At 45.9% G+C, this 141,758-nt stretch overlaps 4 protein-coding genes and 2 non-coding genes across 16 annotated transcripts in view; 4 read left to right on the plus strand and 2 right to left on the minus strand.

Moving 5' to 3' along the window:
• The window catches only part of DAPK3 (death associated protein kinase 3), a 9,782-nt gene extending 3,631 nt beyond the window's left edge, over positions 1-6,151 (plus strand). Inside the window, exons 2-8 of the mRNA XM_029053184.1 lie at positions 66-426; positions 599-728; positions 1,802-1,850; positions 2,855-2,881; positions 3,205-3,357; positions 4,615-4,660; positions 4,990-6,151. Coding sequence (XP_028909017.1) covers positions 66-426; positions 599-728; positions 1,802-1,850; positions 2,855-2,881; positions 3,205-3,357; positions 4,615-4,660; positions 4,990-5,526 — 1,303 coding nt within the window. The 3' untranslated portion in view covers positions 5,527-6,151. The remainder of the gene's footprint in view (positions 1-65; positions 427-598; positions 729-1,801; positions 1,851-2,854; positions 2,882-3,204; positions 3,358-4,614; positions 4,661-4,989) is intronic.
• A 17,542-nt stretch (positions 6,152-23,693) lies between these two features.
• On the minus strand, positions 23,694-37,787 carry NMRK2 (nicotinamide riboside kinase 2). 3 transcript variants are annotated; one of them, XM_029052473.1, is made up of 8 exons: positions 36,941-37,787; positions 36,388-36,416; positions 34,422-34,512; positions 32,887-32,935; positions 32,542-32,713; positions 31,619-31,690; positions 25,091-25,197; positions 23,694-24,259 (listed from the first exon to the last, which is right to left on the minus strand). In XM_029052473.1, the coding sequence occupies exons 2-8, from the start codon at positions 36,411-36,413 to the stop codon at positions 24,174-24,176; spliced, it is 603 nt and encodes a 200-aa protein (XP_028908306.1). In that variant the 5' UTR covers positions 36,414-36,416; positions 36,941-37,787; the 3' UTR covers positions 23,694-24,173. The 3 variants fall into 3 exon arrangements, with proteins under 3 accessions (XP_028908306.1, XP_028908307.1, XP_039766517.1); XM_029052474.1 differs by lacking the exon at positions 36,941-37,787 and adding an exon at positions 35,084-35,156 and having other exon boundaries at positions 36,388-36,929; XM_039910583.1 differs by lacking the exon at positions 36,941-37,787 and having other exon boundaries at positions 36,388-36,929.
• A 641-nt stretch (positions 37,788-38,428) lies between these two features.
• Positions 38,429-94,696, minus strand: ATCAY (ATCAY kinesin light chain interacting caytaxin). 7 transcript variants are annotated; one of them, XM_007669105.4, is made up of 13 exons: positions 94,308-94,695; positions 89,721-89,838; positions 73,657-73,715; positions 63,589-63,810; positions 59,567-59,752; positions 57,815-57,917; positions 56,877-57,008; positions 55,074-55,160; positions 52,931-53,029; positions 52,227-52,262; positions 51,290-51,325; positions 49,657-49,689; positions 38,429-39,337 (listed from the first exon to the last, which is right to left on the minus strand). In XM_007669105.4, the coding sequence occupies exons 2-13, from the start codon at positions 89,795-89,797 to the stop codon at positions 39,301-39,303; spliced, it is 1,107 nt and encodes a 368-aa protein (XP_007667295.1). In that variant the 5' UTR covers positions 89,798-89,838; positions 94,308-94,695; the 3' UTR covers positions 38,429-39,300. The 7 variants fall into 7 exon arrangements, with proteins under 7 accessions (XP_007667295.1, XP_007667297.1, XP_028908906.1 ...); XM_029053073.1 differs by lacking the exon at positions 38,429-39,337 and adding an exon at positions 45,245-48,120; XM_007669106.4 differs by lacking the exon at positions 38,429-39,337 and adding an exon at positions 48,027-49,077 and having other exon boundaries at positions 94,308-94,694.
• LOC114807513 lies at positions 55,882-56,019 on the plus strand. Its single transcript, XR_003755573.1, has one exon. It is a non-coding gene; the product is annotated as a small nucleolar RNA SNORA7 (small nucleolar RNA).
• Positions 94,697-99,055: 4,359 nt separating the features above from the next.
• Positions 99,056-141,758, plus strand: part of ZFR2 (zinc finger RNA binding protein 2) — a 45,947-nt gene continuing 3,244 nt past the window's right edge. The window contains exons 1-17 of one of the 3 annotated variants that reach the window (XM_029052380.2): positions 99,056-99,174; positions 107,150-107,348; positions 109,980-110,091; positions 114,030-114,089; positions 114,525-114,826; positions 115,674-115,844; positions 117,126-117,231; positions 119,233-119,366; positions 120,180-120,299; positions 124,028-124,149; positions 124,901-125,045; positions 126,595-126,776; positions 127,469-127,640; positions 128,633-128,780; positions 131,865-131,962; positions 140,111-140,206; positions 141,567-141,678. In XM_029052380.2, coding sequence (XP_028908213.1) covers positions 99,125-99,174; positions 107,150-107,348; positions 109,980-110,091; positions 114,030-114,089; positions 114,525-114,826; positions 115,674-115,844; positions 117,126-117,231; positions 119,233-119,366; positions 120,180-120,299; positions 124,028-124,149; positions 124,901-125,045; positions 126,595-126,776; positions 127,469-127,640; positions 128,633-128,780; positions 131,865-131,962; positions 140,111-140,206; positions 141,567-141,678 — 2,329 coding nt within the window. In that variant the 5' untranslated portion in view covers positions 99,056-99,124. The remainder of the gene's footprint in view (positions 99,175-107,149; positions 107,349-109,979; positions 110,092-114,029; positions 114,090-114,524; positions 114,827-115,673; positions 115,845-117,125; positions 117,232-119,232; positions 119,367-120,179; positions 120,300-124,027; positions 124,150-124,900; positions 125,046-126,594; positions 126,777-127,468; positions 127,641-128,632; positions 128,781-131,864; positions 131,963-140,110; positions 140,207-141,566; positions 141,679-141,758) is intronic. The other 2 variants (XM_029052381.2, XR_003755350.2) reach the window with 2 other exon arrangements.
• Positions 110,594-110,731, plus strand: LOC114807547. Its single transcript, XR_003755605.1, has one exon. It is a non-coding gene; the product is annotated as a small nucleolar RNA SNORA7 (small nucleolar RNA).

Here is a 141,758-nt window from a genome sequence, read left to right on the forward strand (position 1 = left end):
ACGTCTTCTGCTTACCCGGGAGCTTTTGGGAAAGGTACTACTTCGGCTTTTCCGATCTTTCCTAGCGGTCAGTTTGCGATTGTGCGGAAGTGTCGGCAGAAGAGTAATGGGCTGGAGTACGCGGCCAAGTTCATCAAAAAGCGTCGCCTGTCGTCCAGCCGGCGGGGGGTGAGCCGGGAAGAGATCGAGCGGGAAGTGGACATCCTGAGGGAGATTCAACACCCCAACATCATCACCCTGCACGACATCTTTGAGAACAAGACGGACGTGGTGCTGATCCTGGAGCTGGTCTCTGGCGGGGAGCTCTTTGACTTTCTGGCTGAGAAAGAGTCCCTGACTGAGGAGGAGGCCACTCAGTTTCTGAAGCAGATCCTGGATGGGGTCCACTACCTGCACTCCAAGCACATTGCCCACTTTGACCTAAAGGTGAGTCTTGCTCCCTCGCCCCCAGACTCGGCCTTACAGGCTCAGAGAAAACGAGGCTCTGCTGCCGCTGTCGAATGGGCGCTGTCCTCTTACCCCCCCCCCCCCATCCCCAGTCCGGGACCTGAGAGGGTGAGTCCAAACCCCTGGAGTCTGATGACTTGTTCTTCCGCAGCCTGAGAACATCATGCTTCTGGACAAGAATGTGCCCAATCCTCGCATCAAGCTGATCGACTTTGGCATTGCCCACAAAATTGAGGCCGGGAATGAGTTCAAGAACATCTTTGGGACCCCAGAGTTCGTGGGTGAGAGACTTTCATTCAGTTATATTTATGAAGCGCTTACCGTGTGCAGAGCACTGTATCAAACGCTTGGGGAAGTAGGTCTCCTCCATATGGGGTGGGAAGGGTGGGAAAGGGAAGCCAGGCTCCGGAGTGACTTCTTTTTTCCTGGCTGGGGGAGAGGGAGCACTAATGCCATTCTCCCTTGGGTATCTTTTTTTTTAATGGTATTTGTTAAGCAGTTACTATATGTCAAACACTTTTCTAAGCACTGTACAAGTTGATCAGGCCAAATCCAGGCCCGTCCTACATGGGACTCACAGTCAAGTAGGAGAATGGGCATTGAATTCCCATTTTACAGTTGAGGAAACCGAAGCAGGCCTAGAGAAGTGAAGTGACTTGCCCAGGGTCACCCAGCAGACACGTGGCAGAGCCAGAATTGGAACCCAGGTCCTCAGGCTCCCAGGCCTATGCTGTATCCTGTAAATCATGCTGCTTCTGGGTACTCTTTTCCAGGGCTTCGTACGGTGCTCTGCCCACAGTAAGTGCTTCTGTTCTGTGGCTTTTTGTTGTTTTTTTTTTTAAATGGTATTTGTTAAGCACTTACTATATGCTGGGCACCGTACTAAGCCCTGGGGTGGACACAAGGTCATCAGGTTGGTCACAGTCCCTGGTTTACTTGGGGCTCACAGTCCCCATTTTGCAGATGAAGGAACTGAGTCACAGAGAAGTGAGGTGGCTTGTCCAGGGTCACCCAGCAGACAAGTGGCAGAGTTGGGTTTAGAATGCAGGTCCTCTGATGCCCAGGCTCTTTCCACTAAGCTACACTGCTTCCCCTCTATTATTTTGATTACCACTGGCCCAACTCTCTGACCCTCCGTAGGGCTTCCAATTAGATGCAGAGGAGCCCAGGTTCTGCAGGTCCAGATACCCTTTCAGATCGCCCATCCACCCGCTTCAACGTTCACCTTACCCTGGTTCTCCCCGGCTCTGCGGCCTCTTGGGGTTTTGGAAGCCAAAGGGGTTGAGTCTTTTCTGAGCGGGAGCGCTAGGGGTGTCCTACTTGAGACTGATCCATCGCCTTCTCTTTCACCAAGCTCCTGAGATCGTGAACTACGAGCCCCTGGGGCTAGAGGCTGACATGTGGTGAGTGCGACTTCCTTCGAAGCCCCCGGCGAGTTCAACCCACTGCCCTGTTCTAGTGATCGTAGCATTTGTTAAACACTTAATGTGCCTCAAGCGCCATTCTAAGCGCTGGGGTAGATTCAGGTTAATCGGGTCGGACACAGTCCCTGTCCCACAAGGGGCTCACAGTCTAAGTCGGAGGGAGAACAGGTATTGAATCCTCATGTTACAGTTGAGGAAACTGAGGCACAGAGAAGTGAAGTGACTTGCCCAGGTAGCGGTCGGACTTGAACCCGGGTCCTCTGACTCCAAGGCCCAGATCTCTTTCTACTAGACTGCGCCACTTCCTGTGATGGGTGACTCCCGTAACTTCTGAGCCCATCAAGCCTAGCCTCAGGAAGTGGGCTGAGAGAGAGAGAGAGAGAGGTCAGTAGGAGATAGAGTTTTTTGGTTAAGAAGCCCTCTCCTTCTGCCGCTTCCCCCACAGAACTTGTATTCTTTGCATTTCCCTAAAGTCCTGTTACCTGAGGGTATTCTTGCATCTTGGAAACTAATTGCGGCGGCTCAAGGGTCAATTTCAGGAAATCCAGGCCTCTTTTCTCCCCCGGCTTTCCTATTTTTTAAAAAAATGGTACTTGTTAAGTGCTTACTAGGTGTCCCTGTACTGTGGCATTGTGCCAAATGCTAGGATGGATGCAAGATAATCGGGTTGGCCATGGTCCATGTCCCACATGGGGCTCACGGTCTTAATCCCCATTTTGCAGAAGAGGTAACTGAAGCACAGAGAAGCTAACTGACTCACCCAAGGTCTCACAGCGGACAAGCGGTGGAGCCGGAATTAGAACCCAGGTCCTTCTGACCCTCAGGCCCGTGCTCCATCCACTAGGCCACGTTGCTGCTCTCCTGAGGGCGTGAAGTACCTTCGCCCTCTTCCTGAACTCTTGGGGTCCTGCCTCTTGCCAGTGGGATATCTGGGTTGCAGAGGTGGCCAGTTGTGACCAAGTTTGTCTTTTCTTCCCTCTTAGGAGCATTGGAGTGATCACCTACATCCTGTGAGTACCTGGAGGTTCAATTCTCTTGTTTCCCTTTGTTAAAGAGAAGGCGAGGGAGACCGTGACCCTACCTGGCCATGTGCCGGGCCTCTTAACCAACCCCCCGAGGGGCAAGTCCTAGCTAGTCAAGCTTGGACCCTTAGTATCCTCTGAAGCGGCGAGGAAAGAGATTCTTTGCCATGCCCGTATTCTTCCATCTGTTTCTCCCAGCTTCCACCCAAGTAGCGTACTCTCGCAGTGTGGGAAACCGAGCTTGGGGACCAGGGCCCTTGGCCTAGGTGAGCACCAACCTTTGACAGGGTGCGTGTGTGTTTATTGTCCAGTTTAAGCGGCGCATCTCCATTCTTGGGTGAAACCAAACAAGAGACCCTGACCAACATCTCGGCGGTGAACTATGACTTTGATGAGGAATATTTCAGTAACACCAGCGAGCTGGCCAAGGACTTCATCCGCCGACTACTCGTCAAGGACCCCAAGTACGAGGTTCTGGGGATGGGGGTGGGGGTAACACCTGGACCGTCCCTTGTGGCGAGGGAAAGGCCAGGGAAGCTCCGGGCCTAATGATGAATAATAGTAATAATTGTATTTCTTAAGCGCCTACTAAGTGCCGGACGCCGTAGTGGGTGCCGGGGTAGATACAGTGTAAGCAGATTGGACCCAGCCCTGTCCCACGCGGGGCGCACAGTGTAAACCGGAGGGAAAATGGGTATCGGAATCCTCATTTTACAGATGAGGACAAAGTGGCACAGAGAAGTAAAGCGACTTGCCCCAGTTCACACAGCAGGCAGTTGGCAGAGTCGGGATGAAAACCCCAAGTTCCCCCAGGGTCCCCCCCAGCCCAGGCCCGTGTCCTTTCCACTGGGTCACGCTGCTTCACCAGATTAAGTTGGTTGATTTTTATTGCCTGGGTCAGAAAAGAATGGGGAGATGAAGTGGTGAGTGTGAATTGGCCAGGGCTGGCTCCGGTAGGCGTCGAGAGTTCTTGGAGTTCCAGTTCCAGCTCGTACTGACTTGGATCAGGCACTTCCCACCTGCCACCTCAGTTTCCCCAGTCAATAAATAGCGCCTTAATCTCCATCTCCTCCTTGGAAGAAGTGTCTTATTCTTGCAAGGAAATACAAACATTTCCCATCTCACCTTTTCCACAGGCTCCAATCAGTCCATCGGTGGTATTTCTTATACGCTTTCTTGGTGCAGAGCCCTGTACTGAGCGCTCGGGAGAAGACGACACAGTAGAGTTGGTAGACCCGATCCTTGCCCTTAAGGAACTTGGGGCCTAACTGTGTGCCGGGCCCTGGGCTAAGCACCCTGTAGAAGACCACGTAGTTGTGTTGTTGGTAGACCTGAACCTTGCCCTCAGGGAGCTTACAGTCTGCTGGGTGCCGAGCCCCGTATTCAGCGCTCAGGAGGGACCAACGTAGCAGATCCTTGCCGACCCTTGCCCTCAAGGAGCTTCTGGTCTGCCATGCGTAGAGCCCTGTACTCAGCTCTCGGGAGAGGATGACCCAGAAGAGTCGGTTGACGCGATCCCGGCCCTCAGTGAGCTGTGGAGGAGCTCTTCCCTCGTTCCCCGCCCACAGACAGAGAAGTGAAATACCCAATTTTGCCTCTGAGCTACAGGCCTGGGGCCTCGTGGCTCTCTCTTCCAGCCCAAGGGCTCTGGAGATCCTGGGCGGGAGGGGAGGTGCTGAGTCAGGCCAGGGAGCAGGAATGTAATGCTGCTCTTGTTCCAGGAAGAGGATGACCATTGCCCAGAGCCTGGAGCACTCCTGGATTAAGGTGAGGAGATGGGGAGTCTCCGGAGCACAGGCTCCAGGGCCGGCAGTTTGAGGAAGTCACCCTGTGTCCATCGACACAGTCCATCCAGGGGTGGCCCAAGAGCGGGCCCGGGGTGAGGACCCAAGGGAGTGACCGAGCCAAGCCTCGGGGGCCCCTGCCACCTGATGCTCTGTGGCTCCAGAAAAACGGCACTGCAGCGTGTATAAGGCGCCCTCGGGGCAGCGCCCCGGAACGTCTTTCCCCTCGTGGCCCGGTCCTCGCCGAATCCCCACTGATGTACTCGCGCATTGAGTCTTGCCTCCGTCCTCCCCTCCCCTCCCCCCCGCCAGGTGATCAAGAGGAGGAACGTGCGGAACGAGGACAGCGGCAAGAAGCCCGAGCGGCGGCGGCTGAAGACCACCCGGCTCAAGGAGTACACCATCAAGTCCCACTCCAGCATGCCCCCCAACAACACCTACATCAACTTCGAGCGCTTCTCCAAGGTGCTGGAGGAAGTGGCAGCGGCCGAGGAGGGCCTGAGGGAGCTGGAGCACAGTAAGAAGCTCTTCCGGGAGGACATCGAGGCCCTGACCTCCATCTACGAAGAGAAGGAGGCCTGGTACAAGGAGGAGAACGAGAGCATCGGCCAAGACCTGCGGCAGCTCCGCCAGGAGCTCCACAAGACGGAGGCCCTGAAGCGGCAGACCCAGGAAGAGGCCAAGGGGGCCCTGCTCGCCGCCAACGGGCTCAAGCGGGGCTTCGGGCGGCTGGAGAACCGCTTCGAGGCCCTGGCCAAGCAGGTGGCGTCTGAGATGAGGTTCGTGCAGGACCTGGTGCGGGCCATGGAGCAGGAGAAGCTGCAGGAGAGCGACTGCAGCATCCGTTAGCAGCTCCGACCACCTCCGGCGGGGGGCCGAGCGGGGATGGCGGGGAAGGGAGACGGTGTTCTCCTCGGGGGCCGTCTCCTGCGGGCAGCAGCCCGGACTGGTTCCGTACGGATGGCTAGAGAGACCAGCGAAGCTTCTCGTTTGTTTTCTTCCTCTTCCCAGTGTATATGGGAAATTTCAACTTGTTCCTGCACCAGAAGGGGGGAGCAGGCTTAGGCGGTCAGGTTGAGTTCAAATCACAACTCGATTATAGGGCTAAGGGAATTTTCTTTAAACTTCCTTTTCGGATCTGTTTGTCGAAGTATAAACGCCTTTAGGACAAGTGGCTTTTTTTTTTTTTTTTTCCTCCCCGCTCCTTTGGTCAGGAATGGGCCTGGCCCTGGATCCTCCACCCCCGACCCCTTTCCCTACACTCTTCACAGAGTGGACTTCTCTCCTTTTCTTGCTCCCTCCCTTCTCCGGCCAGTTGAATACTCATGTGGCGGAAGGATATACTCACAGTGACGGGACCCGGTCTGTACCTGTTATCTATGGCTATAATCGGACTCGGGTCCTGGAACAATGTAATGCACACAACATATGAAAGAGTGCATCATGAGTAAAATAAAGTTTTATATCTATAGGATGCCTGGGTCGTGCCGTTTGGTTACTTGCGTCGCCCTTGGCTGGGAGGAGAGGTCGGGTTTAGGGGCATTGTATTTTTTATGGCCAAAGCAGTTGTCATTCGGTCATACTTATTGAGCGCTTACTACTATTCATTCATTCATTCAATAGTATTTATTGAGCGCTTACTATGTGCAGAGCACTGTACTAAGCGCTTGGGATGAAAAAGTTGGCAACAGAGACAGTCCCTGCCGTTTGACGGGCTTACAGTCTAATCGGGGGAGATGGACAGACAAGAACAATGGCAATAAATAGAGTCAAGGGGAAGAACATCTCGTAAAAACAATGGCAACTAAATAGAATCAAGGCGATGTACAATTCATTAACAAAATAAATAGGGCAATGGAAATATATACAGTTGAGCGGACGAGTACAGTGCTGTGGGGAAGGGAAGGGAGAGGTGGAGGAGCAGAGGGAAAAGGGGAAAATGAGGGTTTAGCTGCGGAGAGGTAAAGGGGGGATGGCAGAGGGAGTAGAGGGAGAAGAGGAGCTCAGTCTGGGAACACCTCTTGGAGGAGGTGAGTTTTAAGTAGGGTTTTGAAGAGGGGAAGAGAATCAGTTTGGCGGAGGTGAGGAGGGAGGGCGTTCCAGGACCGCGGGAGGACGTGGCCCAGGGGTCGACGGCGGGATAGGCGAGACCGAGGGACGGTGAGGTGGGCGGCGGAGGAGCGGAGCGTGCGGGGTGGGTGGTAGAGAGAAGGGAGGAGAGGTAGGAAGGGGCAAGGTGATGTAGAGCCTGGAAGCCTAGAGTGAGGAGTTTTTGTTTGGAGCGGAGGTCGATAGGCAACCACTGGAGTTGTTTAAGAAGGGGAGTGACATGCCCAGATCGTTTCTGCAGGAAGATGAGCCGGGCAGCGGAGTGAAGAATAGACTGGAGCGGGGCGAGAGAGGAGGAAGGGAGGTCAGAGAGAAGGCTGACACAGTAGTCTAGCCGGGATATAACGAGAGCCCGTAGCAGTAAGGTAGCCGTTCGGGTGGAGAGGAAAGGGCGGATCTTGGCGATATTGTATAGGTGAAACCGGCAGGTCTCGGTAACGGATAGGATGTGTGGGATGAATGAGAGAGACGAGTCAAGGATGACACCGAGATTGGGGGCCTGAGAGATGGGAAGGATGGTCGTGCCATCCACGGTGATAGAGAAGTCTGGGAGAGGACCGGGTTTGGGAGGGAAGATGAGGAGCTCAGTCTCGCTCACGTTGAGTTTTAGGTGGCGGGCAGACATCCAGGTGGAGACGTCCTGGAGGCAGGAGGAGATGCGAGCCTGAAGGGAGGGGGAGAGGACAGGGGCGGAGATGTAGATCTGCGTGTCATCTGCGTAGAGATGGTAGTCAAAGCCGTGAGAGCGAATGAGTTCACCGAGGGAGTGAGTGTAAATGGAGAACAGAAGAGGGCCAAGAACTGACCCTTGAGGAACTCCAACAGTCAAAGGATGGGAGGGGGAGGAGGCGCCAGCGAAGGAGACCGAGAATGACTGGCCAGAGAGGTAAGAGGAGAACCGGGAGAGGACAGAGTCCGTGAAGCCAAGGTGAGATAAGGTATGGAGGAGGAGGGGATGGTCGACAGTGTCAAAGGCAGCGGAGAGGTCAAGGAGGATTAGAATGGAGTAGGAGCCATTGGATTTGGCAAGAAGGAGGTCATGGGTGACCTTAGAGAGAGCAGTCTCGGTAGAGTGGAGGGGACGGAAGCCAGATAATGATGGTATTTATTAAGCGCTTACTGTGTGCCAAGCACCGTCTAAGCACTGGGGTAGATACAAGGTAATCAGGTTGTCCCACTTGGGGCTCCCAGTCGTAATCTGCATTTTACAGGTGAGGTAACTGAGGGCCAGAGAAGTTAAGTGACTTGCCCAAGGTCCCACAGCGGACAAGTGGCAGAGCTTACTGTGTGCAGAGCACCGAACTAAGCGCTTGGGAGCCTGCCCACAATGAGCTTACAGTCATAAATTAATAAAAATAAATAAATTACAGTTGCTTCTGGTAGCCTCAGACATAGATCTGCCAGGTGGAAATTCTTCCAGGCAGCACCTGAGAAGATTTCTGCAGCTAAAGGGGTGTGTGAGCCCTAAGCAGGAACACGGGGGGAAGCCTTAGGATCATCCAGCAGCAGGTCAGAAGGTCAGGCTTTCTAGCGGCAGATGGGGTGGATCGTTCCTGATCTCCCGGTTCTCCCCTGGGCAGGATTGTGGTGTGTGTGTGTGTGAGGGGTCTGACTCCCTGTAAAAGGGGCGCACTGATGAATCCCACCTAGATCCAGCAGGGCTCCCTGCAACCTGACTTTCTCTTAGAGCAGGGGCAGAAGAGCCGACCAAAATGAAACCTCTGTGCAGTTGGTGCACAGGCCCTCGTGGGACTTATGGCTCCCCATGTGATACGTGATATCATCTCATCGCGCCGGGTGCTGAGTAATACGATGTCGTGTGGTGCGGCTAAGTCATAGCAACGGCTGTTGCTGGCAGCGGGGGTGGGGGGCGGGCCAGACATCCGGGGATCAGCCCCCCCACCGAGGTATAGGAGTCCAGATCTGGGGCCTGAGGGTTGGCCAACTTCCTCTATCCCCCACATCTTCCTCTATCCCCCCAACCCCAGGCAGCAGTGGCCGGATGGGGCCCAAAGGTTGGACATCTGGTTTTCGAGGGTTCTGTCAACCACAAGAGGGCTGCCTTGTTCTTCAGCACTAAATTCTAAGCTGCAGAAAGCCTTGAAGTCTTCTGGCCACAGCCCAGAATCGACTCCTTCCAAAAGGATAAAGTGTTTCTGACGGTTCTTTTATCACCTGCTGAGAATCCTGTCCCCTTTCCCTTTTAAGGCGCAGGGGAAGTACAAGCCAAAATCATGAAAAAAAGCAGAGTCTATGATTTCTTAGGATGAAAGGGGTGGAAAACTCAAGGTCTTACTATTTAGCCACCTCTATCCCGAAACTTCAAGGCAGCCCGTCCCTGAACCAGACAGGAGAGGAGAGGAATCATTCATTCATTCAAATGTATTTATTGAGCACTTACTGCAGAGCACTGTACTAAGCGCTTGGGAGAGTACGATACAACAATAAACAGTGACATTCCCTGCCCACAACGAGCTTACGGTCTATAGAGTGAGGGAGACAGTACAAATAAATAAAATTACAGAGGTATACATAAGTGCTGTGGGGCTGGGTGGTGGGGTGGAGAGCAAAGGGAGCAAGTCATGGTGACCCGGAAGGGAGTGGGAGAAGAGGAAAAATGGGGCTTAGTCTGGGAAGGCCTCTTGGAAGAGATGGGCCTTCAATAAGGCTTTGATGGTGCGGGGGAGAGTAATTGCCGGATTTGAGGAGCTCGGGGGGGGGGGTGGTGGTGGTGTAACTAATACGCATCCAGTTGGGGACCAATTTGAAAAAAGTGGCTAATCTTTCCAGGGTCCCAGTCAAACCCTCCTGGCTGCTCCTTCACAAAATTTCCCGGATCGGTCCCCCACCTCACCCCCTTCCTCTCGACCCCCCCAAAAGATACTTTGCACTGGGTAACGACTAAGTACCTGCTGCCTGTCCCCAACCCACAAGGGGTCAATGGGGCGGGTTTCAGAGTGTGGCCACCAGGCGGCACTGTTGGGACGCACAGCTCGGGAAAATGTCGCTGGAAGGTCCTTGTTTTCTTCCTCCAGATGGTATTTTTTTCCATTGGAAAATTTGGAGTCTCTGCGTGGCAGATGAGAAGGAAAATCAGATCATTATCAGCGATGGGAGCCAAGTCAATGGAGAGGACAATTAGCAGCGGTGATCAAAAGAAGCAGTGGGGTCTAGTGGAAAGAACAAAGGCCTGGGTGTCTGGGGCCCCGAGTTCTACGCTCGGCTCTGCCACTTGCCTTCTGTGTGAGCTTGGGCAAGTTATTTCGCTTCTTTGTGCCTCAGTTCTCTCATCTGCAAAATGGGGGTATAATACGTGTGCTCTCCCATACTTAGACTGTGAGCCCCACGTGGACCTGATTATCTTGTGTGTACCCCCACTGTTTAGCACGGTGCTTGGCACACAGTAAGCGCTTAAGAAATACCACAATAATTATTACTTAGACCACGAGTCCCATGTGGGTTAGGAACAGTGTTCAGCCTGATTATACTCCACTGCTTAGTACAGTGTTTGACACATAGTAAGTGCTTAACAAATACCATTATTATTATAATTATACTACTATTGTTATCAGGGCATGTCATCTCCCTCCTCAAAAATCTCCAGAGGCTGCCTATCTACCTCCATATCAAACTAAAACTCCTTACCGTTGGCTTTAAAGCTGTCCATCACCTCGCCCCCTCCTACCTCACCTCCCTTCTCTCTTTCTACCACCCAGCCTGCACGCTTTGCTCCTCTGGTGCTAACCGTCTCACTGTGCCTCGATCTCCCCTGTCTCCCCAATGACCTCTGGCCCACATCCTACCTCTGGCCTGGAACGCCCTCCCTCCTCAAATCCGCCAGACAATTATTGTCCCCCGCTTCAAAGCCTTATTGAAGGCACATCTCCTCCAAGAGGCTTTCCCAGAATAAGTCCCACTTTTCCTCATCTCCCATTCCCTTCCATGTCACCCTGACTTGCCCCTCTAGCTCTTCCCCCTCTCCCTGCCTCACAACATTTATGCATATATCTGTAATTTTATTTATTTATATCGATGTCTGTTTACTTGTATTGATTTCTGTCTCTCTCCCTCCCCCAAATTCTTTGAGCTCATTGTGGGAAGGGATTGTCTCTCTTAATTGCCGTATTGTACTTTCCCAAGTGCTTAGTACAGTGCTCTGCACACAGTAAGCGGTCAATAAATACGATTGAATCTACCCCAGTGCTTAGTACAGTTCTTGGCACATAGTAAGTGCTTAATAAATACCATTGTTAAGAAATCCATCAATCAAAACTATTTATTGAGCACCTACTGTATGCAGAGCACTGTACTGAGCGCTTGGGAGAGTACAACAGAGTTGGTAGACGTTTCCTGCACAACGAGCTTACAGTGTAAGCAGCCCCACATTCACTCCCCTTACATTCCTGTCAATCAGTCAGTCAGTCCAAGCCGCCCCTCAACTCAGCTTTCATGCTGCCAGTTCCAACCCAGCAACTGCCAGAGAAAAACAGGCCTAGAAAAGTCCAGGAATGGGAGTTAAAACCTTTGAGTGAGAACATCCCCTCCTCTTCACTTCTCACAAACATTTCTATTTTCTCTCACATTCTCAAACTGAGCCTCCGCCTTCACCCTGGCTGATTGCTCCTAAAAAGCAAATTGGATTTTTAAAATAGGGATTTAAGATGTCCGATGAAGAGAGGGGTGCCACAGAGATAGGGTGAACGAGGGACAGAAATAAGAGGGGTGGGGGAAGGTGAATGGAGAAATGAAATATTTTTCTCTTTTGTAGTATACTTTAGGTGGGCAACTTAAATACAGGCAAAAGAGAAGCAGCGTGGCCTAATAGATAGAGCAGGGGCCTGGGAGTAGGAAGGACCTGGGTTCGATTCCGGGCTCTGCCACCTGTCTGCTGTGTGACCTTGGGTAAGTCACTTGACTTATCTACCTCATCTGTATAATGGGGATTAAGACTGTGAGCCCCATGTGGGACATGGACTCTGTCCAATCTGATTAGCTGTATCTACCCCACCACTTAGTACAGTGCCTGGCATATAATGACACCTTTTTAATGGTATTTGTTAAATGTTAAATACTATATCTCCCCCTGCCCAAAAAAACCCTGCCACTAAGCCCTCTCAAGGGGAGTGAATTCTCCCCTCCAGACTGTAAGCTCATTGTGGGCAGGAAATTTGCCTACCAACTCTTGTTGTACTCTCCCAAGTGCTTAGTACAGTGCTCTGCAACAGTAAGTGCTCAATAAACACCACTGATGATAATGATGATGATGACAACTACTATTCTCCATTGCCAACGAGTCCTTCTGGAATCTCAGATCATAGTATGGCCCAGCAGACCTGATTTTTGCAGCACACCAGATCTGGGAGAAATGTAAGAAGCAAGACTAAAATCGCTGTAGAGTTTTCTAAGGGCAGTCTTTGGGAGTACACAGGGTGGTTGAGAAGCTGGAAAAGCTAGTGGGGGAATCCACACAGACACATATCCTTAGATCAACTCTCCCAAACGTGGCATACAACGGACACTTTTACTGAACCCTCCCCCTACCCCGCCTTCTTCCCCTTCCTGCTCCGGAGGGGGACAAGGCAAAATATGCAGGTACAGATGGGCATATACTTCAAAGGAATTCAGGAGGTGTGGCAATGGTGTGGCTGGAGCCCCAGTAAGTAATAGGGTTGGTTAAACATTTACTATGTGCCAAGCACTGTAGTAGACAGGAGATAAGCAGATCAAACACAGTCGCTGTCCCACATGTTTGCAGTCTAAGAAGAAGGGAGAATTTGCATCTTGTTTCTCCTTTTACAGCTGGGATTAGTCAGTCCCGGAGAAGTCAAGTGACTAGCCCACGGTCACACAGCAGACAAGTGGGGGAGCTGGGTTTAGAAGCCAGGTCCTCTGACTCCCAGGCCTGGGCTCTTGCCACTAGGCCTCGCTGCTTCTCTGATGTGGCATGACTCCAGAACACTGCAGTTACTCTTACCTGCTCCAGCTGCCCCCATTAAATTGGAAGCCCCTGAAAGGCAAGGATCATGTCTTTTAACTCTGTTGTTCCCTAGTAGCAGAAGCAGCATGGCTCAGTGGAAAGAGCACAGGCTTTAGAGTCAGAGGTCATGAGTTCAAATCCCGGCTCTGCCACTTATCAGCTGTGTGACTGTGAGCAAGTCACTTAACTTCTCTGTGCCTCAGTTACCTCATCTGTAAAATGGGGATTAAGACTGTGAGCCCCACGTGGGACATCCTGATTCCCCTGTGTCTACCCCAGCGCTTAGAACAGTGCTCGGCACATAGTAAGCGCTTAACAAATACCAACATTAGTAACTAGTACAGCCCTCTGCCCGGAGCTCATGCTCAGTCTAGAGCCCGGGCTTGGGAGTCAGAGGTCACGGGTTCTAATCCCGGATCCGCCGCTTGTCAGCTGTGTGACTTTGGGCAAGTCACTTAACTGCTCTGTGCCTCAGTTGCCTCATCTGTAAAATGAGGATTAAGACAGTGAGCCCCATGTGGGACAGCCTAATTACCTTGTATATACCCCAGCGCTTAGAACACTGCTTTGCACACAGTAAGTGCTTAACAAATACCATCATCGTCATTATTATTATTATAAAAGTAGTACACATCAGATAGGGAAGAAAATTGGAACTTGAATGGTTCAAGGCTAGAGATCCAGCAGGCCAGTTAATCAAGCTCCTTTGACTTCTCCTGCCCCAGGCATTTGGGGTGACTGACCTACTAACTAGCTTTTCCCTTGAAGCCAGAGAGGAAGAAACCCTATGAAAACAATCCAGAAGGAGAAGCAAAAGACAGTCCATTTCTTTGAGGCCTACTGCCTGATTTTCATTTAGCTTAAAGGCTGATTTTCTGAGCAGGTTAGTGGTGCCCCTGGTCCTGTGGGACAAAGGGCGCCGGGGGAGCTGCTTTCTCTGGCCCAGAGCCTGGGGAAGCTGACAGCTTGTGATCCCATCCTTCTGATGACCAGCCAGCTGTCACAGTTTTGACCAAAGTTAGGAAGGCAGGAGACAGCGATCCGGGTGGCTATTAATAATCTTCTGCTGCATGTGATCTACCATAAAGCCAGAGCCTAAGGACCCAGAGAGTCCTGAAGTCTCCACCAGCCCGAGACCCTTAAAACACAATGTTGTGAGAAAAAAAAAAGTAAGTACCAGACCATCCACAGGCGATGATAATAAACTTGAAATGCACCATCAAACGTGGCTAAAAAGAAAGTTTAAAAAAAGGAGTGAAACAACAGAAAAACACCATTAAAGGAAATTCTGACACACAGATCCTTAATGGAGTTAAAATGTTGGGGCACTGCTTAGAATGAAAACCCTCGACATTTTAAGGCAAAGACAAGCCTCGGGAAGAGGGGGCAGAGGGAGAGAAAGGAGGTTTGGAAGTGTGTGGTGTCTGTTGGTTTTAAACTTTCAATCTTTGACGATGATTTATAATAATAACTGTGGTATTTGTTAAGGACTTACTAGGTGCCAAGCACTGTTCGAAGCGCCGGGGGGAGATCCAGGATAATCAGGTCGGACACAGTCCCTGTCACAGACGGGGCTCTCAATCTCAGCAGTGATGAATAAATGTCAAAATGCTGAGCGGTGGGGTGGTTTGCCCCACCGTGCATGCCTGTTTGCAATCATACCTCGCCTGGAACAGAACCTTCGGGGTCTTCGGAGGACTTTATTATGCTGCAGGTCCTCAGACTCTATTTCTTTATGTGCCCCAGGGGAAAGTTGAGTTGGGTGTGGTGTGGTTTTTCTGAACAGAGAAAGGAGGAGTTCTCGGTGACATCTGCTATCTGGTTTTCGGTAAACTCAGTTTCCCTCTTCCTCACCCTTTGGAAGAGACAGACTCTTCCTGGATTTTTTGGTTCGCGGCTTTTGCTTTTGTGCCCTCTGGTTTCTCTTCGTGACTGAGCAGGGCTTCAGGGCAGTGGGGACGTGCAGGCAGAAACGTTAGCGCGTTGCGGGTGGGTTGGGGGGAGAAGCGGAGGCGTCTCTGTTCTGCAAATTTTATGCCATTTCCATTGGGCCGGATAGTTAGCGGCCCGTTCTACGGCATCTGGTGTCCAAGACCCCATGGGAGTTTGCCGTAGCAGGCACTCCGGGCGAAAGCCATTTGCAGTTTGTCCCGGGGTCTGCATTTTGTCCTTATTTGCTTTGTTTTCTACCACCCTGACTCTGTTTGAGAGTTGCCAACAGAGCGCTCTTGGAGCTTGGGATCCTCCCCGCAATCTAGGCACTAAGCAGTAATGAGCAATTGGCAAGTTCAGCCTGTCCCCACCCCCCCCCCCATGTCCCCTCCCGACCCCTTTGCCTACTGCATGCGTGCTTGACCCTGATTCGGTGAGGTTCTGGGGGGAGGAGGGTAGAGAGAGGCATGTACATCAGACACCAGATGTGGGGGTCCTGCTACCCAGAGAGCAGCCCAAGTAGTGAATGGATTTCACGGATTCTTCTGCGTGTCCCGTGGGGAGAGGGGGAGGTCTTCGAGAGAAGAACCAGGCTGGTCTCCTCCCTAAAAATCCCTTCCCCCTTTCGCTGCTTCTCTGTGCTTTGGTTCACTTTTCGGTAAACTTGGGATATGTAGGATGCAGTGGGAGGCGAGAACGGGGCCAAACTTCAGGGAGTGAGGTGCTTATTGGCATTCCCTGAATCAATCAATCAATCAGTGTGCTCTGCACAGAGTGAGCACTCAATAAATACTATTGAATGAATGGTATTTAGTGAGTGCTGACTGTAAGCGCTTGGGAAAGTCCAATAAGACAGAGTTGATACACGCGATCCCTGCTCACAAGGAGGTTACAGTCTACAGGGTGGGGAGACACCTTAAAATAGATTAGGGAGAGGGGAGGTAAAATAAGCAGGGCTCAATCTCTGTCTCTCTCTGCCTTTCACATTTGGCTCAGCCGTACCTGTCACCCTCATCCACTAGCCTCTCCACTTTTCCTCTTGCCCAAGACAAGCAAAACTTAATGCTGGTGGAATGTTGCAGAGGCAGATTTCAGGTCTCTTCCTCGGAGCTGGTGGTTGAGGTAGAGGGGCTGAAAATGAGTGGGGGCAAAGAGAGTGTATGGTTAGGAAAATGGGAAAAGAAATTCCTTCCTTTCCTTCAGAGGGGCCTAAAGGAGGCCGGGGGGGAGACGGTGGGAAGGAGTTGAAGTTGCGTTCTTGAAATCGGTTCAAAGGTCGATGAAAGGGGTCGTCGGTGCTAAAGTGAACAGAACCCGCTTTGCTCCCCAAACTGGGATCCTGGGAGGTGTGCAGGAGCAGCGGTGGTGTTTACCACAACATCAGATTCCCGCTGGAAGCCCTAAGGCTGGGAGGCAGGTGGGGACCCAGGCTGGACCCTGAGCTAGGTCCCCTCCCCTCCCCCACAGGACAGGAGAAAGTCAGCTTTCAGCCTTCTGGCCTCACATGCCTCCTCGACTCAATCACCAGATCCAGCCCTCGGGTCTTCTGACAACTTCCCTCTCCCCCACTGTTCTTCACACTGTGTCCCCCTCACATGTCCCCATGTGAGTGATGGGGAGATGACAAGCCACCTGGCTGTTGACAAATTCCTGGAGGGTTTTGCCTGCCGGAGTTTTTCCTGGAAAAGGGGGCGGGCGGGGGAGGAGGCAGGGGATGGTGCTGTGAATTTTGGGTTTGGTTGGGTCTGGCCGGAATTGATCCAGGGCCTGAGGCTCAGGGATCGGGTCTAGCCCTGATTTCTGCACCTTTGCCAGGAGACCCTAGAACGGCCTCCATCCCTCCTGCTGAAGCCTAAACAGGGGCAGAGAGAAGAGTGGCCAAGTGGGCTTCTCCATCATCCGACTGCTGTGCCCCGGGTCTGGAGAGGAACCCCGGGGGGACCTGGGAGCTGGTGGGTGGGCGGCGTTTCTCGAGCCTCTTCAGGTATGCCTCTAGCCTTGACTCCCCCTTCCCAGGGGAGCAGATGGTGTGGAGCAGGTGGCGTCCCTGGAGAAGTTGAGCCCCCACCCCAGTGAGGGATGCATTGGCCCTGATTTCCAAGCTTGATGGGCAGGAGAGCACCTGTGTGTGTGTGCGTATGTATGCACGCACGCCCACACGTGTGTGAGTGTTGATGGAGCAAAGCAGACAGCCTTATCCCCTCCCCCGTCCTTGCTGTCCGCAGGATGCGGAGCCAGCCCAGTGCCCATTTCCAGGAGTTGACTGAGGGAGTGTTGGTTTCATCATGACCCTACAGGCATGCAAGGGCCGGCCCTAATTATAGTCCTCAACCCCTCTACCCTTCTGCAGGTGGAGAAGGTATCAGGCCTTTGAACAGGTCAGAGAGAGCCAAGCAGCTGACGGCCACAGGAGAAGTTATCTCGGGACCTGGGAAGCTGGGTTGGGGTTCAACCAGGAGTGACCTTGCCCTAAATCAGTCGCTCTCAACCACCCTCTGGAGTCAGCCAGGAATCCTGGCTCAAAATGCTCATTTGCAGGTCATCGTGGATGAAGTTACCTAGTGAGCTGAGAGGCCCCAGTTCCCAACTTTTAAGATAAAGAAACCAGTCTCTTTATCTGACCCTGTTTCATACCAGAAACACATGAAAGGCCATCAGGTCCCACCTTTTAGACACATTTTTTTAAATGGTGTCTGTTAAGCACTTACTATGTGCCAGGCACTGTACTAAGTGCTGGGGTAGACACAAGGTCACTGGGCTGGACACAGTCCCTGTCCTACACGGGGCTCACAGTCTTAACACCCATTTTACAGATGAGATAATTGAGTCACAGAGAAGGGAAATGGCTTGCCTAAGGTCACACAGCAGATTAGAATGCACTTCCTCTGACTCCCAGGCCTGTGCTCTATCCACTCGGCCACGCTGCTTCCCATGTGCTCTCTTTCTCTCTGTTCCTCCCTCTTTCTCTCATTCTCATAGATGCTAGATACAATAATGTGCTCTTCTGGGGATTCTAACAAATCCATCGGAAGATCTCCCTCGAAGCAAACCAGGTTGTCTGAACTGCCCTCTCCCTTTACTATCAAAATAATCCATGGCCAGGTTTGGCTTTCTTGATTACGACCAAGAAGTACAAAACCCTCTTCTTTGAAAGTACGCTCACACCTAATTTTGCATTTTCTCTCCTTACAGGATCCTTGAGACAAGGATTATTCTCTTCATTTTAAACTATGGGGAATCTCACCCTCAAGACTGTAAGTTTCTTACGGGGCAGGGTACATGTCTACCAATTCTATTAATCTGTACTCTCCCAAGATCTTGGTACAGTGCTTGGCACAGAGTAAGTGCTTAATAAAAACCACTGATTGATGGAATCATGTCCCAAAGAGGTTCATTTGCTCACGCTCAGGTCTGCCCACTCCCATGACATCGGGGTTCTGTAGCCTAGGAAACCAAGCATGGGTCTCGAATATGGGGAGGGAGTAGGGAGCAAGGCATTTTAACACTGACCAGAGCCTCGGGGCAAGGGATGGGGACACCTGCTGAACATCTCACAATGCAGGGTGTCTCTGCCCTTCACTTCACTGCCTATTGCAACCTTCCTTAAAGCTGCAGCAGACCGCCTGCCCTGGAGGCGACCCCCAAATGGCCAGGGCCCCGGCCCCCTGGGGGCTTCAGGGCCTGCCAGACAACCCCGGGTGGGACCGGACACACTGCTCACAGACCGCCCACCCTGCGCCGTTTGGACTGGAGAACCCTTGCTCCATTTTGCCCAGGGTGGAGAGATTCTGCTCTCTTGCCCAGGGAAATCCCCAGCCAGCCTAGCGACTCTTGCAGATGCGGCAGCTCTTTAAAGTGGGGTGGCGGTGGGAGGAAAGAGAGAGTCAGGGGTCTGCGGGCAGGAGGAAGTTTCAATTACCCACCTCTCAGCCCCAGGAAGCCCTCCCCCCCGACCCTGCACCCAAGCAGCACAGCTGAAACTTGTGGGCATGAGGCGGGGAAGGTGCCCTGCTCTGAGCTGGGCAGAGTGGGCCCTGCCTATTCTCCGACTTAGACTGTGAGCTCCATGTGAGACAGGGCCTGTGTCAGACCTTATTTTCTTGTCTCTACCCCGGGGCGTAGCACAGCGCTTAGCACATGATGAGCGCTTAACGAAGACTGCAATAATTATCATTCCTATTACTGTTGCTGCTAGAGAATAGGAGCAAATAGCTGCAGTTCCCCCTATGGCCATATGGGGTCAGCACAACTTTACACGTTGCTCTTGCTCGGTGTTGACTTTCATTGATTCATTCGATAGTATTTATTGAGCTTTTACTATGTGCAGAGCACTGTACTAAGCGCTTGGAATGTACAAATCGGTAACAGATAGAGACAGTCCCTGCCCTTTGACCGGCTTAGTCTAATCGGGGGAGACAGACAAGAACAATCGCAATAAGACTAGAGGTTATTCTCAGGTTTGCTCATTGTTAGGTAAGAAAGACTCTTGATCATCTATCAATCTTATTTACTGAACATTTACTGTGTGCAGAGCACAGTACTAAGCGCTTGGGGAGTACAGTATAACAGAGTTGGTAGACACATTCCCTGAACACAAGGAGCTCCCAGTCTAAGGCCTTATCTTCATCTTTATCTTCAGATATACATTTAGAAGCTCATCTAATAATAATAATAATGTTGGTATGTATTAAGCGCTTACTATGTGCTGAGCATTATTCTAAACGCTGGGGTAGATACAGGTTGATGAGGTTATCCCACGTGAGGCTCACAGTCATAATCCTTAACTCCCATTCTCTCCTAGACCCCCTCCAATCTGGCTTCCGTCCCCTCCACTCTACCGAGACTGCTCTCTCTAAGGTCACCCATGACCTCCAATGGCTCCTACTCCATTCTAATCCTCCTTGACCTCTCTGCTGCCTTTGACACTGTCGACCATCCCCTCCTCCTCCATACCTTATCTCACCTTGGCTTCACGGACTCTGTCCTCTCCTGGTTCTCCTCTTACCTCTCTGGCCGGTCATTCTCGGTCTCCTTCGCTGGCGCCTCCTCCCCCTCCCATCCTTTGACTGTTGGAGTTCCTCAAGGGTCAGTTCTTGGCCCTCTTCTGTTCTCCATTTACACTCACTCCCTCGGTGAACTCATTCGCTCTCACGGCTTTGACTACCATCTCTACGCAGATGACACGCAGATCTACATCTCCGCCCCTGTCCTCTCCCCCTCCCTTCAGGCTCGCATCTCCTCCTGCCTCCAGGACGTCTCCACCTGGATGTCTGCCCGCCACCTAAAACTCAACGTGAGCGAGACTGAGCTCCTCATCTTCCCTCCCAAACCCGGTCCTCTCCCAGACTTCTCTATCACCGTGGATGGCACGACCATCCTTCCCGTCTCTCAGGCCCCCAATCTCGGTGTCATCCTTGACTCGTCTCTCTCATTCATCCCACACATCCTATCCGTTACCGAGACCTGCCGGTTTCACCTATACAATATCGCCAAGATCCGCCCTTTCCTCTCCACCCGAACGGCTACCTTACTGCTACGGGCTCTCGTTATATCCCGGCTAGACTACTGTGTCAGCCTTCTCTCTGACCTCCCTTCCTCCTCTCTCGCCCCGCTCCAGTCTATTCTTCACTCCGCTGCCCGGCTCATCTTCCTGCAGAAACGATCTGGGCATGTCACTCCCCTTCTTAAACAACTCCAGTGGTTGCCTATCAACCTCTGCTCCAAACAAAAACTCCTCACTCTAGGCTTCAAGGCTCTCCATCACCTTGCCCCTTCCTACCTCTCCTCCCTTCTCTCTTTCTACCGCCCACCCCGCACGCTCCGCTCCTCTGCCGCCCACCTCCTCACCGTCCCTCGGTCTCGCCTATCCCGCCGTCGACCCCCGGGTCACGTCCTCCCGCGGTCTCGGAACGCCCTCCCTCCTCACCTCCGCCAAACTGATTCTCTTTCCTTCTTCAAAACCCTACTTAAAACTCACCTCCTCCAAGAGGTGTTCCCAGACTGAGCTCCTCTTCTCCCTCTACTCCCTCTGCCATCCCCCCTTTACCTCTCTGCAGCTAAACCCTCATTTTCCCCTTTTCCCTCTGCTCCTCCACCTCTCCCTTCCCATCCCCACAGCACTGTACTCGTCCACTCAACTGTATATATTTTCGTTACCCTATTTATTTTGTTAATGAATTGTACATCGCCTTGATTCTATTTAGTTGCCATTGTTTTTACGAGATGTTCTTCCCCTCGACTCTGTTTATTGCCATTGTTCTCGTCTGTCCGTCTCCCCCGATTAGACTGTAAGCCCGTCAAACGGCAGGGACTGTCTCTATCTGTTGCCGACTTGTTCATCCCAAGCGCTTAGTACAGTGCTCTGCACATAGTAAGCGCTCAATAAATACTATTGAATGAATGAATGAATGAATAATCCCCATTTTACAGATGAGGTTACTGAGGCACCGAGAGGTTAAGTGACCTGCCCAAAGTCACACAGCTGACAGGTGGCAGAGCCGGGATCAGAACCCACGACTTCTGACTCCTAAGCCCCTGCTCTTGCCACTGAGCCACGCTGCTTCATGCTGCTATGCTGAGCCATGCTGCTTCTTATCTGTATATTCGGTGTGGAGGGTGAAAGCCAAAAGCAGACTGAGGCCAAGGGGGAGATAAAGAATCCTCGTCTCATTCGTTTTGAACTTCCTGGGAGAGGACATGCTACTAAAATAGGTGTGTGGGCTGATAAATCCAACTGAAAATGAAATGGGCTTGAAAATGAGGTTTTATCATGAATGACTGGGTTGCAGGGAATGTTTTCCCATAAACTGGCATGTTATAAATTTGGATCCATTTCAGAACTCCTAGAAGAGGAATGTGTGCCAGGCACTGTACTAAGTGCCGGAGTAGATACAAGATAATCAGGTTGGACACAGTCCGTGTCCCACGTAGGGCTCACAGTCTTAATCCTCATTTTACAAATAATGTAGCTGAGGCCCAGAGAAGTTAAGTGGCTTGCCCAAGATCACACAGCAGACAACTGGAGGAGACGCCCAGGCTTGGGCTCTTTCCACTAGACAACATTGCTTCTTAGTAATGAAGAACATCACTAAACATCGGATCACTAATTCATCGGAGCATAAAATAAAAGAAAATGAAATCAGAGCAGTAATCAAAGTTTTAAATCACAATATTAAATAAAAATGAGCTTTAATATGATTTTGAGTCTTTTCAGGAGGCTGCAGAAGTAGAAGCTTGTTCTGCTGACTTGCAGTGGTTTTTCAACTTTAATATATCAATCAATGGTATTTATTGAACACCTACTGTGTGCAGAGCACTGTCCTAAGCATTTGTTGAACTACAATGCATTAGAGTTGGTAGATACAATAAAATAGGGAAAGCTGCAGAATATAAGAATATGAACATAAGTGCTGAGGGGTGGGGTGAGTGTCAAAGTGCTTAGGGGGTTCAGACTCAAGTGCACAGGGGACAGGAGAGGGAGGGCAAATAGGGTGGGGAGATAAAGGCTTCCTAGGAAAGGTATAGCTTTAGTAGGGCTTTGACGATAGAGAGAGTGACGGATATGAAAAGGAAAGAGTTCGCCAGGGGTTGGCGGTGAGAGAGATGAGATGGAGGTACGGTAAGTAGGTTGGTGTTAGAGGAAGAGCAAAGCGGGTGGGCTGTGTTGTAGTGGGAGATGATTGAGGTTAGGTAGGAGAAAGAGAGCTGATTGACTGCTTTAAAGATGATGGGGAGGAGTTTCTGACTGATGAGAATTGGATGGGCAACCACTGGAGGTTTTTGAGGAGTGGGGAGACATGAACTAAATTTTTTTTAGAAATATGACCCAGGCGTACAGGAACAGGGAGAGATTGGAGGCAGGGAGGTCAGGGAGGAGGCTGATGTGGTGATCGAGGTGGGATTTGGATAGGCCACGTTGCTTCTTTGTTATGGATGGTTTAATCCCAGCCCAGTTTGGGAGGGAAGTAGAAAGGGATTGATTTGCCAGCTTCTAGCCGGGGCAAGGAAGCAGACAATCCAGATGGCATTTTTGAAGTAGTTTGGATTGTGGGTTGGTTGTACCCTGCGGTATGCCTGTACTTAGAACTTAGTCCTTGTCCATGGCAGTTGACAGAAGCTCCACTTCACATTCTAATTAGCACTGAATTGAGATATGGACAATTAGAGGGGTCAAAACAGAATCCTCAAGGGAAATGATGGGCCTCATGAAGAGATGGGCCTCATGAAGAGAGGCTAATGGGAAGGCTGAGGGGAAAGAAAGGACTGAATAACCATCTAGTTTGTAAGCCCGGCGTGGGAAGAAATTGTCTCTTTTTGTTGCTGAATTGTACTTTCCAAGCGCTTAGTACAGTGCCCTGCACACAGGAAGCACTCAATAAATACGACTGAATGGATTTCCAAGCAAATAAAGGGATTGTTTAGGAGTAATGGGGAGCAGTGGCTTCCAAAGACAGGGAAAGAGGGCACTGACTAAGTGGGAGGTTGTGGAATGTCCATGGAAGACTGGGGGGGACTCACCCTGAGGGATTGTTTTGGTGCTGTCCTGCTTGGAGCCAAGGGGATTAGACTAGTTGACCTTTGGAGGATCCTTCCTAAGAGTGAATGTGAGAAAAGGGCTGACGGGTTTTTTGTGAGGTTGGTTTCACCTCAACTCAAAAAGTCCATGGTCTATGGTATGCTAATTCCTCTGTGGTACACTAAGGGCCATAGAAATACTCTATTGCTTCCCTACCTTTAAACCAGAAAAGTTCAAGGGTGTTTTATTTCTTCATGCACTGGTTTATTCAGAAGCCAAGATGAAGTTTTCTCATCTCTTAATACTAAAACACAAAGATGTGTCTTGAAAGTGCAGGGTAGGAAATTACATTCAAGAATTCTAGCAACAGCATTCTTGCCTCCTCCAACTTCCCTCTTCCTCCCTTCTCACAAACAAGTGCTAAGAGAAAGGGAACAGCCTAGGACAGAAAGTACTAGAGAATGAGCAAAAACAGTACCAACGTTGATTTATTTTGTTTTATTTAAGGTGAGGCAGTACAGGAAGAGCCAGTAAATAAATCAAAAGCCAGCTTCTGAAATACTCAAGGAGCACTGTGCTCTGGAAAAAGCCAACTGGTTGAACATAGGCTGTAAAAAAAACCTCCACTAACATCAAACACACCGATAGAGAAAAACAGAGAACAGATTTGTATTTTTGAATGGATGCTAATGGTTACATAATGAAAAGCATTTTAAATAGAATACATTGGAAAGACCCTAGCAACATCTGATGGAGGATGATGATGTAAATAAATCACTGTTACTTATGGATTATATACATCCTTCTCAAATGAGATAATGTGAGTTAGGTGTGAGTGTATTGTACAGACCAACCCCACTGGCTAAAGTTGACCTCAATATCTTATCAGTACTAAGGTTGGGGTGAGGCAAATTCTGGAGAATGGGTGGAAACAGTCCCTAACCCTTCTTCAGTGAACATTACCTAGGAACAATTTAAGACTTCATTTTGAATGTCTTCTAATACTTGATTGAAGAGTTCATCTCTTGACTTCATTCCATCTAGGTAGACTGAAAAAAAAAAAGAAAGGGGGCTGAGAATGGCTGTACCATCATTTGGAGATTCAGGTGGGCTACAGTCAAGGATACTTCTGAAATTAATGTATTGTCCCAAACAAATCAGCTCTGTTCAAAGGAAAGGCCTCTTGGGCCAAAAGGTAATCACAGTTGAACCATAAGAAAATCTTGGGGGATTTTAGGATAAGACAAACAGTTGCCTGTTTGGGTGGGTTAAGGGCCGTTAATCCTATCCGAAGGTTGGGGAAGGGCTCGGATGATATCTAGAAGTCTTTTCTCAGGCTCACCAGTGCTCATGGCATGGAACTCTCCTAGGCAATGCAAATTGGCTTAACCAAAGATCTCTGGCTTTGTTTGGAGCCAAAACAAAGATTGTACTTCTAGTAGCTAATCAATCAATTAACCAGTGGTATTTATTGAGCACTTAGTGTGTGCAGAGTACTGTACTAAGCGCTTGGGAGAATACAGCAGCTGGTAGAGCAGCGTGGCTTAGTGGAAAGAGCACGGGCTTGGGAGTCAGCGGATGCGGGTTCTAATCCTGGCTCTGCCACCTGTCTGCTGTGTGACCTTGGACAATTCACTTAACTTCTCTGTGCTTCAGTTACCTCATCTGTAAAATGGGGATTGAGACTGTGAGCCCCACTTGGGACAACCTGATTACCTTTTATTTACCCCAGCACTTAGAACAGTGCTTGGCACACAGTAAGCGCTTAACAAATACCGTTATTATTATTATTATTATTACCCCTGTAATAATACAAACTGATCTCAGAAATAGCCACTGAGTTTGGAGCTGGGTCTTCTATAACATGTGAAGTGACTTACCCACATCAATACCACTTGCTTCCATTTCCTTCTTGTATTTCTGATACATAGGCCAGACATGTCCATCAAAAAGACCTGGGGGGTCTGGGACCTGGTAGTGACGGGTGCTGCCAAGGAAACAGGGAGAGACAGGTGTGTTAGCCAAAGTGAACTTCCCAGGTTACATGATCCATGCAGCCAAAGGGAATAATTCATTAGCATTTGAGAGAAACATCCAAACAAACCACCCAAAGAGGGTAACCAATCCAGATTGTGGGGATGATTTTCATTTACTTGGTTTAAATGCTAGAATTATTTCCCCAGTATAAACGAGGTCTTGTACTTAGCCAGTCAAGAGAAAGCGATTTCAACTCTCAGAAGCCAAGTACTCAAGTTTAAAGTAAAACTGATTCCCAGAAAGCTGGCTTCTGGCTCTGTACAAGTCAGAATCAATCAATCAATCAATCAATCAGTAGCATTTATTGGGTGCCTACTGTATGCAGAGCACTGTAGTAAGTTCTTGGGAGAGTTCTATAGAAGTCAAGACATGATGCCTGATCACAGAGAGTTTATAATTTACTGGGGTGGCGGGGTGGATACAGACATAAAATAACTTATAATAAGAGACATACTTAAATTACTATGTAACTATGTACTAGTATGGAAATCGGTATGTTCAAAAATGTGACGAGATTGCGAGTGCAGAAGTACTGAAGTGATACAAAAAAAGTTGAGATTATATTAATAATAATAAGAAGAATTGTGGTATTTGTTAAGTGCTTACTTTGTGCCAGGCACTGTACTAAGCACTGGGGTGGATACGAGCAAATCGGATTGGACCCAATCCCTGTCCCAAGTGGGGCTCACAATCTCAATTCCCATTTTCCAGATGAGGTAACTGAGGCACAGAGAAGTGAAGTGACTTGCCCAAGGTCACCCAGCAGACTAGTGGCAGAGCAGGGATTAGAACTCATGACCTCCTGACTCCCAGACCCGAGCTCTATCCACTGCACCATGCTGCTTATCTAGACTGTAAGCTCATTATGAGCAGGGAACACGTCTGTTAATTCATTTGTATTGTACTCTCCCAAGGGCTTAGTATAGTGCTCTGCACAAAGTAAGCTCTCAATAAATACCACTGATTGATTGATAATTCAGCTATGTTTTCTTTACTCTGGATGCAACACAGTGTGTACTCTTGATTATCTGGCTAAACTACCACCTCAGGTGAAGCCCCAAGACATGGGTAATCAATATTGTCCTTCACCGGGCATCACGCCTTAGGTGGCTGACTGTTGAGGTAGAACGTGGTTCTTTGGCTCAGACCTGTCACTGTGTTCACCGCTCAGGCAGGACAGCCGTGCCAAAAAACTTCCAACTTTATGGCAGGAACTACGGTGTTGGACCGACTCTCTGCTCAGTGCCATGACTCTCCCTGCCCAAGGAGAGGGAAGGGCACGGCACCTCATCATCCACAGCCTGGGTGAGTTCAGTTGGTTAACAATAATAATAATAATAATGTTGGTATGTGTAAGCGCTGGGGTAGATACAGGGTAATCAGGTTGTCCCACATGAGGCCCATAGTCTTAGTCCCCATTTTACAGATGAGGTAACTGGGGCACAGTGAAGTGACTTGCCCACAGTCACACAGCTGACAAGCGGCGGAGCCGGGATTCAAACCCATGACCTCTGACTTCCAAGCCCGTGCTCTTTCCACTGAGCCATGCTGCTTCTCTAAAAAATAATATGCCAAGCACTGTTCTAAGTGCTGGAGGGGGATACAAGGTAAGAAGGTTGCCCCATATGGGGCCTCACAGTCTTTCACCCCCTTTTACCAGTGAGATAACTGAGGCCCAGGGAAGCAAAGTGACTTGCCCAAAGTCATCCAGCTGACAAGGGGCGGAGGTGGGATTAGAACCCACGACCTCTGCCTCCCCAGTCCAGGCTCTTTCCACCGAGCCACGCTGCTTCTCTCAAACTAAGTGCACACTACAGATTTCTCACTTGTGGTCTTATTTATTCATTCAATCATATTTATTGAGCGCTTACTGTGTGCAGGACACTGTACTAAGCGCTTGGGAGAGTACAATACAACAACAACACATTCCCTGCCCACAACAAGCTTACAGTCTAGAGGAGCCTTATGTCTTTGGGGTCGTTATAAAACAGTTGATTTACACAACTTCCAAATTGGGTCTGCTTTTTGGAAGGAGGGCCACTCACAGTATTGTTCTGGGAGCATCAGAGAAGCCTCCCCACCTGCCTACTCATCTCATTCAATCGTATTTATTGAGCTCTTATTGGGTGCAGAACACTGTACTAAGCGCTTGGGAGAGTACAATACAGCAATAAACAGACACATTCCCTGCCCATAAGGAACTTAGAGTCTAGAGGGGGTGAGAGAGACATCAATACAAATAAATAAATTACAGATATGTACATAAGTGCGGCAGGGCTGGGAGGGGGGAAGAACAAAGGGAGCAACTCAGGGGGATGGAGAAGGGAGTAGGAGAAGTGGTAAGGAGGGGTTTAGTCTGGGAAGGCCTCTTGGAGGAGATGCGCCCTAGATTAGGCTTTGAAGGGGAGGTGAGTAATTGTCTGTGGGATTTGCAGTGGGAAGGTATTCCGGGCCAGAGGCAGGATGTGGGCTAGGGGGCAGAGATGAGATAGGTGAGATCAAGGCACAGTGACAAGGTTGGAAGTGAGAGGTGCAAAGTGTGCAGGCTGGGTTGTAGGGGAGTAGCAAGGTAAGGTAGGAGGGGGTATGGTGGTAGAGAGCTTCAAAGCCAATGGTGAGGAGTTTTTGATGTGGCGGTGGTTAGACAACCACTGGTGTTTTTTGAAGAGCGGGGTGGCATGTCCTGAGCATTTTTGTAGATAAATGATCCGGGCAGCAGAGTGAAGTATGGACTGGAGTGGGGAGAGACAGGAGGCTGGGAGGTCAGCAAGGAGGCTGATGCGGTAATCTAGGCAGGATAGGATGATTGATTGTATTAACATAGTAACAGTTTGGATGGAGAGGAAAGGGTTGGTTTTAGCGATGTTGTGAAGGTGGGACTGACAGGATTTAGTGATGGATTGGATATGTGGGTTGAATGAGAGAGAGGAGTAACTCTGCCCTCTTGCAGCCTCTCTGGGCATCCTCTTCCCACCTTCATACTTTGTCAAGTCATTTCAGATCCCAAAAGACTTCCCTGTCTGCCAATTGCATTCCTCTTGACTTAAAATCACAGGTCAAGGTCCACTTCCCCTAGGAATCATTTCTTGAGTAACAAGCATCAGGTTCCAATCCACCCCTCCCCCTCAACCTCTTGTCATATTACTTCAGTGCTTCAGCAGCAGTGATTTAAGGTATATTATGTGCAGAGCACTGGACCTGGTGTTTGGGGAAAATACAAAGTGAGTAAAATATGTACTCCTTTGCCTTTGAAGATCTTGTGTCATAGTGGAGATAGGGTCAGTAGATATATACTAAAGGATGAGAAGCAGCGTGGCTTAGTGGAAAGAGCACGGGCTCGAAGTCAGAGGTCGTGGGTTCTACTCCAGGCTCTGCCACTTGTCAGCTCTGTGACTTTGGGGAAGTCACAACTTCTCTGTGCCTCAGTTACCTCATCTGTAAAATGGGTATTGACTGTGAGCCCCACATGGAACAACCTGATTACCTTGTATCTACCCCACCTCCTCAAAAATCTCCAGTGGTTGCCTATCAACCTTCGCATGAAGCAAAAACTCCATCAGCTCGGCCCCTCCCACCTCACCTCCCTTCTCTCCTCCTACAACCCAGCCCGCACACTCCGCTTCTCTGCCGTTAACCTCCTCACTGTGCCTCATTCTCGCCTGTCCCGCCATCGACCCCTGGCCAACGTATCTCTGGCCTGGAGTGCCCTTCCTCCTCACATCCGCCAAACTAGCTCTCTTCCCCCCTTCAAAGTCCTACTGAGAGCTCACCTCCTCCAGGAGGCCTTCCCAGACTGAGCCCCCCTTTTCCTCTGCTCCTCCTCCCCTCCCCATCGCCCCTACTTCCTCCCTCTGCTCTATCCCCTTCCCTGCCCCACAGCACTTGTGTATATTTGTACATATTTATTATTCTATTAATTTTATTAATGATGTGTATATATCTATAATTCTATTTCTCTATTTTGATGCTATCGATGCCTGTCTACTTGTTTTGTTTGTCTCCCCCTACTAGACTGTGAGTCCAATGTTGGGTAAGGATTGTCTCTCTCTGGTGCCGAATTATACTTTCCAAGCGCTTAGTACAGTTCTCTGGACACAGTAAGCGCTCAATAAATGTGACAATGAATGAATGAATGAACAGTGCCTGGCACATAGTAAGCACTTAAATACCATTGTTATAGAGAAGCAGCATGGCCTAGTGGATAGAGCATGGATCTGGAAGTCGGTTCTAATTCCCGGCTCTGACATGTGTCTGCTGTGTGACCTTGGGCAAGTCACTTCACTTCTCTGGGCCTCAGTTACCTCATCTGTAAAATGGGGATTAAGTCTGTGAGCCCCATGTGGGACAACCTTATTACCTTGCATCTACCAGCACTTAGAACAGTGTTTGGTACTTAGTAAGCACTTAACAAATACCGTAATTATTATTATATACTGACACATGTACAGAAGTGAGTAGTGAGAGAGGAGATAGATAAGAGCAAACAGCATGAGTGTGGAGGGGGATGGAATGACCACGAATGTTGGAGGGTGGGATTAAGTAGGGAATGATTTCTGGAGTTGCAGGAGGTGACTGTTTAGGAGGTGAGGGATGTGACGGTGCTAAGAGAAGCACCGTGGCCTAGTGGATAGAGCATGGGCCTGGGAGTCAGAGGATCTGGGTTCTACTCTTGGCTCCACCACTTGTCTGCTGTCATTGTCAGCTTCTCTGTGCCTCAGTCACCTCATCTGTAAAATGGGGTTAAGACTGTGAGCCCCATGTGGGACGTGGCTGAATCTACCCTGGTTAGCTTGTCTCCTCTCCAGTAAAATGGGGTTAAGACTGTGAGCCCCATGTGGGACCTGGGCTGTGTCCACCCTGGTTAGCTTGTCTCCTCTCCAGGGCTCATACAGCATCTGGTACATAGTAAGTGTTTAACAAATACCATTATTAAAAAAAATGAAAAAATGAAAACTAGCAGGACTTAGGGACCTGGCCATTTCTCAGGCACTCTTCAGAGTATAAACTCTCTGAGAACAGGGATTGGGTTGGCAGAAATCATATTTTTGACTCTGTCCAGAGACCTTTATGGACTTCAGAGGTTTGTTGTTTTTTTTTAAAAGCTGGGAAGGCTTTTCTCTCCTAGAGACTAGTTCGATTAAGGTGACGTAGGATAAAATAGAGCCCTCTAGACAAGAAGGCAGAGGTCGCCTGAAGGAATTTTATTAATCCAACTCACTGTGGGGCCAGACACTGGTCATGTGTTGGGAATCCCTTTAGTACAGTGCTCTGCAAAGAGGAAGTGCTCAGTAAATACCACTGATTGATTAAGATTGGGTTCCCTTCTTTAGAACTAGCCTTGCACTGGAGAGGGGTCTGTTTTTGATGCTCAAATCCTACAGGCTACCTGAACACTGGGACTCTGAGTCCTTTAAAATGTGTCAAAATAAGGTCCCTAGCCACAGATCCGTGGTGAGGATACAAACAACTTGCAGTAAAGCAGAGATCAGAATACAGAAAGAAGCCTGAGGTGGTGGGTTTACTATTTAAAAAGCTTCCTTCTGTTTGACTGGCTCCCATTTCCAGATGCTGCTGGGAAATATAGTTCCCTAGATGAGGTTTTTCCCACTTCCCTTTAGTCTTTTATCTCTGACTCCAAGGGAAGCTTGAATGTTAGCAGCCAATCCTGAAGGATTTGCTTTGGGGAAGTACTAGTCAACCTCAGGCAGATCCAGTCCCAGCTCTGAGCCCTGGTCACTGTGTACATATCTGTAAATTATTTATTTATTCATATTAATGTCTGTCTCCTTCTCTAGACTGAGCTTGTGGGCAGGGAACATGTCTACCAACTCTATTTTTAAAAATTATTATTATTAATAATAGTACATACCACAATATAATAATTGGGGTATTTGGTAAGTGCTTACTAGCTTACTACGTGCTGGACACCATACTAAGCGCTGGGGTGGATACAAGCAAATTGAGTTGGACACAGTCCCTGTTCCACAGGGGGCTCACAAGTCTCAATCCCCATTTTACAGGTGAAGTAACTGAGGCCCAGAGAAGTAAAGTGACTTGCCCAAGGTCACCCAGCAGACAAGTAGCAGAGCCAGGATTAAAACCCATGACCTTCTGACTCCCAGACCCGTGCTCTATCCACTCTGCCATGCTGCTTCCCATTTTGTTCTCTCCCAAGCACTTAGTTCAGTGCTCTGCACACAGTAAGCGCTCAATAAATGCCTTAGGTCGGTTGATTGATTTGTTGGGCAGTGATCACCCAACCCCTTGGGAGCATTGTCTCCTAATTTGATGAATGGACTCGGTCTAATCCTTCCCTGTCAGGGCTCAACCAATCCTTATTAACCAAATGATGACAAAAACCAAGCAGTTACCTCCTTCTCCTTTTGCATTCCTTGTAGGGGACCTCCAGGAAGTACCGTCGGTTGTACAGATCCACCAGAGGCCTAAGGGAAAGGAGAGTTCAACAGTCAAATTCTGGAAAGGAGACCATTCACTGCCATCTCCTCTCTGCCCGACCTCCATTTTGCTGCCCAAAATTCACCCAACAGTTTATGTTCTCCTTCAGGCACCATGGGCTGCTGCTTTGGGATTCGTCAAGAAAGTCAGTTAATCTCTCAGTGGGTTTACTGAATAATGAGAGGGACAAAGGTATGTTCATGTTTTGGGCAGAGGGTCAGATTTGAAAATGCCCACCCCCTCACCTGGGTGAAGTTGGTTTTTTTAAATGGTATTTGTTGAGCGTTTACTGTGTGCCAGGCACTGTACTAAGCACTGAGGTAAAGACAAGCTAATCATTAAACATCACAAGATGCAAATTATTAGTATCTGCCAATATGATCATTCTGAACATCTCTCTTTCCCTCTTTTTTAATGGTATTTGTTAGGCATTTGCAATGTTCCAGGCAATGTACTGTACAGGTACTAGGATAGGGGTAAGATAATCAGGATGGACACAGTCCGCGTCCCACACGGGGCTACCAGTCTTAATCCCCATTTTGCAGATGAGGTGACTGAGACCCAGAGAAGTGAAGTGACTTGCACAAGGTTCCACAGCAGAAAAGTGGTGGAGCCATGATTAGAACCCACGTGCTCTGACTCCCTGGCCCGTGCTCTTTCCACTAGATCCCGCTGCCCTTTGTGGCTCATTGATGCCATTTAGGTTCCTCCCCGGGGGCTCAGATTCCATACTTCCATGTGGTTTGTTCAGGGGACAAGGGTTTTCCAGGTAATCCACAGCTTGCCTCACCGTCAGGCCAACACAGGACCCAAGTTATTCAATAAAAAAGAAATTTACTCATAGTTGTACAGCAGGAAGCCTTCCAGGATCAAGATGTGAGTGTCTGCAGAGATGGGCTCTTTAGAGCTGGGCAGGACAGGAACTCCATGGGAACGGGCAAACTTCACTGGGTTACTGAGCCAGGCCTGGACGGTGTTCACCATCGCATCCATGTCTAAGGAGTCTATTGCTACCGATGGAAAAATGAAAAGAAAGTCCAATAAATGACCCCTGGAGGCGGGAACATGTATGAATATGAGATTATAACGCACCGTTACGTACATTTACCATTATGCTTACAATTGTAAGTTCATTATAAAGGAACACGGAAAAATATACATTACTGCTTCCTACAGCTCTTACCATCCCACTGTTTAAAGCCGTCTTCCCCGACTTCTATTTGATCTTGTGGCTGAAATATAGTGAGCAATAAAACATTGCTGCAAACTCAGCGTTAACAGTTACCTAAAGAACCTGGGTATGACTGTAATAGATGACTAAGCAAACGTTCAGGGGCTCAAGCTCCATAAGGAGATCGGTGAGGTTTGTAGTGGGGAGGGGAGGATATTGAGTTACACACTTGATAGACTCTAATTAGTTTTGCTCTCTTGCTTGCATAAGGAAGGTATAGGGCTACTGAGACTTAAAAATGCTCTTTGGTGTGTTGTTGTGGATATTTCAGGACCCTGAGCCCTATTGTTCACTTGCCCATAGCAAGTAATGGTGGCTTCCAGGTGAATGGTAAAGAAAAGCCGGAAGGTAAGAAAATGGCATCCTACAACTTCACCTCCAGACGGTAAGCTCGCTGTGGGCAGGGAACATGTTTACCAAGTCTTTTGTATTGTCCTCTCGCAAGCGCTTAGTACAGTGCTCTGCACATAGTAAGCTCTCAATAAATACCATTCATTGATTGATTCACCTGGTTGATGAGACCAGGCTGTGATCTCCACATTGCATCACTCTACCCATTGAGAGGGAACTCTCAGAACCAAGAGTAAAATGATTTTTTTGGCAAAAGCTAAAACAAGTCACTCATCTCCCATCTTTTTTGAGTTGCAGTCGAACAAGAAGGGGTCTGGAGTTAGCAACAGTTGTCTTTTTGGCAGCCTGGAACTTTCTAATGGCCGGGATCCCAGGGAAAGGAAAGACTCAGAAAAATGGTCCCAATTTGGTAATTAAAAAAAAAAGTCCAGGTTGTCCCCTCTCCAAATGCACTGAAATTCCCAGGCCCTGCTAAGGTGAGGAGAAGGAGTGAATAGGATGTTGGAAGTTCTCATTTGTTAACATCAATTCATCAGTCTTTCTGGATGACATATATTAAGCTGCCAATAACCCGTGCTCTGAGGCTACGGAGTGTCCACTGGGCCAAGGCAAATCATTTATAACCAGGCACTGAGACACCAGAAATGGCATAGACAGCCCTGGGGTCCCATCCAGTCCCACTCCCTTCCTGTCCGGCTTTCCCCAAGCCGCCTCCCCCATCCACTGGCCTCCACTGGGTCTTTTCTTCCAGACACCAGGCTCCTTGTCCATAAGCCCTGGCAGTGTTCCCAAAGCCTGAGGGGAAGGAAGAACTACCCATCAGAGCCTATCATGACTCCTCCAGAGCTCAAATTAGCCTGTATACTAGGGCGGTGTCCCGTTGGGGTCTCAAGGAAAAGGCTCAGGAGCAGGATTGAACTGGGCCTCTGGGCAGAGGAGTTGTCCACTGGCCCAAGGGCTGGCCCTTTGGCTTTTGGGGCGGGGGGCAAAACTTCAAATTGTGGTGAAGCCTTGCGCGCATCAGGAGTACCTCTGAACCTCACCGGGTGGCAATCAAGATTGTGTCTAAACTCACATCCAGCGAAGATCTGGCCCTGTGATGTCTCTTCGGACACACCACCACCAAAACCCCTTACCTTGAAAAAGTCATCTTGATGGATGACACAGCAGTTGGGTAAGATTTTGGCAAGTCTGTTGGTCAAAGTGGTTTTCCCCCCATTGGTCATACTAGAAAGAAAAGGCAATCGAATTAGACTGCTAAGAAGACGGCAGGACTACAGAAGCTTTGTCATTCCTTTCCCTTTGAAGGTCCCGTACATTTGAATAAAAAAATCAACTGGTGTGAGTCCTTGTCAACAGCCTCAGATGTGTTGGTCAACAAGTACAACGACTAGAGAGTTATATACTTAGCTCTGTACTCTTCATTCAGTCATATTTATTGAGCGCTTACTGCATACAGAGCACTCTTTAGGCACTTGCTATTCACCCCTCCCCCCCCAACCTCTATATACATATCTGTCATCAATAAATCAAGGCATTTATTGAGCACTCACTACGTGCAGAACTTTGTACTAAGTGCTTGGGAATGTACAAAGAACAGAATTAGCAGGCATGTATCCTGCCCATAAAGAGTTTACAGCGTAGAGATGCGCTTATTTACTTTAATGTCGGTCTCCTCTCTAGACTGTAAGCTCCTTGTGGGCAGGGAACCGTGTCTACCAGCTCTGTTATATTGTGCTCACCCAACCGCTCAGTACAGTGCTCTGCACACAGCTCTCATTAGGGGAGTTCCCATTACCTCAGTGGAAGTCTGGCAACCTGAGTTCTAGTCCCAGCTCTGTCTCTCGATGTCTTGGCTCCAGATTTCCACTCTGTAAAATGGGGAGAAGGACTCCTGCCTCCAGACCCAGGACAGATGAGCTCTCAGCTCATCTTAACAAATAAGCCTGATAGAAACGCCTCCCCCCCACCCATTATTTCATAACTATAAGCTTGTTGTGGACAGGAAAGGTGTCTACCAACTCTTAAATTGTACTTTCCTAAGTGTTTAGTACAGTGCTCTGCACACAGTAAGCACTCAATAAATATGATTGATTGATTAACCATTTGCGGCTGCATTGTTAGAACTTTTCTGTTACTCTCCTAGGCTTCTCAAATGTAGATCAAACACCGATATCAAGTTAATGCTTCCTGCTCTATCAGATTTTTGGAGGGCTCATTTGATGGCGTCTCCTGTTGGGAATGAAGGATGAGCCTCGAAAGGAATTGATCCTAGCACCAGTGGTCTGCGCAGGGCCACTCATACTCTCAGCCCTGCTGGTCCTGTTCCCACCGGGGCACAGAATGCAGTGCATTGGGAGATGCACTGAATTGTTGTTTTTTTTTAAAACATGCAGGACCCATTTACAGTCCAAGGGACCAAAGCGTAGTGCTGATGCCGTATTGTAGCACCGAGCTCACGCTGACCAGTTATTTTTCAAGATTTCCATTGGGCCTGCCCACCTCAAGGAATGCCTTAGGTGGCTCTTTGGTCAGAAACCTGGACCACTGCTGGTATGAACCCTACACGAACAACCAGGATTAGAACCCAGGTCTCCTGATTCCCAGAGCAGGGCTCTTTCCATTGGACCAACAGTAGGGCACATAACCTACTGGTCATTGGAAGGGATGAAATAGCAGTAAACAAATCTTCTGCTCTGGGTTATAAATGGATTTCTCTCTACCCCCATGACACGGTTCATAGCTCTCCCCCATTTGAAGGCTGAACCATGTGCAAATTGAAACAAAATCCACCTTTCTAGAGTGCATTGCTCAACAATATGGCTTCTAAAGAGGGTGGGAAGGGGGTGAGGAGGAGGAGGAAGTGGTGGGAGGGAAACTCCCCAAATCCTGGGGACACCTTGCCCCTCACCATATCTCCTGACAACCAAGACACAGTTCCCACCAAAGACTCTTCTCCCTTTCTCCTGGTCCTAAGATTTCAACAGTTGGCCTTGGAAAAGTCAACCCTTTAAACTCTAAGGAGCTTTGATAATGCAGCCAAATAGCAACAGCAACAACAAAAGAAAGCAGGAAACTGCTTTCCCAATGAAAAAAACTCACCCTCCTATGCCTATAATGTACTTCATCTTCTGATCCCTCCGCAGCAGGCAAAGAAGAGATTTTGACAAAGCAAAATAAAAATTGAGTAAAAGCAATGGAACAAAAAGTGGGGGAGGAGTAGTTGTAACCAGGCGTTGGTGCCCTAGCTGGTCCCTGAAATGATTCCTAGCACTCTTAGAATACTCCCTCGATCGGCTACTTCATTGAGAAAATGAAAGGCTTGAATTTATATGCTCAGGCCCACCTCCCCTTTCTTCCCTGGCCCACGTGGGAGTGGAGAAACACCATTTTTCAGCCAATCAGCAATTAATGCCCATTTGCAGCTGTTCCTCTCCCCTTCCATCTCCTCGCTTGGCTTTTGGTTTATTAATAACTGCCCGTCAGCTCTGCCCCTTTGCCTAAATTAGTAATGGGGCAGGGGAATGTCACCCAGGTTGGCTTCTTCCCTGGAAGATCTAGGGAGGGGATCGGGAAGGAAAAGGAGTTATTTAGTCATCAAAGAAACTGGAGCTGACTTTTTTTTCCCTTTACTTCCTAAATGTCATCTACTCACCTTTGTTTCCGGAGTTCTTGTTTATGACCCGAGCGCTTCTTCTTATATTTTATACTCAGAAGCATAATGGGAAGGGGGAATCTACCTTCCTAAGCTCTGATATGAAATTGCCTTCATTTCCAATATTATTGGGATTTTGGATAGGGGAGAGATGATGGAAAGACACAATTCCTTTTATGGAGGGGGCGGGGATTGTTTTCAGAAAGGATGTTTTCTTAAAAATGCTTAACTCTTACTCAGAGTTAAGAAATAATCAGCCCCAGACTATGAAATATCCCCCTTTCACATTCAGGGTTGGACGAACCCAGAGGAGATATGGGCATTTGCCTAAAAGATTAGGACCAGTTGCCCAGCCTAGTAATCTAGATGTTCCAGGGGTCAGGTTACCCCTTGGTAACCGCATGGCCTTACCCCCGGTGGCCGTGGCCAAGCCCCGGCAGGATTTGTTCTTGTACTTGTTCCGCCACGGCCACGACCGGTTGGCCTGTCTCTGCCTCCTAACCCAACTGGCAGCAGACTGGGGCCATACCCCGGCTGAATGGCCCAGTGCCCGCTGGGCCCTCCCCTCGGGCCCCACTCTATCTCCTGCCATGCTGATTTGCCATAACCAGGGTCTTAGGGAGCTCCTTTCTACTCCTTTCTACCGGACTCTGGCTCCCGCCGCCTTTGCCCCTAAATCTACCCTGATTAAGCCGTATGGCACTGAGCTGGGAGCTGGGGTTGCTGCTACCAACACCATGCCAAGTGTGGGGGAAAACCCAAATGAACTGGGTCCAGCTACTGCTGCTGCCGGAGGAGTCATTGCGAAGAGTTTGGTTAGGGGTGCCCTGCGTGTAGACGATCACCCGTCGCCCCCCCCCCCCCGCCCCCCGCGCCCCATCAGAACCTGAAAAAGCAGCTACCCTGGTAGTGGTGATGGCAGCAGGGGTCCTTTATGCTAAGAGCAAAGAGCCTGGGGTCAGCAGAGACAGGGGAGGGGCAGGCTTGACTGAGGGTCTCTCTCCCTGTTGCTGAGGGGAAAAAGAGCAATGAGTGTGCACTTGGGAGTGTGAAGGGTGAACCACTGTCTCCACCCAGGTTGAAGCTCCACCCACTCACACTCTAATAAGAATTATGGTACTTGTAAAGGGCTTACTCTGTGCTAAACACTGAAGTGGCTGCTGGGGTAGATGCAAGATAATCAGGTTGGACACAGTCCCTGTCCCACGGCCCAGGGGGCTCACAGTCTAAGGGGGAGGGGAAACAGGTATTGAATCCTCATTTTACAGATGAGGAAACTGAAGCCCAGAGAAGTGAAGTGACCCGCCCGAGGTCACACGGCAGGCAAGCGGCAGAGCCAGTTTTAGAGCCCAGGTCCTCTGACTCCCCGGCCCAGACTCTTTCCACTAGGCCCACGCTGCTTCTATCTGTAAGAAATTCAGAGAGATACTTCTATTCACCAATTTCATTTGCTTTTTTTCTATCTGATAATAATGCATTAGGTTCCTAATAATTTTACAAATAATTTATTAGCAGTTTGCTTCTCAATGAAAACACTCAACATTGTACTGGGAGCAGAGTGAATACAGTCCAGATTTGTCAATGAAGAAAAATCCCTAGTTAAACAGCGAACAGTTAAAAGCACATAGCAAGTTAAAGCACATAGCCAAATAAGTGTTTGACTTGTTGGTGAGAGCACATGCACTCAGTCTAAAAGGGGAACCTCAGAAAGTTGCAACATTACTTAAATGGAGCATTGTTAGACAATCTTAAACTAGCAGCCTGAAAAGAGTAACTACAAGATGACCATTTGCCGAAGGACAGTGAAATCACGAAGTTTCACATGAGATATTGGACAGGAGAGGAAATTTTGCAACCTCTTGAACAATGCTGAAGAATTCAGGTTAAAACTGCAATTTGGGAATGCAAACAGTCCTTCGTTCAAGATCATGTTGGACATGAAGGCATGCGGAAAAATGATTGGAATTATTGGATGAACTGGATTTTAGCAAAATCATGTCAAAAGGCTAAAGTTAATTCTGTACATATGCCATCGACAAGAATCAACAAGGTGCGGAGAACCGGAATTGGTGGAGGTAGATCAGGTGGGGAACCATGATGGTACAGTGAGAATGGAAAAGACATTAAATTCCAAAAATGTGATAGGAGTCCTCAACCACAAAGACATTTTGCACTGGCAAAACTCGCTGAAGTGGAATTCAGTAATTGGGAAAGAAACTGTATTTACACTTAATAAAAAATGACAGCATTTACATCAGGCAAGAAAGAAACTGCAAATGTGTCATGAGAGACACTAGTAGGACAAAGAAAAGTGAATGGAAACGGACCCAACTGGGGTGTTGAAAGAGAAGAAGGAAATTTCACACTTTCCTGCTGTTCCGGACTGTGGCCCCAAGGCTGTAGGAAGTTGAAACAGAAAAGGAATAAGGACCTATTTTACAGCTCCCATCAGCTGAGGATGAACAATAAGGATGATGAATGAGGGATACAATTTTTCTGCACTTAATTTGGCAGTTATTTCAGTTAGCTTCCTTATCTGCACATTTCCTTTCCCCATCAAAGGGATGGATACTCTACTACCCTTTAACCAAGATAAGGTTTGTGACCGTTTTTAGCATTGAAAACAGAAGCTTCTTTCAAAATAGTAATCTAAGCAATTTCACTTTGAAACACTTTGGTAGCTGAGGCAATTTCCCTCCCTTCTATTTCCCCCTTTCCTTAACACTTGTCCCTTGGCTTCAAAATCATGTTAGAAGAGGGAGTGGGGCCTAGATCGCAAACAAGATGGGAGTCCTCTTTTTGATTGTCCTCTGCTTTCCCCTTGAGTCTGCTCTGTCATGGAGTGTCGCCTCCTTGTATCTCCTTAAACGGAGCCTCTACCTGACTCCTGCTTTGACTACTATAAAAAGGGGTAGGGAGGAGAGAGGGAAGGAGAATGTCAACCAAAGAAAAAATGCGAAGAGGTAAAAGAGATGACCAAAGGAGCAATTTACAGAGACGGGGACAGGATATGGTCAATAGATAGAGAGGGATAGAAAAATGTGGGGGATTACGTTATACTTCCCATCTGAAGCCTGATATTTGAGGGAGTTGTTTTAAATCCGAGAGACTACTTGGATTTGGAACACTATGGTAATTGAGAGTTGTGGCTATGACTTTGCTTGATACACCAGGGTCGGTCTCATTGAATTCAACTGACAACTTTATTTCAGGCCTAACATACAGAAATATAATCGGTAGATCACCTGTGAAGTGGTTAAATAAAAATCCGAAGTTCATTTACCGTGGCAGTATACGCGGATACATTCAGACTTCAGACTTCAGTGTTTGATTTTTCTTTTCTGACATAGATGTACTTTACAACAGATTATAAAACTCCACTTAATGACCTGGCAACGGAAAGCTTTGGCATGTTGGGATGTGACATCACAGACATAACAAAATTACCTCCCAATTCAAAATGGTTCCATAGGAGAGAGGCACTAGATTTATATGTGATAGCCAGGGATCCCCCTAGGGGATCCCTGCACCTACTGACGAGCTGGAGTTAGCAGATCTGTTGTCGTGCAAGGTGACCGTAGGGCAGCAGGACCAGTTGTGCTCCATGCTATGGCATCTCTGTGGAGACCCACTTCCTGGAAGGGGTGAGCCCCCTTGGGGGGGCAGGGGGTGGGTCGGGGTTCAAGATTGCCAGTCCCACTGGGAGGGGTGGGACAGTAGGATTGTCAGTCGAGGGGCAAAGGTAGGGTTGTTAAGGGTGGAGTTTCCGCTCCTTAAATACCCACCTCCACCTCAGAACAACAGGGCTCCCACACTCCTTCTGGATGGCTCTGTTGATGGCTTAGAGTGATTGGTCTATATGGAGATTTTACATCAAAATGGTCCCACTTACACGAAACGAGTTAAATAGCAGTGAATTATTTGAAATGATTGGTTCTCTTGTTGCAATAATTGTGGTATTTTGTTAAGTGCTTACTGTGTGCCAAGCACTGTACTGAACACTGGGGTAGATACAAGATCATCAGGCCCCACATGGGGCTCACATCCCAAGCAGGAGGGAGCACAAGTATAGAATCCCCATTTTTCAGATGAGGCAACTCAGGCGGAAGTGAAGTGACTTGCCTAAGGTCACATGGCAGGCAAGTGGCGGAGCCAGGATTAGAATCCAGGTCCTCTGACTCCCAGGCCCCTGCTTTTTCCACTAGGCCACACTGCTTCCCTTCCCTTGTTGTTCTCTCTCTACACTCATCCCCTTGGGGAAGGAATTCATCAGCTTACATGGTTTCTGCTACCATCTCTATGCAGATGCCTCACAAATCTACCTCTCTTGCCCTGACTTCTCCCCCACTATCCAATCCTGCATCTTCTCTTGACATCTCCACATAGATGGACCTCTGGCACCTCTAACTCAATGTGCCCCAAACCGAACTTTTCATCTTCTCTCCAAAACCTCCTTCTCCACTCAAGGAATTGTCTCTATCTGTTGCCGAACTGTACATTCCAAGCGCTTAGTACAGTGCTCTGCACATAGTAAGCGCTCAATAAATACTATTGAATAAATGAACCTTCCTCTCTCCGTTGACAACACCACCACTGAATCTCACAACCATGGCTTCCTCCTCGATTCCTACTTGTCATTCTGCTCTCACATCCAATCTACTTCCAGAACCTGCTGATTTTTTTCTAATAATGATAATAATAATAATAATGGTATTTGGTTAGGGCTTGCTAATACGCAAGCACTGTAGTAGATACAATATGAGCAGGTGGACCACAGTCCCCTGTCTGAGTAGGAAGTATTTCTTGTGCTTTTATTGTAAGTAAGCATTGTACTAAGTAGGTGCTCAGTAAATACCATTACTACTAGAAATCAGTCCAAGAATGTCTGTTCGACTTCATTGGCTGCTGCTGGTGAGGAGGGTGGGAGCAGGGGGCACCCAAAAGAGAGCAATAATATCAGTTAAGTTCAAAGGTAGAATCAAATGCTAACAGATAAGAATATGGGAAGTTACAATATATTATCCTGCCTTGCTTGAATGCCAGAGAAGCTGCTGTTTCATTTTCTATAATCCCTCAATAAGTGTGGGTCTCCAGTATATCTGAACATCAAGGAGAGTCTTTTTTTTCTCTTTTCATAGACTCCTGGAAGAGATCTCAAGTGGTCGTCCAGTCAAGCCCCCTTCTCCAGGGAGGGAATCATCTATTCTTTGTCTAAACACCTACAGAGATGGAGCTTGTAGTTCCACCTTTTTCCAGTATTTAATTCCTTATCGTTACCTGAACTTTCCCTTGATGCCTCCCTTATAGGTTCACCCTTTCAGCTCAGAACCCTCGGGCTGGAAGAGTCCTCGAAAGATCACCCGGTCCATGTCCCGCCTCCAAACAGGTGACTGTCTAAGCCAGCCAGGTTGGATGGTTGTCTGTTTTCTGATGAAAGGTCCCCAGGGATTGAGAATTTACAACCTGCCTTGTTGCCTGTTCCAGTGTTTTGTCACCTTGACAGTCAAAAAGGTTTTCCTTAAGACCAACTGAATGAACCATCTCTCGTGTTGAAATTTAATCCCCTTCCTTCAGGTTTAGTTCTGAGCAGAAAGAGAGAAGGATTGGTTAACAGCCTCCTCATATAAATGTTTTATTTTCTTAGAGACAGTCATTAAGTCACGTCTTTGACTTCTCTTCTTTAGAGGAAACATTCCTTGAACCTTTCCTCACAAAATATTTTCCACCCCATTCTGTCTTTCTTTTCTGGATCCTCTCCAGATTCCCCACATCCTTTTAAAAATATGGTGACTCCCAACTGGGAACAGTGCCAGACTGTTTCCACCTCAATCTCAAACCTGCTGTGTTGCTTGGGGCAAGTTATTTATCCTCACTGTTCTTCCTTAGTCTTATCTGTAATACTTGCCTCTCCCTACCTCACAGGAATGTTTGAGGACACTTTGGCAAATAATTTGGGGGCAGAAAAAATGCAAGGTATCATGATCGTATGATATTCCAACTTGGGTCTGGCAATTTTCAAATCCAGAGCTTACTACAGTGTTCTGCATGCAGTATGTACTTAATATGACTACTGGCATTACTGTAGACTAGAGTAGAAGGATTACTTCCCAGCTCTAGCACGTCATTCTTCTATTAACATATCCCAGAAACATGTTGATTTTTAAATTATGGTCCTCATCAGCTGGTGGTCCACTATGACCCACAGGTCCTTTTCTGTTGAATTTGCACACAGAGCAGAACCGAGACAAAATAATCAGGTGGTCTCCATCTTAATCCTGAACTGCCTGTACCAAGGACTTGCACTAGGGCTTAGTACAGTGCCCAGCACTTACTACAGGGCCTGGCACATAGTAAGCGCTTAACCAATACCATAAAAAGTCAGTCTTTCCCAGTTCTATCTCTGCTGTCATTTTTGCCCCCCAAGGTACCACCTTAAAACCATCCCTGTTGAATTCTAGCCTATTTAAATAGACCATTTCTCTAATCGATCAAGGTCATTATAGGAAATTTTATTCCTGTCTTCCAAGCAACAGGATGGTCCAAATTAGTGTCATCCAGAAAGTCGATGAGCTCACTCGTGATTCCTTCATCCAAGTAATTGCTAAAGACACTGAAAAATACTAGCTCCTCCTCAACGGATCCCTAAGGGACCCAGGAGCTGATGGTGGGCCATAGCTAAACCACCCATATACGTCATAATTATGATCTGGAGCCTCTTGCTTATTCCCATACTTCTTGGATTTGTATATAAACGTTTTAGAGAGTCATGAGGCCTACCTTCTGTATTCTAGAAACCTTTTTTGAATACTGGTGAAAAATATCTAGTAAGAAGTCCTGATCGACACATTTTATCAGGAACCCGCACAGCGGTAACCTTTGTCAAATAAGGGTACCTCTCCCTCCATAACGCCAATTACATTGACCAGCCTTTTCTCCTATTGGGCTTTCGGGGGTTCACATGTGAAATAATTGAAAACATTAGCATATAGTAAGTTACAGGTACATGATTTGAAGAGAACGTGACAAGCTGCACGAGGTTAATTCAGTTCAAGTCTGAATGATGTAACATTGATTCGTATAACACCTATATCACTTCAGGAATGAGGAAAACAAACGCATTGGAGAAGATTCAGGAAATCTTGACTGTCTCTCTGGCTCGCATCAAGGGAAGCTTTGTAAGCCAGACGTTCAGCCCTGAAAGGAGGGATCGTCTCTATTTGGTGTACTCCCAACCACTTGAGGAAAGGTTCGCTAAGTTAAGAAGGGGCTGCTTTGATGTCTTACCCAGGCAGGGAGAACCATCAGAGTTTCTTGAGCCACCCCGGGGCAACCAATAGCGGGAGAGAAACGTTTTGGGGCTTCTTTGAGCTGACCAGAAGAACCCTCGGAAACAGGCCTGGATCCAAGTGGGGTCCAAAAGTGTAGTTGCACAGAGTTCTGATTTCTGAGGACCCCAAATTTTGTTTCTCATTTGAAAATTTGGAGTATTCCATTAAACTCATATTAATAACAATGCTTTTTTTCTTCAACTTTTTTGAACTGTATGATTTGAAACATTTATTGCTTGTGGAATTTTGTCAAAAGAGGATCCTGATTTTTTTTTTGTCTTAGCAGCAAAACTTCCAATCTGGGATTGCTCAGAAACTGCAAATCAATAAAGCTTCCCTTTTAGTCCCTGTTTTATTGGGGCTAAAGATTCTTCAAAGCTCATCACAGTTTCAATATTCGGAATCCACTTTTGGTTGTCAGATGAACGGACCATGGCTCTCTGAAAATTTGGACTCTTAGCTGACACAGGCAATTATGCCAGGAGGGAAATTTCCATCTTGAGATTCTGTGGTTCATGATATTTTACTAGAACTGTTCAACTAATACAGTTGTTGTTGAAAATAACCCATTGGTTTTTAGATGAGTTTGATACTGTCTGCCCGGGAATTGAAATGTGGTTTATCCATGGATCATGAACTCATGAGACTGTTTTTCTCATTCTTCCCTTCCAATGGGCTTCGCCTGTTCCATAGCAGCCATCTTTGCTGACTTCAAACCAAGGAGGGGGATTGTTGGAAACTGTCAACTTTAGCTCATCTGTTTATAATTCTTAGAGATCCAAATCATCAGATGACCGGGCTAGCATTCATTTTAAATGAGTGCTCTCACAGGTCCCTTTGGGTCAGGTCAAATTAATTTTAGGTTCATTGTTCCAAGAGGCTCCAGGTCTCGGGGCAGGCTCAGCTGTTGGCCAGGCGGTGGTCAGGGTTGCCAACTGCCAAAAAGACTTTGTACAAACAGTGTGAATAAAAATGATTGAACTTCAAATTTTTCTTTTATTGACAGATCAGAAGTTTGTACAACTCATTCTCAGCGGTTGGAACACTCTTCAGCTTTAAATGAGATGGCAGCAGTGGCCCCACCGGGGCCTCAAAGGGGCAGGGCCTAGGAGTTGCAGGAAGGATTGTTCTGCTCCCACTGCCCTTCCGCCTACCTTCCTCCACCCCACCTAATCCTTCTTATGCCTTAATAGGGTCTGGGACCTGAGGGCCCTTACTTCGCTGAATCTCTCGGTCCCTGGAGTCCACCGCCTCTCTGGCTGGCCTTGGCATTTGGTCTCGTGGGACAGACGCTTGCTGTTTGGGATGGCTCCCAAGTCAGGCAGCTGCATCTTCCGCTTCCCGGGGCTACACTGCTCCGCACTCTACTGATCCGCAACTCTTCCACGCAACACTATGTAGCCCTATTTTGGGGATCAGTGTTGCCTTTTTCCTCTCTCCCCCACTTTTCTCCTTAAGTTTTGGACAGGGAAACTGAGGTAGGGCCCAAGGTACCCATACAATGGTCCTGCTTTTCCCTCCCACCATGAGGAGTGGCAGAGACCAAGATAGTTGCCCCTGAGTCAGAATCAACCGCAATAACTGCAGGGAACCTGATTCTGTAGGGAACCAAATTCACACTCCCCTGTCCTTTTCGTGCCCCCATCAGAGCCTGGGTCCACCCTGGGACAATGGGGGTATGGTGATATCCCCCTCCACCACCCTCTCCTTGGTGGGCAGTGACCCTGTGGGTGCAAGAGCCTCGACCCAAAGCCATCCACAACACTCTGTGTCCCTCCCCATTCTGGGTCCGGACTGGCTTTGGACTCTGTGGGCCCAGTCCCAAAATCCCACCTTGAGGAAGAATGTGGAGTGGACTGAGAGGGTGCTGGGGTCAAAGTAAGGGGAAGGAGAAGGCTCTGGCTATGAGCCTAGCTACCATGGGCCCGGCCCTACTCTGGACGCTTCATGCCTCTCCGTGTCCTCTCTAGGATCCACGGCAGCAACGATGCCCCCAGGTTTCCTCCTGTCGCTAGCCGGGTATGGAGGCTGTCCATATTTACAGACATTCAAGTGTCTCTATGGACTTTATAGACACGGCCAACTTTAGATTGTCCATGAATCTACGGGTAGTTGGCAACCCTTGTGGTGAGACCATTTGGCTACTCGGAGGTGAAACAGGTCACTGTGTTTGTATCTTCAAAGGCCTTCAAAATAATCCTTGAAGCGGTCATCTCTTTGTCCAGTTTACAGTTTGCTCTCCTTCCACTCAAAATGCAGAAGGTTACTGGTGTAGAGGAACATCAAATTGAAAGAAAAATCAAAGTACATGAATTTCTGCCAGGAGAGACTACAGAATTCTGCTGTATTCCTATATGATCAGTGGCCTTTTGGACAGTGCCTCATTGGCTCCATTTTTCTGCAGAAGGCTTTCTTAGTCCCTCTATTTTCCCCAAATGCTCCAACTTGAAAATGAGCAATGAGTCCTGGTGTTTCACAGTTGTGATTTAAAGCACACTTTCTAATCACATGATCTAAGGTCCTCTCTCCCAAACTATTTTCACAGCCCGCCTCTTCACAACAGGTGGCCGGCCAACAGAGAAAACCCGACGTAAATTCACAAATGCCTAATAAATAAAGATGTGAATTAAAAAAATAAAATTAAAAGGGGCCTGGTTTGGGGGCAGTTCCATTGTGGGAAAGAAGAAAGGGGCTACGGTTAAACTGGCAGCCGCCCGGTAGATACGGCAGCTAAATGTGGTGACCTGGAGGGGGATCCTGAGCTGGCAGTCAAAAAGCCTCCTGCACAGTAGTTTCCCCAGGGGCTCAAAGCCCCTGGAATGGCTGTGGCTCGTGAGCGCTTCAGGAACTTAATGACACTCTGAACTTCCGTTACAGAGATGGCCCCAGGTATTCTGGTTCGAAGGTCACATTTGTTCAACTCGCTCTTGTTCAGATAGCGGCTGGGTGCCGGTGCTGCAGATGGCGTCGACTCTGAGGCACCCCAAATGACATGGTGCCTCGGGCTGTCGCCCGCGTCACCTGTAGCTTGGGCCGGCCCCGGTCTGCTCTCTTGGTGACCCGAAAGGATTTTTCCGGCTCTCTGGGCATGTGTACACTTAGTAAATCATGTCTACATCCCACTGAGCGTCAGTCCATTCGGTGACAGGAAGTTGGCCGGAAACGAGAATGTGAAAAAAACAACGCCTATGGCTACATTTCGAACTAGTTGACGCTGTGCCCATCCTTTGTGGGGGAAAATCTGGAGAGCAGGTCTCACCTGGAAACACTGGGATATGTGGAAAGTAACCGCTGTGGTGCAGAAATCCTTGCTTTGCCACACTGCCCTCGTGTGGTCTTAAACCACAGAATTCAATGGGAGGGATTCAGGGGTAAAATGACATGTGATTATTGGGGCTCTGGGCAGAAGGTCCAGCAGCTAGTCAGTGAAATGCACCTTTGAGCACTAAGAATTCCATATACTTAAACTGTAGGGCTTGATTAAAGGCTTGCTAGTACTGTTTGAATAGCTCCATATGACAGTTTGTACAGGCTGCAGAAAGAGGTCTACTGATAACATCTCCACCTCAGACTTGTTAAAATTCCTTTATTTATCCACTCAAAACATTCTTCTGACTCGAAAACCAAAACACTATGGTCACTGAGCCTCTGGAAGATTTTCAAGTGCCCAAGAGTGGGTGTTCTCCCTACCTTTGAGGCACAGTGTTTCTCTTGTCGCTGGGAAATTTACTCTTCAAGATTTTGAAGGAGGAGCTAGGGGAACCTGGGGACTTGTTCCAATTTCTTGTCTCTTCAGCGTCTTGTCTCTTCAGCAAGAGGTATAAATTGTAGGTGATTGTCCAGGGGAGAACACTTAAAGAAGAGGAGTGAAAGCATTCTGTCCATAATCGCCCTCTTTGAGAACAGGTCAGAAGTTTCTTTGTTATTGTATGAGGCGATGCTTAGAGGGAACTCTATCTAGATGGCAGCTAGGACGTCCTTTAAGAGGCAAGAGTTATCGGAGGAAGGACTATAGAGAAGGGGCCAGGGCAAGTGGAAAAATTATATATACATGTATATATATATATATAAACATACATATACATATATATATACACACATATATATATACACACACATATATATATACACACACACATATATACAGCAGATATCTTTTCTGGTAGGTAATGCTTCACCTCCAATTATCTGGTAGAGTAGACCAGAGTGATAATGTTAGATGGGACAATCGTATGGGGGAGAAGAGTGTCTAGACCAGAGGCCAGTAAAACAATGAACACATTCTGAAAGGGAAGGCACACACGCAAAATCTGAAGAGGTTCCTTTTGAGTTCTTGTGCCAGTTTGTACATGAAGTGATAGCCATCGACTGGTAAGGAAGAAAAGCAAAGTGTCACAGTGCTGGCCAGCAGCAAGCTGGGAAAAAGTTGGCAGTTACAAAAAAAAGATATATATATGTATATATGCATATATATACATATATATATATCCCTTTAACCGTGGGCCGTGATTATGTGTGCAAGGATGAAGGCTACTTGAGACGAGGAAATATTCTACAGATCTGCAACACTTTTTCTCTCCTGGATCATTTGGAGAGCAGGAATTGGAACTCGTCCTGGAAAAATAAAGTGTTTTCAAGAAGCTTTTTAAGGGGCGTTGCATTTCTGAGATTGGGAGGCAGGCTCCATTGATCTTACAGGATTCAGAATGAGAGAGTGAATAGCTCAGGTACCAGGAAGGGTATTTATGGTAGGTGAGTGGCAAAATTCTTTCTTCGGTTCCATTTCTAATTATTTCACTTCATGACATACTAGGGGGGAGAAAAACAGGCTGGGTTATTCTTAGGAGGAAAAACAGGATGACTCTTATGCATTGACTCCAAATAGCTATCCGTTACTGCTTTACCAAATTCTGTGAGCTTAAAATTAAAGGCTAAACTTCAGTCCTTGCCTATAAAACACCCATCACGTTCCCTTTGTTTTTCTCTGGCTTAGGTAAATGGCTTCCAGATGTTTTCTTACTTACCAGAGTGGTCCTGGGCTAGTCTGCTAGGGGGAACTCTCGGAACTTCCTCAGCCCATTCTCATGTTCTAAGTGGCCACCATGTTCTCTCACAGCTGCCGCTTCCCCCACAATCCCCCACAGTCCCCCTATCCCATCAGGACCCCTGGTGGGAACGGGAGAGTCCACTGCGGAAACCTTTGTTGGGCTGAGTTCTCTCCACTCAATCACTCAAAGCATAAAACGAGCAAGGGGAAGTTAAGCAAGAGGGGGCACGGGCAACTTCAAGGGCCTGATTGGCCCCAGGTTGTGGAGGATTTTGTGCAATATAGCCAGTTATAAAAATAATCCAATCTTATCTTCTAAATAAAAATAGTTTTACACAGACCTTGTTTCTTGATCTTCCGTAACCAGCACAGACCTGTTTCGGGAGGCAAATGGAACTGCAGTGAGTCGATTTGCACTCTTTGCTCTCATAGGTGGGATTAAACACAAAAACCAAATGAGATCAAAAGACTTTACTGATCGGCCAGACTAGAGACTCCGCAAATCTGCGCAGGGGAGATAAAGCTAGCTGGGCGAAACCAAGGTTAACTAAGGCTAACCATGGTTTTCCAAACTGAAACAGAAATAACCTTGCAGAACACCACATTAAGGAAGAAACCTCGCTCTGTAGCACTCACCCTGGCTCTGATGCCACCCGCAAGCTCACAATCGATTCTTCCAACACTACACTGTGCTACATCCTGGCGTCCTCGCATTATCGGAAGAAGGTTTCCTGATCCTACCGTCATGTTCTAGCCAAAGTGCATAGTGAAAACACGTGTTCTGGCAGAACTGAGTGTATAATGTTACATAGTGCTCAGTATAGTGCTCTGCACATACTAAGTGCTCAATGAATATGACTGACTGATGCAGGGTTTGGATAGTGGCTGTGGGGCAGGAATGTCTGAGGAAGACAGTGAGGGGTAGCTGTTGCTTTTAGATGTTTCTTACCAAATATTGCTGCATCAAATCAGCTATTGCTCTTTGGTCTGTTCCTCAGTGATGATAAAAGTCAATTAAGAATTGTATGTAAGACCAAGAGAAACAAAAGTCCAAAGATATAAATAAATCCATCTTAGCCAGGATGGAGTTGTGCTGGGTAAATGTTTTGTAAAGATCAGAAGAGGTTTAACGGCACCACATTTAAAATATTTGTTAAAAGCATGTCTTTTTCTCAATTTCTCTTTTGGAACCTACAGTATAATATTTTGATTCTTTTTAGTTTCCAATTTTGCTAGGTATCTCTATGCTACATAGACAATTATTGTGCGTAACCAGAAAATGGCGTTAAATTAAACTCCAGTTTGGCTCAGCAAATCGAATCGCCAGCGCCAACCTCACCCTGGCAAGTCTTTGGGGTGAGTAGATGCAGTTCTCCACTCAGGAGGCCAGTCCTGCCTTTGAACATTCCACAGCAACCCCGTTGCCGGCCAGTCCGCTCTCCTGAGTGACAGAGAGCATCTCCGGCTCCTCCCCAGTCCCCATGCCTGGAATCAATCTCACTGCCACCTTGGTTGACTTCAGATGGCTTCAGTCCCTAGAGATCGAGGGGGTAGGAGAGGGAAGAAAGTTGGATTCGGGGGCTGAGTGAAAGAAAGTCCACATCATGGATGGGCTGCTTAGTCTCCACAAGGCCAGCCTAGAATTTGCCAGGCAAACTAGGTTTGACTCTAGACCGTAAAAGCTCATTGTGGACAGGGAATGTGTCTGCCAACTCTATTGCACTGTACTCTCCTGAGGGCTTAGTACAGTGCTCTGCACACCGTAAGCACTCGATAAATACCAGTGATTGATGGATTGATTGACTGTGGCAAAATCTACTAGTCACCAATCTCTCTTTTGTTGAGTTTTAAACAAAGGGGTGATGTCAATGACAGTGGGGCAGATACTTTCATTTTATTTTCCAAATGTTATTCTGTTTGTTGGGTGAACACATGCTTTGAATGGGCTTCATCAGCACCTTTAAGCATATTTACCTTTCCTTCTCCTCAGCATGTTGTTTCTCTTCTGCCCTAGAATGGTAGAGTACATTTGTCTTTTAGACCTTTTCTGCAGCTCGCCCCGAGTATGTGAATTCAGTCACAGTCCATATATCGCTCTGCAGCTTTCCTTTTGGTTTTCTTTAAACTGATCTGGGGAGTTTCTCTGGGAAGGAAAACAGCTTCCCAGCAGCCACAATTCAAATCTCTGCTGATTGTAATGGGAGCAGTTAGCATTTTGCAAAGAAAGCAAAAATGTTTTCATTATTGCAATGCTAATGAACTATTAATAATTGGCAGAGGACATCCTGTGGTGCTTGATTTTTTTTATTACAGCTAAAGAAAGGAAAAACAAAACGGTTATATTTTTTTTTCCTTGATGCCTAAACCTAGGCCCGCCTTAACACTGAAGAACAGATTTGGTACGCCATTGAAGGATCAGGCAAACACTCAACAAGCAACTAAATGGTGGATTTTAATATTCCTGATCTAAAATGTTGGGCTCCCTCCATCCCCTGGGGCCAGACTACATTTGAATAGCAGTAAGTAAAACACATTAAAGCAAACAAATGTGGCAAGTAATACAGTAGTCCAGCTGGGTCTCTTCCTGAGTTGACGCTAGGTAACAAAGATGTCAATTTTTCCATTGGAGTGTGGGACCGAAAAGGGCCGTGGCTTCTGGAGGGAAGCCACTGGAATGGGATTTGGGAGTGGCAGGGAGGTTCTGGGGAGCTAACTGGTGAGAAAGCCTTTACAGGGGCAATAGCCCCTAGGTGCCCCCATGAAGTTAGCAGCTCTGCTGGGCAGCAGGTTCAACAGGAGCAGAGTTCACTAGTACAGGACACAAAGTTGGAAGTTGGAGGTCAACGCTCAGTTCCTTTACAGAAGCACGTGACTCTTCCCCAACCCTTATCCCTCCAAAAATGTTTGGTACCTTTCTTTTCTGGCCTTGATTCGTTCTTCTTCATATCTGAAACAAGGAAAAGAGTATCAAGAGGAGGCTTTTCATTAGGCACATTCCTGCTGAGCCTTCATTTAACTATTAGCATCAACCTGGGCTCACAGCCTTAATCCCCATTTTACAGATGGGGCAACTGAGGCACAGAGAATAATAATAATAGCGTTTGTGAAGTGTTTATTGTGTGCTAAGTTAAGTGCTGGGGTAGGTGCAAGGTAATCAAGTTGGACACAGTTCCTATCCCATATGGGGCTCACAGTTTTGATCCCCATTTTACAGATGAGGTAACTGAGGCTCAGAGAAATGAAGTGACTTGCCCACGGTCAATCAGTAGGCAAGTGGTAGAGCCGGGATTAGAACCCAGGCCCTCTAACTCCCAGGCCCGGGGTCTTTCCACTAGGCCACACTGCTTCCTGGGTTCTGAGCACTGCACTCTGTACTTAGCATGGTCAAAATGACATCAATGCCTACAGCTCCCTTACAGGAAGGATGGGGCTTTCATTCCACTCTTTTCAAAGCCTTTCCCAATATTTTCAGGGATGTGTGCTCAAAGGAGAGGTCAGTGTCCTCCAGAAAAGCAACTCACCGCGAGGCGAGGAGCTAACGGACCAGATGGCGTGAGTGAGCGCTTTGGTGACAGTGAGTTCCCCCACATTGTTTTCAAGCAAATTGGCACTTACAGTTGGACACAGTCGGGGATTTGGACATGTTCCATGGGGATGATCTGTTCCAGTTCTTCCAGGCTGTGTACATATTGGATCTTATTGATAAACTTCACACTGGCAAAGAAAGAAAAGGCACACTGGAAATTTGATCATGACTCCTGGATAATAGTATCGATGAAGAAGAGGGATCTAGACAAACAGGGCCAGCACTAGACATTTGGTGGCCCTTGGGCTTGCAGGTTGGCTTCCAAGTTTGGGCTGGGGTCCTTCCCAGTGTGGGAGAGTGAGGACGTTTAAGGCTTAATGGGACTTGCTGGTGCAGTGTGTGAAAGCACAACGGTCAAGGCCTTGCATTTGTCCCCCTTCTCTCACTGACCCTTCCTTTCTGAGCTGTCCAGTTCTACGCCTGCTTGACTGCCTCTGGTTGGGCTTGATTACTTGACTGACTCAAGTGAAACACACCACAACATATCTTAGCCTATCACCTGAAGACAAAACCACTCTCTTGACATATCAGGATCCCTGGCCCTGCTTATCAGCAGTAACAGGTCACCTAGACAACAGAGCAGGTCCAAGGCTGAACAGGAAAATGCCTGTGGAACTTTCTGCTTTCTATCCTGAAGTATTTTTGTACTGCACTTGTCTGATCACTACTAGAAGCACTAATAGTAAGGAACTTGTCTCTGACATACCCTTTTTCAAACACGTCGCAGAGTCCGTGAAGTTCTTCTTCCACAAGTGTTCTGCTCTCTAAGCAAGACCCCTTGGACCGAGTTTGGGAATCTTTCTTTTTTTTTTAATGGTATTTGTTGAAGGTTACTGTGTCAAGCACTGTTCTAAGCACTGGGGTAGATACAATTTAATCAGTCAGGCACAGTCCCTGTCTCACCTGGGGCGCACAGTCTAAGTAGAAGAGAGAATGGGTATTGAATCTCTATTTTAGAGTTGAGGAAACTGAGGCATGGAGAAGTTGGGACTTGCCCATGGTCATACAAGAGGTAAGTGGTGGAATCAGTCAGTCAGTCAATTGTATTTATTCTGTGTACAGAGCACTGTATTATGCACTTGAGAGGGTACAATATAACAATATAATGGATGCATTCCCTGCCCACAACAAGTTTACAGTCTAGAGGGGGAGACAGACATTAATATAAATAAATGACAGATATGTACATAAGTGCTGTGGGGCTGGGAGGGGGGATGAATGAAGGGAGCAAGTCAGGGCGATGCAGAACAGTGAGGGAGAAAAGAAAAGGAATGCCTCTTGGAGGAGATGTGCCTTCAATAAGGCTTTGAACGGGGGGAGAATAGTTGTCTGGCAGATTTGAGCAGGGAGGGCATTTCAAGCCAGAGGCAGGACATGGGTGAGAGGTTGGCGGCGAGATAGACGAGATGGAGGTACAGTTAGAAGGTTAGCACTAGAGGAGCCAAGTGTGTGGGCTGGGTTGTAGTAAGAGAATAGCGAGGTGAGGCAGGACAGGGCAAGTTGATTGAGTGCTTTAAAGCCAATGGAATTGGGATTAGAACCCAGGTCCTCTGATTCCCAGTCCCGGGCCCTGTCCACTAGGCCACACTGTTTCCAATCTCTTACGTCCAGAGATCCTGAGGTGGATGATTTTTCCTATTACAGTGTGCAAGTCAAGATTCCCAGAATACATCATTTCCACTTAGATCAACGTTGATAGTTCACATATACTCTGGTTTCTCAATAAAAGCCTTCATAAGGACATAAAACAATAGATCAAGTCATTCCTGGGTCACACCACTGGTCCATTCAGGTCCAGGATTCTGTCTCTGATAGTGGCAATAGGATGTCTGGAGGAACTATGAGCCCACCTAAAGATCTAGAGATAGGAGGTCTATGTGAGAGGAGGGAACAGTTTTGTGAGAAGGGGGAGTGTGGGAGATAAGGCAGGTTAGGAGAGTGGGGTTTCAGGTTATGTTTACCACTAGCAGGGTGAAGAATTATTTCTTTTTGTTTGTGAAACCTACTTAACTCAAGCTTCAGTGGGTGCCCAAATTTTCTTTTAGAACAGTAAAAAAAAAAAAAGGACCAGAATTGAGAATCATCTACTTCATATGAGTTGGGGTTGTCCACTGATTAATATAATTAATTGAAATCAGTCCTACCAAGTTAATCAAAAGACTCTTAGATTACCTGATGAAGGGTCTGGAGATAGCCAACACTGTCCGTATGAACCAAGAGGGATGTACAATTATTAATGATTTCAGGTTTTTCCGTAGTCTGTGGAAAAAGTTAAAAGGGCAAGAGAGTACGCTCAGCACCTTCAAACCCATCATTCTGGAAAAATACGAAGCCTCTACTAACTGTAGTTGAGGCTAACCAAAAAGTGTTATTGCCATTATAGAGGGAGTTTAGAATGGGAGCTTAGAACTGTTTCCAGATTCATTCATTCATTCAATCGTATTTATTGAGCGCTTACTGTGTGCAGAACACTGTACTAAGCACTTGGGAAAGTACAAAACAACAGTGAATGGTCACATTCCCTTCCCACAACGAGTTTACAGTCTACAGTGGGGGAGCCAGACATCAATACAAATAAATAAAATTACAGATACGTACATAGATATGTCTAGCATGTCTACTTTCCCAGTGCTTTGTAGAAGCTCTGTGCTTTTCAAGAGAAAAAACAGCCTGCTGATTTTCTCCCAGTTTGTTGCTGTCATTTTGGCTTATTTAGGACACTTTTCGAAAAGTGGATATTTCAAGTGGCATCATGGAGCTCTGCTTTAGTTTTCTGTAGCTTCCTTAAATTTAGCATGGAAACTCCCTAACACATTAGAATGGAGGGATTACAACTTCAAGAAAAGGGCAAGTAGCAGCAGATACATATCCCACGTCCTTGTAATAGGAAAAAAAATGGCAAATAGCTAAGGGGAATCTTTAAGTACCCCCTACTTACCTTTTTTTAAGGTATTTGTTAAGGGCTTTCTACTTGTCAAACCCCCTCTCAGGGTCGCACCTGGAGAGTTTCCAGTACTCTACCAGTCTCGGCTACGGGAGGGAGAGTCAAGCAGAGGCCTATCCATTCCATTCTTAGCTTGGCCAGTGACTAGCGAGTGGAAGGCAATCTGCTACAAGTCAAAACTCACCCATGCTGGGCAACAGCGGCATGGGAGAGAGTCGAGGACAAAGACTCGTGCTTACTACGTGGAAGGAGGCAGTGGTAAACCACTTCTGTATTTTTACCAAGAAAATTCTATGGATACACTTCTAGAACAGTTGCAGATGGAGAGTGGGGCGTTCTGGGGCAGATGTGTCCGTGATGTCGCTGTGGGTTGGAAACGACTTGACAGCATAACACAAGACAAGACTTGTCAAACAGTTTTAAGTGCTGGGGTAGATACAAGTTAATCAGGTTGGACAAAGTCCCTGTCCCACAAGGGGCTCACAGTCTAAGTAGGAAGGAGAACTTAGGCACAGAAAAGTTAACTGACTTGTTCAAGGTCACACAGCAAGCAATTGGCAGAGCAGGGATTAGAATCCAGGTCTTTTGACACCCAGGTCTGTGCTCTTTCCACTAGTCCATACTGCTGTGAGCCACAATTTAGGTTGGCAAAAGTTTGGGGGACCAGAGCATTTTGGTTTTTATCTGCAAGACCGCAGCCAAATATTTTTTTCCCATTTTTTATAAGAGACTGTTGGCTTTGACAGGCATTACATCAATACAATGAGATCGTGGGTTTCAGGGTGTGAGTAAAAAATTGGGTCCACACTAAAATTTTGCCAGAATTTCACTAGATTGAAATACATAAAGTTTCAAAGACAAAAAAAAAGTGCAGCGCTCCCCTGAACAAAGAATTTTTCCTGCATGGGCCCATTTTGAGAGGCATGATTGAATCCTTTCTGTGAATCTATTCTGTTTCCACCTTTCTACACTATTTTGTGTCTTAGAACCTGGATCACCGGAGGAAAATGCCAGGAAACTATGTTACTCACCTCCTGTCAATCATCTGGTAACATTTCTTCAGCCAGCCAATCCCTGGCATCCTCCGACGGGGCGTAGCGCCATTCAGATACACAATCATGTAGTCTTCAGCGACCAGAAGCTCCAAACTGCTGATCACATACCTATTCATGAAAATCCCAAACTGAATATCAAACTTTATATATCTTAAAATAAATGAGTCACACAACCAGGATGACTTTTTTTCCCCTGCCCACCTAACAATCAAGGTTTTGGCTAGGCAGACAAAGGGAGTGAGAGAAGGAGGCCCAAAGAAAAGTGGTGATAGATAGAGCTCCAGGGTAAAGCGCATGGACATGGCTTGACATGGAGGATTTTAATGGAGGAAGATAGAGGTGGTCAAGGTGGGCAAGTCACTTAACTTCTCTGTGCCTCAGTTCCCTCATCTGTAAAATGGGGATTAAGACTGTGAGCCCCACGTGGGACAACCTGATTCCCCTGTGTTTACCCCAGCGCTTAGAACAGTGCTCTGCACATAGTAAGCGCTTAACAAATACCAACATTATTATTATTATTATTAAGGTTAAGGAAGCTTGGGGCTGGCAGGAAGGGGAGAGGAGGGGGTGTGTGATAATTGTGTTATCAAGCTTCAAATTCAACTGTAACTTTAAAAGACTCCCCAAGTCCACTGAAAAAGGATGCTTTTGAAAGGATGGAGGGTGAACACCTGCATTTTAAAATTCTTAGGCCATTCAAGTCAAATTCTTGTGGTGGGCTCACTGTGTTCTGATAATAATCCCCCCTAAAGAGGAGAGAAGAGTGAGACTGTCCAAAGCTGCTTTTGCCAGGGGGTGACTGAGGAGAATATGGTTCAGTAAGCTCTACAGTCCCATCTCCTCACTCCCAGCAAGTGCTAGCAGCAAACCATTCTGCTTCCAACCCCCCTGCTTTTTTCCTATGTGTAACTTACAGGAAGAGATTTTCCATTATATAATGGTAATCTGCTGAGTTACTGTCTGGAAGATAGCAGGCTGCAAAGACAATGATGGCGTTCAGGCCTTCACCATAGTACCCTGGAAGAGAAAAAGAAAGGGAATGCTGGATAATTCTAATCATCATTGTGGTATTTGTTAAACACTTGCTCTGTGCCAAACAGAAGTGCTGGGGTAGATACAAGGTAATCAGGTTGGACACAGTCCTTGTTCCAAATGGGACTCACCATCTAAGTAAGGGGGAGAACAGGTTTGAATGCCCATTTTACAGATGAGGAAAGTGAGGCACAGAGAAGTTCAGGGACTTGCCCAAGGTCACACAGCAGGTAAGTGGGTAAGTAAGGATTAGAACCCGGGTCCTCTGACTCCCAGGCTGCTAGGGACTCTTTCTTGTAGGCCACGCTGCAAAGCCAGGGAGGCTGAGGCAGCTATCAGGTGAGAAACATCAGTGGTAGTATTTCTGGGCATGCTTGGAGCCACCAAATGAAAACAGGCTCAGCTTTTGTAACGTCACATCTTCTCCCATGCCTCCAAAACTGTCAGTCGCTCAATGGGATTTATTGAGTGCTCACTAGGCATTTGGGAAAATACAATATAATCAATCAATCATATTTACTGAGCGCTTACCGTGGGCAGACAACTGCACTGAGCACTTGGGAGAATACAGTATAACAGAGTTGGTAGACATGTTCCCTGCCCACGAGGAGCTCACAGCCTACAGTCATCCCCACCACCTGGAAGACGCCCAGCTGGTAGCGTTCCCCTCAACAACAGGAATCGGACAGGACGGATGAAATTGCCTTCGGCAATTTTAGAAGGTCGTGGATGGAGTTCCTGTGTCAGTGACTTTTGTGTCTGTAGATTCTCAACAGCCCAGGCTGGGTGGCAAGGAGGCTGAAATTGTAACTCTATGGGATTTATTTTTGACATTGCTTTTTAATATTGTTTTCATGATTTTTTCTGGTTGCCTTTCCCTATTCTTAGACTGGAAGTCCCTTGAGGGCTGGGGAACTTGTCAAATTTTCAGCCACGTGACACAGGTGCCCGCTCTATGGGAGTGATTATCCCAAGAGCTCTTTTAACAGATACTTATCTGTTAAGCCCTTACTATGTTCCAGGCATTGTATTGAGCGTTGGGGTAGATACAAGCTAATCAGGTTGGATAGAGTACACGTTCCACATGAGGTTCACAGCTTTAATCCCGATTTTACAGATGAAGTAACCGAGGCACAGAAAAGTCAAGCGATTTGCTCAAGGTCACACGGCAGACGAGTGGCGCAGGTGACATTAGAAGCCAGGTCCTCTGACTCCTGGGCCCGTCCTCTTTCCACTAGGCCATGCTGCTTCCAGCTTTTTGAGCTGGACCGCCAGTCTCACTCTCCCCAGGACTCTCCCCAGACCTGAGAGTTTCCAATCAGGCTGAAAAGACCCAAAATGATGACTTTCTGGCCTGTTGGCTCTTTGAAGCCTGTCTCTTTCCAGTTCTCATTTTTCCTAAAATCCCTAACCCCTGTTCATCCCTGGACACAAAATAAAAAGTTGGCACCTCTACTGTGTTCTTTTTCCTAGCATATGGTGGAGTTCTGCACATAACAGGCACTTATTAAAAACTATTTCCTTGAGTTATGCCCCTGATAAAAACTTTCTCCTCCCTGCAAAGCCTCTAAGAAGCAACTTTTTAAAAGGCCGACATTGAAAGAAGAAAAGTCCTCGGCCCCTCTCCCCCTCACCTCCATGGGTCACCACCTTCATGTAGGGTTTGATCATCTGCAGGTCGATTCGATGTTCCTGCTCCCCGATTATTACTGTCCTCCACAGTCTCCCGTTGGTGGCACTACCTTCTTCAGCTGCCCCGTCTCCAAAGAGATCCGCACTGTTTCCAGGCATGTTCTTGGCGGTGGCCACTGGGGTATCATCTGAAAGTAGGCAAACAAGAGCACTGATTTCGTCCCCTCAGAGGGGTCTGACAGTCTTTGAGAATTAAGGTTCTGACAAAGGACTCACTGATCACCCCTCAGGCAGAGCAGACATTGACTCGAATCCAAAGAGATACCATTTCTTCCTGGGTACTTTGGATCCACTTGCAAGCTGGGTTGTCTTATTATCAATCAATCAATCAATCAATCAATCGATCAATGTCAGTGGTATTTATTGAGCGCTTACTGTGTGCAGAGCACTCACTGTACTAAGAGCTTGGGAGAGAACAATAATAATAATAATACTAATACTTGTTAAATCCCTCCTATGTGTCAAGCACTGTTCGAAGCGCTGGGGTAGATACACGTTCATCAGGCTGGACACAGTCCCTGACCCACTTAAGGCTCACAGTCTATGCAGGAGGGAGAACAGGCACTGAATCCTCATTTCACAGTTGAAGAAACTGAGAAGTAAAGTGACTTGCCCAAGGTCACACAGCAGGCAATTGGCACATCTGGGACTAGAACCCAGATTCTCTGGCTCCCAGGCCTGTGCTCCTTCCAAAATAATAAAATACCAACATTATGTTGGACTTTCAACGGTCAAAATAGGAAATTAATTTTTACTAATTAGCCTGACTAAATAGCTGGGAGTGGGCACACCCTAAAAATGCAAAAACTCCATGGGGGGATGGGGGAGGGAGGGGAAAGTTGTGACAAATTGATACCTTCTGAGTGGAACTTCACTGTTTCTTGGAGCTGGAGCTATGGCAACGACCTATGAACAGACTTTAATCAACCAATCAATCTCTCGCCCTTCCTCCTCCCTTCTCTCTACATCTTTCTCCTCCCCAAATCTTCAGCACAATTAGCTCAAAAGATAAACAGAGCCCTCTGTCCACAAGCTACAACTCTTTCTGAGATGCTTTAACCGCACTGTCTATTTTCAACCAGCAACTCAAGTTGTGCCTTCATCAGGCAAGATTCACAGTCTTGTTTAATAGCACTGTGGCATGCAGGCTCCTTTTTAAATTAGATCCATGGTCTTGTTTAATTTTGCCTGGTGTCTGGGCTCTTTCGATATAAGATTTACCAATCCGTGAGGATAGGCTGACATGACGAGGGGAAAGATTTAAAGCAGTTTTAACGAATAAAGCACTGTTGAAAGGCTGGAGAGACGGTCGGCACACTTGCAGGGGAAAGATGGCCAAGAAACGCCTTACTTTACTTTAGTTAGGTGCTGGTCCCTCATTTCCCAACTAGCTAGTTTATTTTTAATAATTAATTGTGGTATTTGTTAAGCGTTTACTATGTGTCAAGCACTGTACAAAGCACTGGGGTAGATACAACATCATCAGGCCCCACATGGGGTTCACAGTCTAAGTAGGAGGAAGAACAGGTATTGAATCCCCATCTTACAGATGAGGGAACTGAGACACAGAGAAGTGAAGTGACTTACCCAAGGTCACACAGCAGATAAGTGGTGTAGCGCGATTAGAACCCAGGTCCTTTGACTCCCAGGCCCGTGCTCTTTCCTCTAGGCCACACTGCTTCTCCTCCTCCTCCAGAATTAGAATTCTAGATGGATTTTTAGCCCTATAGGCTTGGGTGGAGTAGAGTGCGTTTGAATGTCAAAGTTCACATCTGACATAAGGGTCAGAGCCTGAGGCGGGCAGTGGAACTGGACACTGTGAGGGGCAGCCTGGGTTGGTTTCGCACACGCTCAGACCAATCTGTGGTTTCACCGTGATTCAAAGCACGAGCATTTCAGGTTTGCCTGACTGTACTCATCTGCCCCTTGTGACCTTAGTGGAAAGAGTCCGGGCTTGGGAGTCAGAGGTCGTGGGTTCTAATCCTGGCTCCGTCACTTGTCAGCTGCGTGACTTTGGGCAAGTCACTTAACTTCTCTGTGCCTCAGTTACCTCATCTGTAAAATGGGGACTAAGACTGTGAGCTCCACATGGGACAACCTGATAACGTTGTATCTTTCCCAGCACTTAGAAAAGCACATAGTAAGCGCTAAACAAATATCATCATTATTATTATTACTATTATCATTTTGTCAGATCTGAGTCCCTCAGTTTCTTGTGTGGAAGGGAGGACACCTCCGAGTTGGCTGCATGACAGTCCCTCTGGTTTCTATTGGTTGTATGGATTTAGTTCAAATATAGCAATTTGTTGCTGAATTGTACTTTCCACACAGAAAGCGCTCAATAAATACGATTGAATGAGTGAATGAACTAGGCGCCCTGTTTTGGATGGGGCAGGCAGGCTTTTGGGCTTTCCATCCTGTTCCATTGGGGTCCTACTTTTTGCTAGAGTGGTGAAGCTTTCTCCTTCCCTGCCTTCGGCTGCTGGGGCTGACAGATCTTGTCTGGGGCCGTCCTTAAATCAGTTCCATGCCAAAACTACATGTTTCTCTCACTTAGGAAACTTAATCAGTGGTGTTTATTGTGTGCTTACACTAGGCAGAGTACTGTATTAAGCGCTTGGGAGAGTACAATATAATCCCCTCAATGAGGGCAGGGAATGTGCCTACCAACTCTGTTATACTGTACTCTCCCAAGCGCTTAGTACAGTACCCTGCAGAACAGTAAATGTTCAATAAATACCACTGCATGGTTGATTGATTGACTGAATACAACAGAGGTGGTAGACAGGTTCCCTGCCCACAAGGAGCTTATAGTCTAGATGGGGAGACAGACATTAACATAAATTACTGAGAGGTACAAAAGCACTGTGGGGCCGAGGGTGGAGTGAATACGAAATGCTTAAAGGGTACAGTTGCAAGTGCATCGGTGACTCAGAAGGGAGAGGGAGCAGGGGAAATGAGGCCATGGTCAGGGAAGGCCTCTTGGAGGAGAAGGGATTTTGAGAAAGCCAGGTACAGGCAGCGAGGCTGCGGAGATCACAGCAGTGATCCTTTTACCTGGACTGTGGCGATTAGCAGGGGTGGTAGGGCCCCAGGTGAACTGGGCCATCCTAGATTAGGCCAAGGCTCCTGCCTTTTGCATCCAGCAGCCCAACAGCAACACAGTTTAGGTGGCCTTTGCTAAAGTGGCCCATCCTGGCCTGTGGTGTCAGAAGGAGTCCCCAGAGGCAGGTGAGTTTTGCCAGATGGCTTTTTGCTCTTCTTCTCTCTCCCTTTTGCCTTTCCCCCTCCTCCTCTTTTCTCTCTTTCTCCCTTTCTGCCCTTTCCCCGCTCTCTCCACTCCCCCTCCCTTTTTTCTGTTCCACCTGGTGCCATCCAAGGTAGCCATCTCAGATTAGATGTTTAAATTAGGCAAGTCTCTTCCGTGCAATACAGATTAGAAGGGGCAGTGTGAACTAGAATCTTTATTGATCTCCTTTCATCCCTACTTCCAGGAAAGAGAATCACACTCCCACCAGAAACACTTTCATATATGACTCTTTTCCTGGAGCACAGGATTTCTCTGGATCACCCTGATTTGATGGGATTAGTTAAAACTAATAACCTGGTCATTTAACCCAGAGATTTATTACTGGAGTAAATAATGGAAAATTTCCTTTTTGACCTCAAAACCTTTTATGGCCACATATCTAGTCTAGATCTAGACCCTTTCTGACACCAGAGCAGTGATGGATTTCCCAATAGCCCTAAGGGCTTCACCCTAAAGTGACAGATTATTTTGGGGTGTGTGAAAAGTTTTCAGGAAAAAAAGACACCAAATGAAAAACTATGCAAGGTTCCTGTGTGTATTTTTTTTCAAGGCCAAAATAGCCCCCCAAAGGGGAAAACTAAGCCTCTGGGCAACACAGTGACAAATTAGTCTCTGATGACAAGGAGCATGTAACACATTTGACTCTACTTTTACCTTCCCATTCCAGCTCATTGCCATTTCCCAAAAATTCCAGAGAATCTGTCTCATCAGGGGTCTCAATGTCATCCACGTTGATGTCTAGATCATCGGGGGTGTCCAGGAAGTCATCAGACAGGATGGAACCCTCACTTTGGTCCAAGGAAATATTAATCTCAGGGGCTACAAGAGTCTTTCGTTTGCGATGTGCCCCATTGAAGTTTAAGGTGTTTGGCGGAGCTGCAGGAAAAAAAAAGAAAATCCTCTTTTAAAGCCTCTTTTTAAACAGACTTTTGAATGAACAATTAATCATTTTTTACAAGACACTTCATACAGAGCAATACTTCCCATGTTGGTGCCTTCTCATTTCAAAGTACTTTGCAAATGAAGCCCCATGGCAGCCCTGGGAAGAGGTTGAAGATACCCACTTTTCGAAGGGGAAGTTGAAGACGGCGTGTATGAGATCATTACGTTACAATGCAGGCATGACCTCGCGTTCATCTCAATGTCTGGTATTCCCAATTGCTGTCAGTCCCACCCTAATTCCGACTTGATTGGTCAAATGCCTAGCTACTTGGCCCAAGAGAAGTGACAGTTAGGGGTTGTAAAGAAAGTGAATGAGCCGTACTAATTTCTAACATACTAACTAACCCTTTGTCCTGCTACAGTGCTCACTTTCCCCTGGGAGGGAAGTTTCAGGACCTCCTTCAAAGTCTTATTAAAGGCACATCTCCTCCCAGAGGCCTTCCCTGACTAAACCCTCATTTCCTCTTCTCCCTCTCCCTTCTGCATCACCCTTGAACTTGGATTTGCTCCCTTTATTCACCCTTCCCTCAGCCCCACAGCACTTACATACTTATCTGTTATTTCTTTATATTAATGTTTGTCTTCCGCTCTAGACTGTAAGCTCACTGTGGGCAGGGAACGTGTCTACCAACTCTTTTATATTGTTATAGCGTTTAGTACAATGCTCTGCATACAGTAAGTGTTCAAGAAATACAACTGATTCATTGACTGACTGACTGCTGGCCTAGCTATTCCTCTTCCCTCCACAGGCCAACTACCATTCCACTGCCTCCACTCTGCCCAATTACAGCACGTGTTGGGTGTTAGGTGTTAGGGTCTGTTGAACTTAGGAAATGTTCTTCTCTCAGACCATTCAATAGGGTGAAATGTGAGCTGAGCTGGGGAGGGCGACGAGGACAAAAAAAAATTTGTAAGCTCAGAAATAGTAACCAATCAAGAAAATAAAATAAAATTGCCCAGATAGATGTTCCTCTTTCTCTTTAAGCAAAGATAAAGTGATAGATCTACAATGAATACACACCAGAAAAAATCCGCCACCTACTTAAGAAATGAGACGAATGCTACAATGAAAACTAAGGGAGGAGAAATTAAAATCACCAATTCCAGAGTAACCAAAATCAATTTTTAGAGAGTCTTTTGAAGGAAAAAAATATAGTGTGGGTGGTCCAGATGAGGTAGGAGTAGTAAATAATAATAATCACAGTATTTTTTAATACCATAATTATTAACATTATTGGATTGTGTCCAACCCGATCACCTTATATCTACCCCAGCACTTAGAACAGTGCTTGGCACATAGTAGGCGCTTAACAAATACCATAAAAAAATCACTTAATCAATAGTATTTATTGAGCGCTTGCTGTGTGCAAAGCATTGTACTACGCACCTGGGAGAGTACAATGCAACAGAGTTGGTAAAATACATTCCCTGCCCACAACAAGCTTACAGACTAGAAGGGGAGACAGATATCAATATAAATAAATAAATTATGGATATGTACGTAAGTGCTATGGGACTGAGGGAAGGGTGAATGAAAGGAGTGCAAAAGGAGTGCAAGTGCAAAATCAATGCAGAAAGGAGTGGGAGATGAGGAAATGAGGGCTCGGTTGACTAACGAAGGTCTCTTGGAGGATGACGGAACTGAGGCACAATTACTCTGCCCTGCTTCAAAGCCTAATTGAAGGCACACCTCCTTCAAGTGCTGTGGGGCTGAGGGAGGGGTGAATAAAAGGGGTAAACCAGGGTGACACAGAAGGGAGTGGGAAAAGAGGAATTGAGGGCTTAGTCAGGGAAGGCCTCTTGGAAGTGATGTGCCTTCAATAAGGCTTTGAAGGTGGGGAGGGTAAATGTCTCACTAAGTGCTTACTATGTGCCAACCACTCTTCTAAGCACTGGGGTAGATACAAGATAATCAGGTTGGACACAGTCCCCTGGACACAGATGAGGAAACTGAGGCATGATGGAGTTAAGTAACTTGCTCAAGGTCACACAGTAGAAAAGTGGCAGAGCCTAGAATAGAACCCAGGTTCTCTGACTCCCAGGCCTATGCTCTATCCACTAGGCCATGCTCTTTCTCTCCTGTCTCTCAAGAGGAGATCTCCTGGCTGCCTTCAAAATCTGCCCCCTCTGTCTGGGTCTCTGAACCCATCTCTTCTCACTGTCTAAAAAACCTTGCCCCCACTCTTCTTCCCTCCCTGACCACTGTCTTCAACTGCCCACTCTCTGATGGCTTCTTCCTATCTGCCTTCAAATATGTCCATCTCTTTCCTATCCTAATAAAACCTTCTCTGGACCACACAGCACCATCCGGCTATCACCCCACCTCCCTCCTACCATAGAAGTCCAAACGCTTCAAACGGGTTGTGTATAAGCCGTGTGGCCTAGTGGAAAGAGCACAGCTCTGGGAGTCGGAGGATCAGAGGACTTGGGTTCTAATTCCGGCTCTGCCACCTGCTTGCTGTGTGGCCTTGAGCAAGTCACAGTGAAGCAGCATGGTGTAGCGGATAGAGCATGGGCCTGGGAGTTAGAAGGTCATGGGTTCTAATTCCAGCTCTGCCACTTGCTTGCTGTGTGGCCTTGGGCAAGTCACTTTACTTCTCTGTGCCTCAGCTATGTCATCTGTAAAATGGGGAGTGGGACTGTGAGCCCCACGTGGGACAGGGACTGTGTCCAACCCGATTTGCTTGTATCCACCCCAGCGTTTAGAATAGTGCCTGGCACATCGTAAGTGCTTAGCAAATACCATTATTATTATTATTGTTCTCTGTGTCTTAGTTTCCTCATCTGTAAAATGGGGAGAAGAGACCCGTTCTTCCTCCCTCTTAGACTGTGAGCTCTGTATGGGTCAGGGATTGTGTCTCACCTCATTATCTTATCTTCCCCAGAACTTAGAACAGTGCTTGGCACATGGTAAGTGCTTGACAAATACCAATTATTATTATTATTGTTATACACCTGCTGCTCCACTTCCTCTTTTCCAACTCCCTTCATTTCACTGAGACCATCCTCTATGTTGCCAAATCTAATAGATTCTACTCTGTACTAATCCTCCTCGGCTTCTCAGCTGCTTTTCTCGTGGACCACTCCCTTCTCCTGAAAACACTATCTAACCTTGGTTTTTCTGACACACTTCTCTCCTAGTCCTCCTCTTACTTCTGGCTGATCTTTCTTAGAGTCTTTCACTGGCTCTTCCTCTGTCTCACCCCCTAACTATGGGTGTCCTTTCAGGTTCTGTTATAGGTCCCCTTTTTCCCTCACTTTACACCCACTCCCTTGGGGAACTAGTTCCCTCTCATATCTTCAACTACCATCTCTACATGGCTGACTCCCAAATTTATCTCACTAGACCTGACCGCTCTCCTTTTCTGCAATCTTACATTTTCCCCTGCCTCCATATTATCTCTACATGGATGTCCTACTGGCATCTTAAGCTCAATATGTCCAAAATTGAATTCCTCATCTTCCCCCTCAAATCCTCTTCCTCGCCTAACGTTCCCATCACACCATCATCGTCCCCATGTCTTAACCCCACAACCCTTGTGTTATCCTTGACTTCTCCCTCTCTTTCAACTCCCACATTGAGTTTGCTGCCAAATTCTGTCAGTTCTTCCTCCACACTTCCAGGATCAGCCCCTCCCTCTCCATTCCAATGACCGCCACGCCGATCCAGGCACTTGTCATATCCTGGCTTGATGACCGCACCCACCTCCTTGCTGATCTCCTTGCCCAGTCCATCCCCTCTCAAGTCCATACTTAACTCTGCTGCCCTGGTCACTTTTCTAAAACGTCGCTCTGCATTCATCTCCCCAGTCCTCAAACACCTCCAACCTCCATACCTCTCTACAACAAACAGTAGCTCATGTCTTTAAGGCACTCAATTGGCTCTCTCCCACTCACACCACACCCCAGCTCTCAATTTTCACCCTCTCAGGCTAACCTACTCACTGTGTCTCCTTCTCCACTTTCCTGCTTCCAATCTCTTGTTCACACCCTCTCCTTGCCTGGAACTTCCTCCTCTATCTGACAGGCCACAGTTCTCCCCATTTTCCAAACCCACCTGAGATCACTCCTCCAGAAGGTCTTCCCCAATTAATCGCTTATCTCCCCACTTTATATTCCCAGCTCTCCCTTCTGTGTCATTATGCACTTGGGTCTGTCCCCTTTAAGCACTTGAAATTCACCCTCCCCTCCCCAGCCCCACAGCACTTACATATGTAGCCTAATACCCTTCCATTTCCCCTATCTGTAATTTCTTTTAATGTTTGTCTCCCCCTCTAGACTGTAAACTCCTTGTGGAGAGGGACTGTATCTATCTTTCTCTCCCAAGCACTTAATACAGTGCTCTGCACATAGTAAGTGATTGCACAGAGGAAGCATTCAATAAATACCACTGATTGATTGAAAACTTCCACTTCATCCCTTCTGTGCCATCTAGGCACTTAAATAATCACAATTTATGTATTCATTCATATTAATGTCTCCCCCTCTAGACTCTAAGCTTGCCGTGGGCAGGGAATGTGTGTTTATTGTTATATTGTACTCTCCCAAGCACATAGTACAGTGCTTTGCCCACAGTAAGTGCTCAGTAAATACGACTTAATGAATAAATGAACAACCCCCATATCATTTACATGCACAGCTTATCATTCTGCACATAGATTAATAGTTTCAAATGTCGTCGTCTCATTCAAATGGGTCATTTCCGACCCACAGCTACTCCAGAACGAATGCAGACGGAGAGCGAGCCGTTCTGGGAGAGATGTGTCCGTGATGTCACTATGGGTCAGAAACGACTCGATGGCATAAGATAAAACAAGATTGACTGATTGAGACACCACCCCTCCTGTGAATGAGACTCCAAACTGCATCTGAATGTGGCAGTGGAGGAGGTTATGGGGGTTCTGTGGGTTGTGTTTGCCTTACCAGAGAGTGATGAGAGTGAGAAGCAGTGTAGCCCAGTGGAGAGAGCATGGGTCTGGGAGTCAGAAGGACCTGGGTTCTAATCCCAGCTCTGCCAATTGCTTGCTGTGTGACACTGGGCAAACCACTTAACTTCTCTGTGCCTCAACTGCCTCAACTGTAAAACGGGGATACCTGTTCTCACTCTTCCTTGGACTGTGAGCCCCATGTGGGATGGGGATTGTGTTCAACCTAATTAGCTTGTACCTATCCCCGTGCTTAGGACACTGTTTGACACAAAGTAAGTATATAACAAGTACTATAAATAAATAAGTAAATACATAATGAGAGCCAGGAAGCAGCCCTGAACATCCAATTTGGCAAGAAATTACATTAATTAATTAAATTACTTACACTGTGAGAGAAATCATATGAAGCCCGAGAACCAAGAGCATGTCTTAGTGAACTCAGGAATGTAAAGAATGGGTCATTAAAGCAGAGGCAGAAACAGGAAGTCACTTAACCTCCCCAGGCTTCAGTTTCTCAGTTGAAAAATGGGGATCAGGTAACTGCTGTCTTAGACTGTGAGCCTCATGCAGCATAGGAACTGTGATTGAACTCTCTTGAATATACTTTAGTGTTTAGCCGGGTACCTGGTATCCAGAAAATACTTAATAAATACTATTATTATTAATCATCATTATTAGGAAGGGATGAATGGCCAATTGCCCTGGATGGAGCCCAGAAGGGAGGCTGGACAGAGCAATCAAGACTCGGGGTTGAAACTCTGGCCACCTACTGTAGAAGTGCCTAACTCCAGTCTTACATTGGGTGGGACGTTGCCCAGAGCTCCCCCCGCATCCCCACCTGATCCCCCAAAGTACTGCTTTTGGAAACTGCAGCAGTGGTGGGGTCTCTGGCAGCAGCATAAGAGAGCCCGGCATGGAGCACACAATAATGGCAGGGCATGACTAACGAAAGAGAAATGGCAGCCACTGCATTCTGTTCCCTGCCACTGTCGATGTTATGGCCACCACTGGCCTCTGCTGCTGCTACTGACACTTCTGTGGGTTATTCCCTGCAGATTCCATTTCTGCCAAATCCCGTATGCAGAGCAGCCACAGTAAGAACTCCAAGGAGCAGCTAGCAAAAGCAGTTGTGTTCATTTAAAAAAACACACCAGACAACCCCCTCCACCCCCCACCCCCGATTTATGGCATTCATCAAGAATAGATACATGATAATTAGATGAGACACAGTACCTGACCCACCCTGGGCTCCCACTCTAAGAGTGAGGAAGAAACTTTGAAGGTGGTAGGTTCAGGACAAAAAAAAGAAAACAGCTTTCTGCACAGCAGGTGGTAAACAGAAAATGTATTATGACAGGAGCTAGGAAGGCAGAAAATTCAAGCGGGTTTAAGGAGGGCTTGAATAAATTCATGGATGAAAAATTTGCAGGTTTTCAGGAAAGCAACCATCACATAGTTCCTCTAAGCATCCCGTTGAGGCAGAATTTGGGCCTGTTGGACCAAGAGTTAGACCCAAGATGACATGGCATTCCCTATATTCTTATGCTTGTCTGCTTCTTGGTTTCTATCTCTCTCTCTGTCTCTCTCTCACCCAATCAATGGTATTTACTGAGTGTGCTGAGCACTGTACTAAATGGTTGGGAGAGCACAATACCAACAGAGTACACTACAGTACAATATCCCACCTGTGTTTTCTTTTGCTTCTGCCTTTTTCTTCTCTCTCCTCCACTTCCCAAAGCTTAAACCCTCGGTCTGGCCCCTAGAAGCCCTGCCTCTCGAAAGCCCCACCTCCTGGAAACCCTGTCCCCTATCAATTCTACCATAACATCAGTTTCATTATACATTTTGGATAAAATGCTATTGTGGAATTAGAGAACATTCTTCTGACAAGGGGTTTCAGGCTGGACATAGCATAGCACAGGATGGAGGAACCGGTTTTGCCGACAGCTACGGTGTGGGATACGACGTGGGTACTACAAGCAACATTGTCTTGTGGAAAGAGCCCGGGCCTGGGAATCAAAGGACCTGGTTTCTAATCCTGACTCTGCCACATACCTGCTGTGTGACCTCAGGCAGATCACTTCACGTCTCTGTGCCTCAGTACCCTCATCTGCAAAATGGGGATTCAGTACCTGTTCTCCTTCCTTCTTAGACTGTGAAGCCCATGTGGTATCTGATTATCTTGTATCTATCACTGTGCTTGGCACAGAGTAAGCGCTTAACAAATGCCACTATTATTATTATGGGAGCTGGAAATTCTTCAGAAACACAGCCACTCCATTTTGGGAGAACTGACTTGTAGTCACTATATCTAGAGAGGATCTAAAAGTGCCCTTTTTAACTACTAGCTAAAAGTAAGGGTGCCAAGGTAGATGACGTGCATCGGTGAGATTGACACACACTAGGTCCCCTGGTGCTTCTGCCCATCAGTGGACTGGTGGTTCAGGCAGAGGTCTGTGGTATTTATCGAGCACTTACTCTGGGCAAAGCACTGCACTAAGCGCTGGGGAGAGTACAATTCAAGTTGGAAGACACAATCTCTGCCCACAAGGAGCTGACAGTCTAAAGAAGGAGACGGATGTTAAAAAGAAATTACAGAGAAGGGAAATAGTAGGGTATAAAGACATTTACCTAAGTGCCATGGGGCTGGAGTGAGAATCAAAGTGCTTAGGGGGTACACGGCCAAGTGAATAGATGATGCAGAGGGAAGGGGGGAGAGGAGAAACTAGCGCTTAATCAGAGAAGGCCTCTTGGAGGAGATGTGGTTTTAGGAGGGTTTTGAAGAACTTCAGGGCTCCAGTAGTGATGACAACTTCTGTTTCTTACTCTTATTGCTTCTATGCTTCTAGCTAGTTCTGTGTCAAGTACGTCTGTGTGTCTGTACCTGTGCCTTGTTATCTGAGCCTGTACAGCTATCTTCTCTGCCTATGTGTATGTGTGTCTGTTGTTCAGACTTGTGTCTGCCTTAATCTCTTTTGGTCACATTTTAATAATAATAAAAATAATAATAATAATGATGATGGTATTTGTTAAGCACTTACTAAGTGCCAGACACTGTACTAAGTGCTGGGGTGGCTACAAGCAAATCGGGTTGGACACAGTCTCTGTCCGACGTGATGATGATGGTATTTGTTAAGTGCTTACTCATGCCAAGCACTGTTCTAAACGCTGCGGTAGATACAAGGTAATCAGGATGTCCCACGTGGGGCTCACAGTCTCAATCCCCATTTTACAGATGAGGTAACTGAGGCACAGAGAAGTGAGGTGACCTGCCCAAGTTAACACAGCAGACAAGCGGCAGTGCCGGGATTAGAACCCATGACCTTCTGAGTCCCAGGCCCATGCTCTATCCACTACGCCATGCTGTTTCTCACCTTTTCTCCCCTCTCCCTTGGGAAAATGAGAAAACTAGAATTGTTAGAACCGTTACAGTCAGATATGTCATCGAGAGCTTTTTTTATAATGGTATTTGTTAACCACTTACTGTGTCATTCATTCATTCAATCGTATTTATTGAGCGCTTACTAGGTGTAAAGCACTGTACTAAGCGCTTGGGAGAGTACAATATAACAACAGACACATTCCTGCCCACAACGAGCTCACAGTCTAGAGGTGGAGAAGTGTCAAGAAGTGTTCTAAGCCCTGAGCAAATACAAGTCAATCAGGTGGGACACAGACCCTGTCTTACATGGGGCTCGCAGTTCAAGTAGGAGGGAGAACAGGTATTCAATCCCCATTTTACAGATGAAGCGACTGAGGCAGTGAAAAGTTAAGTGACTTGTCCAAGGTCACACGGCAGGCAACTGGCAGAGGCAGGATTAGAACCCAGGTCCTCTGACTCCCAGGCCCGGGCTCTTTCCATTAGGCCATGCTGCTTGTGAAGAAAAGGAGCTTTTTAAATGAACTCCTGCGCTTGAAAAACTGGGGTCATGAAGAGCGATTCAACCTCACTTAAACTTCACCCTTTCATCTGGATAGAAGAGATCTCCTGGGCAGCCACAATCAGAACACAGTCACCCGGTTTCTGCCTCTCCCTTTGTCCTCTCCTTCTCTGGACTATTGTGCTGTGTGAAGCAGTGTGCTTCTTGTGGGCCCAGGACAGATAATATTGAGAATAATGGGCTCTCAGTATAATGAGGCTTTTCCCAACTGTTATGAGAACTCATTATCTTGAAATTTCACCTACACTAGCTTTTTTTTTTTTGTGGTATTTGTTCAGCACTTACTATGTGTAAAATGGGAATTAAGACCGTGAGCCCTATGTGGGATAGGGCCTGTGTCCAACCCAAGTAGCCTGTATCTACCCCAGTGCTTAGTTCAGTGCTTTGCATACAGTAAGCACTCAATAAATATGCTTCAATAATACGACTGAGTGAATAAATACAATTGAATGAATGAGTGAATAAATGGCACATAGTAAGCGCTTAACAAATACCACTATTATTATTACTATTACTTTACGGATGAGGAAACTGAGGCCCAGAGCAGTGAAGTGACTTACCCAAGGTCACACAGCAGGCATGTGGCAGAGCCTGGATTAGAACCCAGGTCCTTCTGTCTCTCAGGGCCATGCCACACTGCTTCTAGTCCTCCATCAATCAATCAATGGTATTTATTGTGCACAGCCATCCTAAGCGCTTGGGAGAATACAATAATACAGAGTGGGTAGACATGTCCCCTGCCCACAACGAGTTTCCAGAGTCAGGATTTCTACACCACCTTTTTTCCAAAGAGCTGAGATTCTGGGAGGAGAAAAGATTCTGACTCCAACCCCTAGGCACATCAATCCCACAGTTGCTATTTTTGCCTTGAGCAGTAGAACCCTAGACACTGGGACATGAAGAATACTCACAGGACGTGTCTTCGGTGGGGCTGCCGAGGGATTCCATCCCTGTGTCTTCTGGAAGAGGTCTGTAAAACCAAAAAGATGGGTATCAACCATCAGTCACAGGCCAATAATTGCAAATGACCAGAGGACCTGCCCTTCCTCCTACTTAGACTGTGAGCCCCATGTGGGACCTGATTATTTTGTATCTATGCTAGCACTTAGTACAGTGTTCAGCACATAGTAAGCGATTAACAAATACCACTATTATCCTTCTTATTAGAGGATGATCAGAATAATGATAATAATTGTGGAATTTGGTAAGTGCTTACTATGTTCCAAACACTGTACTAAGCTGTGGGGCAGATACAAGATAATCAGATGCCACATGGGGCTCACAATCTAAGTAGGAGGGAGAATAGGTGTGGAATCCCCATTTTGCAGATGAGGGAACCGAGGCACAGAGAAGTGAAGTGACTTGCCCAAGGTCACAAAGCAGACAAGTGGCAGAGCAGGCATTTAATAATGTTAGTATTTGTTAAGTGCTTACTATGTGCCGAGCACTGTTCTAAGCACTGGGGTAGACACAGGGGAATCGGGTTGTCCCACGTGGGGCTCACAGTCTTAATCCTCATTTTACAGATGACGTAACTGACGCGCCGAGAAGTGAAGTGACTTGCCCAAAGTCACACAGCTGACAAGTGGCCAAGTCGGGATTTGAACTCATGACCTCTGACTCCAAAGTCCGTGCTCTTTCCACTGAGCCACACTGCTTCTCTAGCCACGCTGCTAGGTCCTCTAACTCCCAGGCCGTGCTCTTTCGACTAGGCCACACTGCTTCCCTGAATTGGCCTGAGAAAAGAGCGTACACAAAATCAATCAATCAATGGCATTTAGTGAGCGCTTACTCTGTGCAGAACACAGCGTTTGGGTAAGTACAGTACAACAGAGTTGATAGAAGCAATTCCTGCCCATAAGGAGTTTACATTCTACATGAGAAGCAGTGTGGCTTAGTGGATAGAGCACTGGCCTAGGAGTCAGAAGGTCATGGGTTCTAATCCTGGCTCTTCCACTTGTCTGCTGTGTGGCATTGGGCAAGTCATGTAACTTCTCTGTGCCTCAGTTACCTCATCTGTAAAATGGGGATTAAGACCGTGAGTCCCATGCGGGATAGAGACTTTGTGCAACCCGATTTGCTTGTATCCACCCCAGCTCTTAGTTCAGTGCCTGGCACATAATAAGCACTTAACAAAAACCACTACCCCATCCCCCCTCCAAAAAAAACCCAAGTACCGTTATTATTATTATCTACATAAATGCCCTTTGGGAGCATCAGAGGGATTTTAGCCAACACTATTTCTTCAGTAGCTCAAATTTTCTAACACAATACATTTGAATAGAGGCAGTGATAAATAGTAGATCAAGGCTTAGCCCCTTTCTGCTGAGTTTCTGAGAAAAAAACTCGAGACAAATCACAGTTAAGGCCCACCCACTATCCAAATCAACTTTGAGAATCAGGTGTGCACTGCTCAGTTTCCCTCTTTCATTTTATAGGAAATAACTGCTTCCAAGAGAAAGGATTCGTAATATTCTACCAACTCTGCTGTACTTTCTCAAGCACTTAGAACAGTGCTCTGCACACAGTAAGTGCTCAGTCAATACCATTGATTGATTGAATATTGAGGTTTTCTGCAGTTTGTTATTTGGCACTTCCTGGCAGCTCACAGACTGTAACTGAGCATTGTTTAATGTGGTCTTACAAAAAGAAAATAAATCATTCATTCGCTTGTCTTCCCCCACGGAAAATGCTGGTGGCTGAACAGGGTACAATAGAAGAGTTTAATCACTGTGGCTACATTCAAAGAAAGCTAATTGTAGGTCTCTTGAAGATGACTCTTTTTGCATACAGATGGAAGTGAATCATATTAGAAATCATTTCTGGGTATAGTTGTATGCATAATGAAAATGAATATTCCGCAGCTTTTTAGAATCACCACTTCAAGCTACTGACGTCATTAGGCAAATTTTGTTGGTAGCAGCAAGAAAGGCATGACCAATTTCTGGACTGTAGAAATGGCTACCTGATATTCTTCGTGGTGAGCAAAGCTACCAAAGAATCTGGCAGTCTTGGAAAGGCTAAAGAAATCCTGTGGTTTTACATACTATGATGTGGTGTAATACCAGCAGAATGCCTATGGCTATTTAGATAAAGAAACAGTGGCCAGGCTTGAACAGGAAAAAAGAACATATTCTGATTCCATGGGGTTCTGAATAGTGCAAACAGAAAGCAGGCTCATTTTCAAATCTAGACTGTAAACTCCTTGTGAGCAGAGAATGTGTCTATCAACTCTCTTGTATCATCCTCTCCCACACGCTTAGTACAGTGCTCTGCACACAGTCAAATACTATTGATTGACTGATTTCAAATCAGCCTCGAGGGGATTGGCAACTAGATATTTTTGCTCATCATTTTCTGGGATGTCCCGTTTCAACCCCTGCAGGCGGGGGTCATTTGCCCCATCACTACATTCTCTTGCAGGCCTCCTGAGTGGCCCAAGGAATCGGTCCAACGAGTAGCCATTTTCTGGAACTGCTAGTGGTTCTGCCCTGCTCCCCCTTCCCCGCTGCCAGCCTGCTTCCCCTGAAGGTGTCAAAAAGAGTCGATGCCCTTCATATTGCTACCGGTGTTCTGACCAACGTTTTGCTCATAGTTGCAAGGCTGCACTGGTGTGCCTTATTTGCCACTTGGCAGCCCCTTTATGTCAACCATATGACTTGCCTGTGGAGATAGCTGCAATGGGAGATTAGGAGGAAAAAATTAACTGTAACTCTGCCTGTTGTGGCCATTTTAGGCTGGTAGCTCAGGGATTTTAGCCACTAACATTTCTCAACAGTTTACTTGGCCAGAGAAGAACACTCATCATTTCTTGTGCAATAAGATGAGAATATGCCTCATCATTTTTTAATGAAGAGAAGGCCACAAAAATGCTACACCCACAGTAACTGTTTATAGTTGATCTTTTTTAGAATATATTGGCAGACATTTGAAGGACATTCTGCTCATTTTCATACTGTGTTAGCAGGAGAGATGAAGAGGAACTAAAATGTACTGAAGAAATTTTAAACTGTCATAATATATTCCATGAATCGGGGAACCAAAGGAAAAGTATTTATGACAATCTAGAAAACCAGAGACCTAGGCCATGGGACTGAGAGAACCCTAGGCGAGAAGTAAATTTAATAGACAATATTTGTAAGAGGTGATAGTCTGTTTCCATATATGCCAGGAAGGAACGGTGGCTTTGGCTTTGTATATGTATATTTTCAGATAATGTTATGGTTAACTAGAATAATAAATGTGAATGAATACGAGGACAGCACAAAAATGGTACTTGTTTAGCGCTTACTGTATGCCAAATGCTGGGGTACATACAAAATAATCAGGTTGGACACAGTCCCTGTCCTACATGGGGCTCACAGTCTAAGCAGGAGGTAGTAGGATGAGAAGCAATGTGGCTTACTGGAAAGAGCACAGGCTCGGGAGTCAGAGGTTGTGGGTTCTAATCCCGACTCCGCCACTTATCAGCTGGGTGACTTTGGGCAAGTCACTTGATGTCTCTGTGCCTCAGTTACCTCATCTGTAAAATGGGGATTAAGACCATGAGCCCCACGAGGAACAACCTGATTACCTTGTACCCACCTCCAGTGTTTAGAACAGTGCTTGGCACATAATAAGCACTTAACAAATACCATCATTTCTATTATTATTATGATTATTATTAATCTCCATTTTACAGATGAGATAAATGAGGCTGAAGTTACCCCAGCACTTAATACAGTGCACACAGCAAGCACTTAACAGATACCATAAAAAATAAATAAGTAAATAAAAACCGAATGAAATCCTGCCTTTGATGCAAGTATGGTCTCCTCTACGTGGACGACCAGTGTTTTTGGAGTTGTCTTTTTCTTTTCAATGTTGCTCCATGGCTTTGACCCCAGACCTTCAAAGGTACAAGACTTCTCGGTGTATTCCAGCTCTGCAGACTGCGATTGCCAGCACCCAACTCTGGCTCCTATTCTGCTGGTGTTTAGCACTGCTCCTTTTCAGCAAAACCAGAGCAGCTAAAGGCATATGATTCTTCCTTCTACTGTAATCCAGCTCCAGCCCAAACCTGGGCTAAAGCCAAAATCTTTGTCCTTTCTCTGGAACTTCCTTATCAATTTTTGAGCCATAGAGAGAGACTGGAGGGAGATGAGACCCAGAAAACAGAAAAAGGGGATCAAGGAGGGTCTGTCAAAAGGGGATTGAAAAAGGACAATGGTGGGGGGAGGTAAAGGATCGGGGGGGGGGGGGGGTTGGGGCAGTAACAGTGTCTACTGTCAAAGCAATTAAGAGTCTGTACTTTCCTGTCATGTCCATTTGGAGAATGGCAAGCTGAGCAAAATAAGCTTAGTATCGTGTTCGGCACCTAGTCTTAGTCTTAGTAAATACCACAGTTAAATTTGGAAGAACAGATTGAATAGCATTTTCAAGGGGGCAGACTGCAGCAGGGATTTGCATTGGATTGAAGCACCCTATGCAGATATGGCTGAAATGTAAATGGTAAATGTTTAGGGGAAGCAGAGCAACTGAACTGCACAGACATCCAAGCAGAAGAATTCGAATCTGAGCAACATAGAGAGTCTTTTTGTAGGTGACAGTGGGAGAAAAAAAAAAATCTTGTTCTTGAGATGCCCAAAGCATAAAAACCTTTAGGGACTCACACAGATGTGGGGATAACTGGGATTGAGAGAGGCTGTCTTCTGATTCTTGGCACTAGGTGGAAATGCAGAGTGATTAGCCCATCTGGACAGAACATATTAGAATACTCTGGTGGGCTCTGCAGTGGCCTCAAGGTTTATTTCATTCATCAGGGATTTTGGAGTCTCTGCATTTAACCCAGCATCTATTACAAAGTAGGAAAAATGTCTTCCTTACCTTTTAAAAGGATGCGCGTGTTGCTACCTGCCAATTTCTTTCCTTTGGATTTTGGTTCTCCTCGATTCAATCTACTCTGGTTTGTATCCTTTCCCTTTTCAGAGCTTGCAATCGAAGCCGCTTTTCTAAATCTCCGGTTCCACCATTTTGGGCTATGCTGATCATATGATGCTCTATCACCATATAAGGCACCTGCTCCTCGGCAGTGAATGGTCTGAGTGTGTATTTGCTCCGACTAGGTGGATGCTAGTGACTGTATGAGCATGCTCCCCTGCATCTTCCTCCTCCTCCCTCGGGCAGCACACTACAGCATCAGTGCAGAGCGAGGAGAGACACAAACAACCGAGGCACTGAAGAACAGTCTCTGGGGAAAAGAAGTTACTTCTTCTCACATCCTGCTTAACTTCACTTCTTATGCCAGCATTCAGCATCTCTCCCCACGGCTGATCTGAGAAAGTCAGCTTCCCCACCCTCCCTTTTCTGCTCTTGCCCAAATTCTGAGTTTGGATAGACGGTGGGTGTGGGAGTAGACAAGGAAAGAAAGGAAGGTAGAAGAGGGTAGGAAGAGGAGAAGGAAGGAAGGAATATGAGAAAGAAAGAAGAGGAGAAGGAAGGAAGGAAGGGGAGAAACAGTGTGGCCTAGTGGATAGAGCCTGAGCCTAGGAGTCAGAAGGACCTGGGTTCTAATACCAGCTCCGCCTCTTGTCTGCTGTGTGACCTTGGGTGAGTCACTTCACTTCTCTTTGCCACAGTCACCTCATTTGCAAAATGGAGATTAAGACTGGGAGCCCTATATGGGGCAGGGACTGTGTCCAACCTGACAACATGGTACCTAACCTCAGCACTTAGTAGAGTGCCTGGAACACAGTAAGCATTTAATAAATACCATAAAAAGAAAACAGAGAGAAAAACAAAGCACAGGACTGGGAGTCAGAAGGACCTGGGTTCTAATACTGGCTCCGCCACTTTTCTGCTGTGTGATCTTGGGCAAGTCACTTCTCTGGGCCTCAGCTACCTTATCTGTAAAATGGGGATTGAGACTGTGAGCCCCTCATGGGACAGGGACTGGGTCCAACCTGATTAGCTTGTGTCTACCCCAGTTCCTAGTATAGTGCCTGGCACCTAGTAAGCACTTAAATGCCATTTTGAAAAAAAGGGGGGAAACACATCACCCAACCATCATTCCTCACCTGTCAACGCCTCCATCCACAGTGTCCTCAGACTATAATGTTGGTATTTGTTAAGCGCTTACTATGTGCAGAGCACTGTTCTAAGCGCTGGGGGAGATGCAGGGTAATCAGGTTGTCCCACGTGAGGCTCACAGTTAATCCCCATTTTACAGATGAGGTAACTGAGGCACAGAGAAGTGAAGTGACTTGCCCACAGTCACACAGCTGTCAAGTGGCAGAGCTGGGAGTCGAACCCATGACCTCTGACTCCGAAGCCCAGGCTCTTTCCACTGAGCCACGCTGCTATACCAACCCCTTCCCCCAACCCCGACTCTACCTCCCCTTTTCTGAGTGTCTTTTCCACCATCTTTCTCTCTTTATCCATCCCCATACTGATCCCTGGGGACTTCAAAATCCAAGTGGATTTTCCGATGACCACCCACTAGATTGTAAGCTCCTCAAGGAATCAATCGATCAATCGTATTTATTGAGCACTTACTGTATGCAGAGTACTGGACTAAGCGCTTGGGAGAGTATAGTATAGCAGATTTGGTACACTTCTTCCCTGACCACAAGGAGCTTACTGTCTAGAGGAATTCTATTGTTCTCTCTCAAGTACAGTGTTCTAGACTCCTTAAGGGTAGGGAACATGTCCACCAACTCTGTTTTATTCCCCCAAGCGCTTAGTACAGTGCTCTGCACACAGTATGTGCTCAATACATACCGATTGGTCGGTTGTCCTGCGCAAAGTAAACACTACATAAATACCACTGATTGATTTCCCCCCAGCCAACCACTTTGTCTCATTCAACTCCAAAGACCTCCTGCTCCACCTCTTCTCACCTACTCCTCACCTTGGGCAAACCTGGGCTCTAATCATCACAAATCATACTACTTCTAACCTCACCCTCTGAAATCTCATTCTCTGACCACTATCTCCTACCCGGCCTTCTCAGCCACACTGCCCGTCCTGTCAAAACTGTTCTCTTCCGGCAAAGAGCTCTCTGATCTTTAGACCCCCTCCATTTATCCCAGGCCATGACGTTCTACTTAGACCACCTCTCTTGCTGCACAAATCCACTCCCTCCACCCCTTTGACTAGGTCAAACTCAACTCCCTCATCCCCTGTCCCTCCATCGATCTCACATCTCACCAATCACTGCCCTGGATCAGCATCACCACAGTACATTTGCTCTGATCCTGGACTCATACTGCAGACCGCTGTTGGCAGAAATCCAGACACCAGCTGACTTCGGCCACTCAAATTCATCCAGAGGAGCAGCGTGGCGCAGTGGAAAGAGCACGGGCTTTGGAGTCAGGGCTCATGAGTTCAAATCCCAGCTCTGCCACTTGTCAGCTGTGTGACTGTGGGCAAGTCACTTCACTTCTCTGTGCCTCAGTTCCCTCATCTGTAAAATGGGGATTAAGACTGTGAGCCCCACGTGGGACAACCTGATTCCCCTGTGTTTACACCAGTGCTTAGAACAGTGCTCTGCACATAGTAAGCGCTTAACAAATACCAACATTATTATTTATTATTATTATCCTTACTTGCTCTAACTCTGCCCTGTTTTCTGCTCGGCAAAATTACCTCTCTCTCCTCAGCTCCCATGCTCCCATTGAAACAGCCCCCACCAATTTAGTACAGTGCTCCACACATAGTAGTTGCTCAGTCAATTTTTTTTATGCCAATGGTATTTACTAAGTGCTAATTTCACGTCAGGCACTATACTAAGCACTGGGGTAGAAACAAGCTTATCATATTGGACACAGTCCGTATCCCACATAGGGCTGACAGTCTTAATCCCCATTTTGCAGATGAGGTAACTGAGGCACAGAGAACTTAAGTGACACAGCAGACAAGTGGTGGAGCTGGGATTAGAACCCAGATCCTCCTGCTCTATCCATTCGGCCACGCTGTTTGTTGATTAATTGCTTGAATGATTTGGGGCTGAACTGATAGTTGCCTGCCCATCTCAGATCGCTGACTCCTTACCCCATAATCCTGACCCATCAGAAGCAGTGTGGCCTAGTGGATGGAGCACGGGCCTGGGAGTGAGAAGTTATCCTGGTTTCTAATCCCAGCTCCACCACTTGTCTGGGCAAGTCACTTAACTTCTCTGTGCCTTAGTTCCCTCATCTGCAAAATGGGAATTTAATACCTCTTCTCCCTCCTACAGACGGTGAGCCCCCTGTGGGACCTAATTATTTTGTATCTACCCCAACTTTAGTTCAGTGCTTGGCACATAGCAAGCGCTTAACAAATATCACAATCATTATTATTATCCCCCCTGGGCAGAATTCCTTGGAGTAGGTTTGTAATTAAACCATCCCTAAATTGAATGCAAAAATCTGCAGACTTAGACTAGTGAGTTAAAATGGAAGCAACACACTCTGGGAACTCTTACAAGGTATCGGTTAACCGTAAGCAGTACATCAGACTAGACTGAAACACCCTTCAGTCTTAGAGACACTCTACAGCACAGCTTGCTCACAAACACACACGGGTACATCAGAAATCTTTGTTGAGCTCCTGATTTTCCATTTCACCTAATCCACAAACTGCCTCTGGACACCAACCCACTTTTCCCCCCACTCTATTCACTATCTCTGCTTAATGACCTCCCCCAACCAAGAAATCAACAAGAATCCTCTAGGAGGCACTGAGATAAATAGCTAAGGGGTGGGGCATTGATTACCACCTCTTTGTGTTAATCACAATCTCCCTCTCTTCCCTCTAACTGGACTGGCTGAGAAGAAGGAGGAGGAAGAGGCAGAGACTCTGGGGATTTTAAAGGAACAACCCCAGAACTCCAGCGCATGCAGTCTCCTGTCTTGTGCTGCCCATTCCCTGCAATTTAAGGGCAGAGTCCCCTTTAAGAACCAGACGCTCTGGCTCAGGCTGTCTTGTGGAAGCCATTTTAAAACACCATCTTCTCTTCAGGCCACCATCTTCATAATAACTCTAGCTCTGGGCATGTTGGTAAGGCCAAGCAGGAGCACGATTTGGGGGATTGGCCAAGGTCACCTTAAGCCCTAGGTTCCTAGGTTGAAGCCCTATTAATTCCTGTATTAACTCCTGCCCAGCTTTACCAAAGGCATATACACTGTAGAGATTCCCTCTGGCAACTGATAAATAACTCCACCAAAGGCATATACACTGTAGAGATTCCCTCTGCCAACTGACAGATAACTCTGAGTAAGGTAAGCTGCACAAACCTGAATACTACAAAGCCCTCCTCCTGGAAAATCCTACCAAGATACTATCAGAATCAAGTATAGCCTGGAACCAAAAAAGAAAGTTTTCCTTTCATAATCTGCTTTTACATGCTCTGCAACAAGAATTCTCTTTTATCTCCTCTCTCTCAGTCAATCAATATTATTTACTGAGTACTTACTCTGGGCAGAGCACTGTACTAAGCACTTGGGAGAGTACAATAGATACAGTAGACTTGTTCTCTGCCCTCAAGGAGCTTTTAATGTAGTTGGGAAGACGGTCACTAAAATAAATTGTACGTAGAGAGAAGCAGCAAAGTTTAAAGATATGTAATGGAAGGATGTGGTGAGTATCTAGTGCTGGAGTGGCAGTAGGGTGAGAAATAGGGTGGGGAAGATAAAGAGACTAATCAGAAAGGACTGAAGAAGATGTTTCGAGGGTTTTGAGGATCCATATCGTCGCCAACCCCTCACCCTCGTCCTCCCTCTGATCTGGAACTCCCTCCTCCTTCATATCCAAAAAACCACCACTCTCTGCACTTTGAAAGCCTTAATAAAATCGCATCTCCTCGAAGAGGCCTTCCCCAACTAAATGTTTATTTCCCCTACCCACTCTCTCTTCAGCATTGCCAATGAATTTAAGTATGTACCCCTTAAGCACTTGATGTTCACCTCCACTCTCAGCCCCACAACACTTCTGTATATATCCTTATACTCAGCCCTTTACCCTCCCAGTGTATTCCCAGGAGAAGTGAGTGGTCTACAGTTTCAAAAGAAATGGAGAGGTTGAGGAGGATCAGGACGGAGTAACAATCTGGCAAAAAGGAGGTCATTGGTGACCTCGGAGAGAGCAAGCTCGGTGGAGTGAAGGGGGTAGAAACTAGATTGTGGAGGGTCAACAAGAAAGTTGGAGGAGAGGCAGTGGGAGTATATACCTCTTTCTAGAGGTTTGGATGGGAATGGGAGGAAAACGATAACTGGAGGGGGAATTGTGGTTCAGGGAAGGTATTTTTTAGACTGGGGAGCTGCAGGCGTATTTGAAGGCAGAGGGGAGGGATCCATCAGAGTGAGGGATTGAAAATGGTGGTGAGGGAGGGAAGAAGAGTGGGCATAAATGCTTTTAGAAGGTGCCAAGGATGGGGGTGTGGACGCAGGTGCAGGTTGAGTGGGTAGATTTTGAAACAGGTTTGAGACAACTCTTGAGAGTTGGCTGAGAAAGATAAGAGAGTAGATGTGGTGGTGGTGGATGAAGCTAAAGAAGAAAATGGGAGAGCTTTGGGGAACTCACACCTGATTTTGATTTTGTCAACAAAGTAGCTGGAAAGGTCATCGGGAGCAGTGGGGGGTAGTTAGGGGGGCACTGGAGATTTCAGCAAGGAACAGTAATGCTGTTGGACAAATGAGAGGGCAGTTGTAGCAGGAGAGGATGAATGTGGATTTCTGCCAATTGAGCTTCTTGGCACGAATGCAAGAGCAGAGAAAGCATACTGTGGAGGTGATCGAGGGCTGGGGGTTAGTGGTACAAGACTAGCGGGGGGGAAAGGGTGAGAGGGAGTTGAATTCAGTGGAGAGGGTGGAGTCAGTGGTGTGAATTGGTTCATCAAAAAAAGGAGTTTGGGTAGGGTGTCCAAATGGGGTACGATTGCCTGGCATAAGTGGAGAGGGTCAAGAGATCGGAGGTGTCTGGGGTGGGGGGGGGGGAGGACAGGGAAGGCAATTTTGGGGAGAGAAGGCAGATATTGAGTTTGTGATCAGAGAGTGGGATTTCAGAATTGGGGAGGTTAGCGATTGCGATGACGTGAGTGTCCAGGTTGGTGAGTGGGAGAAGTGAGGTGGAACAGGTGGTAGGCGGAGTTGAGGAGTGAGAGGAAGCGGGTGACTAGGGGATCGTCAGAAACAGCCCAGTAGATGTTGAAGTCTCCGAGGATCAATGTAAGATTGGAGAAGGAGAGGAGGATGATGAGAAATAAATTGGAAGTGGGACCAATGGATGGAAGATAATGGGAACTAGTAATTGAAGTGAGTGGTAGAGGCAGATGATGTGGGTTTCAGAAGACGGGAAAGAAAGCAATGGTGTGGAAGAGGCATTGGGAGTCCCTGGAGAATATTTACTAAACCTTCTTCCTTAGCCTTCCCTCCTCTAGACTTGTGAGCTCATTTTGGGCAGGGAAAGTGTCTTCTAATTCTCTTGTGTTGTAGTCTCCCAAGTGCTTAGAACAGTGCTCTGCTCCAGTGCTCAATAAATAGCATTGATTGATTTAAGGCACACTAGTTTTCCCCTGATGTTTCCTCCTCTGCTCTCAGGGCCTCTGCTGTCCTTACTGCCTTTCTCCATTCTTCCCCAGCACCTACAAGAAGAGAAAGAAGATGATGTGGGAGCAGGGGAGAAAGTGAAGAAAGCTCAGCCTTTCACCTACCTGCAGGAGACAATAGCAACTGCAGGAGGGAGTCAAGAGTGCTAGGTTCTCCAGATTCATTCATTCAATCGCAGTTATTGAGTGTTTACTGTGTGCAGAGCACTGTACTAAGCACTTGGGAGAGTACAATACAACAATAAACAGTCACATTCTCTGCCCACAACGAGCTTGCAGTCAAGGAGGGGGGAGACAGACATTAATAAAAATAAATGAATTACAGATATGTACATAAGTCCTGTGGGGCTGGGAGAGGGGAAGAGCAAACGGAGTGAGCAAGTTAGGGCAATGCAGAAGGGAGTGGGAGAAGCGGGGCGGGGAGGGGGCTTTGAGTCAGTGAGGCCCTCTTGGAGATGTGCCTTCAATAAGGCTTTGAAGGAGGGGGGAGTAGTTGTCTGTCAGATTTGAGGAGGGAGGGAATTCCAGGCCAGAGGCAGGACGTGGACGAGGGGTCGGCGGTGAGACAGGTGAGATCGAGACACAGTGAGAAGGTTAGCACTTGAGCGAAGTGTGCAGGCTAGGTTGTAGTAGGAGAGTAGCGAGGTGAGGTAGGAGGGGGCAAGGTAATTGAGTGCTTTGAATGGTGAGGAGTTTGTGTCTGATGCAGAGGTGGATAGGCAACCAGATCTCCGGCACAACCTGCCCTCCCCAGCAGCAGCTGTGGCAAAGGAAATGGGGGAGGGGAAAGGTACAATTGGATGGCTTCATGGCTCCGGGGAATTCCTCTGAGGTTGATGGAGATGGTGCCTCTCTTGTCCATTTGTTAAAAACGGCCCTGTTTCCATGGCAACCCAACGTTCTATGGCACCCTAAAGGATCCTCTGAATAAGAACGACCAGTATGCCAAGTCCTATAGACAGAGATGCTTATAATAATTCTGCAGCTGGGCATTCATAAATAAAGCTAAGCTAAGTTTCTTGGGAAAGGGAGAACAGAAGGCTTTAATAAAAGCTCAGTTGGCAAAGGCATCTTATTACCAACCAGAATTGCACAGCATGCCTACTATATTTCAATCCCTGAGTTGATGAAACATGAAGGGGAATTTCACCACAACTGGCACAAGAAGGAATTCGCTTGAAAGACTTTGAGTGTCTACTTCCCACTGCTCCTCCCCTGTCAGAAATGGATCTCAATCTACAATGGCAGCCGAGTTCACATCCTATTTGGGCACATCCTTACTTGTAAACAACGTGGAATGGTGTATCGTTCCCACATCGGTCTTTTTGGAACCTCACTGTTGGTAGAGTCATCTTCAAATATGGAGATTCTGCCCACGCAAGTGAAATATTTGGGCTGAAAATTACAGCCGGGGTAAACTAGGTGAGAAATAGGGTGATGTGAAGCGAATTCTACACCACAGTCACTGGCTGAATCTGCTCAGGGCAAATCAAATGGCAGCTTGAAACGTATTGTTCTGATTACATCCGCTGTGCATGGATGTGAGCAGGGAACGTGTCTGCTAATTCTGTTGTACTCTCCCAAGTGCTAAGTACAGTGCTCTGCACATAGTGCTCAATAAATACCATTGATTGATTGATTGATTGATATGGGATTCTAAAGTCCTGTATGCCTCCAGATTTCTCCAGGATTCCATCCTCTTGACATCTCTGGTCTCTAGGAGGAGGGGAAGACAGAGCTGAGGGTTGGAAAAACTATCAGGTGGATGTGCTGACACCAGCATTCTCAGGGTAAACTCTTAAGGCAAGATTAATGGTTTGGGGCTCCAGAAAGAACCGTTTTATCTGCCCTGTACCATCTTTACTAATGTGAGTTTGGCATTTAAATTTAAGTTGGCCCCCTGCAGATTTGGGTCAAAATCCAACATGTGGCTCCATGAAGATCCAGCCAGTGGGTGGCCACAGAGTCTCCCCACAAGCATATTAATTTTGTAGGACTGTCTATCTCATGTGGGTGAAATTCTTACCCAAGTATTATAGTTGATGAAATTCCCTTTCAACGGCCATTGTGTTTATCAACTCTATTACATTGGTTTTTTCCCAAGTGTTTAGTGCAGTGCTCAGCACACCGTATTTTTTTTTCTGGTATTTGTTAAGAGCTTAATATGTTCCAGGCCCTGTTCTAAGCAGGGATACATTCAAGTTAATCATGTTGGACACGGTTCCTGCCCCCACATTGGGCTCACAGTCTTAATCTCCATTTTACAGATGAGGTAACTGAGGCCCAGAGAAGTGAAGTGACTTGCCCAAGGTCATACAGCAGACAAGTGGTGGAACAGGGATGAGAACCCAGACTTCCACGCTTCTGTTCTATCCACTAGGCCATGCTAAGCATTCAATAAATACCATTGATTTATTTATTGATTGAGAGAATTCCTACCTTGAAAGCTGGGGAATAGACTAGATTAGGCTAGATTAGGCTAGACTAGATTAGACAATCAACCAGTGCTTGTCCAGAGATGTGCATGAGGAATCAAAGAACGATTTAAGAGAAGCAGCGTAGCCTAGTGGATACAGCGTGAGCCTGGGAGTCAGAAGGACCTGGGTTCTAATCCTGATCAGCCGTGTGTCTGCTATGTGACCTTGGGCAAGTTGCAACACTTCTCTGTGCCTCAATTATCTCATCTGTAAAATGGGTTTCAAGACTGTTAGCTCCATGGACACATGGGCTGTGTCCAACGTGATTAAGCTTATAATTAATCAATTAATGCTTATTTCAGTGCCTGGCATATAGTAAGCGCTTAACAAATGCCATTAGAAAAAGATCTATAACAGTCTGATCTTTTTTTCAGTATCTTACCTAGGATCTAGAACCACATTTTAGTTGAGAAGGTTGGCTTTCTATGTAGTTTTTTTCCGGCTTGGCCAAAGGAATACAGGTAGGATGCTGTGACACACAAACAGGGAATCTCACCAATTAAGATGGAAGGATGTTTGGGGATCAGTGCTAGAAAGGGGATCCTCATTTTCAAAGGGTTCCTGGCTTTCATTTGCCTGAATCCTAAATTCAACGTGGGCCTGAAGTCTCTGAAAAAATAAACTATTTCCGCAGCAAAGAGAGAACTAACAAAATTTACTTTGAAAGAGAAAGAAAGTTAAATCGGCAGAATACACTAAACTAATATGTTTTCTGACAGGTGGGATCAATGCATAACTCTAGTCCAATTCTAATAATTGGATTTTGACTGTCACCAGTTGGATTTTGACTGTCACTTCTGCGGGGAAACCATTTCTAGGGCAGGGATAAAGTAATAAACTCATTCAGATGAGTCATTTGCAATCCATCAACTATTACATGGTGTAGTGGCTAGAGCCCGGGCCTGGGAGTCAGAAGGTCATGGGTTCTAATCCTGGCTCCCCCACCTGTCTGCTCTCTGACCTTGGGCAAGTCACTTTACTTCTCTATGCCTCAGTGACGTCATCTGTAAAATGGGAATTGAGACTGTGAGCCCCATGTGGGACAGGGACTGTGTCCAATCCAATTTGCTTGTAAGCAAATAGTAAGCGCTTAACAAATACCATAATAATAATACAGAGGTTCAAGAGATTCAGAGGTTTTTAATATAACCAACAGACTAACCCATTGGCCAAAAGGATACGTGTTTTGAGGTTGCATATTATCATGCATATTCTCACTCTAACTTTCTAATGAGGTGGACTAACTACTTCTGACTTAGGTAAACTATCTGAAAAGATACCCCAATGCAGCAGAGTGTATTAAACTGCAGTTTATGAAAAAGTTCTCCAAATTTGTCAGCCATAATAGTAATAATAATAATAATAATAATGAGGGTGTCTGCTAAGCACCTATTATGTGCTAGGCACTGTACTAAGCGCTGGGATGGATACAAGCAAATAGAGTCAGACACAGTCCCTGGCACATATGGGGCTCACAATCTCAATCCCCATTTTACCGATGAGGTAACTTAGGCCCAGGAAAGTGAAGTAACTTGCCCAAGGTCACACAACAGATAAATGGCGGAGCCAGAATTAGAACCTATGACCTATTGACTCCCAGGCCCCCGCTCTATCCATTAGGCCATCTCTATCTTCTCTCCCCAGAGGGTTTAGAGACAAAATGAAATGCAGTTGGCTTTCTTTTCTATTTGCTTGGGGACAGAGGCAAGTGGTTGTTTGGAAGGCTGGATTAATCCTCAAACTTAACATTTTAACAATGGGAGGATGATACCTTGGCCAAATAACTTTGTTTGGATCATGGCCTGAAGAAGCTGGGGCCACGGGGAACCTGGATGGAACAAGAGTTTGAGTGCGACCAAGGCAAAATGGTTTCAAAGTTGTTGGTTGATTTTTAAGGAAAACTTTTTTTTTAAAAAAAAGGGGCTGGAAAACACACCTGGGGAAATCTTCATCCTGCCATTCCTCCTTCACATCCACATTTTCCATCCGAAGTGTGGCCTCTGTGGTTCCCATTATGGTGCTTGAAGGGATGACACTTGGAGAAAGAAAGTTGTCTGAAAGAAATCACAGGTAACAGTTAGGAACCAGGAGATCCTCCTCCCTTTTAACTTGGCCCATAGCCACACATTACCCCCTTCCCCAGGGCTGGACCTCTCTGGGTTTTAATTTGCCTCCTTCCTTCCTTTCCGTTCTCTTGGTCCTTAATCTCCATGCTGTAATCCCTTCTTCCCCTACCCGTCTCAATTCTCATAATGCTCCCCGCATGATGAAACTGCTGCTCCTTCTGGAGATTGCTCTGGCTGCAGGCCTACCCAGGCTTCGTTTTCTGAGCTGCTCTGGGAGGGGAGTCAGCACTGCTGGTCATATCCCTGTGCCTCCCGCCAGGTCAGGTGAAGTGAAGTTTGTTCCGGCCCCTACTCCCTGCAGCTGGGGGCGGCCTTGGAGTTTGGGGGTGTTCTGCAAGACTAGGGAGGAAGGTGGCCTTAGAGTTTGAGGTGTACTGCAGAGGAAGGCAGGGGAGCCCTCTTGGAGGAGAGAAGTCCCTAAGGACTGAAAAAAGGAAATATGTTGTGCTTCACCTTAAGGAAGGGAGATAGATAACACTGAGCGATCAATCAACCAATTGTATTTATTGAGCACCTACAGCATGCAGAGTGTTGTATTAAGTACTTGGGAGAGTACAATAGAGAGAGATCCCCACCCACAAGGATCTTACAATCTAAAGGGGAACAGATAATAAAATAATTTATGAATAAGAGGAAGAAGAGATTAAATAGCAGAGTGTGTAAATCAATATGTACAAAATTGCTACGAGAGGTTGTGAATGTAAAAGTTTCGGGATGGTAGCTAGGAGGATAGCAACTTGGGTAGAAGAAAAACTAATCGGGGAAAGCTTCCTGGAGGAGGTGGGATTTCCAAACAGCTTTGAAGATGGGGGAGAACTGATGTTCAGCGAATTTGAAGGGGGAAGAAGTACCAGGCAGGAGGAAGGGGGTGAGCCAGGTGCTGGAGGTGGGAGAGTTGAGAACAAGGCACAGTGAGAAGCCTGGGAGGAATGGAATGTGTATCAGTTTAATAGCAATTTTTCCAAAAATTGAACAAATCATCTAATAATTTGCAATCCCCCAGAAAAGCACCAGATATCGAAGAGCAATCATTACAGCCTTATAAAGCCTTGAGAAACAGCATGGCGTAGTGGATAGAGCATGGACCTGGGAGTCAGAAGGTCTTGGGTTCTAATCCCAGCCCCGCCACTTGTCTGCTGTGTGACCTCTGGCAAGTCACCTCACTTCTCTGTGCCTCAGTTTCCTCATCAGTAAAATGGGGATTAAGGCTGTGAGCCCCATGTGGGACAGGGACTGTGTCCAACCCAATTTGCTTGTATCCACCCCAGCGCTTAGTACAGTGCCTGGCAGATGGAAAGCACTTAACAAATACCAGAATTATTGTAAAGAATAAGTTGTCCAACCAATTGAATTTCCTTCTGTGATGGTGACAGGGGAACCAGAAGAAGTTCTCTTTCTTGTTTTTTGATTGTGACACCCCTTAGTCCCCATCCAAGACGGTCACATTCGCAAGCAAAGAACCCACTGTATAAATCCTACAATCGGTAGGTCGGGACAAAACTGGTTTAGGGGTCGTACCCAAAGGAGCAGTTATGAATGGCTCAGTTGTGGTGTGTATAAATCTTCATCCAACAGAGATCAGTGCTACGGATGGCACGATTTATTATTTTTATAATTATCTTGACAAAGGAAAGGTTGTCAGATTTGTAGGTTATAGTAACTTGAGCAGAGTGGCTAGCGCCTCGGAAGGCAGGAATAAAATTTTAATTGACTTTGAAAAAGTAAAGATAAGATCAGTGAAAACATAGTAATAATTAATAATTGTGGTATCTTTTAAGTGTTTACTATATGCCAGGCACTGTACTAAGGGCTGGGGTAGATACAAGATAAGGTTGGACACAGTCCTTGTCCCACATAGGGCTCACAGTCTCAATCCCCATATTACAGATGAGGTGACTGAGGCCCAGAGAAGTGAAGTGACTTGCCCAAGGTCACAGAGCAGACAAGTGGTGGAGCTGGGATTAGAATCCAGGCCCTTCTGACTCCCAGACCTGGGCTCCATCCACTAGGCCACGCTGAATACTATAGAGTGAATTTTAAGAGGGACAAATGCAAGGTACTATACTTGAGAACAAAAAGCAAACACTATAAATACAGGATTGGGGAAAAGACTGGCAAAATACAATCAGTGGTATTTATTGAATGCTTACTGTGTGCAGACCACTGTACCAAGAGCTTGGGAGAGGACAATACAACAGAGGTGGGAGACATGTTCAGGTTAAGCAGAAAAAGATTAGGGAATCATAGATGACCCCAAAATGAGTGATAGCCATTTTATTCAAACGTGATAGTAAGATTACTAATCTTAACAGGAGTATGACATGTAAGAGCCTGGAAATAATACTTCTGATAAACTGCACTGGTCAGACACTCATTAGGGTTTATTTCCAGTTGCATGGCATAGTGGATAGAGCATGGGCCTGACTCTGCCACATGTCTGTTGTGTGACCTTGGGCAAGTCACTTCTCTTCTCTGGGCCTCAGTGACTTCATCTGTAAAATGGGGATTGAGACTGAGCCCCATGAGGGACAGAGACTGTATCCAACCCTATTTGCTTGTGTCCACTCCAACACTTTGTACAGTGCCTGGCACATAGTAAGTGCTTAACAAATACCACATTTTTAAATGAGAAACAGAAGCGAGGCCAGAGAAGAGGAAAAAGAATGATTTCAAGGAATGGGAAAATAATTTTGAGTGGAAAGGTTAATAGTTAATTTTCTTTATATTTATGAAGGATTCTTTGGTGGGTGGATACCAACAAGTTGTTCTCCTTGTTTACAGAAAACCAAAGAAGATGAAATGCATTTTAAATTGCACCAGGAGAAAAAATGGTTAAACAAAAGGAAGATCATATTGACTCTCAGGGCAAGAAAAAACTGGGACAAACCTACAAAGGGAGATTGTGGAGTCTTCATCACTGGAAATATTTTTTTTTAAAGATGCATGGTTGATGGTTTAGTTATTCATCTACCTGGAGACTTGGGGCTGAGCCAGATGAAGTTCCTTACAGTAATGCAGTTCTGTACATTTTGGTCTGATACAAGATACCATATAATCATTCTTGCCTAGTGAGCTGTGGAATGATGCAACTTTGCATAATTTGAATCTAAATTTGGGGTAGCAAGTCATCCAAAAAAGATAATGCAGATTAAGGTGAGGGCAAAGAGGGATCCAAGCAACACTGCATGTATGAAATTCCAAGTAAGATTTCTCAGTCTGGAATGACAATGATTAAAATGTGACGGAATGCCTCTGATTAAAATGAGACCTTAACGAACAGTTTATCTTTCTGGTGATATCAGAGACAAGAGAATCCATCGAGAATTGATTTATATAACAAGACAAGCAAGTACTGAGCCAATAAGTATAAATTCCAGTTTTATTATCTGCTCTGGGGAATCTATAAATAACATATAAGCCACCTAAATCATACCATGGGCAGGGATTGTCTCTGTTGCCGAACTGTACATTCCAAGCGCTTAGTACAATGCTCTGCAAATAGTAAGTGTTCAATAAATACTATTGAATGAATGAATACCATTTTAAGGATAAGTTCAAATAAATAAAAATCAGTTTTGTGTCATATGGCAGTAGGTCCTGTTTCTGATAATAATAATAATATATTTCTGTTCTTTGCTATGCTCCAAGAGCATCGTTGGTGTTTGTAGGGGAAGAGGTATAAAAGGAGTCCACAATAAAGGCCTTTTAGAAATTAATTAAATCTGAGCCAGTGAACCTTTCTCACTGTAAAACTGTTCCACCCCAAAACATACTGCAAATACAATGTGTGGGTGTGGCAAAATGCATCATCTGTAAGGGTGCACTAATATATACAATTCGTGATTTAATATGCAGAATAAGAAATGTACACATTCATTTGAACGACTCAGTAGGTAAATTATTTAATTATTTCATATGCTTATGATGAACATGGTGGCAGCGATTTTTCTAAAACCACCACCCAAAATCGGTTTTTGGAAACAGTGTCTGAGGACTCTTTAAGGGTCTTACATGCCATAAGGGGAATTGAGTGAGTTTGGACCCTGAACAGACTGGCCTCTCAACAAGTCATGGGGAATATTATAGGGAAGGATGCAGGCCTTCACCTACCCTGTATCTGTGAGAACTTCCTAAAGATGTTTTAATTCTAATGCGTTTTAGCTGGGTGAGCTACAGACAGTAATTCATTTGTGCTAATAGCTCTCATGGAAAATTTTTCTTTGTAGGGAAAAGATGGATGACTGGAATGCACCAAGATGGAAATCATCTTTCCAAATCCTCACCCCACCCCCGGCTCCGTCTAAAAGAAGGTAGCATGTCGTAAAATAAAGAGCACGAGCAAATTCCCTCAGACAAACCAGTCGTCAGATGAATGAAAGAAGGGAAGGTGTACATACCGTCTGCCCGTCTCTTCTCGTTACCAAGGAACAAAGAAGAACACTTCAATAATCCAGTTGTGCATTCCTTGCTCTATAAAGGCATCTCAGAATGGTGGGTTTTCAATACAAATGCAGAGGGAAACTGTTTTCTTGTCTTAGTAAAGTGTGGATGCATGGGTCACCCACAAAAACGCCTCCCCACAATCGCAGAGGGGCTCTTTTGTTTGGGAAATGATGGTAGTTATTTGTATTCTGCTAATGCTGCTGCTGCTGCCAGTCCTCTACCATTACTGTCTGCTCTGTGCCCTGCCTCCAAGGTATTTTATTATTTCCAGTTCACAGCTGGCTACGGCTTAGCTGTCTTAAGACAGCTAATAATATGCTGCTTTTGTGTGCTGCAGAAGGGGGACGGTCTAACAAAAAGCACAGCCTCTGTCCAGTGTTCTCCCTTTCCTGATTGGATAGAAGGCAAATAAGTATAATATCGCCACCATCTTTTCATTGGCTGAGCAGATAAAAATGACTTTAATAAGATGCCCCACTGAGAGAAGAAAAAAATGGCCTCATTTCTTGGGTGAGAGAAATAACAAGCTTCCCCAGCTTAGCCAGAGAATTGCACCTGCAAACAGAGGTGGCTTTCAAGGTCCCCTGGATTTTCTGGCAAAGAGATCTGGGGAGGGGAACTCCCTTGAGTCCAAAGCAGCATCAAGGCTCAACACCTGCCGCCTTTTTGACTTTCCCATGCACTAGAATTCTTCGGTTCAAAGACGCTGCTGCTGATTGCGCGATGGTACCAGTGGGTGGGAGTTGTACATGGAGAAGCTCTTGCACACTGTGCTCGAGAAACACAGTAGTGTTCTGCACGCAAAATACTATTGATTGATTAACAGAATTACATGAATTGAGTCAGATTCCAAAATAGGATAGCCGATTTTTACTTCATCAGAAGTGAAATAAATATATCGACCCTCTCTGCCTGGTGATTAGGTCTCAATCACTCAATGGTATTTATTGAGCGCTTACTCTGTGCGGAGCACTGTACTAAGCGCTTAGGAGAGTACAATAGAGTCGGTAGGCATGATCCGACGGGGGGGTGTGGCAGGAGAGGCCGGGCCCCTCCCCCACCTCTCTTAACCCTTCCTCACAAAGCAGCTTTTAAAATTGTTTCTTCATTTTCCCACAGCTCCCTCCCCGCACCTCTCTATTACCTGCATCCCTGAAGCTAGTGCTATAAAAGAGACGAGTTTTGCAACGTCAAAAGTGACTAGTCAATCGTATTTATTGAGTACTTACTTGGTGCAGAGCACTGTACTAAGCGCTTGGGAGAGTACAGTACAACAATATGAGAAAGATGCCCTGCCCACAACCTCCTTACGGACTAGAGGGAAGAGTTTACAATCTAGAGTTTACAGTTTAATCGCTTTACCTGGGCTGTAAAGCTGAAACCTAAGTACCACTTATCAAAACTCAACCATCTCATTTCTAGGACTGCCTGTACTTAGAAACACTTACCTTGGGAATAATAATAATGATGATGGTATTTGTTAAGCCTGACACTTTAATAAGCGCTGGGGTGGATCCAAGCAAATCGAGTTGGACACAGTCCCTGTCCCATGTGGGGCTCAGAGTCTCAATCCTCATTTTCCAGATGAGGGAAATGAGGCACAGAGAAGTGAAGTGATTTGCCCAAGGTCACACAGCGGGAAGGTGGCGGAGTCGGGATTAGAACCCACGACCTTCTAACTCCCAGGCCCGTGCTCTAATCCTCTTCATCATGATGCTTCTGCTTCTGGTCGATGTGTCTTTAAGGTAACCAATGGATGCTCTGTGCTAAACCACCTAGCCTCTGATAGAATCGGAGATTCCTAGAGCCTCAGGCCAATATAGGAGCTCCGTGGCGGTGTTTTACCAAGGACTATTAGCCTGGAGCTGGTAGGTAGTGTTTACAGTTTGCGTATGTTAATACTCATCTTTTGGATTGTTTAATTTAATGTGCTTTCACTGTGGCTTAAATTATTTTATGGTTGAGTCCTCCTACATTTATATTGTGAGCCCCTTGTGAGCCACAGTCCGAGTTTTATTGATTTCCTTGTATCTACCCCAATGTGCCTGCCCCTCGGGGGGTTCACGATCTAAAAATAGAAAGGGTCAGAGGGGCCCGGCGACATATACATATAGAAAGGAGACACAAAACGTAACAGTGCATAAAGACAAAAACAAAGCTCAGTTGGGCGCTGTGGCTGGAGGAGCAGAATTTCGGCCCGCTGCACAAAGCAAGGAGGGAGCAGAGCCCAGAGAGCTGCAACCGAGTGTCGACAGGTTGGTGGTGTGCTAACTGCTACTGGTTATCAAACACTCTTGTCCCTTTTCTATTCACCATCCGATAATGACTTCTCCCAACCAACAAAGGAATCCACAAGACTCCTCCTGGGGGCGTTGAGAGGGCGGGGCAGTCATTAGCACCTATGATTACTATTTATTGATGTTAATCGACCCCCTCTGATGGGCTAACTGAGAAGATAAGGAGGCTGAAGCAGTGAGGATTTTAGGGAGGCTCCTCTCTCTTGCTGCCCATTCCCTTCAATGTCCCCTTTCAAGGCAGTGTCCCCTTTTAAGAGCCAGTCCTGGCGGTCATTTTAAAAGGTTCTTAAATGGGTTTTTTTAATGGTGTTTAAGAGCTTACTAAGTGCCAGGAACTGTACTACAAGCTGAGTTGGATACAAACTAATCAGGTCGGACACAGTCCATGTTCCACATGGGGCAGTCTTAATCCCCATTTTACAGATGAGGTGACTGAGGCACAGAGAAGTGAGATGACTTTCCCAAGGTTACACAGCAGACAAGTGACAAAACCGGGATTAGAATCCAGGTAGGTCCTTCCGACTCCCAAGACTGTGCTCCATCCACTAAGCCACGCTGCTTCTTAGGAAGGGTTTAGGCTGTAAAACAGAAACCCAGGACACTGGTCCTGACACAAGGAGTTTACACTTGTGTAAGAGTTATTTATAACCGAGTTATTTATTCCCTTCTCTTTCGATGCCCCTGGGGATTTGGGGCAAGTGAGTCAGGGGACAGTGGGAATAGACCCAGTGGGGGGGGGGGGGTGTGGCAGGGTGAGGGTGAGGCTACTTCAGGTGGTAGCTCAAGTCATGTGAGCAGATGAGTTCACTGAAAGAGTGAATGTAGGATGAGAAGAGTAGGGGACCCAAAACAGACTTTTGTGAGGCACCCACAATTAAGGGATGAGAGGTGGAAGAGAAGCCATTCATTCATTCAATCGTATTTGAGTGTTTACTGTGTGCAGAGCACTGTACTAAGCGCTTGAAAAGTACAATTCGGCAACAGAGACAATCCTTACCCAACAATGGGCTCACAGTCTAGAAGGGGGAGACACACAACAAAACAAAACAAGTAGACAGGCACCAATAACATCAAATAGAGAAATAGAATTATAGATATGTACACATCATTAATAAAATAAATAGAATAATAAATATGTACACAAGTACATAGTACGCAAGTGCTGTGGGGCGGGAAAGAGGGTAGAGCAGAGGGAGGGAGGGAGGCGATGGGGAGGGGAGGAGGGGCAGAGGAAAAGGAGGGCTCAGTCTGGGAGGAGGAGGAGATGAGCCAGTAAACTGCTCATCTTCAACCAAATACTTTCTGATGACTCTTTTCTCACTGCCTACAAGCATGCACAAAGTGCCGATTTGTACATTCCAAGAGCTTAGTACAGTGCTCTGCACATAGTAAGCGCTCAATAAATACTATTGAATGAAGTCTCCCCTGGATTTAAAAAAGCCGTTTCCAAACCCACTACACCTTGCAGCTATCGCTCCATTTACCCGTTCCCATGCCTGTTCCAACTCCCCTGGCGGGTTGTATACATTAGCTGCCTCCACTTCCTCTCCTGCAACGTGCATCTTGACCCTCTCCAATCTCGTTTGTTAATAATAATAATAATAATAATGTTGGTATTTGTTAAGCGCTTACTGTGTGCAGAGCACTGTTCTAAGCGCTGGGGTAGATACAGGGGAATCAGGTTGTCCCACGTGGGGCTCACAGTCTTCATCCCCATTTTGCAGATGAGGTGACTGAGGCACAGAGAAGTTAAGTGACTTGCCCAAGGTCACACAGCTGACAAGCGGCGGATCCGGGATTAGAACCCATGACCTCTGACTCCAAAGCCTGGGCTTCCACTGAGCCAGAGGTGTACAACCCCTTGATTCTATTTATCTTGATAATGTTGTCTTGTTTTTGTTTTGTTCTGTTTTGCTTTGCCCTCTGTCTCCCCCGGTTAGACTGTGAGCCCGTCACTGGACAGGGATGGTCTCTATCTGTTGCCTAATTGTCCATTCCAAGCGCTTAGTACAGTGCTCTGCACATAATAAGCGCTCAATAAATACTGTTGAATGAATGAATGGTTTCTGCCCCCTTTGCTCCACCGAGGCTGCACTCTTCAAGGTCACCGATGACCTCCTCCTCCTCTTCCTCATCAAATTTAATGGCTTCTACTACATCAATCCTCCTGTGACAGTGTGAGCCAACTGCCTGCTCCTGGTAAGGCGATTTAACCTTGATTACAGACATGGTTCTCTTCTGCTTTTCCTCCTAAGCAGCCGCATGGCTTTGTGGGTAGAGTGGGGGGGTGGCAAGACCTCAACTCCCTCTTTCTGGAAGAGGCTTGTGGGGGGTTGGGGGGGGTGCACGCGGCGGGGTCACGTGCCAACATTTGACCTTCTTCCGGTCACCCGCCTCAACGGTCTTTCCTTTTTCGGCCCCTGTCGAGGTAGCAGCACCTCTCACGGCCGGGTCGACCTACCGAAAAGGCCTAAATGATGGCGAATAACCCAAAAGGTTTCGCACAAAGCATCGATCTCCCCGGGTAAGGGGACTTGCCCTGAAACCGTTAGACCCTCCATTTTTGCTCGCCCTAGGCCTTATCGGTTGTTATGGCGAGCGTCTCCTCAACGGGTCGGGCCGCTCGATCGATCGGCCGCGAGGGTGGATGGAGGGGCGGCCCTTTCGGCGGGAATGGGGAAAGGGGGTCGGGACGAGGAAGATAGCACGTCTCGGTGCGAAGGGGAAAGGGCGGGGGGAGGTGGAGTTGTCTTTCCGTTGCGCGGGCCTCGCTGTGGAGGCGCAGCCAAGATGGCGGCGGGGGCGGAGGCTGCTTCCGGAAGTGGGGGGAGGGCAGGGCGGGAAGCGCGGGATTCGGTGTGGGAGCCCGGTCTTTCCCCTCACACCCTTTTACCGGCTCATCTAGGCAACTCCTCCTCCCCGAAACTGTTGTGGAGGAGAGGGTTTTCCGCCATCGCTTTGCCCCGTAATTGGTCGGTTTGGAAGAGGGGTGAGAGGGAAAAAAAAATAACCAGTACACCCTAACGCCTCAACCGCCGCCGGCCCCACCCCCTTTTGGAAGACCGTTATTCCTCCCATTTTACAGTAGCGGGCGGGGGCCGTTGAAGGGGAGGGGTGGGCCGTTGAAGGGGAGGGGTGGAACGTTGGGGGAGGGGGGAGGGGGTGGAACGTTGGGGGAGGGGGGTGGAGCGTTGGGGGAGGGGGGAAGGGGTGGAACGTTGGGGGAGGGGGAGGGGGTGGAGCGTTGGGGGGGGTGGAGCGTGGGGGGAGGGGGTGGAACGTGGGGTGGGGGTGGAGCGTTGGCGGCGGTTGAGGCGTTAGGGTGTACTGGTTTTTTCCTCTCACTTCCGCCGTTTCCAACTGGGAGACCTCCATCTTCCTCAGGTGCGAGCTCTGCTCCCCTCCCCGTTTTTCGGGGGGTGGGGAGTGGTCGTGCATCTCTTCAACTCCTTGTTTCCTACGAAAGCAAGGAAGAGAAGCATCGTGGCTCAGTGGAAAGAGCCCGGGCTTGGGAGGCACAGGTCATGGGTTCGAATTCCGACTTTGCCACTTGTCAACTGTGTGACCTTGGACAAATCACTTAACTTTTCTGTGCCTCAGTGACCTCTTCTGTAAAATGGGGATTAACTGTGAGCCTCACGTGGGACAACCTGATTACCCTGTATCTCCCCCAGCGCTTAGAACAGTGCTTGGCACATAGTAAGCGCTTAACAAATACCAACATTATTATTAAAGTCACACTGCAGGCAAGAGGCCGAGTGAGGATTGGAACCCAGACAGATCTCTGACTCCCAGGCCTGGGCTCTTTCCCCTAGGCCACGCTGTTGTGGTGGGGTGATTGGTCAGAAAGGAGCCACTTGGCTAAAACCTGTCGGCCGTGAACTCGTTTCTGACTGATCTCCCTGTTCCCGGGCACCTTGGGTGATTCCCCCGTCGCCCCCCAGGTTCTCCCCCTTTGGCCTCGGCAAACCAAGCTGTGCCTTAAATGCCCACTTCCTCCCGCTCCTCTTCAGAGGAGCCCTCTTGAGGACTGAGAATTCCACTACCTGGAGCAGATGAATCATTTTATTTGTTAGGCTTCATTCATAGTAGGTACATAGGTACATAGTAAGCGCTTAACAAATACCAACATTATTATAATTATTCCCCCAGCGCATGGCTCGCAGGTCATAGAAATAGGATTTTAGTGAGAAGCAGCACGGTGTAGTGGATAGAGCATGGGCCTGGGAGCCAGAAGGTCATGGCTTCTGCCACTTGTCCTCTCTGTGACCTTGGGCAAGTCATTTCACTTCTCGGCACCCCAGCCACCTCATCTGTAAGAAATGGGATTTTAGTGAGAAGCAGCACGATGTTGCAGGTAAAGCACGGGCCTGGGAGCCAGAAGGTCATGGCTTCTGCCACTTGTCCTCTCTGTGACCTTGGGCAAGTCATTTCACTTCTTGGCACCCCAGCGACTTCATCGAGATGGTGAATCGAAATGGTGGAGCCTTACATGGGACAGGGAAGCAGCGTGGCTTAGTGGAAAGAGCCTGCGCTTCGGAGTCAGAGGTCAAGGGTTCGACTCCTGGCTCTGCCACTTTTCAGCTGTGTGACTGTGGGCAAGTCACTTAACTTCTCTGTGCCTCAGTTACCTCATCTGTAAAATGGGGATTAACTGTGAGTCTCACGTGGGACAACCTGATTACCTTGTATCTACCCCAGCACTTAGAACAGTGCTTGGCACATAGTAAGTGCTTAACAAGTACCAATATTATTATTATTGTATCCGCCCCAGCGCTTAGTGCAGTGCCTGGCACATAGTGAGCGCTTAACGAATACCATAATTATTATTAGCGTGGATGGTTCTTCAATTCCATTGCCTCCCAAAGTGTTGGCTTGTGTTCCCATCTAACCTGCGAGTCAGTAATAATTTCAAATTCAGATTTAGATTAAAACAGTGAGTAGAGTAGTTTTTCCAAACTTGGCGATAGGGTTTTTGTTCTACTGATTTTTCGCCTATGGTTTGGTCCCCGATCGTTATGATCATAGTGCTTTGAATTTTTAGAGCACGTAGTAGGCCCCAAGGAGATATAGTTTACCAACGGATATTCAGTAATGAAAACCATACATGCTACCGTTATTTTGAAACGGAAACCTTCCCTTCATATTATTCTGTCAACCTTGGTTTAATAATGTCTACCAATTTTATGGCAACTGCTTGCATAAATCCTCGTATTTATTACTCTACTTGACACCGGAAAATTGTCTCTGGGCACTTTTTAATTTAATGTGAAAAATCCTCGAATGTTGAAGTTTTAATTAAAATTATTTTATGGTGAGAAATAAAATTTTTATCTTGGCAGCTTTATGCTTAAAATATATGAATGCTGGATCGTGGCATTTTGTCGCTTTTAAAATTTAATGAATTGTGTGATTCCTTTACATCTGCTTAATATTCTGACATCAAGGGAATTTGTGTATATGTATGCATATAAACATCTCATCGTGAATGCATAAAATACCTGTCTACCACTGTACTTGCCCAGCTCTCCTCCAAGCGTGGCTTAGTGAAAAGAGCACGGGCTTAGGAGTAAGAGGTCGTGGGTTCTAATTCTGCCTCCGCCACTTGTCAGCTGTGTGACTTTGGGCAAGTCACTTAACTTCTCTGTGTCTCAGTTACCTCATCTGTAAAATGGGGATTAAGACTGTGAGCCCCACGTGGGACAACCTGATTACCCTGTATCTACCCCAGTGCTTAGACCAGTGCTCGGCACATAGTAAGCGCTTAACAAATTCCAAATTATTATTTTCTGTTCCAAAACGTCCTTACTTTTTTCTAATGATTATTGTTAGATAACCAAGTCAATTTATAGCCAAGGATGCACAAGCCCACCTGATAGCCTATATCGTTCCATCCCTTTGGTGAATAGGAAAATTTTCCAGTGGTTTTCTTAGTGGAAGCGAATGTCACCCTCAACAATAGTATAAAAGTATAGAGAAGCAGCGTGGCTCAGTGGAAAGAGCCCGGGCTTGGGAGGCACAGGTCACGAGTTCGAATCCCGACTCTGCCACTTGTCAGCTGTGTGACTGTGAGCAAGTCACTTTACTTCTCTGGGCCTCAGTTCCCTCATCCGTAAAATGGGGATTAAGTGTGAGCCTCACATGGGACAACCTGATTCCCCTGTATCCACCCCAGCGCTTAGAACAGTGCTCTGCACATAGTAAGTGCTTAACAAATACCAACATTATAAAAGTGGATGAGGGCATAGCAGTTTTTTGGCCACAGCCTACATTCATTCCTCACCCCGATTACCTGTCTGATTAACTTGTATGTACCGCAGCATTTAGTAAGCGCTTAACAAATACCATAATTAGCATTATGCGTCATTACTATTGCAACGTTTGCTGCTGGTCATAGTGGGAGGGGGTGGGATGGCTCAGCACAAACCATTACTAACTAATGGAAAAACAACTCAAACTATTCTACCCTGCCCTAAAAAAAAGTTTTATGCAAGACTTCTTACCTGGATAATAATAATAACTTCGCTTCCACAGTTTTTTAGGCAAGATATACCTGGCCCGTCCAGTGAGCCCGTTGTGGGCAGGGATTGTCTATTTGTGGCAGAATTGTACTTCCCAAGCGCTTTGAACAGTGCTCTGCACGCAATAGGCGCTCAGTAAATAATATTGAATGAATGAATGAATGCCCCTTTGACGTGGAAAGGGACGGAGGAGGCGAAATAGCGGTTTGTTGCCCTCTGCCTGTGGGGCAAGCTGGAACGGCGTTGTCTCCCCAACCTCTTTAGCAGCAGCGCAGAGACGGGCCACCTTAACCGGGCTCTTCGCCCCCCTTTTCTCCCCCCCTCCCTCCATTAGCGCACCGATAGCGGTATTAGGTGAGCTGCATATCTGGGTGGGGAGAGTGCAAGAGCAACCCCCAAGCCTGGCTCCGGACACTGCTTATTTTATTGACGGGCACTGGAGAAGTAGATTCATTTTCTCACACGTGCCACTTCCAAAGCAGCTTACGCGGTGGTGGCCACTGCGAATCAGACAGAGAAGGTCAGTGAGATGGCGACAGGAGCAGGTACGGTGCTCTCCAATTTTGGCAGCTCCCTCTCCCCTTCTCAAACGTAAAGAACTAGGACTAAGTTCGTTCCTTCTCTGTCAGGCCCCCCCCTTTTTTTCCCTTTTTTCTCTCCCTCTTTCCCCCTTTCTCTACTCTTTCCCTTCCTAAATCCATTAGAAAATGGCAGTCTTTGGGTAATATTAACTTTTAAATGATTTCAGAAACATCATCTCCGTAATAAAGTACACCGTCACTGTGTTTAAATTGTATATTTGGCTCCTGCCCACCAGCTGATGAAAATTTTTGATTTATTGGGCTCTTCTGCCCAAATTGGTTGCCGACCCTTGTTGTAGAGGATGTCAGGATCTTGGCAAGCTAGTATTTAAAACTTCAACCTCACTCCACGGTAACAAAGAGGAGTTGATTTCAAAGCATGGAGTGATTAGGATCAGTTGTGTGGCTATGGGTGATTAATCATCATCTGAAGTACCCTAGTGAAGTATCCCCAAACGGGCTAGCAATATGTGAAATGGTGGAATTTAGCCCCTACCCCATCTGACTTTGTCAAAAAATTAGATTCTGGGCAATGATCATACTTCTCGACTACTTTTTCTAACTGAAGCATCTTCGTGTTAAACTGGGGATCACTAAGGTAATGGTATTCTTTACAGTGCCACCTTCAATTTCTCAGGTTTATTCACACACTCAATGCTTAGTAAATACCATTGGTTGAATGATTTCTGTTGGTCAGTTTTTAGTCGGCCAAGTTCTGTTTTAAGCAGGGCAGTATGTTTGAATGGAAAGATCAGGGGATGGGAATCTGGAGGCCTGAGTTCTAGTTCCAGCTCCACGACTCTCCTGAAATGTGACCTCAGGCCTTTGGCCGCAGTTTTAAATGCCTGGCCGTTCCAGAAAGAAGAAAGTTTTATTTTTACCCTTGGCCACCACTGGTGGGAAGCCCAACTTTGTCAGCTATAACTGCAACTTTTTAAAAACAGTTCTGGTCATTCCCAGCCAGGCCCTCCAGGTCATCACACCTTGAACCAGCACTTTCAGGGGAAATTTCACTGTCTATTGTATTTGGTTAAGTCAACTGAGGATAATTTGGAATGAATTATTTTTGGGGAAAATGCAGTTTTTTTGTTTAATGAATGACACCTAAAACAATTGTGCTTAAACCACCTAAGCTAATAGGGGCATCTTGAATTCAAATTTTAGCTAGAGTCCAGTCAGACATAAACAACTACATGTGACTCTCCATTATAAGGAACCATTTATTACAGTACAGATTGGATTGGAATTCAACCTCTGTTTTTACATAGCATGACACTTTTGAGGAAAATGATTTTACCAGGTGTTGGGTAAAGAAAAGAAAAATATTTTGAAGTAGTTATTTTTAAGAGAAGCAGCATAGCCTAATGGGCCTGGAAGTTGGAAGAACCTGGGTTCTAATCCCTGTTCCGTCACTTGTCTGCTGTATGACCTCGGGCAAGTTACTTCACTTCTCTGTGCCTCAGTTACTTCATCTATAAAATGGGGATTAAGACTGTGAGCCCCATGTGGGACATAGACTTTGGCCAACCTGATTAGCTTGTGTCTCCCCAGGGCTTAGTACAGTGCCTGGCACACAGTAGGTACTAAATACCATTGAAAAAAAGATTCGTGAGTGATTTAAGTACTGGTTGTAATAAGGTTTTATTTTTCCTTGCTTGCAGCTCTCCCTATCAGTAATATCTATTGAGTGCCTAGGGAGAGTACAGTAGAATTAGTCGACCCGATCCCTGACCTCAAGAGGTTTATAATCTAGCAGAGGATTTTACAATCTCTCCCCCGCCTCCATCTCTCACCAGGAGTTCTCTGGTTTGGAACTCCCTCTCTCTCCAAATCCGACAGATCACAGCCCTCTCCATATTCAAAGCCCTCCTGAAATCCCACCTCCTCCAATCAGCCTTCTCTGATTAATTTCCAGCATCCCAAGTCATATAAACCCATTTTAGCCCCTGTGTATATTTATTCACTTGAACATTCAGTTATTTATTCTGGTTACCCTATTTGTAAATATTTTTTATGTCTGCTTCCCCTTTAAAGTGTAAATTACGTATGGGCAGGGACTATGCTCCTTGTTTGTTTTATCCTTCCTAAGTGCATTGTGCCTAATAGGTGCTCAATAAATGCTGCTTCTACTATTTTCTCTTGCAAACTAAATTTTTTGAAGCAAGACTGGAATCTTGTGTAGTGAAACTAATATGAAATGCCTTTAGAAGGTGGATAGACAATTATTCATAAAGCTGTACATTAAAGCCTGCTAAAGTATTGTACATTTAAAACCACAAAATATGCAAATTAGCTGGCATTGTTATCAGACTAGTGTTTAAGATTAGAAAAAAAGTAAATGAAAATTTAATTCATCCGATGACAATTTGTTGTTGGAGTCTGACTGAGAACAGTGAGTGAGCCTCAGTTCTGAAACTTCAGAACCAAGAACTTGCGTGGTAACATTGATTACAATGTTATTGGTTTACACAGCATCCCTTGCGCTCTCAAATCTGCCAGTTGGGTTTCCTCTGGGACTAGATGGGCAGTGTATTGCAAAGTGCATACAGAGGTCTTTTTCTTTTTTCCTTTTCTCTTTTTTTGTAAACATGCAGGACAGCTGAAGAGATCACAGCTTAGTGACAGTTAGGGGCCCAAGATGGGAGAGGAAGTAGATTGATTTCTCTTGAGTAATTTTTGATATTTACTTGGAGCATTTCTTTGAATGGGGGAGAAAGGCTAGGTTAGTGCAGAGTGGTAATAGAAGCCACATGCTACAGTACTATAAATGAGAAGTTATTGTGCTTCTTTCTGAGTATTTCACTATAGAAATCCAGAATTCAAAGGGACTAGGCCACAAGCCTTTCTTTAAAAAAAAAGCTGGCTTGCTTTTAAAGAGAATCAAAATGGCTCCTTGCTTTGGAAAACCTTATAAATTTGCAGAAGTCAACCTATTCCTTAGAAAGGAATCAGTAGTCCAAGGCTTGCTAGGACAATTGACTGACATAAGTATTCCATTATTTCTAGTCTCTGCATGCTTCACATAATTCTTCCTGACCTCCCAGAATGGCCGAGTGATTACAGGGGGCACTTCTGCCCCGGGAATGAAGCGACCAGGGGTAGTGGAAGCAGGTTAACCAGAGATTAGGGTTGTGAATAATCAGTGTGGACTGTTTTATTAAAGTGTTCAATATGTGGCTGATGTCTGTTAATTAAGTTGTTTACTGTCTGTTACTTCTAATTTTTAGTTGACCTTTAGAGCTTGTGAGTAATAGAGGTGGTTATTTGCTCCTACTACTTATGCGCAGGAAAGCTTGCTGCTGTGACTCAAGGTAACTTGAATACTGCAAGTAGTGCAGAATAGAACAAATTAAGTATTATAATCTAAAGATGAGTGGATTTTTTTTTCTTGTTTTAGCAGTCAACCTGTTCCTGTTAATTCTCACCAAATCCCTGTAGCAGATTATGCCAAGGATCTGAGTACTAAAGTGGCTAAGGTTCCTCGGATAATATCCTCATCCGGGTATGGAAGGCGCCATGCAAGCATGGGTCAGAGCTATGAATATCGACCTCGGCACTGGCAGCCCTATCCCAGGGCCAGAAGTCAAACTCACCAGGTATTATTTGTAAATGAAGTTGTGCAAAATGGCATGGTTGTATGGTAGATTTTTCACTCTGTGCATTTCATAAGACCAATTTGCTATTGCTCTCTATCCTTTACTAGTGTATATAGCTAGATGGGGGAAAAATACACTTGGATCATGCAATAATGCAGCTCTCCATAGTATAGGTCCTCTTGAATGTGGTTCTGTCTTGGATCCTGTTTTATTTTCCCTGAATTTTGGTGGGCCAGGAGCCCTTTGTAGCATGGTTTTAGCCATACCCATGCACAGTATTTTGGAACCTGTGATAGAAGAATGCCAGTGTAATTTGTGGAATCACTGTAGGAATATAACCAATAGTAATGTCACATGATTGCCTCAAAGTTATTTGAAAAGGGTAACTTCTCTACTGCTTTGGAGGAATGTCACAGCACAGCTGAGGTTTGACACATTTTCCATTGAGTCTGATGGATGGTGTTATCCAAAGCCAAGAAAAGGGAAGTGTGGGTGATAAACAATATGGAATTTGTTCCTGTGGGAAGTTGTGCAGGCCAAGAGTATCAATAGGTAGGTTCAAGAGGAGTTTGGATAAATTCACAGATGAACAGTCCATAATTGGTTTTAAAAGGGAAAATTGAGGATGTAGAGGGGAAGTTATGGATGTCAGATGACCATCTGTAAACATTAGGATGGACATCTAGGAGGGTAATCATTACACTTTCTCCAGTCATCCTGCCTCCATTTGTTGGAGAGCAAATACTGACCTGCATGGACCTTGGCTCTGACCCAATACTGGCATTGTTTATGCTGTCGTTTGCTTGATAGCAGATCTCAAGTGCAGTGGAAACCAGTACTGCTATATTACATCCTGCTTCACCCCAATCCCTCATGCCAATATTTTTTCACCCCCAAAATAAACACTTTGTTAATAAAGTTGAAACCATCAGATGTTAGCTTTTCAGTATCCTCCTCATCCACTCTCTTACCCCTTCATCCACTCTCATCTTTGTCAGCCATCTCTCATGAGAGGTTCTCTTGTCTGCTTTCAAAATTTACCCCTTCTGCTTTTGCCCCTGTCCCCATTCCATCTCACCTTCTAAAAATAAGTGCTCCCACTCTTGTTTCTTTCCTGACCACCATCTCCAGCCACTCATTCTCTGGTGGCACCTTTCCCTCTGCCTTCTGCTCATATCTTTCTCCTGCCAGAAACTTCCTCAGCCTTCCTGTCTGCCAGACCACTGCTTCCCCCTCGTCAAAGTCTTTCTGAAATCCCACCTGCTCCAGGAAGCCTTTCCTTATTAATTTTTCTTCAGCTCATGTCGGATGCTCCCAACTCTTGCTTCTGCACTTACAGCCACCTGCTCTACATATCAATTTACATATTCTAATATTTAAGCACTTAACTCAATCTTATGTCCATCTTTTGAGTCTCTTCCTCCCTCTCTGTAAATTATAGTGTCTGTCTCCTCTCCTAGTAGTAAGCCCCTTGAGGACAGAAATCACACCTTTTACCTCTGTTTTACTGTCCCAGAAGCTTAGTACCATTCTCTGCCCAAATAATTTGCCCTGATTTGCTTGTATCCACCCCAGTGTTTATTACGGTGCCTGGCCATAGTAAGCACTTGAGATATACCATAATAATAATTATTATTATTGCTAATAATAATAATAAAAGCCCCCACACCTCTTAAGCATAATTTCTTAATCCTCATTTTAGGGCAACCATCCCCTCTCTAGTCTTTTGTTTGGCTGTAGATTCCTTGACCTGTGTCCTCTTTGAATACTTAATTCCCATTAAAATTCTCAAACAGAACATATTTTTTATCCTTCTTAAGCTTAGAACCTTGACATTCCTTAAAATGACACTTTCCCTGCCATTATTTTCTTTGCTGCCTTAACTCCTTACAGTGACCTTGTGTTCTTGAGGTACCCAAAGCCAGGTTTCCCCATCCCCAGAAAATTTTATGATTTTCAAAGGAATTTTTGTGTCTCTTTGAGTAAATGCCATTAGGATTAGCAGGGTAATATAGTGTAGGATTTTTATAGCCCCTTCCTCTTTAAAAATCAAAGTACTTCACATACATTATATAGCCTCATAGCATTTCTGCAGGATTTATAGTGCAGAAACGGAGGGACGGGTATTGTGACTTTGCCTTGGTCCCATGATTTGTCAGTGATAACCAGCACTGGATCACATGTCTTTAGACTCCTATTCCAGTCTTCTGTCTTCTGTAACAAGACTGTAAGCTTGTTGTGGACAGGGAATGTGTCTGCCAACTCTGTTGTATTGTACTCTCTCAAGTGTTTAGTACAGTGCTCTGCACACAGTAAGCAATTAATAAATATGATTAATTGCACTGACAGATTTTGCACTGGGATGCATAAAGGCCACTTGATATTTTCAAAGATGTTGAAGAATATTGAAGAATATAATATGAAATTTCATTTCCTGGTAAACACTAATGCAGTCTTCTAAACTGCTTTGATTTTGCTCTTCAGATGAGGACAATTGTATTGATTAGTAAAATAAACAATAAACAATTATGAAATTAGGGTAGTTTTGAATTATGTGAGTGATTTGGTTTGCATTTTTAGTTCTGGGTTGTACATTTAATGCCTTTTTTTCTTTAATCATTTTACATTCAGGATCATTCAAGTCGTGGACAATTGCCAGAAATCAAAAAGTACACCAACAGATTGCATAATTACTCTGCAGCTAGACAACAACAAGTTGCCAAAGTCACTTATCATCGATCAGGTTGGTGCTGCTAGAGCATAGCATTGAAAAGATTGACATTAGTATGCTATTGAAAAATATACATCAAATTTATGATTTGAGGCTTATTTGCAGTAGAGCACTCATTTTGACATTTAAGTAATTCTAACATATTTTCAAGTAGTTTAGATCCTCAACAGTGTTGGAAGTTAAGTGAATTTGGGTGATTGGGTTTTCATTGTATTTAATGAGAATTACTGTAACTCCTTATTCAGGCACTGACTAAGTCTTTATATTTCTGCACCTGGAGATGGGGCTCCAGGGAGGTGGAGGGAGGGTTGGCCAGATTTCCAGTAATCTATCACTGAAGTAGCAGAATGAGTAAACATGATCCTTACTCTCAGGAAATTTATAATCTAGGAGGGAAGACATACTCTAAAATTAATAAAAGGAGGAAGAAGGAAAAAAGAAATATGTACAAAAAGGAAGCATAAGTTAGCTACCAAAGGGCTATGGGAGATTTTGAATACCTAAAGCATTTAGGCACCTCTCAGGGTTGCACCTGGAGCATTTCCAGTACTCTTCCAGTCTCGACTACGGGAGGGAGAGTCAAGCAGAGACGTATCCATTCCATTCCTAGCTTGGGCAGTGGCTAGAGAGTGGAAAGCGATCTGCTACAAGTCAAAAGTCACCTGTGATGGGCAGCAGTGGCATGGGAGAGAGTCGAGGGCAGAGACTCAGTTTTACTGCACGGAAGGAGGCAGTAGTAATCCGCTTCTGGATTTTTACCAAGAAAACTCTGTGGGTACACTACCAGAACGATTGCAGATAGAGTTGGGGCATTCTGGGAGAGATATGTCCATGGCATCGCTGTGGGTCGGACACGACTCGACAGCATAAGACAACAACAACAAAGTGCTTAGGAGGTGGTTGGGGAGATTAGGAATTCATCAATAGAAACCATGGCTGCAAGACAGAGCTTGCCATTGCTTCCGGATCCATACTCTTGTTTTTCTGGAGCCCTGTGCTGACATCCTTGACTGCTGTTGTCCAAGAAGATGTAAGAGTGGTCAGAGAAATGTGCCAGGGGGCCTAGGATATAAGGGGAGAATTCTAGAACAAAGCTGGAAAAACTCCTTTTACAGAGATGATTTGTAGACCTCCCCAAGTTAATTTAGCGACTGCTTGTTCTCCTTGAGGAAGGAGAGAAACGAAGGGTGTGAACTGGGGTGTAATGGAAGAGAAGGTGGATAAATAGGAAGGAGAGAGCCAATTACCTTAAAGCCAGTGGTCAGGAGTTACTGCCTGATACAGATAAATGAGTAACCGCTTAAGACTTTTGAGGAGTGGGGATTTGTGTACTGAATGATATTTTAGGAAAATGACCTGGGGAGCAGAGTGAAGTATGGACAAACATGGGAAGAGAAGGGAGGCAGGAGGGTCGTTGAGGAGGTTGGTATAGTAGTTGAGCTGGGATAGGACAAGCACCTAGACCAGAGTTGTGGTCTTTTGGATGGAGAGTATCCTGAGGAAAAATCAATAGGGTTTGGTGACAGACTGAATATGGGGGATGAAAAAGAGTGAGGAGTCAGGGATAATATCAAAGTTTCAGGCTTTTGTGAGACAGGGACAATGGTGGTGGTGGTAACTGTGACAGGAAAATTAGGTGGATGAGAGGATTTGGAAAGGAAGATGAGTTCACTATTGGACATTTTGAGCTTAAGGTGCTAGTAAGACCTCTTGTAAAGATGTCCTGGAGGCAGGAGGAAGTGTGAGATGAGGGAGATTGGGGCTATGGAGTTACCTACGTCGAGGTGGTAGTTGAAGCCCTGTGAGTGGGTGATCTCTCTCCCCCAAGTGTGAAGAGAAAAGAACTCAGAACAGAATGTTGAGGGAGCAGAGAAGAAAACGGCAAGAGAGGCTGAGAAGGGGTGGCCAGCTAGGTAGGGAGAGGACTGTGTTAGAAAAGCCAAGGTTAGGTAGCATTTCCAGAAGGGAGTTGTTTACAGTGCTGTGAAGGCAGTGAAGAGATCAAATAGGATTAAGATAGAGTAGAGTTTGTTAGATTTATCGAGAAGGTCATTGATGACCTTGGAGAGAGATTGGTTTCAGTGGAGTGAAGCAGGTGGACACCAGATTGTAAAGGGTCATAGAGGATGAAGGGAGGCAGCAGGTCTGTGCAACCAATTTGAGGTACATGGGCAGGAAGGAGATGGGGCTCAACCTGGATGGGGCAGTGGGATCCACTTATAACCTCCCTTCTACCTAGAACACCCTCTCCCCATTCTAATCTGCCAGAGCCCAGCTCTCCCCATCTTCAAAGCCCTGCCCTTCTGAAATCCCACCTCCTCCTCCTCCTTCCCTGATGAAGCTTTCTTCTCTGCTGGACGTATTCCCCTACCTCACCACTCCTGCATCACTTATTCACTCACACCTACTTTTGCACTCTTGTACATAGAGACTTATTTATCTTACTGTTCAAGCACTTATTTGCGTATCCATGTTTCCTTTCTCCTTTGTACTCTGTAAATCTTGTGTTTGTCTCCCCCGTGAGATTGTAAAGTCTCCATTGGCTGGGATCCTTTCCTCCAATCCTACTGTACTCTCCCAAGTGCTTAATCTAGTGTTCTGCCTACAGTAGGTGCTCAGTAAATACTATTGATTGTTAGGGTTGCAGATCTAGAGGTGGCACAGAATGGGCAGAAGCAACTGAGCTGCTTCTGTAAGGTGGCATATTAGGCAGGATGGCCAGGTGATGCTTTATCCTGTTATGTCTCAAAGCTTTCAAGCATATAAAAATCTGAGACAAAGCTCATTGTGGGCAGGGAATGTGCCTGCCAGCGCTATTGGACTTTCCCAAGTGCTTAGTATGATGCTCTGCACCTAGTAGATGTTACGTGGTTGCCTATCAACCTCCGTATGAAGCAAAAACTCCTCACTGTTGGCTTCAAAGCTCTCCATCACCCTGCCGCCTCCTACCTCACCTCACTTCTCTCCTGCATCCCAGCCCACACACTCCGCTTCTCTGGTGCTAACCTTCTCACTGTACCTCGTTCCCACCCAGCCGTCGATCCCTGCCCCACGTCCTACCTCTGGCGTGGAACACCCTCCTTCCTCAAATCCGCCAATCACACGTCCCCCCTTCAAAGCCCTACTGAAGGCTCACCTCCTCCAAGAGGCCTTCCCAGACTAAGCCCTCCTTTTCCTCAGCTCCCCTCCCCATCGCCTCACCGTCTCACTCCCTTTGCTCTACTCCCCTCTCCACCCCGCAGCACTTGTGCATATGTGTACATTATCTATAATTCTCTTAGTTTATATTAATGCCGAATTGTACATTCTAAGCGCTTAGTACAGTGCTCTGCACATAGTAAGCGCTCAATAAATGCTATTGAATGAATGAATAATGCCTGTTTACTTGCTTTGATGTGTATATATCTATAATTCTATTTATTTATATTGATGCTATTGATGCCTCTTTACTTGTTTTGATGTCTGTCTCCCCCTTTCTAGACTGAAAGTCCATTATGGGCAGGGATTGTCTCTCTTTATTGCTGAATTGTACTTTCCAAGCGCTTAGTACAGTGCTGTGTGCAAAGTAAGTGCTCAATAAGTACGACTGAATGAATGAATAAGACCACAGTAAATACCATTGACGAATTGAAAGATTGTAATTAGTTTTGTTCAAAGCAGTATTTTATGAGAAGTGGGTGATAGAATATAATTGCGTGTCCTAGTTGACATGTAAAAAGCAAGTAAGGAAAGGTGTCTAGTTGAGCCACTGAGTTTTACTGGTTCTGTTACCTCACTGATAATTGTTTGGGAATGGCATTTGCAAAAGTAGGGGAAAGGCCTAAAATTATCCTTGAAAACTAGGTTGCAAAGCTAATTAGGCATGCTTTTAAGTGATATTGAAATTGTTTAACTCTGGCAAGGTGGTGAAGAACAATTGTCCTATGGGAAAATGTCTTTTTGTTTCCTAGTTCCTGAAGGGGGCTCCTCTCAGGATAGCTGTGGTTTCCCTAAGAATCAGGAGGCTACAGGTGAGCAAGTGAGGTCTTCTGTTAATGCAAATGTGATACCTGTTCAACAAAATGCATTCACTTTCTCAAACTCTACCACTTTGGTGACATCTTCTGGTAAGAAAAATGTCACTGATTATTGATCCTCAGTGATTGATTATTTCCCCCTTGCACTTAGATTTGCCCTCTTTATTCACCCCTCCCTCAACCCCACAGCATTTAATGTACAAAGCCATAATTTATTTATATTAATGTCTGTGTCCCCACTCTAGACTATAAGCTCACTGTGGGCAGGAAACGTTTTTGCCAACTCTATTTTATCGGACTCTCCCAAGTGCTTAGTACAGGGGTCTGTGTACAGTAAGTGCTCAATAAATATGATTATGAACTAGAGTTCAACTTGCGCCAAAGATAAACTTCACAGAAATTGACCTCTTCTTTACTTCTGCTTCCCAGGATCAGTTTCCCTGAACTGTAATCCTCCCACAGAGCCAACATGTAGCAAAGACTCTCAGCCACCACAGCCACTCAAGAGCCAAACCCAGTCACCACTTCAGCTTCAGGCCTCGCCACCCCCGTCGCAGCCGAAGCAGCAGTCTTCTCCGTTGCCTTGGAAACCTTCCAACGGCCCCAGAAATTCTCTTAGCAGTTCCAAGCAATCTTCTCATCAAAATAAGCCGCTGCTACCCAGAGACCTCTTCCAGGAGCCCTTCGTTCTCTACTGCGATGTGTGCAAGATCGTTTGTCCTGGCCCCCAGGTCAGCAAAATCCCTTTGTTACACCTCGCCTGTCAATCTGTCTTGTCTGGTTCTTCTTTACTTGAGATTAAGAAATTTATGAATTGCATTCTCTTCAGTGGATTAGGGGAAAAGATTAGTGGTCAACCATCTCAGTCAAGCAAAAGGTTGGATTCCCTGAAAGGACCTCCAGCCAGTTCCTATTAACTACAGCCTATCTTGTACACATGGGAAGTCTTCTATGTTTTTGGGCGGGGGGCAGTTGCCCCACAAATGCCTAGAACTTAAAATTGTAATTACAGTCTAGTTGAAGAACTGGAAATTTGGCATGGTGTTTATGTTCTTTATTTGCAACTTGTACTGCATCTATGTTATCTTCCTTGCACTGTTTTAGAATTCTTCCCCCCTACTGTTCTTGACTGTTAAGTCCCTTCTGCTTTTCCTATGTGTCAAGAGTGGTAGCTAGACTTTCTTCCCCACCTCCTTTAAATAAGAATATTAGTTTATCACAGCTTACACATTTCTGGAAAACGCTAGGTAAATAGAGGGGCAGAGAGTTGTAAGGGAGAATTATAAGATGGGGTATGTAAATGGTTCCCTAGAGGTCTGTTTGTGGTTGCAAGCTGAATTACTTACTAAAAAGAAATGAAATGATACAATGATGTTTCAACCTCATCTGGGATTATGGTATCCATATCTGGAAAAATCATTTGATCTACCAACTGTCTTTCATATTCTCTGTGACCAGCCACTAAGGCTGAGTTGCTAATGAACTGATTTTTTTTCAGTGACTGGTGCTAGAAAACACAATATTTTGCTGGTTTGGGGTTAACAACTCTGCTTAAACCATTTTGCTCTTTGATTTCAGACTTACTGGGAGCATTTAGAAGGGCAGAAGCATAAGAAGAAAGAGGTAGCTCAAAAATTGGGTGTCCGTACAAACAGTGACCAGAAACAACTTCTTTGTGCTCTCTGTGATATTTACTGCTCAGGAGATGAGTCATATTTAGCACATATTAATGGAGCTAAGCACCAGAAGGTATGGATGGTTCCAGAAATTCTTGGCGTATTTCCCCTTGGTATAGTATTTAAAACATGAAGAAGCAGAACATGCACCTGTTCCTGGTCTGTTGAGTCTCCCCCCTCCCACCCTCTTCCTTCCCAAATATCCAACTTTGGAAAATGACGTAGTGTTGAGCTTCAAGTGGACTTGGGTTAGACACTCACAGCTGATGAACATTTTTGAAAATGAAAATATTTCGGCAGCTTTTAAAATTTGGGACTGATTCCAGTAGAGGTTGTGGGTATATTTCGATAGTCTACAAAAATGCAGGCATCCCAGCGGATCTTCTGTAATATGTGTTTTATACTTTTTTGGGTAGAACACTATTGAGATATTAGAAAATATTCTTCCCACATCATACATCTGTCTGGACTGTAATGCACACGTGTTAGCCGTCCTACAACTAGCCACTAATTTAGTAGTGCTTTAAGCCAGCAGCTATCACATAGTGATGTCATCATCTCATGTGTGTTTCACCTTTTTGGCCTGAATGATAGATTACATTTTAGCAGTGAGTTCAGTGTAGTATACTTAAGGAGCACTCAAGAAATTCTACTGCTACTGTTCATTATGTTATGGACAATTTTAAGACCTAATTGAAAAATATGGCAGTTGAAGATGATTTACATGTTATGCTGTAGGCATGCAAACTCTAATTTATCCACTGTAGATAAATCTACAGACTGGTAGATAATCACAAAAACCTCATTTTAGCCTTTTGCTTAAGCTGCTCCTCCCTGCCTCCCCTCACCCAGTACTGACTAGAGCTACTAACAGTTTACAAAGTTGACTGATTTGAATTCCACCTCTTCTCCCTTTTCCTGCTCACCTTCTGGCAGAGTGTTGGTAGGTGGCAACAAGACCAAAAATGGGTAGTAAGAGAAGCAGTTGATTTATTGGTCCCTGAATTTTGAGAATTCTCTGTACTGTGCAGCATTCTTGAATGGTCCACAAAAGAAAACTTGGTGCTCGAATATTGACTGAAGGTTTAAAGGTTGTTTTCAGAGAATCACTGATGCCAGTTAAATGCTTTGTTAATTTTGCACTTGCAGCCATTCAGTTTACAAACATGATTTGAGGTTTTAAGGGGGTTATGGCTTTTCACCTTGGTCCAGTTATCTGGGGACTCAGAGAACTGGATATGTTTTTGTAGCTATTGAAAGACCCCTCGGTAGAACAGCTGAAGCTCCTTCTGTGTTCTGACAAAATTCACTGGTGTACAGTCTCCTTGATGGATTGCCAAATGATGTATTTCAGGTCCTTAGTTTATTTGTAAAGCTGGAGAAGCACATTCCTTCCGCAGAGCCTGTGATAGTGAAACCTACTGCTGCTCCTGCTACTGCAACCACTTCTGCCACTACAAGTAAGTCAGTTCCCCGTGCCTCCAGATGTCACCTCTGACACATCAGCAAAAACAGCACGTGTAAGCCAGTGCCAGCAAAGAAACCAGATATACACATCTCTTTAAATTTCATTTTTAATGGTAAGCCGTGGTCCAACCCGGCTCTCCTAGTACAAGAACCCTGCTCTTTAATGCTGCTGATGGAACACTTCCATCATCTTATCTTTTCCGTCAGCCTCAAGGTTCTAAGACCCAGAAAAATTCCTTGGTGATTAAGGTTTTTGAGATCTAGTGAGATGTCTACTTTACAGTCAGGATTTCTGTTTAAATGAATTAGACCTGAGATCCCTTTTGGAATAGAGACTGTTATAGAATGAAAAGGCTCTAAATTAGGAAACAGGGACTTGTGCCCTATGCCCTTGCTTGTTGGGAATCAACTTGTGGTTTTTATTGAGCACTTACTGTGTGCAGAGGAGAGTACACTATAGTAGGTAGACATAATCCCTGTTCTCAAGGATCTTAAAATCTAGTGGGGGAGACAGATATTAAAATAAATTACAGGAAGAGGGAAGCAACAAAGCGTAAGGATATGTACATAACGTCTGTGGAGTCGGGGTGAGTATCAAAGTGCCTAGGTGATACGGACTCAAGTGCACAAGTTAGGGAAAATTGGGAGGGAAGATGTGAGATTAGTCAGGGGAGGCTTCCTAGATAAATTATTTTAGTAAGGTTTTGAAGAGGGGAAGAATGGCGGTCCATCGGATGTGTAGCAAGAGGGAGTGCATGAGCAAGGAGTCGAGAGTGGGCAGGTTGGCATTTAGGAGAGTGAAGTGTGCGGGCTGGGTTGTAGTAAGAACTGAGTGAGGTAAAATGGAAGGGGGAGACCTGGTGATAAGGGATTTCTTTACCACCAGAAAAGTGGGGAGAAGTGCCAGGAAAAAACAAAATGAGAAGGAATGATATGGGGGAAAGACTGGAGGCAGGGAGATCAGTGAGGAAGCTGAATATTTAATTCTCTTCCTGCTAGTCCTTTCCCTATCTAATTTGCATGGAGACTACTGGCATTTTCCCACTTCGATTATGGTAATTTGGCCTCCTTACCTAGGAGGATATTAGAATCCCTTTAGGTAATAGTCATGGCTAGGCTTCTTTTAAGATATATTGAACGATTTCAAAATTTTGCATACTAGCCTTATGCAAGTTATACAATCCCCAGTCTTTCGTTGAGGTAGATATTTCTAATATCAAAAAAGGTGTGTGTTATTAAAATGCTATTGAAGCCCTTCCTTAACTTCTGTTAAGTTGCTAGGTATAATTTTGAATTTGAGCATGGAGGATTCCTGATTTGAGCAAACCTATCTAGTTGACGTATCCATGAGTGGACAAATTGATTGTAAAGGCAGTGGTCTCAAAATTTTCTTGGCTCTGTTAAACGTTTGACTTAAACGAAACAACTGCTAGTCTCATGAAGAAGTTTCAGTTGGGCCATTCGGGCACAGTTTTAGAGTATCCAGTCAAACCACCTGATGATGATAATTGCCAGGCACTGTACTAGGCGCTGGGGTGGATATAGGTAAATCAGGTTGGGCCCAGTCCCTTGTCCCACGAGGCGCTCACGGTCTCAACCCCCATTTTACAGACGAGGTAACTGAGGCACAGAGAAGCGAAGTGATTTGCCCAAGGTCACATAGACAAGTGGTGAAGCCGGGATCAGAACCCATGACCTTCTGACTCCCAGGGCCATGCTCAATCCACTACATCATGCTGCTTCTCTAATGAAATGTGACCCAATTTGCAAGTTTTTTGGGGGGAATAAATGGGAAAATTTATCATATGGGATTTGTTGGGAAGAGGTTTTATAGTGTGGAGTGAATGACTGCTGGGGTGGATTTATCATCATCAGTAATCATATTGAGTGATTACTATGTGCAGAACACTGTACTAAGTTATAACATTAGGAGAAGGCTTCAGATCACTTTCAGTCTGAAGCAGGTTATAAATTATTCAATTCTTCTTGTTCAGAAGCTATCAAGCCACCAGCAGCTGTCCGCAAAGAAAAGAAAAAAGCTTCAAAGGCCACATTAAATTTGCCAAGTGAACAGAATACATCGCCTGTGTTCAAATTGCAGCCAGTCGGACGTGCCTATGTGGAAGAGGTAATAAAACTGAAAGTTATTATTTTGGTCATCTAAAAATAGGCAGGACTTCAATTATACAAAGTATACCTGAACCTACTATCAAATTATTGTGAGGTTTGAGTGTCAGTCCTTTTTAACATACATATTGCAGTCAAATCATTTTATAACTCCCCTTATCCTTCATTTTAAAAATCAGTATGCTCATGTGAACAGATGAATCCTCTAATTCAGCCTCCCTGGGTCCAGGCAAAATTATACCTAAGTAATTCAGAAAGGTGGAGGTTTTGCTCATCAAGCTCTTCAGGGGTAGAAATTCCACAGCTTCTCTGGGTAGCCTGTTCCAGTACTTAATCACCCTCATTGTTGGAAAAAAAAATTTCTAGGGTTTAACCTAAAAAAGTATTTTAATCTTGTTTTCAGAGTGTTTCTGTGATGCTTTAAAATTTGGAAGAAAAGGGAATTTCTGTTTAACTCCCAATTTTTCTTTATTTTTTTTTAATTTGGGGGTTTTGCTGATGGTTAGAGCAGGAACCTTTAAAGGGCAAAATCTTCTCAACTCATTAAGCTAGGGTAGGTCAAACAGCCTCTTTGTTTTAGTAATCGGGAAATAACCATGAATGCACCTCAGGATTATGTTAAATGGATATCATATTTTGGTGGCATGTGAGAGTAAATCAAAGGTGCCGTTGGAGCGGAGTTTTCTGTTTTGTACACATTTTAAAAAAATTTGTTTCAATGTTAGAATTAATTTTAGAATTTAGAGCATTTTCATTGCTTGGGTTCTCTTATAAACTGTCTGTAAATGATAAACTGAATGCCTTGTGACTTCAGGTGCGAAACCGTGAAGGAAAATCAATGCAATTTCACTGTAAACTGTGTGACTGCTTTTGCCACGATACAAATACCATGGAGGTGCATCTGAGAGGGCGCCGCCATCGACTGCAGTACAAGGTGAAGTTTTAAATAGTTCACTTCTGAATCCATAAGGGTGTGGTTAGAGGAAGCAGTAAAAGGGAGATAACTATTATTGTTTTGTTGCATTCAAAATGTGGTGGAACCACACTCAAAAGTATTCTAGATGAGTGTATTCAGTAATTACAATTTCTGAGACGTAATAATTTGAGTTATGATATAAAAGTGATAGACAATAATAATCAAAAAGGAATACTTGAAATGTCGCAGTTCTTATAATGAGAGAAGACCTTTCAGTTGACAGAGACAAATTTTCTGGCTAGAATATCACATGTGAAGCCTTAGGTCTCCCACACTCTGTCGTTAAATCTCACCCCAATAGGAACACCTGCAAGATTGTGAAAAGCAGTGTGGCTCAGTGGAAAGAGCACGGGCTTGGGAGTCAGAGGTCATGGGTTCTAATCCCGGCTCCACCACTTGTCAGCTGTGTGACTTTGGGCAAGTCACTTAATTTCTCTTTGCCAGTTCCCTCATCTGTAAAATTGGGATTAAGACTGTGAGCCCCACATTGGACAACCTGATTGCCTTGTATCTACCCCAGTGCTTAGAAAAGTGCATGGCACATAGTAAGTGCTTAACAAATACCGTCATTATTATTATTATTATTATTAAGACTGGCCAAGTCTCAGAATTCTGGTTTGGGTGAAGGGGAAGGGAGGGAGGCCCTTGTTCTCTTCTTGGAGATCTCTCCCCCCAGGTAGTGTGGTATTCTTTTCCCCCAAGCCTCAAGTTATCCATGATGTCGTGGATCATGCTAGACTGTAAGCTCATTTTGGTCAGGGAAAGAGTCCACTAATTCTGTTGTATTATACGCCCCTAAGCGCTTCCTTAGTACAATGCTCTGTACCCAGTAAACACTCGATAAATACCATTGATTGGTTTCATTGTTTTATCCTAAATTTTAGTCAACTCCATCATATGTTAACTGATCGTGGTTTACCGTAAACCAAAGTTTCTGATTTTCTTCAATTCTTTGTAAATTGCCAATCCTTGCTACATTCCCAGAATTTCTGGCGTAATAGTCAAGCATTACTCCATTCAGGGAAGGGTTTCTGGCATGTTAGTATTTTTATTACTACGGTCCTGGAGAATGGTCCTTGGTCAACAAGGATTTGGTCCTTTTTCAGTAGGTTATCTCTAGTTTTCTTCTCTGTCCCAAAGTCTCCTTTTGTTTCCCTCTCATATCAAAGCATCCTTAAATCTTTCACAATCTCCTGTCCTAAAGCGCTCTACCCAGACTTTATGTCCTGGACTCGAGATGCTGTTTTATCCGCGGGCTAGCATTTGCGGGTGTTTTCAGGTCTTTAACTCTTAGCTGGACAAGCTTTCCTCACCCGGCTTTGTGCCAAGTAGGGATTGAGCCACCACAGCTTATTTAATCAGGTGAGGAGAAAGATGCTTTCTGGACTGATTTACTCAGGAAAGTTCCCTAAGAAAGGATATTTTTTCAAAGGCCTTTCTTGTTGGTTTTTTCCTTCTCATATCTTGTATGGTGTTCTCTTCACATCCATGCTACTGTCACACAAGATTTGGGGCACTGGGCAAAACCTGGAGTTCCAAAGGTTGATAATGAAAATCTGGTAGGAACATAGTGAGACTATATTCTTAGTATAAAGTCTGAACTACTTTCAGTGAATTTTGGCCCAATAACCGTAATGTTGTTGGAGTATTTAATCAGCCACGTATTTGTCACTTCATGACTGATGTTCTCAAATTAATGCAGTCTTAATATAAATACTTCTGAAGTGTGATATCCCTACGTAATGCCCACAAAACGGCTGTCCTTTAATTGCTTCTTCACTAAAAACTTGTTTTTAAGAGCATAATAAAATCATTCATAAAAATATTTCAATCACAAGTAGTAGTAAGATTATGTTAAAATCTAGCCACATGAATTAGGGCTTCCAGTTTTTGACTGCCCTGCTACATAATTGTTTCTCTTGAATTTCTGCTTTTGGGTCCCCTTTTTGAGATCACAGTTTTGCATATATTGCTGTCCAATTTGACAATCTCTTGACTTTGATTTACACACAGAATAACTGGTTTTCAGGTGGAGCAGAGAGCTCTTTATTGTGCTTAGAAGTTTAGTGTCAAAAATTTGCATAAGGGGTGATAAAAAGATTCTGCCATCTGTTTACCTTCATTGTGTCTTTGGAAATGTCAGCATCATTCAGTCCACCACTGTGAATGCTAATACAAAAGACCTCTGTCATGAAATAATTTTTGGGGAGTAAGTCTCACGCCAATCACCAGCCAACCCCTTGTCAGCCTAAAACATTTGAGTTTTCAGTGAGCAGCTATTATGATGTGGAAGGTGTTGCTTGAGAGTAAATACAAAGTGGTTGGAAATTGCAGCAATGGTGAGAATTTTACAGCAGGAAATTGCACCGTGCACATTTGGGTGCAAGTGTTGATCATTTGTCCCATGTTTGGCCAGTGAGTCGGGAAATCCAGCACATTCATGTAACTGTTGCTGAGATAAAATTCAGAGATCTTTTGCACTAAGTGCAAAATTGATCTTCCCTAAATTAGAGAGATTGTCATTCTGTAAGAAGTATGGCATAAAAAGTCAAGCATTTCACATTAAAAAAAGGAGAAAAAAGTGCAATTTTCGAATCTTAAACGTAGAAGAAAATGTAGCATTATTACTACTACTACTAATATTTATTAAGTGCTTACAAAATGCCAAGCAGTGGGGTCAGTACAAGGAAATACCTATAGACAGATTGAGTCCCATGAGGGCCAGAGACCCTAAATGAGGTTGAACACTAGGAACTGTTATGGTTTAAATAAACTGTATACAGTTTCTCAGTGCTGGGTATCTATGCGGAATAGTCTGTATATCATTCTGGCTTCCAGGACATGTCGTTGTAGTAACAGTTCTTTTCTGTGGCTGCACATCAGCCCAGCCCCTGCCATTTCAAGCCACCCATTCACTCGCTAGCTATCCTGGTGGGCCCATCATGTTGTGTTTCCCACTCTTAAGAGCCCATGTTTGTCCTGATTTCATTGCCCATAATCGTGGCTTTTATTTAAGTGAACAGTGAGTGAGCAAACTGGGACAGGAGCAAGGAAATTGACATCTCTGGGAAAGAAATTGAAGTTTTTTTGATTGATGGGATGTGTAGCATGTGAAGAGAGTAAGGAAGGCGTCGGGCACCGTGGGCTGCACAACTCTACTGAGACAATTATAGAAAGTGAAGATAGCAAAGCAAGCGAATCCATGGACCTCCTAACCGTGGTCACATTAGCCTTTGGTCTTATGTAGCATGACTTGGTCAGTCAAAATCTTTTGGGAGTGTTACCCCTAGCTATTGGCAAGGGAAAGCTGTGTAATCAAAAACAGCCTTGTTAACAGCCTCCATCTTAGGAACAGAATAGATCATCATCTACATTTCCCTTCTCTTGCCTTGGGGAAGTTCTTGGGTCTTCAAAAGATAGCAGCTCTGGGAGGGAGGAGGACAGTGGGGGGGAATAGGATTTTCTTTCATTTTCAGTTTAAGGATTCTGGGAAAACAGTAACAGTTTCTTCTAGAATTGTAGTCAGCGAGGTATCATTCTGAACTTTAATAGTCTTCAATTTTGTCAACAGGAACCACATTAAAGTTTATTTTTTGCATTTTGGAGGGAGCATAGCAAATGGATTTTCATACTCGCTTGTGATATTTCTAAAAGGTTTTGAACCCTATGATTTTTTTTTTTTGCAGAAGAAAGTGAACCCTCAATTTCCAGTTGAGACCAAGTCCCAAAAGAAAGATCAGAAAAACTCTGAAGAGATGAAGAAACACAGGGATATTATGAAACTAGAGAAAGAGAAAGAGCAGCTATGGTATTTGGAAACGAAGTCAATTATCCAGTAGAGATCCACAACACTCTGGACTTTCTAAAGTGGTCTTTGACTTGTGCAGAGTTTTTGCCTTTTTTTTTTAAGCCACAAGTATTGCAATGTTATAGTGATCAGTTGCAGTACCACGTTTCTCTTGCCTGGCCCCTGCCCCCTTTAGCTCTCTGATTAAGCATGTATTACCTATAAGTACGGGCAAAGACTGCTTTTGGAATTGCTTTATGTGGTTACTTGGATTGAATGTTGCCTGAATTTTATGAGTGATTGCATTCATTTGGATTTGGCTGTATTTTTATTAATTTCAGGTGTAGTTTTCCACAAGTAATGAGTCAGAATACTAAAATGGGAGTGTTCACATTCCTAGAATAATCAGTTGATTAAGCAGTGGTATTTATTGAGCATTTGTTGTGTGCAGAGCGCTGTACCAAGTGCTTGGGAAAATACAATATTCATTCAATAGTATTTATTGAGTGCTTACTATGTGCAGAGCACTGTACTAAGCGCTTGGAGTGTACAGCTTGGCAACAGATAGAATCCCTGCCCAATAACGGGCTCACAGTCTAAACAATAGAGAGGAGAGGTAGACACGATCCCTGTCCTCAGAGAGCTTGCAGGGTAGTGATGTATTTTGTATTATTATTTTGGCATCATTAAAATGGGATAGCTTGTTTCTTGTTTAGAAAACCTAGGGTTTCAAACAGCAATGTTGCTGGTAACTTTGCCATTTCCTGTCTAGGGGCTATGTCAAGAATGTATACTGGAAGTGGCTAGAAGAAGAACAGCTGTTTTGGGAAGACGAACGTCGACACTGGTGGCGTGCAGACCTGTTTCCATTCCACCCCTTCATGAGCAGACCTAGTATGCCTGTTGCATCCCTTTTGGTAAGTCGTCAATCAGTAGTATTTATTCAGCCCTTACCTACTCTGTGTAGAACACTATCCTGAGTGCTTAGGAGAGTCCACCAGATGCCAAAGATCTGGTCCCTGACTTCAGCGAGGGTTTACAGTTGATTGGTGTAGACTGGCAGACAAACGTTATTTACAAATATTGAGAACAGAAGGAAGAACAAGAATACGTAAGACAGCAGATTATGTATCAGAGACGTCAAGATGGAATAGCTGAAGAAATAATTGAATGTATAATTTATCGTACGAACGGGAAGCAGCGTGGCCTAGTGCAAGAAGCACGGGCCTGGGAGTTGGGGGACTTGGGTTTTAATCCTGATCAGCCACTTGCCTGTTCAGTGACTGAGGGCAAGTAACTTAACTTCTCTGTGTCTGTTTCCAAGATTGTAAAATGGGGATGAAGTATCTGTTCTCCCTCTTGCTTAGACCGTGAGGCCCAGCTGGATCAGGGACTGTATATAACCTGATTATCTTGTATCTACTCCAGTGATTGGCATAGAGTAAGCCCTTAACAAATCTCTCTCTCTCTCTTGCTCTCTCACACACCCCCCACACAAACACACACACCCACACACACACCCACCCCCCCCACACACACGCACACACCCCTTCTGAAAATGGGTGAAAGGGAAGCTGTTGGATTGACATGACATGAAGCAGGGAGACCAGTGAGGTGACTGATACAGAACTCTAATCATTCATCATGAGAGTTTGAACCAAGGGGTGGACGTCTGGATGGAAAGGAAAGGGCTGCTCTGGGAAGTGTGCAGGAAGAACCAGCAGGATTTAGCAGTTAATTGAATAAGATTGCTAAAAGACAGTTGGGTGTCAGGGATAACACTAAGATTGGGGGCTTCTTGAACAGAGAAAATGGTGATGGGCGGACTTAGAACAGTGCTTGGCACGTAGTAAGTGCTTAACAAATGCCATCATTGTTATTACTAGAGCTAGGAAAGTTAGAGGCGGGAAGCCAGGTAAGAGGGAATCTGAGGGAATGCTGTTTGCTTTAGAGTTTCTTGAGAGAAGGAAGTGCTCTGTATTAATGCTACAAAGTGGGGAGTACATTAAGGAAAACGTGCTTTGCAAACATGCACCATGTTTGGTGTGTATTTGTGCACATGTAGTTTCTTCCAACACCGGGCTGCACTGTTTCTACAAAATAGATGTTTCAGTAAAGGTGGCAGGTCTGAAATGCTAAAATACTACAAAACGCATGATTGCTGATTTGCTTCTATCTTTTGAAATTCTTCACTGGCTTTGGTGTTCACCTAATTGTAGGAGTCAATCATGCAATGGTATTTATTGAGTGCTTACTGTGTTCAGGGCACTGTACTGAGTGCTTGGGAGAGTACAGTACAATAGAGTGGGTAGACACGTTCCCTGCCCACAAGGAGTTGACAGTCTAAGGGGAATTCTTAGCTTAAACAAGAAGTCTGCATTTTTTTCCTTGCCCTTACATGATCTTTCTGCCCTATTATCTACCAAGGTATTATTGAAAATTTCTTTCTTTCTTTCTCTCCCTTAGCTAAAAGAATATCCAAATGCCAGTATTGACCAGCACATTCTGATGAAACATTCCAGTATCTACCCTACGATAGATGAGTTACAAACCGTACAGAAGGTGGTGTCCCATTTGGAGCAGGCCCTCAAGCTGGTCTCTGACTCACTAACTTGTGAAAAAAGAAAAATGCTGAAGAAAAAGAGCAGGTAATCTATTTGTATGATTTCTTTTGGGCAACAGTCTTTATTGAAGAAAGGAGGATGGCTGGGGTGGTCAAGGTGATGAAGACAAAATAAAGTGTACTTGTATGTGCAGTAGGTTCCAAAAGAGAATAATTTTCAGCTGAATTAATCCCCTAAAACAAGTCGTTCCTATTCTTTTTCTCTCTTCTTTTCCTTTTCTTTCCCTTCCTTTCCCCCACCCTAATGCTGGGAAGGCAATTATTTGTTTTGCACCATTTTGCAAGGACAACAATACCACTGCCCAGTGAGTAAGAAAGACCTAAGAAAGAGCCCTGGGGCATGTGATCCAGACCATGGTGCAGATGCAAAAATGCCTAGATTGAGCTCAGGGAGAGGGAGGTGGACACCATGGACTGATGAGCCTAAAGAAAACTGAGGTGATATGTATCAACCTGCACCAGAGAAGCTGTACACACACAACCAAAAATTCATATTGGCAACACAGAGCTTAAAGTTGTGAGAGAATTCTGTTACCTAGACAGCACACTGACCAAGCACACTGACACTGACCAAGGACACGGTTGATAGACAAGGAAGTAGAAAACCAAATCAAGAAGGGCAGCACATTCTTTGGGAAACTGTGAAGCAGTTTATGGTGGCAACATGGTTAACTTTAGATTGTGCATGTTGTCTTCCCTGCTTGTTTTTTTCCCCAGGAAAATAAACTTTGAATGTAAAATTCTGTTGGGTGTAACACGAGTTGGTATCCTCGCAAAAGGTCTTCTTCTCCATGGAGACAGGGACATTCACCTCATCCTGATCTCAGCTGAGAAACCTACAAAGATTCTCCTACAGAAAATCGTAGAGAAGTTACCTGAGAAAATTTTGGTAAGGATGTTTCTATTTATCTTTTGATGAGAAAGTAATGACAACTTCAATTGGCAGTAGGTAGTTGGAGTACTCAGATCAGATCTCTTTATAAAGTCATTCTAAAGAACTGCTCCCTGTTGGTCTGTCCTCCTGGGTCTGCTGGTATTTGCCACCCAGTGATTAATATTGGGGGGCAGGGAGTGTTGCCAGCCCTCAATGGGGGGTCTCTACACCTGGCCAATGACATGTTATTCAATAGTATTTATTGAGCGCTTACTATGTGGCTTCCCTGTATTTTCTTACCCTGCTTATTTCAATTTGGGGAGAAGGGAACATATGGAGAAGTTGATGTGACGGTCTCCCTTCTACGACAGAGCTTCTGGCTCATATTCCCAACCACTTTTCCTCTTTTCAGCCTTTTAGCAAGGCACTCACATTTTATTTTCTCTATCTGTTATTCCTTCCTAAACTGTTTATAAAAGTATACTGGGGCATAAAAAGGCCCACTCATGTCTTATAAAAGGGGTATCATGGGTTGTTTACTGACACACCTTAGTTGCTCCATGAAGACCAAAAAGAAGTGAGTTTTGGGTGTTGTATTCAACCTTCTCCTGGCCATTTTTCCCCACCGCCCAAAAACGGAGGCCCATTGCAATGTTTTCCCTCCTACCTTGATGGTCTCTGTGAAGGAGCATCTTGGAACAGGGTGCTTGACTGTTTTTAACTTTAGAAGATGTGTGAATGGAAGCAAATGGGGCCTGGGAGCACTGAGAGGAAGAAACTGGAGGGAGAAGCTGGTGCCTCGTACGTTGGAGATGGCAGAGGAGGACCAAGTGTAACAGGAAGGACTGACTAGAGAGAGGTTTGGCTTTGAGAGAGTGTGACGGTCGACTGGGGCCCAGGGAAGAGGTACAGAGCCAAGTTATAACTGCAGTGGCATTAGACTCTTGGTCTTTAAGTGAGGGTCTCTCAGGGTGGATAAGACAGTTGAGTGTTTTGTTTAAACCCAGATGTTAACTGATGACAAGTATGAGATTACAGCTCAAATTGAAGAAGCATGTCTGGTCATTACTTCGTGTGGGGAGCCCAAACTGCAAGTCAAAATTTCAATCACATCAGCTCTCATGGAAGACACCCCTGAGGCTGTTGCTAAAAATGGTAAGTTCCATGTGAATTTGTTCATTCAAAGTTGCTTATACAGTCTACCTGTTTCATCTCTTAAATATGGTTCTATGAGTGTATTTTCATGGTGTCAAACTAAGAAGGGTAAGAGCCTTCTAAGTACACTGCTGAAAATCAATCAGTAGATGTTTTGAGCAACAAACGGGCAGAGGACTGTATTAAGTGTTTGGGAAAGTACATTAGAATGAATAGACCTGGTCCCTGCCCTTCAGGAGCTTACATTCTCTGACTTGATTATCTTGCACTTAGTAAGCACAGTGCCTTACAAAAAGTAAGCACTTAACCGATACTTCCATTATTTTAAATAACAGGAGGATGAAGGAAAATGGGATAGGAACACAAGTTAATGCCTAAGTTACAGGGTATGGAAGGTGTGTACCTAAGTGCCACAGGCAGTTGGAAGTATGTCAGTGCTTAGATGGTGCAGATGTATCGGAATGGTAGTTCAGAGGGTGTAACCTGGGGAGATTAGAAATTGAATTGGTGAAGTCTCTTGGGTGTGATTTCAGAAAGCAGGGTTTGAAGATGAGCACACTTAATGGAAACCTGATGAAAAAATGGATGTACTGTCCAAAAGTGAATAGAAAACATTAAATAATAGACCCTGTTCACTTTCTGAGCCAACTCTATGAAAGACAAGAGCTGACCAGCAAAAACTAGTTGACGTTCTTGGGTGGCTTTGCACTGAGGTGAAGGTTGCTCCTCCCCGCTTCCCTGCCATTCCATAATGAAGTGCGTAGGGCCTTATACTCCCACTTAGTGCATGCTTTTAGGGTGAGATTAGAATGGCAGGGTGTGCTCCCAGTGAGTCTTCTGGGGGCACAGCTGCTGCCTTCTCCCAGGATACCTCTCAGAATGCTTCTTAGAGAAGCAGCGTGGCTCAGTGGAAAGAGCCCGGGCTTGAGAGTCAGAGGTCATGGGTTCTAATCCCGGCTCTGCCACTTGTCAGCTGTGTGACTGTGGGCAAGTCACTTAACTTCTCGGGCCCCAGTTCCCTCATCAGTCAAATGGGGATGAAGACTGTGAGCCCCACGTGGGACAACCTGATTACCCTGTATCTACCCCAGCGCTTAGAACAGTGCTCTGCACATAGTAAGTGCTTAACAAATACCAACATTTAGAATATGTCAGAGCCATTTGAGGGGAGGTATTTGGGAACTGGGCACCCAGATCACCCCTGCCTGGGTAGTGGTTTGGCAGGGAAGAATACAGAACAGCTTTGAGGGGAGTTGGTCTCCCTTCCTCGACTTCCAGGGAAGCACCCCAAGAGAATGTACATGACTGGGTTGCCGCCACCCCAGAGAGGCCAGGCTGGCAGACACTTAGATGTGGGGAGCATTGTAGAGGTGCCAGTTCTCCCAGCAGCAGCTGTTAATTAGGTGGACGTACCCGTCAACTGGAGTGGGGAGATCGGGGTGGGGGGTGGGGCACGGGAGGGGGAGGGCTCCTGGAAAATGTATGACCAAAAAAACCCAGTTTGAATGGGTCCACAGGTGGATTTCTGCTGGTCCTTTTTCTCTTCCTCCCCACCCCGCTTCCCTCCCAGCAACCAGCCGTTTGGTCAGATTGAAAATGAAGGTGAAAATGTTGGCATCATTAAGAGACTTGTGGGTTTGGGGGATGAGAGTTTTGGGGACTTTTTTGTTCAGCAATTGAGAGAGGCCAGGTTGTCTTCTAGAAAGAGCATGTGTCTGGGAGTCAGGAGACCTTGGGTACTACCACCTGGCCTACTGTGGGACCTTAGGCAAATCCCAACTTATCTGTTTGTTTCCCCACCTGTAAAATGGGAATAATAATTCCCACCTCTCCCTACTTCATAGGGATGTTAAGAAGAAAAACCAGTGATCGTTGTGAAAAAATTAAATCCCTGTACCAATTCAAGGTGGTTATTTGCCCTGTGCAACTGGGCCACCAAGGGTTTTCCACTTTCTAACCAGAGAACTAATGGGGATATTATACTTTATCTAAATCCACAGCGTTTAAAGTTCTACTTTGTCGGCTAAAACAGACTCCTTAGGAAAATGATCTAATGGAAAATATTCGCCTTCTAGGGTGGTTTTGTATCCCGACTTGTTTACCTAGTGTAATCTATCTAACTCCCCCTCCAAGGTTGCCAAAGCACAGCTCTCCCTATCTTCAAATTCAAAGCCTTTGACATCACATCTCCTCCAGGAGATCTTTCCCTGATTTAATTTCTCTTCTGTACAGGTTCTGCCTACCCAACGATGTCTTCAGCACCTCTGTACCACCTCTATACTTGTGTACTTCCAACCTCCCATAGCACTGCTGCATATATTTTACTTACCCTATTCCTTAAGTATTAACATATATATTTATCTGCTTTTACATCTCCTTTATCTGTAAGTTATTTTAGTTTCTGTCCCCCCTGCTAGATTGTAAGCTTTTTGAGTGAGTGGAGGGGGAATCATGTCTACACACTCTTGTATTCTCTGAAAAACTTAGTACAATGTTCTGCACACATAGGCCCTCAAATACTATTGATTGAGGGTGATGTACAATAAAAACTAAGGTAGAATGATAATTGAATGTCTTGGTTCATTCTGCCAAAGGCAGTTATCTCCCTAAAAGTACTTTATAAAAATTGTTTCATTCAAACAGAGTTTACATAATATAGTATTTAAGTGCTTACTATGTGTCAAGCACTGTTCTAAGCTCTGGGATAGATACACATTAGGTTGGACACAGTCCCTGTCCCACATGGGACAGTCTAAGTAGGAGGGAGAACAGATATTGAATCCCCGTTTTACAGTTGAGGAAACTGAGGCACAGAGAAGTGAAGTGACTTGCCCAAGGTCATACAGCAAGCAAGTGGCGGAGCCAGAATTAGAACCCAGGGCCTCTGACTCCCAGGGCTGGGCTCTTCCCACTAGGCCACTGTGCTCCCCTATTTAGGTTATAATAGTAATAGATCTAAATAAGTGGTATTGTGCCCATTTTATGTAGGGGGCAATTTCGGAACAATCACCCAATAAGTCAGTGGCAGAGAAGAACTCTTGTTTCCTTATACCCAGTATGCCATTGCTTTGATTTTTTTGGTAGAAGACAAAAGAGGACCTCAACCTGAACAGGCAGATCTGTTGAACCGGAGCAAGTGCCTTGAGTCATTGACTGCTATCCGGCAAACCAAGTGGTTCCAGGTAACGTTTGAATCAGTTGTTTTTCAACAAGATAAATTTGCTCTTTTGCTTAAAAAGGAAGAGGGCAGATAGGCAATAATATAAAATGTTTATCTCACATGTCATAACCACTGCTTTTCAACGCAATGATTTTGGTACAGAATTTGCTACCATTTTGGATCAGTATAAAATAAATTAAAAGAGAAGTTCTGGGGTGTAGCACCATTGCTAATTACTCTGGTAAATTCTTAGTGCCAAGAGATTTCCCTCGACCTGTTGGACTAGAGGGTGTGACCATTTTGCTAGCTATTCTGTTTGCGTATGCGAAGGACGCTTAAACTATATAGCCATTAACTTCAGGAGATTTAGCACTGATATTTTAGTCCTGCATTGAATTTCAGTTCCTATTTTGACAAATGAGCATCTAGAAATATCTTTTATGAAATCACAGTCAGACCAAAGCAGTCGATCTCTTGAATGTTAGCACTTGAAGCCCTCTTACATATTTGTAAATCCATCACATCAAACTTGAGGCAATTTGTCGTGTTCATGCAGTCGTGTTTATTGAGCACTTACTGTGTGCAGAGCACTGTACTAAGCGCTCAGAAAGTACAATTCGTTGTTGCAGCCTGAAACAATTACTTCTATAAGTGCAGCAAGACTACAAACTCCCATTATTGGGGTTTCTCCCCAGTACAGCATACACATTTGAAATAGAAAACAAAATACATTAAGGCCCATTGGAAGTCTGGCCACAGCATTTCCATTCTAACTGCTTTTGAAGGAGTTTAGGAAGAAGATGGGACATGCACCCAAAAGCCATCATTCCCATTTTGTTTCCTGAATTCTACACTTCTATTTCCCGTCATTTTCCTTCTCTGCAGATTGTTTTTCCCCTCCCAGAAAAAGCATGCCAGATGATCACTCTGGTGGCCACTCCCAGTTACCTTATGAAGTCTTCCTTGTTGAGTTTGAGGGTTTGCTTCCCTGGGGACCAAACAGCCCAACCACAAGGAGGCCAGGCCCCACTCTCATCCTGGGCTTAAGGAGGCCGGCCCCTTTCCACTCCAGTTTCCTTCCTGACATCTTGCTGAGAAGACCTTAGAGACTCGCCTCAAGTAAATAAACTTCCTCTCCCACCCCCTCTCATCAGTATTACTAATTAGGCTTCCCATTCCTTAACCTTCCTTTTTGTTCAGCCTCACCCTTCACACCCTGTAGGATTGATGGGGCAGGGGATTCCCACTCCAAAGCTCTCCACTTGAGCCTGGCCACTCCCCTTCCCGTCTACCCTCCAGTGCTTTCAGAGAATCCATCTCCCACACGTTTTTGAGGAGTGCTTGAGGACCTTTAAGAAAAGGAAAAGGGGTCACAACCTGTAAGATTTTAAGGCTTCTGTAGCTGAAGGGTCTGTGGTTTCTCACCCCTAGCTACGGGACTGTAGGCTTCCAGGCCCTGCCCGGCCCCCAGCCCCTTCCCTGCTGGACTAGCGCTCAGGAGTTAGGGGAGGGGTGCCCAATCCTACACTCAGGACTCCCGCCCTGGGGCCCAACCGTTCTGCCCCTGCCGCCCCTCCTCCCCTTTCCTGGGGAGGCACCACAACTCAGCAGGCACAGCCTAGCCCAGTCTTGTAGACTGCCCCATACGCGACCTCAGTATGGTCAGTTTTCACTCAGTAATTGTGGTATTCGTTAAGCATTTACCCTGTGTCAAGTAGTGTATTAAGCGCTGGGGTGGTTGCAAGATATTCAGATCCCACATGGGCCTCATAGTCTAGGAGGAAGAACAGGTATTTGAACCCTCATTTTGCTGATGAGAGAACTGCAGCACAGAGGAAGTTGTGACTTGTCCATGGTCACGCAGCGAAGTGGCAAAGCCAGGATTAGACCCCATGTTCTCTGACTCTCAGGTCTTTCTTCTAGGCCACACAGCTTCACTCTGTTCTGGAACTCCATCCCCTGCTCTACCAACATGTGCCCCCCTCCTCCTTTTTTTGGTCCAGGCTTTAAAACTTTATTGGAAACAACTATGTTCGTGTGGTCCTCTGCTAGGGAATCTTGTCCTGGTTTCCTTCTAGCCTCCATGTGCTGGTTTGGGAGTGGTAGCCTGGCCTGTGGAATAGCATGGTCACACAGAGAGGTTTTTCTCTTTCTGCATAGCCCATTCCTGGCTGAATTTGAAATCTGTGTTGGAGTTGGCTGTATTCTGAACATATCACTACCCTAAAAGAAGCAAGCCCCACTCATATAGTTCTTCGGGGGTATGCAAATAGATGCTTCAGTCACAGTAACACCTAGAGGAAAGAGCATGGGGTTGGGAGGCAGGAGACTTGGGTTTTAATACCCAGTCCAGGCACTGGCCTGTTGCGTGACTTTGGCCAAGCTGCTTTCCCTCTCTGGGCCTAAATTTTCTTATCTGAAAAATGGATTAAGGTACCTGTCTTTCCTACCTCTTAGTCTGAGCCCAGTGTTGGGCAGGGACTGTCTAATCTGATTAATTTCGATCTCCTGAAGCACTCAGCACACCACTTGACATTTAGTAAACCCTCTGTAAATACTATAACTCTTTCCACACTACACAGCCTTTTTTAAAAATGGTATTTGTCAAGTGCTTACTATGTGCCAAGCACTGTTTTAAGCGCTGGGGTAGATACAAGGTAATCAGTTTGGACATAGTTCATGTCCCACATAGGCTCACGGTTTTAACCCCCATTTTACAGATGAGGTAACTGAGGCACAGAGAAGTTGTGACTTACCCAAGGTCACTCAGCAGACAAGTGGCAGAGCTAGGATTAGAACCCAGGTCCTTCTGACTCCCAGGCCCGTGCTCTATCCACTAGCACATGCTGCTTCTCTACACACAGACACATGCACACACTTCCCTACTACTTTCTGAAATAAAGGGGAAGATTCAATTCAGAAACTCTAGGAGACAATAAAAGGGAGGAAACATTTACAATAACAGGGCTTTGTCTTGTTTTTCTCATGTTTTTCTCTTTCTGCATAGCCCATTCCTGGCTGAATTTGAAATCTGTGTTGGAGTAGGCTGTGCTCTGAACATATCACTACCCTAAAAGAAGCAAGCCCCACTCATATAGTATTTCCCTCCTGTAGCTGTTCCTTCCCCACCTTTACCTGGGGCCCTCATTGAAATGTGTTAGGATTGCTTAGACTTGTTCTAATAGCTCTCCCACTCCCTTACTGAAGCATATGGAGGTCATGTCTCCTGTGAACTTGACGCTGTAGGAGCAAGACTATTAGGTTTACCCCAGTGGCTTTGGGGGCTAGCTCGTCCCACCCCTTGGAGCTGGAAACGGGACAGAGGTGGAACCTGAGTGCCAGCTTGACTCCATCTCTGCCAGCAAGAAATGGGCCCTGGCCTGGGGACCTGTAGAGGTGAACTGTTGCTGACAACCACTCTCCATCGCCAGTTTACTGGGGCCCCCGCAAGAGAACCCCACAAAAGCCACAACCCCCTGCCTCAGCATCCCAGTACAGTTACCCCATACCTTAAGGGGTCTGAAGCAGTGTGGTTTACTGGACAGTGGTTTACATGGCCATCCACCATGGGCTTGCCAGTCAGTGGTCTCTGTCCTGTGGAGTGACACAGAGATCACAGTTCAGCAAGCCCGCCTTTGCCCCCTCCAACATCCCACTCTCCTCCCTGGTTCCACCCCAAAAGTGGGTCTGAAGAGCCAGGGAGGTGGTGGATTCCCCCTCAACCTTCTGCTTCTTTGTAACTGGTCCCCTCTTCTCACTTCTGACATCATTAGGTTCTTTTCCCCTGGCCCCTCCCCCCCACCATCCTTTTCTGGCTCATAATCTTATCATCTTATAGCCACAGACCACTGTATACATCAAGTGCCCCCAACGTGAATCATTCATTCTCTCTTCTGCTCCCAAGGGAGCAAGCTGTTCCCCCACTGCCGTCATCAGCAAGCAGTATTAGGGCTGAAAGCAGGCCAGCTAAGCCGGGGCCATTGTGGGTGGCCTGGCCCAGATGAATGAGCCGGTGGCTGTGACACAGGATGCTGCTGCTGCTTTTCTGGTTCTCACTGGGGTCAGGTGGGGACAGTTCCCCTTGCATCGGGTCCATCCGTTGGCCTCGTCCCTACCAGGGTGGCTTGGGGATCCAGCAGGGACCTAAGCCCCACATAAAAACCCGTGGCACCGGGCCACTTTGACCACAGCTGCAGCTGGAAGGCTTCACCATCAACTGACCCCCTGTGTTGCTAGATTTGTACATTCCAAGCGCTTAGTACAGTGCTCTGCACATAGCGCTCAATAAATACTATTGAATGAATAGATCGGACATACATGATAATGATGGTATTTGTTAAGCGCTTACTATGTGCCAAGCACTGTTCAAAGCGTGGCTACTTCACCTGGATCCCCAGCAGGGAGGTATCCCCTCCCTGTGGAAATGTGGAGCAGGGGCACGAGAATTGAAGGCTGCTTAGCTGGGTGTGCCTGTCTTCCACTACTTTCTGCCCCAAGCTGCTAGCACCCAGTCCTCAGCCCGGAGCAGCTTATCTGCCACTCTGTGGTCCTGGCTTCTTCCCCGGTTGCTCACTGGCCTAACCCTGGAGGACGAGAAGCTTTGAGCCCACCGAATCAACCACTCCCTGCCACCCTGTAACCCCCTGAGGGCCTGGAGAAGTAGGCAGGGAGGGAATAAAGTTCTCCAGGGCTTAAATTTTAAAGAGTCAAAACTTTTAAAAAGACTCTTTCATTTCTGAAGGTGGGGGAGCAGGATCCATGAAAAAACAGAACTAAAGAGGGCAAGGGGAGGTGGTATTTTCTGAGACAACAGAACCCTTACCTGTCTTTATAGCTGCACGTACACCCTTATGTGGATTTCACCATCTGTGGTGCCTTCCTGTAGTATGAAAGAGTTATACACATGCACCCACACAAAACATTCAGTTGGGTTGGTTGCTGTCACTCTCAACCTGACTCCTGAGCAGATGGAGATGGGTCAGCTGGGTGTTACTACTGTTTTGGCAGGATTTTGCTGCCAGCCAGGAAGCTGATCACCAGAGTCACCTATTCTCAGAAGTAAATGTACTTTCTTTGCGGTCGATCTATTGCATTCATTGAGTGCTCACTGGGTGAACTGAACACTCGGGAGAGTACAGTATAACAGAGTTGAGAGATAAGTTCCTTGACCAGAATGAGCTTACAGTTCAGAGGTGCTGACCATCAAACCATTTGAGAGTCCTGCCCTTTTCATACAGGAATACTTATCTTACTTGGACTGTATGGGTCTCAAGGTGACCAACAGCATGCACAGAATAATAATGGTGTTTATTAAGTGCTTACTGCGTGCCAAGCACTGTACTAAGCACTTGGGTAGGAACAAGATCATCAGGTCAGACAGTCCCTGTACCATGTGGGGGCTCACAGTCTAAGTAGGAGAGGGAACAGGTGCTAAATCCCCATTTTACAGAAGAGGAAACAAAATGTTTCGCTTTCCTTTTGGGGGCAGGTTGGTGGGGAGCTCAAAACTCTACCTGCCCCCTGGGATCTTTCCCACTCTCTGGGGCATTAAAGCCATTCTCTCCCAGGTGGCAAGCATTTGTGCAAATCACTTCATAGGCATGACTTCAGGTTCCTCACCTGAAACTGGTTGTGTTTCTGGTGGCTGTCATTTTGTCCAGTGTGTTCGTGAGCTGCAGGTTTTGGTGACCTCTACTCTCATTCCCAAGAACTTCCGACATACCCACCCAGACTTCCTCCCCAGGGGGTCTCCGGTTTTCACATCAACCAGGAGATCATCCTACTCACATTTTGTTTGATCTGACCAGGCAATGGGTAGTCACTGTGATGGCCCTTACTGAAATCCCAAGAGAAGGAACTTGCAGGGCAACTCTGTGAACCACTCTTTGACATTTGTCAGCTACATTTGTCAGTCCCCATTGTTTGGTTGAGGTCTCTGAAGTTTATTTCAGCAGCTCCAACCTGCAGCAACTGTTTCAGAAGCCTCCATTCCATCACCATCTACAGAATCTAGCAGAGTAAAAATCTGGTGTGTCCTTAACCCACCTTTGGTGAAGCAAATGTAAGAAACCTCAGTTTTCTGAAGGTGAATCGACATGCCAGATGATCTAATCTGCTCTCCACCCCTTCTCAAGAGTGGTACTTTTTTTTTTTTATCATTTGTGCTTTCAAGTAGGTTCCGCCTCTGTTGGGAAACTGGGAGGGAGAGAGGCCACTTCCCTTGGACCGTGGCAGGGATGGAGCCTGTCCCCCATCTATGTGTCATGTTGTCTTTTAACAGGAAGGCAAATAATACTCAATTTGTATTCCATTAACCAGTGATATTTACTGAGCAATTACTGTGGGCCTGGCACTGTACTAGGCAATTAGGAGAACACAATAAAACAGAGTTGGTAGAAGTGAGCCCTACCCTCAAGGAGCTGAAAATTTAGTGAGGAAGCAGACATTCAAATAAATTATGCATAGGGAAAACAGCAGAGTATAAGGAGATGTACGTGAGTGCTGTAAGAGTGGGGGTGGAGTTGAATATCTAAGTGCTTAAGGAGTACAGACTCAATTGCATAGGCATTGCAAAAGGGAGGGCGAAGAGGGTGGAGAAATGAGAGATTAGTCAGGGAAGACTTCATGGAGAAGAGGTGATTTTAATAGGGCTTCAAAGATGGGGAGAGGACGATCTGTTGGTTGTGAAGGGGAAGGATATTCCAGCCAGGAGGGAGGAGGTGAGCAAGGGGATGAGAGTGAGAGAGACAAGAATGAGGCACAGTAAGTAGGTTGGAGTTAGAGGAATGAAATGTGTGGACTAGGTGGTAGTGGGAGATGGGCAAAGGAAGCTGGTGGTGAGAGAGCTGATCAAGTGCCATAAAACCAATGGTAAGGAGTTTCTGTTTGATCCAGAGATGGATGGGCAACCATTGGAGGCTTTTGGCGAGTGGGGAGACGTGCAGAACAATTTTTTAGGAAATTGTCCTGGACAGAAGAGTGAAGTATGGATTGAAGGGGTTAGAGAGTGGAGGCAGGGAGGTCAGAGATGAGGCTGATGCAGTAGTTGAGGTGGGATGCAAGTTCTTGGACCAGTATGGATGGAGAGGAAAGGGGCAGGTTCTAGAGGTGATGTGATGGTAGAACCGACAGGATTGGCGACAGATCAAATATGTAGGTTTAATGCGAGAGCTGAGTCAAGGATAATGCCAAAGTTATGGGCTTGTGAGACAGGGAGGATGGTGGTACTGTCTACAGTGATGGAAAAGTCGGGGAAGAGAGGGTTTGAGTGGGAAGATGAGTCCTGTTTTGGGCATGTTGGGTTTGAGGTGTTGGCAGGAAATCCGAGTAGAGCTGTCCTGAAGGCAGGAAGAAATGCGAGACTGCAGAGAAGGAGAGAGGTCGGGGCTGGAGAGGTAGATTTAGGAATCCTCCACATAGAGGTGGGAGTTGAAGCTGTGGGAGAGAATGAGTTCTGCAAGGGAGTGGGTGGAGATGGAGAAGGAGAAGGGGATCCAGAACAGAGCTTTGAGGGACCCCCACAGTTAGAGGGTGGGAGGCAGAGGAGAAGCCTGTAAAAGAGACTAAGAAGAAGCAGTGAGAGAGATAGGAGGAGAGCCAGGAGAGGACAGTGTTCATGAAGCCAAGGTTGGATAGCATTTCCAGGAGGAGGTGTTCCATAGTATCGAAGGCAACTGAAAGGTTGAGGAGGATTAGGATGAAGTAGAGGCTTTGGCAAGGAGTGGTCATTGGTGATGTTGGAGTGGGCAGTTTCCATGGAGTGGAGGGGGCTGAAGCCAGACTACAAAGAGTCAGGGAGGGAATTGGAGGAGAGGAAGTGGAGGTAGCGGGTGTAAACAACTTGAGGAGTTTGGAAAATAATGGTAGGAAGGAGATGAGGTGAAAAATGGAAGGTGCACTGGGGTCAAGGCAGGGTGTTTTAGGATAGGGGGTACATGAGACCAGTGGGGAAGGAGCCATTGGACATGAAGCGATTGAAGATGGTCAGGGAGAGAGGAAGGGATGGGAAAGTGTTGGAGGGGTTGGATTTTGAGAAGATGCGGGAGATCTCATCTTCAGATACTGATGGGAAGAATGGGAGCATCAAAGAACAGAGGAAGAGGGAGGGACTGAGGAGCTGGGGAGATATGTGAGAGCTCATGCCTGTTCTGTGTTGTTTCTTTCCTCAAAGTCTACTGTTCATGACCTGCAGTCATGTTTGATCATTGTCCGGATTTTGCGAGACTTGTGTCAGCGTGACCCAATCTGGAGACCCTTCCCACAATGGGTAAGGAGAAGGAACATCTTAACCAATATCTGTTGAATATTCCCTCTGAAATGAACTTTACTGATAGGCTTTGAGTAATAATGGTAAATCCCTCTATTTTGCTAAAATACAAAACCATCTCTCCTGCCCTGCCCTAAGTCAGCTAATGACTAAAGTAGGTGGGAGTCATGTTGCATTTGGGACTACATTTTCTACAGAATTATGCAAACCTGAAAACAGATTTTCCTGTATCAGGCAAATTGGAAAATTTACAAGTGTCAGATGAGAAACAGCAACATCATGGCAAGAGGCGAGTGGGAGAAGCAAAATGTAGTGACATCATGAGGAACGGAAAGAGGTGGCCAACTTTTCCCTGCCTCAGGATATCTCTGAGTTCTCTCTTACCCTCATCTGTTTTCATCTGCCTCTTTGTCTTGCCTCTGTAACTCTGTGTGGTGTTGTGTCTCTCTCCCTCTCTCCCTCCTTGTAGGTTTTTCATAGGCTTCAGGCTCTCTGTGGGAGCTCTTTTTGCCTGTCTCTTTCTGGGTTTGTGTCTCTGCCTCTCGGTGTCAAAATCTAAGATGTGATTATGTTGATTAATTTCAAAGTCTCTTACACATCAGTCAGGCCTGTGGAGGAGGACGCAGAGAGGAGTAGCAGTTTGTAGTGAGTGCCTATGGAAGGTGTATACACTGTATTCTATTCTATTCAATAGTATTTATTGAGCGCTTACTATGTACTAAATGCTTGATGTTCTCTGTCCACAAGGAATTTACACCCTAATGGATAAGTGTACGCTTCTTAAATATCAATTGTGAATATTTTTGCACAAGGTTAAAGAAATTAGTGATTAAATTTACTTATTGAAATTAAGACAATTAGCAGTGCTCCTGTTGGGTCAGCCTAGCAGTCCACTTAGCCCAGGATTCTGCTTCTGAAAGCGGCACCAGAGAACGTGCTGTTTTCAGGGTGGGTTTTCCCAGACTTCCAAGGAAACCCTTAGCAACTGCCTGTGAGCCGACTAGTTAGTTCTCCTTTCTCCTATAACCTGAATCACTTCTTTCTAGTCATGGAATGTATAAAATATTCACTAAGAAATCAAAGAAGTGAAATGTAGCCAAGAAGTAAAAATGATAGGAAAGTGAGATGGTCCATCTCAAACTCTAAAGATGGGTGGCAAGGAAAACAATCATCACCCAGTTCCTCCAAACATCTTTTGTGACCTCTGTTGGAAATAGAATCCTGCGGTGGATGAACCATTGGACTGACCCAGGGTAATGTGGCTTATGTTCTCAGGGCTGTGATGATGGAAATCTGTTTTTTGCTGTCTTATCTTCCTTGCCTTCCTTGAACTGTGATCTTTTATTTTTCCTCCCTTCAGGCACTGGAAATTTTGGTGGAGAAAGCCTTAAGCAGTGCAGTATGGCCTCTTAGTCCCGAGAAAGCTTTAAGGCGCATTTTCGAGTTTGTAGCCTCAGGAATCCTCTTGAGCGGTCAGTTTGAGACAATGTCAACGGTACCTTTCCCTACCTTAGCAACCCAGAGATTCTCAGAACAAAGTGCAGGGTTTGAT

This window comes from Ornithorhynchus anatinus, chromosome X2 (genome assembly GCF_004115215.2).
Source record: "Ornithorhynchus anatinus isolate Pmale09 chromosome X2, mOrnAna1.pri.v4, whole genome shotgun sequence".
In the NCBI taxonomy this organism is placed as follows: domain Eukaryota; kingdom Metazoa; phylum Chordata; class Mammalia; order Monotremata; family Ornithorhynchidae; genus Ornithorhynchus; species Ornithorhynchus anatinus.

What these genes read in the sequence shown, in the direction of transcription:
- NMRK2 (XM_029052473.1), bottom strand. Translation starts at nt 36,413, where the DNA reads ATGAAGTACATTATAGGCATAGGAGG. An exon ending in CGGCTTTAAACAGTGGGATG is followed by an intron (nt 32,714 to 32,886) that starts GTAAGAGCTGTA and finishes TTCCATCGGTAG; the next exon opens with CAATAGACTCCTTAGACATG. An exon ending in GAATGCAAAAGGAGAAGGAG is followed by an intron (nt 25,198 to 31,618) that starts GTAACTGCTTGG and finishes TTTCCTTGGCAG; the next exon opens with CACCCGTCACTACCAGGTCC.
- ATCAY (XM_029053073.1), bottom strand. Translation starts at nt 89,797, where the DNA reads ATGGGAACCACAGAGGCCACACTTCGGATGGAAAATGTGGATGTGAAG. An exon ending in CCCCACCGAAGACACGTCCT is followed by an intron (nt 63,811 to 73,656) that starts GTGAGTATTCTT and finishes TTTTTCCTGCAG; the next exon opens with CTCCGCCAAACACCTTAAAC. An exon ending in CATGCTGAGGAGAAGGAAAG is followed by an intron (nt 49,690 to 51,289) that starts GTAAATATGCTT and finishes CTCCCGAAACAG; the next exon opens with GTCTGTGCTGGTTACGGAAG.